Source organism: Camellia sinensis, chromosome 9 (genome assembly GCF_055761805.1).
Source record: "Camellia sinensis isolate YWXY chromosome 9, ASM5576180v1, whole genome shotgun sequence".
In the NCBI taxonomy this organism is placed as follows: Eukaryota; Viridiplantae; Streptophyta; class Magnoliopsida; order Ericales; family Theaceae; genus Camellia; species Camellia sinensis.
Window position 1 is genome coordinate 75361819 of NC_138969.1, and position 144179 is coordinate 75505997.

General features: G+C 38.3%; 1 protein-coding gene, 1 non-coding gene and 1 pseudogene across 8 annotated transcripts; 1 reads left to right on the plus strand and 2 right to left on the minus strand.

Moving 5' to 3' along the window:
* Positions 1-16693: 16693 nt before the first annotated feature.
* On the minus strand, positions 16694-73582 carry LOC114264420 (protein CLMP1 pseudogene; annotated as a pseudogene).
* A 7683-nt stretch (positions 73583-81265) lies between these two features.
* On the plus strand, positions 81266-100522 carry LOC114258118 (phosphatidate cytidylyltransferase 1). Of its 7 annotated transcripts, XR_014339980.1 has the most exons (14): positions 81266-81378; positions 81543-81587; positions 86226-86387; positions 86749-87002; positions 87592-87743; positions 88790-88931; positions 89532-89688; positions 90160-90207; positions 90306-90392; positions 91200-91328; positions 91422-91478; positions 99806-99889; positions 99996-100228; positions 100322-100522. XR_014339980.1 is itself a non-coding variant. In XM_028197980.2 (13 exons), the coding sequence occupies exons 3-13, from the start codon at positions 86316-86318 to the stop codon at positions 100083-100085; spliced, it is 1272 nt and encodes a 423-aa protein (XP_028053781.2). In that variant the 5' UTR covers positions 81266-81378; positions 81543-81587; positions 86226-86315; the 3' UTR covers positions 100086-100522. The 7 variants fall into 7 exon arrangements, 5 of the variants coding, with proteins under 5 accessions (XP_028053781.2, XP_028053784.2, XP_028053783.2 ...); XM_028197980.2 differs by having other exon boundaries at positions 99996-100522; XM_028197983.2 differs by having other exon boundaries at positions 86290-86387; positions 99996-100522.
* A 24028-nt stretch (positions 100523-124550) lies between these two features.
* LOC114258135 (small nucleolar RNA snoR109) lies at positions 124551-124651 on the minus strand. The gene has a single exon (XR_003627843.1). It is a non-coding gene; the product is annotated as a small nucleolar RNA snoR109 (small nucleolar RNA).
* Between the last annotated feature and the right edge of the window lie 19528 nt (positions 124652-144179).

Sequence of the window (144179 nt, forward strand, 5' to 3'; positions counted from 1 at the left end):
GTACGATCTTATTTTATACGTATGATTCATCATTCCCCTACCATGATTTGCATTAATTTTAAGGTTATAAAATATAATTTATGGATGATGCAATTTTGACATGCTAATTCTATTCTAGTTTTTAATTTGTTACATGCTTATTATTTTCTAGACTATATTACATAATTTAATGTTTTTAGAATTATTTGCATATGTTAATTGCTAAATGGTTATTGGTTTGTAACTCTTGCCTATTAATTTTAGTTCAATGTATTTTGGAGTTATAGAGTTTTATGAATTGTGTACATGATTAATTTGAATTTAATTGTGTGCATTAATCTGAATTATTTAATTGGGTGCATTAACTTTGAATTTAACTTATTTATTTGAAGTTATTAGTTTAAATGTTTCTTATGAATTAATTCCATTCATAACTCATGACTATTGAACTTTATTTTAAAGTTTTAATTTAATTGGCATTTTAATTCATTGGTTAATTTTCTAAATAGTTGGCTAGATGGTTTCAATTATTTATTATATTTATTTTTTTCTTAGATTATTTGTTTGTATTTTGTTGTGGTTTTTTCGGCTAACTTTCTTTACAAGAGTACTTATGCGAAAGGGAATGGAAAAAAACAAATACAAAACCAAATGAATAGTATTTGGGATGCAAAAACAAAAATGTTTGGACTACTAACTTTTGTGTTAAATAGGAATACCTAAGCGTGGAAAGGCTTTTGGACTAAATAGAATCCTTATGGATTGGCTATTTTATTTAAATGTTGAAGCATGTTTTGCTTAAGATTTAGTTGGTTTGTTTACCAATTTGTGGTAGCAAGTTTTATTTGCTTGTTTTGTTAGAAGCACTTTATATGCGTGTAATTGTTATAGCAATTTTTAAATTGTTTGTAAGTTTGGAACTTGGTTTTGTTTTCTGTGATAGAAACCAAAGTTTTAGCTTTGGCTAAAGAGTAGTTCTTATTTGTTCAGAAATGACAACTAAGACGGATTTGGTTTCAAACCTTTGGAGTTTGAGGAAGTCTTTGGGTTTAATCATTTTATTCCCAAAGTGTTGGAAAACCGTGTTTGGAGAAAGTCTTTGGTTATAATCTGATTATGTCCAAAGTGTTTTGGTTTTGAGAAAGGAAACCAAAATTTAGCATTAGCTAAAATATTTTTGTTTTTATTCAGAAATCATGGGCTCAGTTCTGGGAGTACCGGTTAACTTTTATGAGTGGTGTAATTCTGGTAGCAAATTTTATTTGCTTGGGAATCGGTTTGTTATAACCTGGTTTATCCCCTGGAAATCTTAATTTTAAAATTATTTCCTATGGACTAGGAGTCAACATGCTCTTGGATGCTTTGTCAAAAGGTTAACTGGGTTTTAAGTGGGACCGATGTGACCCCTCCAATCTTCCTGAGAACTTTCTTGACCATGTTCGATTCTAGGTTTTGTGGTGAGACTAACTTTGAATTAACTTTTAATCTAAGGGATTTTCTAAGGGTTAAGTTTAATTTTTGGAATCACAGTAGTGAAATTCTATTGTGATGTTTTAGAAATGGCTTCAAAAGGGGACAAACAGAAATGTTGTTCCACCTGACAACCTTAGCCTCACGAGATTCTTAAAGGAAGATCTTGAGAGATCAAGTATGATAAAGGAAATCGTACGATTGCATTAAAATATCTATGAATTAAGCAGAGGCAATTAGTATGATATCCTTGTGTTATTTATAGCATTTATGATTGCTATGTGACTTTGCTTGAAAGCAAAGATGAGACAACCTGTTATAGTGGGTGAATATTTTTTGGATTTTTAAATTCCAAATATATTCTTAAATTGGTGGCTCCTAGTGCGTACAAGATCACTGATCACAGAGATAGAAAACTAGTGGTTACTAGGAGGTGTTAGACCACTGGCTACACAGTTATGAGATTGTGGTTCCTAGTAGTGAACAGATTACTGATCACATGTCAAGACATCATGGTTCCTAGTAGTGGAGAGGCTACTGGTCATATGTCAAGACGTGATGATTCCTAGTAATGAGAGTCTATTGATCCTATGTCAGGACGGTGTGATTCCTAGTAGTAAAGTGACTACTGATTACAGGTTAAGACATTGTGATTCCTAGTCGTAGAAAGTCTATTGACCACATGCTGAGAAATTAGTGATTCCTAGTGATAAGACTACTGGCCATGTTATGAAGTTCCAAATAGTAGGCTGTTGAACACTGGATTTGTATTTCCTAATAGTAAGACTATTGGCTTCAGAGTGATACGTCGGACCTAATATATTTAGGTGCCTAATTTGGTTGATGACATTCTGGGAATGTATTTACTGTGATATGATTTTGAGAGTTTCATAATCATTGTGACACAATGAATTGTTTCAGACACTGTATAAATTTTTGGAAAAGGCCAAAAGACTTTGTATAAATTCTACAAAGAAGACCTGATTATCAGACTCCGAATTGAGAAGGATAATAGAAAGAAAGGAGGGAGTACCTTTTCAGTGAAGGCCAATGTCATTGAGCATGGCAAATCTTCTGGGGTAAAGAAGAAGCCCCCCCGTGAACAAGGGCTCTATGCTGGGGCCAAGGGGTGGTGTTGCAAAGAAGCTGGCATACAAGCCGCGGGAACCTGGTTATCGGTTCTTTGGGAAGTGTTACAACTGTGGTAGCGAGGGGTTTTAGTTTTACTAGGGCTACACGCCACATCTGCTCCGAGAATGAGCTATTTACAACTTTTGAACCGGTTACAAATGGTAAGAAGTTATTTATGGAAAACTCTACTACCTTATTTGTTGAGGGAAAGGTGGTCCTGAAGTTAACCTCAGGAAAAGAGCTAACCTTGAACGAAGTCCTGTATGTTTCAAACTTTCGTAAGAATCTTGTCTCTATGTCTCTTCTTAGTAAACATGTTTTTGCATGGTTTTTGAGTCTGACAAGGTCGTTCTGACGAAACACAAGTGTGAAACTTGTGTTGAAGCGAAGTGGACAAGATCCCGTATGAGTTATGAAAAGGCATTAAGCCTTTTTATAAATTCTTACGAATGTGGGAGTGTCTTGCAAAAGTGGCGATTCCTACACCCAAACGGGTTAGGATAGGCCTGAAATCCGTGGATTGTATTTTCATTGGTTATGCACATAATAGTAGTGCATATCGGTTTCTTGTACATAAGTCTGAAACTTCAGACATTCACAGGAATTCCATCATGGAGTCAAGGAATGCATGTTTCTTTGCTGAACCCATGAAGGGGTTCCGAGGTTTTTGAGCAATTTGGTGAGCTTGCTAGTGATGATGATCATTTTGATGATCAAGGTGAGAATCAAGGTGATGATCAGCCTAGAAGGAGTAAGAGGGCTAGGATGTCCAAGTCTTTTGATCCAGACTTCTTGACTTATATGGTTGAGAACGAACCTCAAACTTTCCACGAAGCTGTGAGTTCTCCTGAGAGTCCTTGATGGAAAGAAGTGATCAAAAGTAAGATTGACTCCATCTTACAGAACCACACCTGGGAGTTGGTAGATTTACCTCAATGTTGCAAGCCTTTAGGCTGCAAATGGATTTTTAAAAAAAAGATGAAGGCCGATGGGTCGATTGACAAGTATAAGGCGAGGCTCGTTATCAAAGGGTACAGGCAACGAGAAGGCCTGTATTACTTTGATACATACTCACCTATAACTAGGATAACATCCATTCGCATGGTGATTGCGATAGCTGCTTTGCGCAATCTGGAGATACACCAGGTGGATGTAAAGACAGCTTTCTTAAATGGGGATTTGAATGAAGAAATCTACATGGAGCAACCTTAAGGGTTTTCAGCTCCAGAGCAAAGCAAGAAAGTCTATAAACTTGTCAAATCATTGTATGCTTTGAAGCAAGCGCCTAAACAATGGCATGAGAAGTTTGACAATGTAATGTTGTCAAATGGGTTTAGAATCAATGAATGTGACAAGTGTGTTTATGTCAAAGACACTGACAGAGGTTATGTCATTTTGTGTCTATATGTTGATGATATAGGTAGTAATGATGAAATGATCAAAACTACCAAGAAGTTGTTAAACTCTAAGTTTGACATGAAGGATATGGGCATTGCAGATGTTATTCTGGGAATTAAGATTACCAAAACATCTGGTGGAATTGTACTTTCTCAGTCTCTTTATGTTGATAAGATACTTGAGAAATTTAGTGGATCAGATACGAGTGTGCCATCGACACCTGTAGACTTAAGTCTACATTTTACCAAGAATAATAAAGAAAGTGTCTCTCAGTTAGAATATTCTCTGGTAATTGGAAGTTTAATGTATCTGATGAGTTGTACTAGGCCGGATATAGCTTACTCGGTTAGCAGGCTTAGTAGATACACAAGTAATCCAGATGCTTCTCATTGAAAGGGCATTGTGCGGGTGTTAAGGTATTTACTCTACACTCGGGATTATGGGCTGCATTATAGTCGATATCCAGTGGTGCTTGAAAGCTATAGTGACGCAAATTGGATATCAGATATAAAGGACTCAAAGTCCACTAGTGGATATGTGTTCACTTTTGGTGGGGCAGCCGTGTCTTGGAAATCTTCCAAGCAAACGTGTATATCTAGATCAACGATGGATAAAGCAACGGAAGAAGCTGAATGGCTTCGCCATTTCATTGAAGATATTCCACGTTGGTCTAAACCTGTGTTAGCTATTTGTATTCATTGTGATAGTCAATCTGCAATTTGGTAGGGCACAAAGTAATATGTATAATGAAAAGTCTAGACATATCCGTCGTAGACATAATTCCATACGACAACTACTCTCGAATGGAGTTGTCTCTTTAGACTTTGTAAAGTCTAAGGATAACATTGCGGATCCACTAACCAAAGGGTTAATCGAGTGTTAGTCGAAACGTCGTCAAAAGGAATGGGGTTGAGGCCTTTGGAAGTTACCGGAATGGAAACCCAACCTAGTTGACTGGAGATCCCAAGATCTAGGTTCAATGGGACAACCTAATTGCGTGTAACGGTGGTATATCACTGAGGAGGTTAAACCTCTAGCCATTCCTTCTATCAGTGATACCTGCAAGTGTAAAGGTTAAGCTAAGCTTTTAATGACTTTAGTGTGTTATGCTGTTGAGCTAAGTATAGCAGGATACTAAAGTAGAGTCACCTATGTGAGTTTGAAGTGGGTTGCTTCTAGAAGAATTGGTGTGATATCCCTGTTCCGTAATATGTTAATTGGTCCTTAATATGAGTATGATTATGTGTTTAATATGATTTTGTGTGACATTATGTGAAAATATGTGGTTTTGAATTTCTATCTGTTTACCGTAGGAATATCTGTTTGATTGTCTGCTTTGGAAATTAAATTGAAGGCCCTACCGGCCACCGAAATCGAAATTGGTTGCGCCATTATGATTGGCATAATTTTTAGAGCCTACGGTGAAGTTTAATTGAAAAAATTGATTCAGACCAGATTAAATTGATTAATTTAATGAGTAAGTGCCCAATTGTTTTATATTAATAAATTGGAATTAGTGGGACTTATGTAAGGAAAAGCACTACACCCAATTCACTTACTTGAGCTCAAAAATCAGAATTTGTGTCTTAGAAAAGAGAGAGAGCCGACCTTGAGAGGGAAAGGAAGCATCTTGGTGTATTTTGGCTTATAATTTGTGAATTGGGAAGGCTAGGTGCAAGACTTGGCCACAATTGTGAGAATCAAGGCTCCTAGGTGAGTAACCAACCATTGACTCATGGATTTTTGTTTGTAATTTGTAAATTCAAGGTTGAATGGTGATAAAGAATATGAAATGAGTTGGTCTTGAAGAATTGGGAGTCAATGTACACATACATGTAGGAGATTGCCATAGATTGTATGTTTGAGCTTGAAATTTGCATGAGCTAGCATGTATAATGTTGAATATGGAGAATTAGGCATCAATCTTTACATTCATTCATGATTTTCATGGATTCCACAATAATAAGTGTCACTTGGATGTTTTGAAATAGGATTGAAGTCAAAGATTTGCATGCATGTTTGATTATGAAAGATATGGAGCCTATATAAAGTTTGAATGCATGAAATTGTTATGTTGATAAAGAAATTGGTGGAAAATGAGCCATGCATGTGTTTGATTTATGAAATTGAGCTTCAAAATGTTGTAATTTGGTGTTGGTAACATGTTAGAACATGTATATGTGAAATTTGAGCCATGGCATGCAAGAAATGTTGGTTTGAGTGTTAAATTCGAGCTTAAGAACCATTTTGGAAAACCCAGAATTTTTTATGTCCGCTCGAGGAGGGGAATCGCCGCTCGAGCAGGGATTTCTAGCTCCCAGTATTTTCTTGCAGGCATGGTGTCCGCTCGAGCGGGGGAGTTCATGCTCAAGCGGGGAGCTATGAAGGATGAACTTCCGCTCGAGCATCCGAGTTCACGTCCGAGCGTAAAAAATGATGTATCCAGCACTTTTCGCGGACATGGCGTCCGCTCGAGCGGGGTAATTGCACGCTCGAGCTGGGAGCCATGTAGAGAGGCCTTCCGCTTAAGCGCCGGAGTGCACGATCGAGCGTAAATTCGACCTAACTAGTATTTTTGTAGGCCTCGAGGGTCCGCTCGAGCAGGGAAATCCACGCTCGAGTGGGGACCCTATTTTCTGAAATTTTGAAAATGCATTCTGAGTTCCGTTTTCCGTTCTCTTTCACTTCTAAGCACTCTTAGGCTTACATTGAGCATTGTAATTAAGTTAAAGAGATAAGAATGAAGCCTAAAGAGGAAAATGTGAATTTAGAACGGATCGAATTGTTTGTGACCCTTTTGTGTTCGTGGAATGTGTAGGGTCAAGCTCAAGGGCAATCCAACCAACCGATTACTGTGAGTAATATCTTAACAAAGATATCTGAGATATGTTATTGTCCAATTGCTTACTTCTATGTAAGTTTTATAAGTTCATTGATTCGATTAGTGGACAATGGTTGCTATACCAAATATGAATTGGGCCGGAGGCCGTTTTGACAAGAAAGAATGAATGGGCCGAATGCCGTTTTGATCTGAATGAATGGGCCGAAGGCCGTTTTGACATAAGTGAGTGGGCCGAAGGCTGTTTTGATATGAATGAATGGGCCGAAGGCCGTTTCGACACGAATACATGGGCCAGAGGCCGTTTCGACATGAACGAATGAAAGTTTGATTGGGCCAAAGGCCAGTTTGTAGGAATCGCGGTCACATGACTTAAAATGTATATATATGCTAAATAAGATATGAATTAGGCCCAAGGCCGTTTGAAGCTTGTCGTTCTACATAACATTTGTGTAACTTCTGTATTTGATATTATTCACTGGGCTATCCCTCACGCTCATTCATGTATTTGTAGGTGAGCCAAGAGAGGTCCAGACCCAGCCCCAGTGAAGCCTGTGCGGAACAACCCAAGTTTTGGAGAGTTAGCCCTACGTCTCACACATAAGACCCGTCTTCGCCCTTTTGTTGTCTTGTTTATTTTGTCATGTTGGCGAGGACTTTGTGTATACTTGTGTATAGTTTTGATGGGTTGACTTAGAATTATATGATCCTGTCTGTACAAAACCTTATGGTACTGTTTTTCCGTTGTGAGTTATTAATGTTTATATGTTTGGTTTATTTGATGTGCCATGTAAGCACAGCTCTATGGACAAAGTTTAAAATTTTTCTTCCGTTTGGCCTCTTTACTCTGATGAATTATGTCTGTTTGAGGCCGTAGGTAATCTCAGGATTACTGGCCGGTTATGTCCTTAACCCATAGGGGCGGGTTCGGGTGATGACAATTGGGCAGGCCAAGATTCTTTGAAACCACTCACTGTACCAGGCTAGTGCCCAGTGCCATACAGGGCACACCAATGAGAACAGAATGATGGTAGGAGTAATTCCCGTGTGAGATCTATTGTCTCAGTTTACATAAACGGCAGAGCAGTTCAAGATGTCATATTCATTGATCAGCCAGTAAACTAGATAAGTTTTCACTGGGAGAGGTTCAAAGCCAAAAGCTACCTTCTCTGATGTCGAGATTAGTTCGTTATACTCTCTCTCTCTCTGAGTCATTATTATTGAACGGTGTCCGTTTGTTGAATCATTCGGTCAATTTTTATTCATATGGGGGATTGTTGAAAAAAATGATTTTTTGGTGACTTTAATTTAATATTAAAGAGTGGTGGCTTTAATTAAATATTAAAGTGGGTCCCAACCATTTATTGTGTTGGGTCCAAGTGGGCAAAAAACCATTGATATTTGAATAAGAATTACCAAGAAATTGCCTCATGATGATAGATTCATGAATAAGATTTTAAAGGGTATTTAAATCCTTTTTCTTGGCTAAAGGGTGCGAACCCATTGGGCATCCAAACTTTTCATCTTTCTGGAAAGGAGTTATGGATCCTGGTTAATGGGGCTTTAATGACCAGCCATAAAGGCTGGTGGCTCTTCCTCTCTCCCCTATACACGTATAAATTGAGACCCTCCTGTCAAGTCTCAATATAGAAATTTTTGCTTCCATTTTACAAGTCAGTTTGCCAGAAAGTTCCTACTGTGAGAGAGTGCTGCCACTGTTTTTGTTCACTAAGCTAGACAGAGAGTGCTTCTGCCGTAGCTAGTTTTTGACCGTCGTATCCTGGAAGACAGACGCCGGGATTCCTTAAGCACTCGACCTGTGAGGCAGCGAAATCTGTTTTAAGGAAACTGCTACCGTGCAGGTTTCAGTTTGGTTTCTTTATCATTTTATTGTTTTGTGTATTTCTGTTGAAATTTAGTTGTAATTATCAGCATATGTTGGTATATAATTTTGTTTTCTTCATAAATCTATTTATTTAATTTCACAATTTGAACAACATAGAAAACTTATCTGCAAGGGAAAAATCATGTAATCTTGACAGCAACCAGGAAAAAATGAAGCTTGTGATCTTCTCATTAACGGCTGTGTGGTATTGGCACCTAACACCCTATTCAAAAAGATTTGAATTTTTTTTTTCATATCCTGAACTTCTGCTGAGAAGAAAAAGCACATCCTCTTCCCAGTGAGAAGAAAATCCAAATATATCAAATTCACTCTAAAGATACTTGGCTTCATCATCTACTTTATCAGCCATATATCAGTGACTAGGTTCCCAACCTTCTGTTGGAAAAAATGGTGTAATATAGGCTTATTTTGGGCCATTTTTGAGCCTAAAATTGAGTGGGCCCCAAACGTCTTTTGGGGTGGGTCCGAAAAGGTGATGTGTTCCTTGCCGCGTGGCAAGTCACACGGTGAAGATGGTTCATCAAAACCATTTATGAGTGTGGGAACTTGACGTTGTTTTCGGGTTCGTGGAATTGAACAAACTCAAGAATTAAATGTGGGTTTCCTTATATGGGTTGTCCGACATTGAAACTTGAAGAGAACTTTTGTGAGTATATAAGCTCTAGGCGTACAACCTTGGGTTGGGCTCCCAAGGGGCACCCCAAGTTTATAGAAGGGAGGAGTTATGGACAAAGTGAACCTTAACCCAAACCACCACACATGTGCGCGCGCCGCCGCCGTCCGTCCGAGCCAAGCCGTGCCGGGTGTGGGTTGGATCGGTTCTTGTATTAATTTTTTGGACAAAATTCATTTGAATTTTTTCCAAAAATTATTGCAGGAAATTAATTCAAAATTTGAATTCTAGATTTTTGTCCATTTCTAGTCTGAAATTCAAATAGGTTTTCAATCTATTGGACAGATTCAATTTCATAAACTGCCCAGACAGTTACAGATTCGAATCAGTAACTGTATCTATTAGTTATAGGTTCAAATATGTCTGAAACAGTGCAGCAGTTACAAATAGATCTGTTTGAATTTCAAACAGAATCTGTCTAGTTTGAATTCCCACCTATTAACTTCAAATTAGCACCTATTCGGGTCAGATTTTTTTCCTATAAATTCAGACCATTTCCAGCAGTCTTGGCAACTGAAAATCAGACTGAAAAGTGTTTTTTTGCTGTCCAAACTTTTAACTTTGGTGCATTATTTTTCATATTAGTTTTAGAATAAAATTCAGAGAGTTAGAACACAGGTTTAGTTCGCCGGACAAATTTGTTTGGAGTGCTACTACAAATTTGTGAAGATCATTGTATCCTGGGAGATAGACGCCGCTCAACCGTAAGCACCGTAGCAGGGCGAATTTGTCTTAAGGACAGAGTGTCACACCCTCAACTTGGTCTTTTAATTTTTAATTCGATTTGATAAATAAATTCGGTACGTTATTTATTTATTTGTTTGACTTTGTTTCAATTTATTTTATTTACACAGAAGATTGTTCCAATAGTCTTAAGACAGATCCGAATTATTCTGTTTACATAATTTTTCTTTTGTTTCCCTTTCTCATTCTTCGTTTACAAAAAATTATTTTCTGTGAATTTACAAAATAGTATTCTAGTTGGAAAAACAAATAGTGATTATATACTATTTGACAGATAGTAGTAATATACTGTTTATTTTCTTTGACAACTAGTGGTAATATACTGGTGTCATTAACAATACAGAATATTTATTTGTGGAATTTTGTCAGAAATTAATTTTGGTTTTTAGAAATTATTTTCTAAGTGTTCATTATTAAAATTTTGTTTCAGTATTTTAATTATTAAAGTGTTACAAAAATTTAATTTTCTATGTGGAATTAATTTGGTTAAATAAAATTTTATTTTATTTCCAAATTAATTGAAAAATAAAAGTTACATTCTTGTTTCTTTTATTTTTACAGAATTTAATTCTGTGATATTGGATTAATTTTCTGTGAAGTATAAATTCTAATTATAATTTTATTTTATAATTTAGAATTAATGGCTGCTAAAACAAATGCTCAAACAAGTACTACTGTGGTGGCTGTAATTGCGCCAACCCCCTCTCCTGTTGTGACAATAACGGTAAATCGCGGTGAGAAGCTAGAGAAGTTCTCAGGAACTGATTTTAAAAGATGGCAACAGAAAATGTTGTTCTATCATACAACTCTGAACTTGGCTCGTTTTCTCCGTGAGGATGCTCCTATTTTGAAAGAGGATAAAACCGACCGGCAAGTGGTTGCTATGGTCGATGCTTGGAAACATGCTGATTTCATTTGCTGAAACTACATCTTGAACGGACTTGACAACACATTATACAACATCTACAGTCCTATCAAAACAGCAAAGGAACTCTGGGAGTCTTTGGAGAAAAAATACAAAACGGAAGATACCGGCTCAAAGAAATTTGTGGTTGGCAAATTCTTGGACTTTGTAATGGTTGATTCTAAAACTCTAATCTGTCAAGTTCAAGATCTCCAACTCATTCTGCATGATATTCACGCAGAGGGCATGTCTCTCAGTGAATCCTTCCAAGTTGCAGCCTTAATTAAGAAATTACCACAAGGTTAGAAGGAATTCAAGAACTACCTCAAATATAAGCGCAAAGAGATGTCTTTGGAAGAATTAATTGTGTGTTTGAGGATTGAGGAGGACAACCACAATTCTGAAAAGCAGGTTGGTAACCATCCTATGGAGTCTAAGGCAAATGTGGCGGAACATGCTTCAAAAACCAAGAAACGAAAGTCTTCTGGAAAAAGTTCATCACAAGGCTCTAAAGGGGGAGAAAATAAAAAGTACAAGTTTAATGGAAAATGTTACATCTGTGACAAAGAGGGACATCGGGCCAAAGATTGCTGTAGCAAAGGCAAAAGTAAAAGAAGAACAAGCAAGAAGCCTGCTCAAGCCCATATGACCGAAGTAGACAATATTTCCAATGGTGTAGATGACATCAATCTTTCTACAGTTGTTTCCGAGGCAAATCTTGTTAGAAATCCGAAAGAATGGTGGGTGGACACTGGTGCTACTTGCCATATCTGTGTCGACAAAAAGATGTTCACATCTTATTCTACAGTAGACAACGGTGAACAACTTTTTATGGGCAACTCCTCAACTTCCAAAGTTGAAGGACAAGGAAAGATTGTACTTAAGATGACATCAGGAAAGGAACTCACTCTCAATAATGTGTTGCATATACCGGACAATCGTAAGAATCTTGTTTCCAGATCTTTGTTGAGTAAGAATGGGTTTAGGCTAGTGTTTGAGAGTGATAAATTTGTAGTTACTAAGAATGGGATGTATGTAGGAAAAGGTTACATGTCTGATGGCCTTTTCAAGATGAATGTAATGACCGTTGTACCCTCAGTTATTAATAAAAATATATCTTCTTCTTACTTGCTTGAGTCTTCAAATTTATGGCATGGTAGACTAGGACATGTTAATTATGGATCTTTGCGTAGATTAATTAATATGGAATGTTTACCTAAATTTGACATTGATTCAAATCATAAATGTGAAATTTGCGTTAAGGCAAAATTATCTAAAACTCCTTTTCATTCAATTGAAAGAAGTACGGAACCACTTGAATTAATTCATAGTAACATTTGTAATTTTAAATCAATTCAAACTAGAGGTGGGAAAAAAATATTTTATCACTTTTATAGATAACTATACTAGATATAGTTATGTTTATTTAATTCGAACTAAGGATGAAGCTTTGGAAACTTTCATTCAATATAAGAATGAAGTTGAAAATCAACTTGGTAAGAAAATAAAAAAACTAAGAAGTGATAGAGGTGGTAAATATGAATTACCTTTTGGTGAGTTTTGTAAAGAGCATGGAATAATTCATCAAACCACCGCCCCTTACTCACCTCAGCAAAATGGAATTGCTGAAAGGAAAAATAGGACTTTAAAAGAAATGATGAATGGCATGTTAATAAGTTCCGGATTACCTCAGAACTTGTGGGGGGAAGCAATACTTTCTACTAATTATATACTTAATAAAGTACCCCGAAAGAAAGTGAATCAAACACCTTATGAAATGTGGCATGGAAGAGTACCATTCTACAAATACTTAAAAGTGTGGGGGTGTTTGGCTAAAGTGGCTATTCCTAGTCTTAAAAAGACTAAGATAGGTCCTAAGACCATTGATTGCATTTTCATTGGTTATGCCAAGAATAGTAGTGCATATCGGTTTTTGATTCATAAATCAGAACATTCCGAAATGCATGTAAATACTATTATTGAATCTCGGATTGCATCTTTCTTTGAACATGTATTTCCAAATAAGACTGGCCAAGAGACTAATAACAATAAAAGATCTCATGATGCTATTACTAGTCAGGATCAAGAACATGATCAAGAGCAAGAGTTAGATCAAAATGAGGAAGAGAAACCTAGGCGTAGTAAACGTGCTAGAACCTCAAAATCTTGTGGTCCAGATTTTCTAACATATTTGTTAGAAAATGAGCCTTTAACTTTTAAAGAGGCTATGTCCAGTCCTAAGACTCCTTTATGAAAAGAAGCTGTCAATAGTGAAGCTGAATCCATATTGCAAAATTACACTTGGAAATTAGTGGACTTACGACCAGGTTGTAAACCTCTTGGATATAAGTGGATTTTCAAAAGGAAAATGAAAGCGGATGGATCAATTGACAAATACAATGCAAGACTTGTGGTCAAAGGTTTTAGACAAAAAAAAAGGTCTTGATTGCTTTGACACATTCTCACCGGTTATTAAAATAACATCCATTATAATGCTAATTGCCATTGTATCTCTATACAATCTAGAAATTCATCAAATGGATGTAAAAACCGCTTTCTTAAATGGGGAGTTAAATGAAGAAATTTACATGCAATAACCAGAAGGTTTTTCTGTTCTAGGAAAAGAAAAGAAAGTGTGTAAATTGGTTAAATCATTATATGGTTTAAAAAAAGGCGCCAAAGCAATGGCATAAGAAATTTGACAAGGCAATGATGTCAAATGAATTTAAAATTAATGAGTGTGACAAATGTGTTTATATTAAAAATACAGAAAAATGTTATGTCATTGTATGTCTTTATGTAGATGATATGCTCATCATAGGTAGTAATAATGATATGATTAAAACTACTAAGAAAATGTTGAATAAACATTTTGACATGAAAGACATGGGCATTGCTGATGTAATTCTTGGTATGAAAATTACCAAAACATCAGAAGGTTATGCTTTGTCACAATCTCATTACATTGAGAAAATACTTGACAAATTCAGCAAAGATGATGATCATCTTACTAGAACACCTATAAATGTTAATTTGTTTCTATCTAAGAATGTACAAGAAAGTATTTCTCAATTAGAGTATGCCCAAATTATTGGAAGCTTAATGTACTTGATGAACTGCACTCGCCCAGATATAGCTTATGTAGTAAGTAAATTAAGCAGATATACGAGTAATCCGGGAGTAGAACACTAGAAAGCTATTATAAGCATTCTTAGATATCTCTGATTTACTCGTAAAATTGGGCTTAATTATACTAGATATCCAATAGTACTTGAAGGTTACTATGATGCAAATTGGATATCGGATACTAAAGACTCAAAATCTACTAATGGGTATGTTTTTACTCTTGGTGGTGCGACTATATCTTAGAAATCTTCCACACACACTTGCATTGCTAGGTCTACTATGGAATCAGAATTCATAGCTTTAGACAAAGCTGGGGAAGAAGCAGAATGGCTTCACCACTTCCTTGAAGATATTCTAATATGGCCAAAACCGGTGCCTGCTATATGCATATATTGTGATAGTTAATCAGCAATTGGTAAAGCACAGAGTCATATGTATAACGGTAAGCCACGACACATTCGTCGTCGACATAATACCGTGAGACAACTACTCTCTAATGGAATTATTTCCATTGAATATGTGAAGTCTAAAGACAATATAGCGGATCCACTAACCAAAGGGTTAGCAAGAGAGCTAGTTGAAAACTCATTGAGGGGAATGAGATTTAAGCCTATTAAATAAGAGTTACCACAACGGCAACCCAACCTAGTTTACTGGAGATCCCAAGATCTAGGTTCAAAGGTACAACCGAGTTGTGATTGACTTAGAAGGATCACTGGGGAGTTAAACTCCTACCCATTTCTATGATGAAATAGTGATGTTTGCAGCGTTTTAGGTTAAGTAAAATTTTAATGGTTCTTATATCTAGGTAAACCTAGAGGAGTATGGCAGGATACTTTTCATAAGAATCACCTATGTGAGTGTGAACTGGGCCGGTTCTATGAGATTTGTGAAGGGCTACAATTTTCTAGAGCACTTATGAAAGACCAGGTTGTTCAAGGCCAAAATGAACACAATAATGAGAACCAAACTGTGCTTGGGGATATACTATGTGAGTTCTATTGTCTTGGTTTACACAAATGGCTGAACAGTTCAAGACATCATGTTCATTGTTTCGCTAGTAAATCCGATAGTGTCTCACAAGGGAAGGTTCAAAATCAAAAGCTACCTATTCTTTGCAGAATATTTCCAATTTCTGTACTCTCTGTATTTAGATCATGTTGTTGCATTTTCTCTACACCAAATTCCATTCATGTGGGGGATTGTTGGAAAAAATGGTGTAATATAGGCTTATTTTGGGCCATCATTGAGCCCAAAATTAAGTGGGCCCCAAACGTCTTTTGGGGTGGGTCCGAAAAGGCAACGTGTTCCTTGCCGCGTGGCAAGTCACACGGTGAAAACGGTTCGTCAAAACCATTTATGAGTGAATGGGAACTTGACGTCGCTTTTGGGTTCGTGGAATTGAACAAACTCAAGAATTAAATGTGGGTTTCCTTATATGGATTGTCCGATATTGAAACTTGAAGAGAGCTTTTGTGAATATATAAGCTCTAGGTGTACAACCTTGGGTTAGGCCCCAAGGGGTACCCCAAGTTTGTAGAAGGGAGAAGTTATGGACAAAGTGAACCTTAACCCAAACCACCACACACGTGTGCGCGCCGCCGCCGCCGCCGTCCGTCCGACCAGCCGAGCCGAGCCGTGCCGGGTATGGGTTGTGGGTTAGGTCAATTCTTGTATTAATTTTTTGGACAAAATTCATTTGAATTTTTTTCAAAAATTATTGCGGGAAATTAATTCAAAATTTGAATTCTAGATTTCTGTCCATTTCTAGTCCCAAATTCAAACAAGTTTTCAATCTGTTGGACAGATTCAATTTCATAAACTGCCCAGACAGTTACAAATTCGAATCAGTAACTGTATCTATTAGTTATAGGTTCAAATCTGTCCGAAACAGTGCAGCAGTTACAAACAGATCGGTTTGAATTTCAAACAGAATCTGTCCAGTTTGAATTCCCACCTATTCACTTCAAATTAGCACCTATTCGGGGTCAGATTTTTTGCCTATAAATTCAAACCATTTCCAACAGTCTTGGCAACCGAAAATCAGTCTGAAAAATATTCTTTTGCTGTCCAAACTTTTATCTTTGGTGCATTATTCTTCATATTAGTTTTAGAATAAAATTCAGAGAGTTAGAACACAGGTTTGGTTCGCCGGACAAATTTGTTTGGAGTGCTACTACAAATTTGTGAAGATCATTGTATCCTAGGAGATAGATGTCGCTCAACCGTAAGCACCGTAGCGGGGCGAATCTGTCTTAAGGACAGAGTGTCACACACTCGACTTGGTCTTTTAATTTTTAATTCGGTTCGATAAATAAATTCGGTACGTTATTTATTTATTTGTTTGACTTTGTTTCAATTTATTTTATATACACAGAAGATTGTTCTAACACCTTCTTCGCGTCTCCTTCAATAACATCACCATTGGAGCATGGTTCTTAAAAACTATGGAAATGTCAGTTTCAGAAGAACCGGCAAGCTTACATCACTCAACAACATCATCTAGATTCTTTGTCCACCTATTCAACCCTCGCACTTGGAACTTTTAGCTCTCTGCTCTTCCAATTTCTCCTACATCACAGTTGTGACTTTCATTTTCTCCTCTGCACTATCAAAAAGTTCAATAATTTCAATAGGATCCCATTTTGAAATATCTTCTTTCTTAGAAAGTATACAAGACCAATGTAGTTTTGCCATTTCAAATTGTTGTTGTCCCAATGCAAGTAACCCCTCAAAAATCTGGTTTAATCAAGAGTGCATCCTAGTATTTCTCTCTTGCCAGAAAGTATTTTTTCCTCACCCAGCCGTAAACTATTTGGAATTGTGTTGCAACCACCTCTTTTGCCCTAAGTCATTAATTGGAATATGGTTCCTCGCAGCACACATATGAACATTTCCTTAATTAAGGAAAGCAAGTGCAACAACTTCTTGGAATTTTAAGACAGCCTTATCAAAAAGGCTTTGAGCCTCTTCAGTCGTTACTATCTCTTCAAGTAACACTTCTCTATCCCAAGCTCGTGAAGGTCAATATGCACATTTGGGTCAATACCAACGTGGGTCTGGAGTAACTGAGCAAATTCAAATAACCATTCATCCATCTCCACTTCTTTGCACTCGGGATCTTCTGAAGCTCTAGTTTTTTTCCTTTGGATTTGGAGCTTCTTTTTCTCGATTATCAATCTCAACATCCACAATTTCAACAACAGACTCACCCAGAGAAGATTGTGAGCCAATCTCATCTCTTTTGATCGCCTCACTCTTAAGAGGTCTCTCATCCTCCTCTTCCAAAATATGGGTTCTTACTCAGGACTCACCTCAACAATATACAACCTCAACATTCCAATTGAGTTAGTCTTGTCTGTTTCCGGGTTGTTTGGAATGACGCTATCAACACATGACTCTGCCAATCTGAGTTCACTGGAACACGTTATAGTCACCGAATCACCATCATTATCCTTATATTTAATTTAATCAAAACTGACTTTGAAGATGGAAAGGGTTTTTACAATCTCCCTCAACACTTTAAAATTGCAAGTCACAGGGATTTGAACGAGCCTTATGTCATGATCATAAATAAGCTTCAATGGCCTAATTCCAGTCTCTGACGTCTAACCACGAGTATGTAATGATACTGACAAAGATGTATATTCCTTTTGGTTATCCTTAATGGCATTCAATTTGATAAAACCATTTGAGGCTTCAAAACAATCTTTTGCGATTGGGTTTTGATTTCAGGACCATTTTCAACAGGTGGAACTAATTGGGGCTTATTCGGTTTATTGTTAGGCAATACAATTGTAGGGGGTCAGAAGTTAAGGTCAAAATTATGTATAGACCTAAGTGCAGAGGTCGCCCCTGTTAGGCGACCATGAATGATTAAAGGAGAATGGGCCAAACCCCAAGGAAAGTGGATCTGTAGTGGGCCGAAGCAAATCGAACCCGCCAAGAGTCTGAACAAACTCCATGAAGAAAAATGTGTAAGTCAAGTTAAAGAGGCAACACTTGCAATGGTCAAGTCCATTCCTAGTATTGTCAACGCCGCCATTTGAAGTTGCTAAGGGAAAGAGAAAACCGGAACAACTAAGTTGCAAAGGCAACACTTGCAACGGTCGAGTTGCTGAGGTACTTTGTCGGCGCCACCATTTAAACTTGCCATAGGAAACAGCTGCTGCCGCAACTAACTTGCAGAGGGAAGACTCCACCAAGGTGATAGCAGCCTTTGAGACAAACTTCCCCTCTACAAATAGAGGCTAATGCTTGGGACCAATAGCAAGCCCCAAGGCATTACTAGCCTAGTGTTAATAGAAGGCCCCTAAAGTCATCATTAGCTCGACGCTGATAACTGGCCCCGAAGCTCATTAACTTGGAGCTGATAGTAGGGTCCAAAGCTTACTGGTTGGATCTGATAGCAGGCCCAAAAATACCAATATACAGCAGTAACCCCACGAAAATTAAAGTAGGGCAGCTCGAGAGTAAGGGACTCTTTTTCCATTTATCGAGGTCATGGACTTGCCTTGGTTGCACAGGAAGGACCAAGGAAGCCCCCTCGGACTTGGTACTAAGGCACAATATGATTGATAGCTGTGGCCTTTGCCCTGGGAAGTTGGGGAGTTTGTGATTAAGTGTCTAAGGGTAGAGGCTTCGCTGAGGTGAACACGAAACATAACTAATAATAGGCTATGGAGTGTTGAGAATACATGTCTTGCCTAAACTGAACTGAGAAGGCAAGTGCAGTGACAAACCTTACCACCACAAGTGCACTTGCTGAGGTTCAAGCTGAGAAGACAAGTTGCTCCCGTCGCAAGTGTACTTGCTGAGGCATCTGTACCAAACAAATAGTACATAGTACATGCAGAGAGACACGTGAAACCTTCAGCCTAGTTGTCTAAGGTAGAATATTCCATGTGATTCTTAAGACACATGTCTTCACTTTATTTGGCCACTTATATTCTATTGATGTCAAGGAAAAGCGTATAAATAGGGCCGGAGAGCTTAATTGTGGGCTCTTTTGCTTCCGATATTTTTGGGTTAAAAAAGTTATAAACAGTGAAAAAGTACGAAAGAGAGAGAGAGATTAATTCGGTGGTTTGGTTTGGTTTTGTTTTGTTGGGATAGGGAAGAGTGAGAAGAGATCTGGACAGGGGTGTGGTATGGTATGAGAGTTGGGTGTCTTGGGCTTTCGTCGTCGTCGTCGTCTTCGTAGAATCGAGAACGCTTTTGATCCGTTTAACCAGTTGGGTACGCCAAGTCAGCAGAGAGAAAAATTAATTCTCAGCCACAAGTTCTATGTGGCCTTGAGATCTTCCCTTTGACTTTCCTTTTTTTTCCTCTTTTTATTCTCCACTCCCTCCACCTTCTCCACCAAAGTGGACGGCTCTTCTTTCCTAACTCAGCATTTTATTTTTTTTTATAATTAGCTCCTTAATTTTACCTCTAAAACAAATAAATTTAAATTTTTAAATGAGTTGCGTTAGAAATCCTAAATAATCTATCAAATTTTCTATTAAATTTCTTACATAGGTGTGATACCTATACATATATGAATTTGTGTGGATATCACACTCATAAAAAAAGTTTAGTAAAAAATTTGATAAATTATTTGAGATTCATATAATTTTTCTTTTTAAAAATATATATTATATAATAATTGATGTTTCACATACCTACCATAAGATTTCATGTTAATTTTCAAACTTTATAATTTTTTTTAACTTGTATTATTTTTCTCTTTTTCAACCATGATGCAATCTATCACAAAAGAAATTTTATAAAAACAAAAACTAAAAAATATGAAAGTACCAAATTTAATCTTTGGATAAATTGCACTTACATCCCCTGAGATTTGGATTTAATACATATCGCTCCCTAACGTTTGGAAAATTACACTAACCCTTATGTCATTGTAAGTATTTAGAAGGAATCAAAACATTGAATTTATGCACTGTTTCTTTTCTTACTTGCTTTACTTACTATGTTCTTTTTTTTCCTTTCTTTTGCTTTACTTTTTTTTTTCAATGTAATTTCCTCTATTTTTCTACTAGGAGTTGTTGTCTTTTATATAAGAAGGGAGATTTGTAAAATGAGACTATTACCATAGTAGTGATAATGTAATTTTAAAAACGTCAAGGGATATAATGTAATTGAACCAAATTTTTAGGAGGTGTCAGTGTAATTTATCCTTAATTTTTTTAATATTCTTTTAAGTACATAGTGTCTTTATTTACTTTTATTAGTTTAATATATAATATGACTTAGATAGTAAATAAAATATAATTAAAAAATAATAATAATATATTTTTAAGTGAATTTCAATAATAAAAATAATAATTCTTACACCACTTACAACAAATGACAAGTACACATACATGACCAGTCATATTCAAAAACTAATTATAATGAATCTTATGTTTTTCTAAGTATAGTAATTGTTATATCCACTATAGCGACCCCGGTCTTTTCTCTTTAGATTAGTATATCCGGACTTAGGTTCCGTGGATCCTGTCATTATTTATTGGTTGTTGTTGTCCTTTAATCTCTTTGTATTTGAAGTATAAGGTGTGTCGGGCGGGTCTGTTACAGGTTGGTTGAGTTTAGATGCCAATAGGTGATGCCCAGATTTTGGCCTTTACGCTCGAGCCGAAGTATTAACGCTCGAGCGGGCCCTTTGTTGATGCTTCTCCGCTCGAGCGGGATTTTTGACGCTCGAGCGTGATTTTCCATCTCCCAATATTTTACCCTGCAGTTCGTCCGCTCGAGCGGTAGTTTTTACGCTCGAGCGTGATCCCTTGTTTTGTTCCTACGCTCGAGCGGAGAGTTTGATGCTCGAGCGGGTGCCAGCGCCTGCAAAACTTCTGGAAGTGTGCAATCGACGCTCGAGCGGATATTTTCACGCTCGAGCGTGAGTCTGTGTCTGACGCTCGAGCGGGGCTTTCTACGCTCGAGCGGGGAGTCGAATACATCAGTCCGTGATTTCACTTTTTGGATCACTTTTTGACCTACTTTTTCTTCTTAACTTTTTAAAAACCGCCTCTTGAGGGTTTCTTTCTCTTTCTCTCTCTAAACTTGTCTTCTCTCTAAGAATTGATCTACCTAGAGTGAGTATCTAACCTTGGCCCTTTATTAAAAAGTTAGAGTGGATTGAGGGCTTCGTTTTAATCTGAGAAACTTGGGATTTGGAGCACGTTGGTCTTTGGTCTTCATCTCCGTCTTCTCCATTCGGGTTATTTTCTTCGAGGTAGGGATTTCCTACTCCAATTTATAAGTTTTGTTCTAAGTTTTGGGTATTTTGATATGTTGGCAATACTTTGGTAATTTTGGGAAAAACCCTAGTTGTATTAATAAATTAATTGGTATAATTAATTTAAGGAAATTGGGGAATTGGGTTAAATTCATGAAATTGAGGAGTTTATTAATTAAATGGTGTAGTTGATTTGTTTAGTTACTCACCTATGAAATTGTTGGAATTATATTAGTTGATGTATTTATTTTCAGTTTATAAATAACTGTTTTGGGCTATCGGTGGAGGTTAGCCGTGATTGTTGTAGACACTGCATGTGGATTAGGGATAACTGAAACTAATCATTGATTAAGACATTAATTTTGGCTGCTGAATTAATACAGGCATTATGTGTATTGATTGTGTGTTGTATATGTTATGTGTTTGCATACATTGTTTTGTGTGGGAGGAGATAGGGGATGTACTCCACGGTTTAGGGGAAGATAGGGGATGGACCTCTAAACCGGATTTTGTTTGGGAGGAGATAGGGGATGGACTCCATTAGCCACACTTTTGTGTGTGCTTATTTATATTGAAGTGTTTTATTGATACAGCACTAAAATGTGTATCAAACTGGAAGTATGAAGTGTTTGATTTGAGCCTGAGTCTCATCTGTTTGTTGACACTGGATGAATGTGAATATATTATGTATGGTTCACTGTTGTAAGATTGGCCAGGTTCTGTGCCATATTGATAATGTTGGAAAGTAAAACATGTCTTAGACATTAGTGTCATGAAACTGTATAATGATGTAATTAATTATATTGGTTAACCATCTATTGAATTCCTTAGCTTTATTCATTGCTTATAATTGGTTTAGTATATTTCTACTGGGCTGTGGCTCACCCTTTATGGGAACATCATTTTCAGGTTCAGGTGATAAGCTACCTCCAAGGACTTAGCTTGGAATTTTGAAGATTTATCTTTAGTTATTTGTTTTATTTTGTTATTTTGAGATTACATGTAACTATTCAAGCCTGGGGCTTAACTTGTAAATGAGTTAGTACTCATCTTTTTTGTATCCAAGTGCTAGCTTGGAAAGATGTAAGCCCTTAGGGCATTTATTTTGATGTCGCATGTGATGTCTTTCAATAAGAACACTCTGATGTATGGTACAATGGTTGGTTTTCTTGATTAAAGTTATGTATGTAATGGGTTTATTTTGAGGGCGTTACAAATTGGTATCAGAGCGTACCGGGTTCGAATACTTTGGGTACGTGGGAGGTGATTAGTATCACAATGGGTTCGTCTCGCTTGATAGAGACTTAGATGTACTGTTATGTGCTTATATGATAGCATGTTTATGTGATTATGTGGGTATGGAACGTAGTTTCTAGGATGTTAATTGGGCCCTTGAGTTTCTAGTAGTCTTGTTGGAAAGGCACTTGATCAATGCTGTTTCCAACCGGAACTATAGTAACGCTTCGGGACTATTATTATCCAGGAATGAAATTCGTAGGTGCTTATGTGATTATGTGCTTACGTGGAATGAATTATTTTTGTCCAATGCATTAGGACGCGAGTGTTTAGTTTCGGCACATTTATTAATGTGCTAACGTCTTTGTTTGTTTCCTTTATTAGGATGTCAGGACGAGGACGAGGACGAGGACGCGGTAGACGTGGTAGGCCGGGTAGGCAGGAGGTACCGGTGCCAGAGGAGATTCCGGCAGTTCATGAGGGAATTGGCCAGGCCAATGTGGCCGAGCCAGTAGGCCAGCAGGCTATGAACGCTTTAGCCCGAGAGATAGCAGGGGCATTCAGGGAGTCAGTAGGCATTCTTAGGGCTGAGAATCAAGCCCAGGTTGTTGTTACGGATGCAGGACCTTCCTTTCTGAAGAGGGAGTTCTTCCGGTCTAATCCGGATGAATTTGTGGGTGATCCTAAAGAGCCGCTTAAGGCAGATGAATGGCTCGAACAGACAACGAAGACGTTTGAGATGCTTGGCATCGAAGACGAGGCGTTGAAGGTGACCTTGGCATCATTCCAGTTGAAGGGGGATGCGGGTCAGTGGTGGAAGTTCACTAAGGGGCGTATAGGAGGTACATGGGAGGCTTTTGTGAATGCTTTCCAGGAGAAGTTCTTATCTCCAGCAGTTAGGGAGAAGCTGAGAGACCAGTTCTGCCAGCTTAAGCAGTCGAGTTCTTCAGTGGCCGAGTTTGAGGCTGCATTTACTAGTTTGTCCAGGTTTGCACCTGAATTGGTGGCGTCTGAGGAACGCCGTTGTATTGAGTTTGAGAGGAAGTTGAGGCGTGGCCTCAAGCTGAGAGTTGGGGGAACTATGATTCGGGATTATGGGCGTTTGGTTGATGCTACAGCCCACATGGAAATCATGATGCAGGAGGAGGAGGAAGGACAGAAGGGCTCCAAGAGGAGTCAGGATGGTCAGAGTGATGGTAGGAGACAGAAGGGTTTTAATCCCCAACAGTCTCAAAGTAGCTTTTCTAGATCGACTTTTCCTGTGCCGAGTGCTAGTTCGGGGAAAGGCAGTCAAGGAGACATTACCTGCTTCAAGTGTGGCCAGCTGGGCCACAAGTCTCCAGTTTGTCGTCAGAGGGGAGGAGTGCAGAGAGCAGCATCATCTTCGGCTCGATCTCAGAGCCAGAGTCAGGGTAGAGGTCAGCCACTCTCGTGTTATCAGTGTGGTCAGCCAGGGCATATGAAAAGGTATTGCCCGCAGTTGGGTGGCACACCTGGTGCATCTGGTTTGAGGCAGATTCAGGGTCAACAGCCAGCTCAGTCGGGTCAGGGCTCGAGGGCCAATCAGGGGGCTTCATCGTCTCAGTCGGTGCAGCAATCTTATACTCCTAGGGGTGAGCAGGTTGATCAGAGGTCATCTGGGCGCGTGTATGCTGTTACCGCGCAGGATCTTGTACCGGCTCCATCTGTTGTGAGAGGTACTTTCTTGTTTTGCAACTCGGTTGCTAATGTTTTGATTGATACGGGTGCATCTCATTCCTTTGTGTCTGCTGCATTTGCATCTGTTTTGGAGTTGGAGTTAGCACAGTTAGCATCTCCTATTTGTGTAGTGTCGCCTCTTGGGGGTGAACTGATTTTGAAACACGGTGTTAGGGGTTGTGATATAGAGGTTGATTACCATAGAATCCCATTTTCCTTTGTAGTTATGCCTATGAGAGGTTTCGATGTTATTTTGGGTATGGACTGGTTATCGTCATACCGGGCAGTTATTGATTGCTACCGCCAGAGAGACACTTGTTGTACCGTGAATGGTGAGTGTTTTCATTTTCTGGGGGACCGTGTTGGTAGTGTTTTGCCACCGGGGTATGTTCCGCGAGGACGGAGTGAGCTTAGTGGTCTACTTGCTAACCTTTCGATTAGTGAGGACGGTGAGACTCAGATGGTGTTGCCAAGGGTGGTGTGTGAGTACTCGGACGTTTTTCCCGAGGATCTTGTTGGGTTGCCACCGCATCGAGAGATTGAATTCTCTATTGACTTAGTGCCCGGCACGGCGCCGATTTCTATGGCACCTTATCGTTTTGCCCCAGCTGAGTTAGTTGAGTTGAAGATCCAACTCCAGGAGTTGCTAGATAAAGGCTTTATACGTCCTAGTGTTTCGCCTTGGGGAGCACCGGCCCTCTTTGTTAAAAAGAAAGGTGGTGCTTTGAGACTTTGTATAGATTACCGGAAATTGAATCGGGCTACGGTTAAGAATAAGTACCCTATGCCTTGTATAGATGATTTGTTCGATCAGTTGAAAGGTTCCCGTTGTTTCTCGAAGATAGACTTGAGATCAGGTTATCACCAGTTGAGAGTCAGGGAGGAGGATATTCCAAAGACGGCATTCCGTACGCGGTATGGCCATTATGAGTTTTTGGTGATGCCATTTGGGCTCACCAATGCACCAGCAGTATTTATGGATTTGATGAACCGGATATTCCGAGAATTTCTAGATCGTTTTGTAGTCGTCTTCGTGGACGACATCCTTATCTATTCACCTTCAGAGGAAGAGCACGAGGAACACTTGAGGGTGGTGCTTGATTTACTTAGAGCCCATCAGCTTTATGCTAAGTTTGGGAAGTGTGAGTTCTGGCTAGAGGAAGTGAAGTTCTTAGGCCATGTAGTTTCTAGGGAAGGGGTGTCTGTTGATACATCCAACACAGAGGCAGTGCAAGATTGGGTACAGCCTAAGAGTGTGTTTGAGATCCGCAGTTTTCTGGGATTAGCTGGGTATTATCGCCGGTTTGTAAGAGATTTCTCCAGATTAGCTTCGCCTTTGACTAGATTGACTCGGAAGGGAGTCAAATTTGTTTGGAGTGAGACTTGTGAAAAGTCGTTCCAGGAGTTGAAAGTTAGACTGACCACTGCTCCAGTCTTGATTATTCCGGAGAGAGGGTTGGGTTATGCAGTCTATTGTGACGCCTCACGAGAGGGTCTTGGTTGTGTGTTGATGCAAGAGGGGAAAGTGGTTGCCTATGGCTCACGTCAGTTAAAAGTTCACGAGAAGAATTACCCTACGCATGATTTAGAGTTAGCAGCTGTGATATTTGCCTTAAAGATTTGGAGACATTATCTTTACGGTGAGAGGTTCGAGGTATTCTCGGATCATAAGAGTCTGAAATATCTGTTCACACAGAAAGACTTGAACTTGAGGCAGAGGAGGTGGATGGAATTTATTGAGGATTATGACTTTGAATTGCATTATCATCCGGGAAAGGCCAATGTGGTGGCCGACGCCCTTGGCAGGAAACCTGTTGGTGACATAACTAATATAGCCATCCGAGAGTGGGAGATGTTAGGTGCACTTGGAGAGTTTGATTTGCTTCTGGGCGAATCTGTTGAGGCTGCGGCCTTGTTTTCTGTTGTTGCGCAACCTACACTTATGACTCGAGTGTTAGAGGCTCAGAGGGGCGACCTTGAGGTAGAATCCCTCCATGAGAAGATTTCTGGTGGGAAGGTTGAGAAAGGTTTGACGGTGTATCCCGACCTGAGTGTGAGATACCGAGACCGTCTGTTTGTGCCGGAGTCTCGTCGAGAGGAGGTACTCCGAGAGTTTCATAATTCACGCCTTGCGGTGCATCCGGGAGGTACTAAGATGTATCGGGATTTGGGTCGCCAGTTTTGGTGGCGGGGTATGAAGAGAGATGTGGCAGCTTTCGTGTCTAAGTGCCTTACTTGTCAGAAAATAAAATTTAGAAAATAATCCACGTAATTGAAACATTAACATAACCATAAAACATAAATTACATAAAACAAATTGTGGTAACTCAAAACATTCGTAAAATATATTATGGTAACTCAAGGTATAATATAACTCACCTTACTATTGGCCCTTAACCTTTATTTTCTTACTCCAACCAACTCCTGGCTACTTGGTGCTACCTCTTAGTTATTGATTTGTACCCCACCTCTGTATATACTTTTTCTTTGTTTTTTTGTTGAAGCTTAGTAAATCACTTCCCTATTTATAGGCAGTGAATGTGTATCAACCATCAACATATGGCTTGCTAGGTTCGGCCACCTGTCCAACAAGTGTCAACTTGTCCTTCCCCACGTGACCCTCTAAATTGATGATCTACCAAAGCTATGAGGTGATTCACCAAAGTTATAACTATTTCGTTTTATTTATTTATTTATTTATTTATTTATTTTTTATTATTATTATTATTATTATTATTATTATTATTATTATTATTATTATTATTATTATTATTATTATTAATTAAATATTTAGGGTGTTACACAACTCATAAGCAGAAGAATAATAGAAATAAGATACTTTCATTCATCAGTGTTCGTTTACAAAAATCAACACATGCGATATACATTCACAAATGTTCATTCTAAATCTATAGTATGTGTTGCAATGTTAAGAGAATTAAAATTAAACATATAGTTATATGCCCTATCGGCTTACATCTTTCCAAGTCATTGCTTGGTTACACAAAAGTGAGCCTAGCTCAATACAATTTAAGCCCTTGGCTATACAAAAGAATATAACAAAATAAAAAAGCCCTTGCTCCCAAAGTCCCTCCAAGCTATTGCCCTGGCGAAGGCATATCACCAGCACCTGAAAATTGTTTTTTTTCCAAATAGGGTAAGCCAAAAGCCCAGTAGTAACAATCTAACTCAATAAATGAGATTTAACAAAGATATAAGTACAACGTGCATATACAATGTTTGTGACAAAATATCCATGTTTTATATAATCGTAAAGCACCAAGGTTCATAATTCAATTCATTTTCCTTCAATCCATTTCAAGTTCATTTATTTTTCTCAATTCATGAGTCAATTCCATTACCTTCCAACAATCTAATAGAGACTACAACTCAGTGGTTTTCCAATTCATTACATTACCATACAAACACTTCAAATTTGTCATTTTACAGAAATTTCGTCTGCGGGATTGGCACCTATATATACACAAGATTTCGGGACTTTCACCTTGGACATTTCGGCCAACTTAATTTCAATGGAGTCCATCTCTTATCTCCTCCCAAACAATGGAGTACATCACATTTTTCCTCCCAAATAATCATATATACAATGTATATAAAGCATAGTCATATTCAATGACAACCAACAATAGATTAGTTTCAATTTACCTAATCCTTATGCAATTTCTACAACAATCATAGCTATCCTCCACCGATAGCCTAATACAGATGTTTCTAAACAGATATATTATTCAAATTTCCATGGGTGAGAGACAACACCTATCCAACTCCACCATTTACATCAACAATCATCCAATTTCACATTACCACTATCAATTTCAATTATTTATACAAAATAACAATTTGACCCATTTAAGGCAAAACTTCATTTTTTTCAAATATCAACCCAAATGGCCCAAATCAAGTATTTGGCTACAATACAACCTCACATTCAACCCCATAGCCCTTTTATTTGACATTACCTTAGAAATCCCTCTTTTTATTTCTCAACCAAACCCTAGGTTTGCTCAAACTACTCCCAAATCCCATCATTGTTACACAATAACAAATAACTAAGCTAAAAATCATATAAAAGTGTAGAAAATCCCTACCTCAAAGAGAGAAGACGAGCCAAGCAAGAGTGAAACTTCAAAGATGCCCAAATTCAACTCTAGTCGGATCAAAATGGAGATCTTCAGATGGTCTACCTTTTTATCAAAAGGATTAGGGTGAAGAAATCACTAAAACTAGATGAAAATGTAGAGAGAGAGTGTGTGTGTTTTAGAGAGAGAGGGTCCCAACTTTAGGTTTTAGGGAGAAAAGACCTGAAAAAGTGATGTAAAAAGACATTTTTGCGATCTGATATACACAGAGTCCGCTTGAGTGCAAGAAGTGCCGCTCGAGCGTCAGATATAAAAAGTTATTTCGTTCGAGTGCAAGAAAGGCCGCTCGAGCGCCAAGACACAATGAACAAGACGCTTACTGCTCGAGTGCAATAAGTGAAGCTCGAGCACAGAAAACACTCTCCCAGTAGTTTTGCAGACCTACAAAAGTACTGAGTGTTTGTAAAGCCCGCTCGAGCGTAAGAAGTGCCGCTCGAGCGCAGGGCCAAAATTCTGGGCAACACATGGCTTGAAAAACAAGTGACCAACCTGCCCAAACACAACCACAACAACCCCAAAGCCAACTTCAAAGAGATACAAGGGAAGAAAGAGGTAAACAACAACATGAAAGCATTAAACCCGAGTCCAGAGTACTACAAGAGTCAGGTCAAAACTGGGATCGCTATAGCATATTTGCCGACCAAATCAAGTAATCGCCAAAGATTTAAAGTAAAATAATGCTAGTTATTTGGCTACTAAGTTTATTTTAGTATGCAAAAACTAGTATATCATGATTAAAACAAACTTTAGTAGCCTAAAACATGAACTAACGCTAACAAATAGTTTTTAGTCGCCTATTTTGGCATATTTAGCAATTAATTTTTTTTAGTCGCCAATAATATAACGATTATGGTTTAGACCCGACCCATTTATTACTTTCATATCCGAAAACCCGTGTATTTAACTATTGTTCAACTCATTTCCATCATATTGTTTGTTGGGTTTGGTTTTTGGGAGTTTTGATTATGTTTGAAACAGGTTGGAAAATTAGTTTTTTTCAAAGTGTTGTTGCCTAGAATTTTGCTTGTTCGCTCGAGCGACCATTCCTACGCTCGAGCGGTCTTTTACAGTCTACAAAACTACTGAGAGTTTGGGTTCTTCGCTAGGCAGTCTTTCTTGCGCTCGAGCGAACTTTTGCAGGTCTAAACTACTGAGAGGGGGTCATTGTGTGCTCGAGCGATAGTTTTGGTTGCTCAAGTGATTTCTTCATTTTGTGTCTGTCTCTCAAGCAACCATTCCTTCGCTCAAGTGGTCTGTGCGTTTATTAGTCCGAGAGGAAGCCATTTTCAGTCACTTTTTCATCTCTTTATCTCTCTAAACATTCCAAAACCCTAGATCTACTCTCTCTCTCTCTCTCTCTCTCTCTCTCTCTCTCTCTCTCTCTCTCTAGTTCTTGAACTTTTACACCAAATACTCTTAATCCGTGAGTTTCCTCACCCTAGTCCTTTGGAGAAAAACATTGAGTACGACGAGGGCTTCGTTTTAATCGGAGCATCTAGTGTTTTTGACGTTGTCAAGTTCCACCCAACTTTTCTTCATATCTTCTACTTTGAGATAGGGATTTTTTTGATTCTTTTATATAATTTTTAGCTTAATTATTTGTTCTTTCAAAAAGGTTATTTATTTGCAAATTTTTGGTAAAACCTAGGGTTTGGTTTGAATTAAAATAGGGGTTTTCCAAATTGATTCTTGAAAATGGTTATGAGAATATGGTTGTGGATGAGTTGTGTTGAAATGATGAAAATTTTTTCCTAAAAATGATTTTGGATATTGTGAAATTGGAATCATGGTTATGATGATGATGATGGTGGAATTTGATATGTAATATCACTCCCATTGTAATTGATGGAAATGTATATTTTCTTATATTAATTTATCTATTGAATAAAAATAACTGTTTTCGGCTATCAATGAAGAATAGTTTTAATTGTTGTAGACATTGCATGAGGATTAGGTTGAATTGAAACTAATATCTCATCCATTGTGCATTGAGCATCATTACATATTGAACATTGTAAATGTATTGGTTTTTGAGAAAAATAGGTGAATACCTTAGTGAATCTGGTTAGGGAGTGTGATTGTGGTTATGATGTTGGCCTGTGTGTCTTTGGTGAAAGTTTAAAAACCTGCACGGTTAGGTGCTGATCCTTCTGGTTAGTCCCGATAAAATGGCTTTGGTAGTAATTTTATAGCCTGCTGTCAGATACATACCTAGAGATTCTCAGTGTTTTGTATCCACCGCCATATTTTCTATATAAAAGGATTATTTTCATGGAGTGATATATAATATAGCATTACATTGCTTTGGAGATGGAAAAACGAGGAATGTTTGAAAAATGGCACGCATGTGCATACACCTTATGATTTTACTAAGATTCATATACTGTGTTAGAACATCTTTACTGGGCTTTGGCTCACCCTATGTAGAAAACAATTTTTAGGTGTTGATGATATACCTCCGCAAAGGACATAGCTTGGGAGGACTCAGAGCTTAAGGCTTTTTTTTATGTAATTATTTTGTTTGCGCCTCAAGCTTTACTTGTATTGAGTTTAAATCATTTTGTTGTAACCAGGCATGGTCTTAGAAAGTTGTAGTCGTTAGGACATTTCCTTATTCGATTTTATTTGCATTTTACTCTTGTATCCATGTCATATGCTATAGATTCAAAATTTAAGATTTGTGAATATATATCGCATACGTCATCTTTTGTAATCATCAATGAGAAAATGAATAGAAGATATGAGATTGTTGATCAAATGTGGCACTGTTATGTAATGGGTTAATGTTAATTATTTCGGAGCATTACCACTTGGTATTAAAGCTACCGAGTTTGAATACTTTGGGATCGTGGGAAATAGTTTTTACCACAATGGTTTCTCTTGTTAGATAATATTACGAATAGACCTGGTATACTATGTGATAACAAGCTTATGTGACTAAATGAGTATGAGATTTAATTTCTTGGATATTGATTGGATCTACGAGTTTCTAGAAGTCCTGTTAAAATAGCACTTGATCACTCCTATTTCTAACTAGAACTCTGGCAATGTCGTGAGACGGTCACTATCGAAAAAGGAAGTTCGTTTGTGTTTATGTGATTAGGTGTTTGTGTAGAGTGAATTACTTGTTGTCCACCGTATTAGGACATGAGTGAATTAGTTTTGGCACATTTGTAAATATATTAATTTGTTGGGTTACCTTTATTAGGATATCAAGACGTGGACATAGTGGTGGTAGGCGTGGTAGGCCTAGGCGGTAGAAAGTGTCGTTACCGGAAGAGAAAGGAATTAGTCAAGTCAATGTGGCCGAATCAGCAGTCAGCAAGCCATGGGTGCTTTGGCCTAGGAGATAGCTGGTGCTTTGAGGGAATCCATGGACATTCTTGGGACTAAGAATCAAGTCCAGGCCCATATTGTTGAGACAGGGCCATCTTTTCTGAAGAGAGAGTTCTTCGAATCGAATCCGGATGAGTTTTTGAGGGATCCGAAGGAGCCACTAAAGGCGAATGAGTGGCTAGAACAAATGGTGAAGACGTCCAAGATGCTTGGCATCAAGGACGATGGCTTGAGAGTGACCTTGGCATCTTTCCAATTGAAGAGTGATGCAAGTTAGTGGTGGAAATATGCGCGTAGGCGCATTGGAGTCACTTGGGAGGCCTTCGTCAATGGCTTCCACGACAAGTTCTTGCCTTCCACTACTAGGGAGAAGTTTAGAGATCGATTCTTGAAGCTCAAAAAACTGAACATGCCTGTAGTTGAGTTTGAGGCAGCTTTTGCTAGCCTCTCTAGGTTTGCATCAAAGTTGGTGGCGTTCAGGGAACACCATTGTGTAGAGTTTGAGAAAAGGCTAAGGACCGAGCTCCTATTCAAAGTGGTCAGGTCTATGATTAGGGATTATGGTCGTCTTGTGGAGGCGGCTGCTCACTTAGGGATCGTGATTTTGGCTGAGGAGGAGAGGATGAAGGGCTCTAGGCAAAGGAGTCAGGAGGTTCAGGGGAGACATGGGACAACAAGAGGCAGAGAGGTTTTACCCCACAACAGTCCCAGGAAGCACAATTCATATCCACTTTTCCTATACCGAGTTCTGGTTTAAGAGAGGAAGTCAAGGTGGGATCACTTGCTTTAAGTATGGCCAATTAGGTCACAAGATTTCAATTTGCCCGCAGAGAGGAGAAGGGCAACAGTCTGCATCGTTGGTGGCTCGTTCACAGAGCCAATGTTAGGAGAGAGGGCAACCACCTACATATTAGCAGTGTGGGCAGTCAAGGCACTTGAAGAGGTTTTGCCCTCAAACAGATGACACACCTGGTATGTCTGGTTCGAGGTGGACACATAACTATTAGCCTACCTAGTTAGCTCAAGCCTTGAGGGCCACACAGGAAGCCTCTTTGGCTCAGTTAGTTTACCAATCCTATACGCCGAGGGGTGAGCAGGTGGAGCAAAGACCTACCAGGCGTGTGTATGTTGTTACCATGCCAGATCAGTTGCCAGCACCCTCTGTTTTGAGAGGTAACTTTTTGTTGTTCAATTCGATTGCTAAGATGTTGATTGATAGTAGTGCATCACATTCCCTCATTTCGTCTACATTCGCATCAGTTTTGGGCTTAGTGGTGGCTCAGTTAGTGTCTCCACTCAAGGGAGAGTCTCTAGTTAGGGGTAAGGTTGACTTCGATTGGAGATGTTGTGGTTATGAGATAGAGATTGCTGGGCGCCGACTTTCTTTTGTATTCGTGTTGTTAGACATGTCGGGCTTCAAAGTCATTTTAGGCATGGATTGGTTGTCTTCATATCGTGCTATTATTGATTGTTACTATTAGAGAGTTACGATGTGCACCCCAAGTGGTGACTATTTTTATTTTCTGGGGGACTGAGTTGACAGAGTCTTATCATTAGTTTATGACCCTCATGGTAGGGTTAGCTTAGTTGTCTTCTTGCAGCTCTCTTAGGTAGTAAGGGTGATATGGTCCGAGTTGAATTGCTAAGGGTAGTTTCTGAATACCCAGATGTCTTTACCGAGGATCTTACTAATTTGCCACCCCACCGGGAGATTGAGTTCTCTATTGACTTAGTGCCTAGCATGGCACCAATTTCCATACCACTGTATAGATTTGGATCGGCCGAGTTGTATGAATTGAATATTCAACTCCAGGAGCTGTTAGATAAGGGCTTTATTCACCCTAGTACATCGCCTTGGGGAGCACCGACTCTCTTTTCTAATAAAAAGAATGGCACTTTACGACTGCGTATTGATTACCGGAAGCTGAACCGAGTAACTGTTAAGAAAAAGTACCCACTACCTTGTATCAATAATTTGTTAGACTTGTTAAAGGGGTCTTGTTTTTTTTTCAAAATTGATTTGAGATGAGGTTATCACTAGTTACAGGTGAAGGGAGAGGATATTCAGAAGATGGCATTCTATACGCGGTATGACCATTATGAGTTCCTAGTAATTCCTTTTGGACTTGCCAATGCATCGGCTTCGTTTATGGATTTGATGAATCGAATCTTTTATGAGTTCTTAGACCGTTTTGTGGTTGTCGTTGTTGATGACATTTTGATCTACTCACCCTCAGAGGAGAAACACGAGGAACACTTGCGGGTTTGTAGACACCCCATTTTTGGCTGCCTTTAAGACTTGGGCGCTTCATTCCGAGCACTTGATGATGAAAGTTACATTATGCAAATCGTTATGATCTTCAGCCAAAGAATTTGGTTTCGAGCTCTAATCCCAAATCTTACGCCCCATTTTGGCCAAATTATTTTAGACCTTAAAACCCTCTTTTCAAAATATTTTTCCCAATGCTTCTACGATGTTCTGAGGCTCGCATTTCGATTAAAATATTGTACTTTTTAGTAAACCGAGTAAAGACAAAGTGGAAATAAATGGAAGGGAGGTGAACTCTTTGAAAAATATTTTAAAACATCTTATTCATAGGTTTGAAGTTGAAGGAAATATGAGGCGATGGACGAAAACTAGTTGGGGAAAAAGTTAAGCATTAAACTATTAAGAAAGAAATGAGTAGCCTTCACTAAATTAGGCATATCTCTTTGTACACTTAGAATTTAGATGTGAGGCCACTACATTAGAAAGTAGACTTCTGGGGCTTCAATTTAGACTCAAGAATCACCTAAAATTGAATCCAGATGAGTGAGATATGCCCCGTTTGAAGTAGAGCTTGAGCAAGTAGGCCGGCCAGCCAATTGATGAAAAATCTAGCCAATTAGAGTGGCCAACCGGCCATGTTTCCTGGTAGACAGATATTTTGCTGCCAGTTGTCCCCCCATGTGCATGCACTGCATCAGCTGTCTTTTTCTTGATGTTTCTGACTGGAGAAGCTCACTTTCTATAAATAGAGGGCCTTCCCTTTGGTTTTAAGGTTGCAAAATCAATTTCCAAGAGCTTTTGAAAAAAAATCAAAAATCTTCTCTACTCTCCCAAATATAGATACAAGTTAGATACACCATTGGAGCTTAGAACTTGATTCTTTTGCTGAGATTTCAACTTAATTTTAGAGGTTTGAGGGTGCTTTGAATCAAGCTTGCTTAACCAAGAACATCCTCTCTTCGAGAGGTATAACCTTTGTCATCTTTCTCTTTGTTTACACCACTCTTTTCTTCACTTTTTCTTGCTATTTGTAAACTATTTTGGGCTGGTTCTAAGTGTTGGTACTTGTGATTTAAGAGCTACCAAAGGTGGAGGGGTTAACCACTCTTGCTTGAACCTTATCCCATAGTTCATATCCTTGTTCTTCCCACTTATTTCTCTGATTTTAGCCACTATTTTTTGGGCTGTTTTTGGACTATTTTTAGAGGCTAAAATATGTAATTTGAAGTTGTAAAAAGTAAAGGGGTTAGCTGCCCTTCCTTAGGCTTATTTACTATCTTTGTTCTCTTCTATTTTTACTTGCTTTTTCTAGCTTTTCCATTTAATTTTCAGCATTATTTTCTTAGTTTTTGGGGCTATTTTAATTATTTATTTAGTTTATGCGTTGAATATTTTGCTTGTGTTGTTGTAAGTCCTCATGGATTTGGGGGTTTAGGCTATAGACACCAATTCATTTGAGTTGATAGCTTTTCATTCTTTATTTTTTCATGTAAAGAGTCTCACTTTAACAATCATCTTTGCCTAATCATCTCCGCAACCTCCCTCCTTTCTTTTTTTTCCTTTGATTAAGAGTTGTCTCAAACACTTGGTTATTATTCAAAGCATGAGAAAGAGACTTTCCATACTTAATGGTTTAATCTCTTCGAAGGTTCATTATTAAGGCATTACATCTCCCTCATGCTAAGCACAACCTTTGTTTGACGCTTCTCTTTATCACTTTGCACTTAGTGGACATAGCTATCATTTGTGGAGAAAAATGAATAAAAAAGGGCAAGTTAATGAAAAGGGCTAATAAAATGGAACTAAAAGTAGTAAAAGAGCAATAAAATCAAGTCGGGTTCAATCGGACGTTAATTGAACCTATTGCGTCTCAAGTCATTACATACTCCTTTAGTGATGTTAATGATTCAAGAAGCGATGTCTACTGCTTCCCTTGAGGTAACTCCATGATAGGGAGGACGTTTTGTTGGTCTTTTCTTTTCATTTATTGAACCTTTGTCCCGTCGATTCATATATCATCATGCAACGAGTTTGTGACAATTGATGGTTTTTGAATCGAGTCTACTCCTCCTTTGATTAGTTTCATTATAGGGAGAGGTAAAAAGGATAAACATCCCCTGAAAACACTCTGTTTTTGCTCTGTTTCATTTCTGTGGCACCAAAGCAGAACTTTAAAATAGTGGCCGGCCGGCCACCATTCCATCCGGCCGACCACTTTCCAAAGCCAGTCGGCCACTCCATTTTAGGCAGACTGTGCCATTTTCATGAAAGAACAAAGAAGAAGCTAGGGCAGAAACAGATTTATTTTCTGACTACAAACGAAACAAAATCTGGCAGTAGAACAGAGGAGTTTCTAGGAGAATGTTCTTGATTGCACGTGTGGTTCTTCGACTCTTGTTCGAGTTCATCAGCTTGTAACTCTTAGACTAATAAGTGTTGAACTTGTAATAGCTAGTTAATCAATTAGTTAATTTGGCATTGTAATAATTAGTTAATTCGGACATTTAGACCCTCTTGCATGAGGACATACTTGTAATATTGTATATGTCTTCCAACCCCCATTCTTTCTCCCTTTTATTTACTCGCTTATGATGGATTGCATGTAGCATCATATTTTGATTTCATATCATCACTATGTGTAAAATACCCATGTTTGCATGCATCGGGTTCGGTTCATCATTCTTTCACAATGTTGTCATTACTTACTTCCTTGAATATGTGTGCTACTACATGTTTAAGTTGATTCATATAACATATTAAAAACTGAACCTCATGGACGCATTTTGTATGTGTATTGCATTAGTCACTTGCATAGTAGAACATGCATTTTTCTAATGATTTTATTTCTTTTGGCTTTCCTCGGTTGAGTACTAGGTGAACATTTCTTACTTTAGCATATTACATGTGTGTTGGTGTTGCCATGTCAAGCATGTTTACCATGAGGCTAAGTGCTTAGCTGATATACCTATTTGAATACCGGTGGATAACGGCTTTTTTTCACTTAAGTTGGGATGATTGGATTAATGTACATATGATATCACTTTGTCAAATGGTACATATTCAAAACACTTTTCAAAACAAACATGAAATCAAAGTATTCCAAAGTGAGTGACTTAGTCTATACTTGTGTGCATCACATAGTAAAGATAACATAATAATTGGAACAAGAGCATATACTGTACATAAGAATCACATCATGATTAGTAGAGACCGATCTTTGATCGGGTGAGTGGGGTGCTCAATTCATGACCTTCCCCTCTCATACGTTAGTTCTCGAGTCGAGAACACTTTGGTGATGACGGACAAGTGGCCTTTGGCACGAGTCACAGGTTTCCTAAATTTTCAAAATATTTAGGTAGCAACTCTGAAATCTGGCAATGCAGTCCATTTTTCGGCATTTTTTGTTAAAAATTAATTTTCCAAATATTTGTCGGACTTGGACTCTTTTGTGTTTTTTTGTTTCACATTGCACTTGCGAAACCAGATTCAGAACCACGGGAGTCTGAACTGTAGGTCTATCGTATTCGAGGAGACTAAATCCTCGGAGGAGCACGAAAAGCAAGCTACAAGGTTGTACTTGAGTTACTTAGAGCTGACTATTTGTATGCTAAGTTCGGGAGTTCTGATTGAAAGAAGTTACGTTCTTAGGCCATGTGATATCCGAGGAAGGAGTGACCGTAGACTCTTCTAAGATAGAAGCAGTACAAGACTGAGAACAAACTAAGAATGCCTTTGAGATCCGGAGTTTCTTGGGCTTAATCGGGTATTACCAACATTTTGTGAAGGACTTCTCTAAATTGGCCTCACCGTTGACTAGATTAACGAGCAAAGGCGTTAAGTTTGTGTGGATTGAGACTTGTGAAAAGTCATTCCAAGAGGGTAAGGTTAGACTCACTACTGCTCCAGTATTAATTATTCCAAAGAGGGGTTTGGGTTATTCAGTTTATTATGATGCGTCATGGGAAGGTTTGGGTTATATATTGATGCAAGAAGGGAATGTGGTAGCATACAAGTCACGGCAGTTAAAAACCCATGAGAGGAACTATCATGCTCGCGATCTAGAACTAGTGGCAGTGATCTTTACCTTAAAAATCTAGAGACATTATTTATATGGTGAGAAATTTGAGGTGTTTTCCGTTCATAAGAGTTTGAAGTATCTGTTTTCATAGAAAGATTTGAATTTGAGACAGAGAAGGTGGATAGAATTTATGAAGGATTATGATTTTAGGTTGCATTATCATCCGGGAAAAGGCTAATGTAGTGGCCGACGCTTTGAGTAGGAAGTCAGTAAGCTGTGTAGCTAGTATTACTATTCGGGAATGGGAATTATTGGGTGTTATTGGCGCGTTCAACTTGCATCTTGGTGAGTCCGTTGAGTCGACCGTTTTGTTCACCATAGTTGCACAACCTACCTTAGTGAGCTGAGTTATAAAACCACAAAGGGGTGATTATCCAAGGGAAGATAGCTAGCGGGAAGGTAAAAAATGGCTTGAACGTGTATTCTGACTCTAATGTGAGGTATTTGGACCGTCTTTTTGTGCCAAAATATTGAAGGGGGGAAGTACTTCGAGAGTTTCACCATTTATGCCTTGTGGTACACCTGGGAGGCACAAAGTTGTACCACGACCTTAGCCGCCAATTTTGGTAGAGGGAGAAGAAGAGAGATATAGCCTTGTTTGTTTCAAGGTGCCTTACTTGTCAACAAGTGAAGGCCAAGCATCAGTGACCAGCAGGTTTGTTACAATGCTTGCCTATAGCCGAATGGAAGTGGGAATATGTCACAATGGATTTTATTGTGGGTCTTCCAAGGACTCAACGAGGTAATGATGCCATGTGGGTAATAGTCGACCAGTTAACTAAGTCAACACATTTTGTACCTATGCGCACGAGTGACTTGGTAGATTATCTTGTTGACCTTTATATTAGGGACATAGTTCGACTTCATGGGGTCTTTGTGACTATTGTATCAGATAGAGATCCTCGTTTTATGGCTCAATTGTGGCAGAGCCTACAGAATGCCTTGGGCACTAGATTGACATTTAGCATCGCCTATTATCCTCAAATTGACGGGCAGTCCAAGCGGACCATTCAGGGCTTCAAGGATAGGCTTCGGGGTTGTGTTCTTGATTTTAAGGGGTCATGGGAAAGACATTTACCTTTAGTGGAGTTTGCCTATAATAATAGTTTTCAGGCGAGTATCGGTATGGCGTCATTTGAGGCTTTGTATGGCCGACGATGTAGATCTCCAGTGTGTTGGGCCAAGGTGGGTGACGCACTTATGTTAGGCCCTGAACTAGTCTGAAAAATGACTGAGAAAGTCGCGCTTATCCGTAAGAGGTTGGCTTCGACTTAGAGTCGCCAGAAAAGCAATGCTGACCATAAGAGGAGACCGTTGTCTTTTGAGATAAGGGATCACGTGTTCTTGTAGATATCACCGAGACGAGGTGTAGCTCAGCTTTTTCGCGCCCCTTTTTGGAAGGTTTGAAAGAAATCCCTACAGTTCAGACTCCCGCGATTCTGAATCTAATCTCACAAGTGCAATGTGAAACTGATAAACACTAAAGAGTCCAAATCCGGCAAATCGTTTTGGAAAATTGATTTTGAATCAAAAATGCCAAAATTGGACTGCTTTGCCAGATACAGAGTCACCACCTAAATATTTTATTTTAGGAAAATTTAGGAAACCCATGACTCATGCCAAAGGCCACGTGTCCGTCATCACCAAAGTTGTATCGGCTTCAGAACTTAGGTACAAGAGGGGAAGGTCATGAATTGGGCACCCCCGCTCGCCCGATCAAAGATCGGCCTCTACCGATCATGATATGATTTTTATTAACATTATGTGTTCTTATTCTGGTTATTAGGCTAGCTTTACTATATGATGCGCACAAGCAAGTATAGACTAGTTTGCTCAATTTGGAACAATTCAACTCATGTTTGTTTTGTGAAAAGGGTTTGATTTTGCCACTTCAAGTGGGCTTAAAGTTTGCGAATTTGCCACTAAACAAAGTGGGCTTAAAACGGTGAATTTGCCCCCAGACATAGTGGGCTTAAACATACATTCGTTGAATCGTTCCAATTCAAGCAACACACCTTCATCCACAGGCATTCAAGCAGTTTATCAAGTAAGTATTTAGCATCATGGCAAGCATGCTAGTCATGGCAATCACTTACACTCATGCAAATATGCTAAAGCATAAAAAATCACCTAGTACTCCAAGCAAAGAAGATATGTGTTAGAAAAATATGTATGATTCTTAACTATACCAAATGCCTAATGCAACACATGCAATATGCAATTAATAGGCCCGGCTACTAATATGACATATGGATCGATTTGATGACATGTGGTTAAACACGTATTCAAAGAAGGTATTGAAATGACAATGTAGTTTGAATGATATGCCAAGCCTCGGTGCATGCAATACGAATGAATGGATGCAAACATAAAGCATAAGGTATGCTAATTGAAACATGTCCCTAATCTAACCATCAAAAATGGATAAATAAAAAGCAGATATGGGGTTGGAAGACATACACATTATTACATTATGCTCTCATGAAGGAGCGTCTGACTGAATAAAGCTAACTAACTAAGCTAAGCAAAGCTAATTAAGCTAATTATTACAAAACTTGAATAAATAACTAAACTTAACTAACTATCTAAGCTAATTAATTAAGAATTTAACTAGGCTAAACTAATTAAATATTACAACATCAAATAATTAAATATTACAGCGCAATTAATTATACCAATGAAACAATAAATAATCAAGCGCACTCGATATGAGCACTAAGGAAGATGGATGGAGGTTACATGAGCATCGTCTGAAAGTTACTCTGTCTGCCCCAGACTGCCTCTGTTTCACCTTCAGCCACTACCTCTGTTTTTGCAAAATTGCACTGCTGGCCATACATCAAGGGCCGGCCGTGCATTACTGATGGCCAGTTGGGCCTACAGAGGGTCGACCGTGCATTGATTTGGTGTAAAGCTCCGTTTTTCTACTCTGAGGTGAAATCAGTGCAGATAGAGCATTTTCAAGCTCCATTTTTCCTTCATTCCTTCTCTGTCGCGAGAAAACCTCAAGGGAAGGTTGGGATTGACTCCAAAACCATCAATGAGCAATATGATCGCTTGATGATCTTGGATATCATCTTCGGACCAAAAATCAATAAATGTAATGCAAATGGACCACCCTTCCCTTTTTGTCATGGAATGAACTCAAAAAAGGAAGTCGAGACGCCTCAAGGACATAAAAAACACCATGAATTGATGCTTGATGACCCTTGACACGAGGAACTTGGCATAATGTCCGGCCAAGTTCAAGCTATTTAAGCCATTTTCTTTAGGTGTGTTGATCCAAGTTTTAAACTAATTTGTTTAGGCCTTGCCATTTATTAGTCCATTTGTCCAAATATGATGTTAAAGTCCTCTAAATGAGAAGTGATGTCAAACAAGAGGTCCTTCCACAACATGAGAAGGAGACCACACCGTTGACAATGAATCTCTAAAGAGATTAAGCCATTAAGTGTAGGTCTCCTTTACATGCATTGAGCAACCTCAATTGGTTGAAACCATTCTCATGAAGGAAAGATATGGAATGATTGATTGATTAGCAAACTTAGACTCCAAACATGAAATTGAACAAAGAAAGCATATTAAACAACAAGTATGCCAACTTTTGAGACCACAAGTGTATTAAACAAGGCATGAATCAATTGAAAAAGCCTAAACAACCTCAAAACAGCCCTAAATACATGAAAATCAGAGGTGAAACATGCATGAAAATGGGTTGAAAAGCTAGACAATAAAGATGAGAATTAAGACTAGTAAACAAGGATAAGGAGGGGTGGCTAACCTCTCCATTTTTTAAGCTTCAAAGCATGGTTTTTAGCCTTTTCAAACCTCTGAAAATCAGTGTAAATACCAAAGGAAAAGAGTGAAAATGAGAAAGTTTGAGTTATGAATAAAGGTGTAAAAAAATCAAGCTCTCTCTACCCTTTTGGTAACTCTTCAAACCCAACTCCAACACTTCAAACAAACTTAAAACCAACCAAAACAGCTAGAATAATGAAGTAAATGATAGAAATGAAAGCAAGAGAAGAGAAAACAAGCTTATACCTTTCAAGAAGTAAGCTTGTTCTTGGAGTTTCAAACTTAGTTTCAATGCACTCTCAAGCTTGAATTACACTTCCTCAAGATCAACCAAGGCTTTTGGATGGTAAGACAAGCTTTTATATGATGTATATAGGTGGTGTAAGCAAGCTAGGTTAGCTCAAAGATAACTTATAATGGAAGAAGGAGGATTGAAGGGCTCTTAAGGTGTATAAATCACTTCTAGAATTTTGTTCAACCCTCAAAACAATCCCAGAGCTTCGTTTTTATAGAATTCGAGCTAAAAATGTGATAAATATCTTCAAAAATGGACAGCTGGCGGCCTCCCGCCCAAAACAGTGTTTATCGCCACCATCACTGATGCACAGCCGGGCCTTGATGGCCTCCCCTATTTTTTTGGTTCAAACTCAGCTCAGGGTGAGAAATGGTCCAAAAATGAAACCCAAGGGTGAAACAAGGTAAATGTTGAAGATGTGAGGTTATTTCGAAAGCCCGATTGATCCCAAATTACTGCGAATTCATAATTCAACTTTCATCATTGAGTGCATTAAACCAAGCATCTGAGTCTTGCGGGCGGTCAAATATGGGGTGTCTACACGAGGTTTGATGAGATTTGGAAAGAGCAGCAAGTTGTCTCCTAGATTTATTGGGCCTTTTGAGATTTTAGAACGTATCGAAAAGGTAGCTTATCATTTGGCCTTGCTGCCCCAACTTTTCGGGGATGACATATCCCATATCTGTATGCTTCAGAAGTATGAGCCCGATCCTTCACACATGTTGGATCGGACCGAGTTAGAGGTAGATGAGGACGCCTCGTGTAAGAAGAGACCGATACGGGTTTTAGACTCTCGAGACCAAGTCTTGTGAGCCAAGACTATTCCATTGTTTAAGGTGTTATGGCGACACCATGGGGTTCAAGAGGTAACTAGGGAGCATGAGGCAAAATTCCATGTGACGTATCCAAACCTATATGTTGATGTTTGAAACTTATGTTGAAAATTTCATGAACGTTGTAATATGTGAACATTGTATGTGTATTGAGGAAATTGAACTGTGATAGTTGATGTTGAGAAACTTAGTGTATCCTTGTTACAAATCTAGATGTATAGACAGTGTTTCACTTTCTTTTAATCAATGTTGAATTTAAATTTCAAGGACAAAATTCCTTAATGGGGAAATTATAACGATTCTAGTTTAGACCCAACTCATTTATTGCTTTTGGATCCGAGAACCTATGTATTTAACTATTGTTTAGCTTATTTCCATCCTATTGTTTGTTGGGTTTGTCTATTAGGAGTTTTGGTTGTGTTTGAAACAGGTTAGAAAGTTAGTTTTTTTCAAAGTGTTGTTGCCCAGAATTTTGCTTGTTCGCTCAAGCGATCATTCTTGCGCTCAAGCGGCCTTTTACAGTCTGCAAAACTACTGAGAGCTTAGATTCTTTGCTAGAGCAAACTTTTGCAGGTCTGAACTACTGGGAGCAGGTCATCGTGCGCTCGAGTGGTAGTTTTGGTTGCTCAACTGGTTTCTTCATTTTGTGTTTGTCACTCAAGTGACCATTCCTTTACTCGAGTAGTCTGTGCATATATCAGTCCAACCGAAAGCCATTTTTAGTCACATTTTCATCTCTTTCTCTCTCTAATCATTCCAAAACCCTAGATCTACTTTCTGTTTCTCTAGTTCTTGAACTCTTGCACTAAATACTCTCAATCCGTGAGTGTCCTTACCCTAGTCCTTTGGAGAAAAACGTTAAGCATGTCGAGGGTTTCGTTTTAATCGGAGCATCTAGTGCTTTTAACACTATCATGTTCTATCGAACTTTTCTTTGTATCTTCTACTTTGAGGTAGGGATTTCTTTGACTCTTTTATATGATTTTTAGCTTAGTTATTTACTCTTTGGCGAAGGTTATTTATTTGAGAATTTTTAGTAAAACCTAGGGTTTGGTTTGAAATCAAAATAGGGGTTTTCCAAATTGATTCTTGAAAATGGTTGTGGAAATATGGTTGCGGATGAGTTGTGTTGAAATGATGGAAATCTTTTCCTAAAATTGATTTTGAAAGAAAAGGGGATTTTAGCCCTAATTTTGGATATGTGGAATTTTGAAAAGGAAATGGAAAATGATGTTGGATATTGTGAAATTAGAATAATGGTTATGATGATGATGATAACGATGACGATGATGAGGGTGAAGTTGGATATGTAATATCACTCCCATAGTAATTGTTGGAAATTTATATTTTTTTTATTGAAATTTATCGATTAAATAGAAATAATTGTTTTGGGTTATCCGTGGAGGATAGTCTTGATTGTTATAGACATTGCATGAGGATTAGGTTGAATTGAAACTAATTTCTCATCCATTGTGTAGTGAGCATCATTACACATTAAACATTGTAAATGTATTGGTTTTTGAGAAAAATTGGTGAACACCTTTGTGAATCTGGTTAGGGATGTGGTTGTGGTTATGATGTTGGCATGTGTGTCCTTGGTGAAAGTCCAGAAACCCGCTGCGATAGGTGTCAATCCTTCCGGTTAGTATCGGTAAAATGGCTTTGGTAGTGCTTGTATAGCTTACTAACAGACACGTACCTAGAGATTGCTAGTGTTTTGTATCTACTGCCCTGTTTTCTGTATGAAATGATTATTTTCATGAAGTGATATATAATCTAGCATTGCATTGTTTTGGAGATAGAAAAACGAGGAATGTTTGAAAAATGGCACACATGTGCATACACCTTATGATTTTGCCAAGATTCATATACTGTGTTAGAGTATCTCTACTGGGCTTTAGCTCACCCTATGTGGAAAACAACTTTCAGATGCTGATGATATACCTCCTCTAAGGACATAGCTTAGGAGGACTCGAAGCTTAAAGCGTTTTTTTTTTTTTTTTTTTTTGATGTAAATATTTTGTTTAAGCCTCGGGGGCTTTAGTTGTATTAAATTCAAAATCATTTTGTTGTAACCAAGCAGAGTCTTGGAAAGTTGTAGCCATTAAAGCATTTCCTAATTTGGTTTTATTTCCCTTTTACTCTTGTATCCATGCCACATGCTATAGATTCAGAATCTAAGATTTGTGAATATATATCGCATATGTCATGTTTTGTAATCATCAATGAGAAAATGAATAAAAGATATAAGACTGTTGATCAAATGTGGCATTGTTATGTAATGGGTTAATGTTAATTATTTCGAGGCGTTACAAATAATTAAAATACAGCTACTAAAAAAAATTAGTAGCTAAACCTTGAAACAACACCAACCAATATAATTTTTAATCACCTATTAGACAATTTTTTGTTAGTGAAAATAGATGATTTCCCACAAGTAAATCAGTAAATGGAAACAAAAATAATGCAAAAAAATTAAAATAACAATGACACAAGAATTTTTACGTGGTTCTCTTAATGTGAGGTACATCGACGAGACCGAAATCCAATTCCATTATCAACCAAGAGTTTCCAAACAATTACTAATAAGACACGAATGGTCTCATAAACCACCCTTAAGTGAATTCCAAATAATCACAAATAAATAAGAGGAAAGACCTCACCAAATAGATGAGCAAAAGTCTTCGAAACAAAGTTGAAGAAAACTTAAAATAATGACCAAAACCAACACCTTCTGAGCTGAAGTTGTCAACAAAAAGAACCCTAAACAGTGCTTTAAATCTTGTGTAGAAGAAACAACAAATTGAAACCTACAAAGCAAATACACACAACCACTACTTTAACCAAGCCACCGAATTTTTCTTCAAAAAAATAGTATAGCAGCCGCAACACCTCTTAGGAAAAACAAAGGTCGTTTGTTATATGATAGGGCCTACGGCCGTTCTGTTTATATGATTATGGTTATTGTGAGAACCTTATGGTCATCTATTTACACTGCTTCACTATATTATTACTTATTGAGCTTCGCTCACCCATTGATATGTATACACATGTAGGTGATCCGTAGCATGGAGCACACCTCTAAAGTCAACTTTGGGAGCTATTTTGTGACCCAATCGAGTCATGCCTTCGAGATGGAGTTTTGTCTTTGAATAAATATCCATTGGGCCTCCAAAAGTCTGGTATAATATATATATATATATATATATATAAATATATTATAACAAACACGAAACCAAATTAAATATTTTAATAAATCAACTGGGTCCCAACTCCAGTAAGGAGGTATACCCAGCAATTCTCTCCATACCAACTTAGGTGGAGGCATCAACCATACCCGCCAAAGTTTGACACTTCAAATAATTGTCCCTCAACAAAGTCTTAGTCAACATGTCCGAAATATTATCATCCGTTTGAACCTTTTCGAGTTGCAACAACTTCGAATCTAACACATCATGAATCCAATGGTATCTCACATCAATGTGTTTCGATCTCGAATGAAAAGTGAAATTTTTACTCAAATGAAGGGCACTTTAATTATCACAATAAAGAACATACTTTTCTTGCTTCAAACCCAACTTTTACAAAAATTTCTTCAACCATAACTCTTCTTTCCAAGCTTCCGCAATTGCGACAAATTCAGCTTCAGTAGTTGAGAGCAACACATTTTTATAATTTAGATTGTCATGCCACAGCTCCCCTTGTAAACGTCATCAATACCCCAAAGTAAATTTCCTAGAATCGACATCACTAACCATGTCGGAATTTGTGAACCCATCAAGCATCAGCTTACCATTCCCAAAACACAAACACACCTTCGAAGTCCCTCGAAGATATCCTAGAATCCATTTCACCGCTGGCCAATGTTCTTTACCTGGATTAGAGAGCAAACGACTCACCACACCAACGGAGTGAGCAATATCCAGCCTTGTACAAACCATGGCGTACATCAAAGAACCAACCGTTAAAGTATAAGGAATTTTCAACATCTCTTTCTTGTTTTTCTCACTTGTAGGACATTAATTTGAACTAAGTTTGAAGTGACCTACAAGTGGACAACTAACCGGTTTTACTTTATCCATATTGAACCTCTTAAGAACTTTTTCAATGTAGCTTTCTTGAGACAACCAAATTAGCCCTTTTTTGCGATCACAAACAATTTTCATACCAAGAATTTGCTTTGCTGGTCCCAAATCTTTTGTAGCAAAAGACTTGCTCAAATCTAATTTCAACTTGTTAATCATGATAGAATCTTGACCCACAATTAACATGTCATCAACATAAAGCAAAAGAATAATAAATTTGTCATCCGAAAAATTTCTCACAAACACACAATGATCCAAAGTGGTTGTAGAAAAGATATTATTCATCATGAAAGGGTCAAATATTTTGTATCGCTGTCGTAGGGCTTGTTTGAGGTCATACAAACTTTTCTTCAATTTGTAAACAAATTTCTCTTTCCCTTTTTCCATAAAACCCTCTAGTTGCTCCATGTAAATTTCTTTTTCAAGATCACCATGGAGAAATACAATCTTCGCATCAAGTTGCTCAACTTCAAGGTTCATACTTGCGGTCATGCCAAGTACAACCCGAATAAAAGACATCTTCATAACCGGTGAGAAAATTTCATCAAAGTCAATACCTTTCTTTTGCCGAAAGCCTTTCACAACAAGATGTGCCTTCTATCTCAGATTTTTACCATCATTCTTCAATTTGAAGACCCAATTATTTTTTAGAATTTTCCTCCCCTTCGGCAACTTCACCAAATCATAAGTGTGGTTTTCAAGCAAGGAATTCATTTCCTCTTTCATGGCCTTTTTCCAATCACATTTCTTTGCATGCTCAATTGCTTCTTGGTAGCTCTCGGGCTCCCTTTGATTGGATATCTACACAAATTCATTGGGAGGATACTTTTCAAAGGTTGTCAGTCCCTTATAGATTTTCTCAACTCAAGTTGTGGTAGCGGTTCTTGAGTTAGATGCTCTTCCTCAATTTCGAGCTCAACTTCATTTGGAGTGACATCATCATCTACATCTTCAAGAGGTGGCTGCACATCTCCCTCATTTTCATCATCCACCGAAGATGAAGGAGATAGATCCATGTCAATAAGATCACTAGTTTTTGCCTTCGATTGATCACCTTCGCCAAAGTCTTCAATTATTTGGTTTTCAAGAAACACAACATCACGACTTCGAATAACTTTCTTGTCAATCTGATCCCACAATCTATAACCAAATTCATCACGCCCATAGCCAAGAAAAATGCATTGTCTTGACTTGCTATCAAGCTTGGACCTCTCATCCTTTGGAATATGAACAAAGGCTTGGCAACCAAACACTCTCTAGTGGTCATAAGACACATCTTTACCAGTCAAAACTCTTTCATGAACATCACCATTCAAAGGATAGGAAGAAGACAAACACATCAATCACTATCCTCGTTGCCTCACCCCGAAAGAATCTTGGCAATTTAGCATGTGAAAGAAAACACCTTGTTCTTTCCACAATGGTGCGGTTCATCCTCTCGGCAACACCATTTTGTTGAGAAGTTTTCTTAACTGTCTTTTGGTGCTGAATATCTTGACTGGGACAATACTCATCAAATGGCCTAATGTATTCACCACCAATATCTGTTCGGATGCACTTTAATTTCCTTCCTGTTTCTCTTTCAACCATGGCCTAAAAATGCTTAAACACATCTAGAACTTGATTTTTAGTTTTTAGTGCAAAAGTCCAAACTTTCCTTGAATAATCACGAATGAAAGTAACAAAATAAAGTGCACCACTATGTATTCTAACTTTTAAGGGACCACAGACATCTGAATGAATTAACTCCAAAATATTTTCTTTTATATAAGCAACATTTTTATGAAAAGAGACTCTATGTTGTTTACCTGCCAAACAATGAACACAAGCTTTAAGATGTGTACCTTTCAAACCGGGTAGAAGCTCTTTCTTGAACAAAACTTGTAACCCCTTTTCACTCATGTGTCCAAGTCGTTTACGCCACAATTCAGTAGAAGTATCATCTTCAGGTGCATTGACAACACTTTTACAAATTTTTCTTTGCATCGAATAAAGTGTACGAGTCTTCTTGCACTTAGCCACCACCAAAGAACCCTTTGTGAGCTTCCATTTTCCATCACCAAATTTGTTGTTGTAGCCTTCATCATCTAGCTTTTTGATAGATATCAAATTAAGGCGAATGTCGGGAACATGCCTATATATTTAAGCAACAACTTGGAACCCAAATTTGTTTCCAAGCAAACAGCAACCATGCCAACAATCTTGGGCAAACCTTTATTACCCATTCGAGCACAACCATAATCCCTTTGGTGTAGATAGTGAAGAAATCAACTCAAGAGGTCACGTGAAAAGAAGCATCGGAATCAATCACCCAATTGCTCTCTAGGCCCACAAAATTGACACAATCATCTTCACAAACAATGATGAGATCACCATCGGTATCCACACTTTTGTCACATCCTTTCTCCTTGTTCTGGAGCTTTCAGCATTCCCGCTTCATGTGCCTTTTCTCATGGCAATAATGGCACTCAATGTCTTTTTTGGAAAAAGAACCATCTCTTGATTTGTCACGGCTTTGATCACGACCATGAGGAGTCTTACTCCTATCCCTTGTTTTGCCTCGACCTCTCATAACAATTGTCTTTGAATGAGAGGAACTCGATGATTTTCTTCTAGTTTCTTCATTCAACAAGCTACTAGTGACTTGGCTCATTGTGACAACTCCATCAGGCACCGAATTACTAACCATCACAACCAAAGTCTCCCAACCTTCGGGTAAAGAACTAAGTAGCATCAAAACCTGCAACTCATCATCAAAATAATTTTCACAAAAACAAGTTGGTTAACAATACTCTTTATTTCATTCAAATGTTCCGAAATAGGGTTGTCATCTTTATACTTTAAATTAACTAATTTATGAAACAGAAAAGCTTTATTTATGACTAATTTTCTATTATAAAGACCTTCTAATTTTTTCTATAAATCATGTGCCAAAGTTTTAGTAGTAATATGATGAAACACACTGTCATCAATCCATTGACGGATGACACTAACAACTTTTTGATTAAGCCTCTTCCATTCATCATCTTTCATACCTTCGGGTTTGCTACTATCACCCTCAATGGATCCATACAAATTTTTACAAAATAATAAGTCCTCTATTTTAGTTTTCCAAGTTACCCAATTGCTTCCATTAAAACTAGACATACGACCTACATTCCTCTCCATTAATTTACACAAATAAACGAACCCAGATAAACTGTAAGCTCTAATACCAATTGTTAGGGAAAATAGATGATTTCTCACAAGTAAATTAATCAATGGAAATAAAAATAATGTGAAAAAATCAATAATGACACAAGAATTTTTTCGTGATTCCTTCAATGTGAGGTACGTCCACGGGACTGAAATCCGATTCCACTATCAACCAAGAGTTTCCAAACAATTACAAACGAAACACGAGTGGTCTCATAAATCACCCTTAGGTGAATTTCAAATAATTACAAATAAACAAAAGGAAAGATCTCACCAAATAGATGAACAAAAGTTTTCGAAACAGAGTTGAAGAAGACCCAAAATAATGAACCAAAAACCAACACCTACTGAGCCGAAGTTATGAACAAAAAGAACCCCAAATAGTGCTTCAAATCTTGTCCAAAAGAAACAGCAAATTGAAGCCCCAAAGCAAATACGCACAGCCACTACTTTAACCAAGCGGCCGAATTTTTTTATCAAAAAATAATATAGCAGCCACAGCACCTCTTGGGAAAAACAAAACAATACCAATAAAATATTATTGATTTTTAGGTTTTTTATCTAAGTCCTAACAGTTACTAAACAGCTTATTAAATACTCATTAGGCCTCCAAAAGTCAAATATAATATATATAAAAATATATTATAACTAATACTAAATCAAATTAAATATTTTAATAAACCAATTGGATCCCAACTCCTGTAAGGAAGTATACCCAACATTTTTGGCGACTAAATTCCTTTTAGTCACCAAATTTGATTGTCAAAAGTATATATTGTTGTAGTGTCAATTTGTTTAATTAAAGTTTAATGTCTTGATTTATTAGGAAAAGATTTATAGCTTCTTCTCTTCTTTTTTTTAAAGTAACTTATCATGTTTTTAAATTTAAAAAATCTGAGATTTTTTTTATCAAATACTAATCATGGCTAAAATAGAACCGAGATCGGTTCATGAATAAATAATCACGTATTTTTAAGAAATTTGATATCTTTTGCCATATATAATCACACTTTTTTTAATACCGAGATGTAGGCTTTAGAAGGGATCACAGTTTTGTAGAAAAACTGGGATCTTTTTTCATTTGTAATCATAATTTTTGAAAAACTGAAAACTTTTGCCATTTATAATCACACTTTTTGAAAAATTGTGTTGTATGTTTCAGAAAATGATCACAGTTTTCTGAAAGCTTAATGAGAATATTAATCATACTTTAAAATTTCAATATCAATTTATTAGGTTTACTATCACGGTTAGAAAGTCTGATGGAAAATAAGGATAACACATCACACTTACATAGATCACGCTTTTTGTAACGTGAAAAACTGAGATTAGGTGGCGTTTTGTAACGTGAAAAACTGAGATTAGGTGACGTTTGGGAAGTTTGTGTGTTGGGTTTTTTTTATATTTTTTACATTAAAAGACAAATTTTTTGCAAAATTAAAAAAACAAATCTAAACAAAATATCACATCCAACCACATAATCATTTCACTTTTTCTCTCACAAACATCACATCCAACCACAAAAAAACTCAACTATCTTTCCAAATACCAAAAAATTTTTATCCAATAATATCTTACAACTAAAAAAACCCACATAAAAATTTACTTTCCAAACACCCACATTGTCACGGTTAAAAACTAAGATTGTTTAGTATTTTTTTTTCGTAATAGTAAAACCTTTTCCATATTTTAATATGTAATTACATTAACAGTTCCTGTAGTTTGGGGTTAGCGTCACTTTAGTTTCTGACTTTTTAATTGTGATATATTTGATCCTCAATTTTAAATTTTGTTCCAAATAAAGACAATCAAAGATGTTTCCTTTATAAAATGTCATTTCAAGAAACAAAGTTGTCATACAACTTATTTTGTGTTAGTTAATTTATATGTTATTTGAAATGTAAGGGTAAATTACCAATAGGTGATTGCACCTTCAATCTAATAATCGGAACAAGAGCATATAATATAAATAAGAATCACACCATGAATAGTAGAGGCCGATCTTTGATCAGACGAGTAGGGTGCTCAATTCATGATTGTACCTAAGTTCCCGTGCCAAGACAATCTTGGTGATGACGGACACATGGCTTTTGGCACGAGTCATGGGTTTCCTAATTTTCCCAAAAACATTTAGGTGGCGACTTTGTAATTTGGCAAAGCAGTCCATTTTTGGCATTTTGATTCAAAATCGATTTTCTAAAAGAATTGTCGGATTTTGACTCATTTGTGTTTATCTATTTCACATTGTAGTTGTGGAATCAGATTTAGAACTACAGGATTCTGAATTGTAGGGCTAGTCATATCTGAAAGGAACACAAAAAGCAAGCTACAGTTTCTAGCGACTCTGTTGGGGATATTAGAGAACTTGACTTGAACTTCATGATGTGAAATTTTATCTACAGTTATATGTTCTTTGCATTGCATTTGCATTGGTGCGTTTAAATCACTGTGTTTGCCATCTGCTATTCCTGGATGGTGTGCCAGAGGCTGGCCCAAAAAGCTTACCAAAAGGCTGACCAGTCGTGACATCGGCCATGTTGGGAACATAACCCTTGGATCTGGACTACCAGTGTACAGCTTGATCCTTCTTTCACTTCTCAGTGTTAGGTGTGAGAGGTATATTAGGTAGTCTTGTTGAGGTACCCCTCTTGACCATTCGACCTACTGCATATAATAAGCCATAGTGACTGGTCCAAACTAGGACAGGATGCTCACCCTTATGCAGGATTGCGTGAAAATTGCTTGCTTAAAATAGTGAAACCCTAGTTCATGACAAAACTAGGACAGGGAAACCCTACCCTTATAGGGATGTTTTGGTTCTCTTTTAACTGGTGTGTGCTTTAGAGTGAAACTGTGCAGAAATGTTCATATCAGTGGTACAGTTGGTATCTATTTTAGGGTAGAATTAAGTGGGGAGTATAGTCACTCAGCTATGATCATATCTATTCTAGTGAAATTGGGCAAGGTGCTGTCTGTTTTCTTTTTTGCAAGGTAGTCCTGGAACCATAGCTTCAGAAGGCTCTGATATCCCCAAGGTACTCTGGACTCGTGTCGATAGACTTTGTTAGGTCAAAAATTTAGTTCAGAGGTAACCAGTGTATGCTTCGCTTTCCTCAGTAACGAGACGAAGGGGGGTCAGACAGGGTTCACCAGTTCCACTTTTCCGACATTCACCAGTTAGATCACCTTTGTTCAGCTCATCCTAGGCATCTACTCCTATCATGGCTCAGCCTCTGACAAATCTAGAGGATTTATTGATCCGCCTTCAGCAAACAGAAGATTCGCTCTAGCAGGATATGGCCTAACAAACTGAGGTGACTAATAAGTTGCAGCAACAACAACAGCAGCTGGTAGGGGTGTTTCTATTCCTCCAATCCAAACAGATCCAGTCCGGGTTCAAGTGTCTAGAGCTCCAGCCGAGGCACCTTGTGAGTTAGAGTTTGACCTAACCCTGCTCAAAGTCAACAAACTTGAAAAACTATTTAAGAAAGCACAAGGGGTTAGCTCCATTCTGAGTATTGAGGATGGATATACTGAATCTGCCGTTACTTTGCCGGAGCTGTTCAATATGTTGCATATTGACCGTTTCAATGGCTCTGGAGATCCAATAGTGCATCTGTATCTATTTTCTGATATCCTACGACCAATGGGTTTGACCCGAGTTCAAAAGTTATCACTATTCGGCCAAACCATGTCTGAAATAGCTGTCATCTGGTGTGCGAAATTAGAGGACTCTATGAAACAGAGCTGGTAAAAGTTGGTCGAATCCTTCGTTGCCCAATATTCCTATAACACTCAGATTGAGGTCACAACTCATGATCTTAAGGCAACGCATCAGGAATCAAAGGAGGGCTACTCAGAGTTTGTTATTCGATAGAGGGCAAAGGTGGCTATGATGGTAAATAGGCCTCCAGAGAAAGAGCACATTTGTATCATTGCTAGAAATCTACATGAAAGGCTATTAAAGAAAATGATAGTCCTTCCACTATTCAACTTTAAGGACCTCCATGAAATTGGGGTTCAAATCGAGGATACCATCAGGCAAGGGATCATTGTGGAAGATAATGAGCCTATGAGGAAAAAATTTGTTTGTATTTCCAAATTCCAATGCTACTACCAGTGGTAGCACAACTGCGAAATGCTCAGAAGTAAACACTGTCACCAGTCCCAAAAGCTCTTTTGCTGATAATAGCCAAAAACCAACCACTTCAACTCAGCCCCAAGCCTGAATTTTCCATCCTCTTTACATGAGTCTCTCTCAAACCTTGAAAACACTACTAGAAAAAGGGCACCTAGAGCTCCTAGAACCCCAATCCCTTCCAAATCCTCTTCCACCAAGACATGACCCCACTAAATACTGTGTTTATCATCAACAGCACGGTCATGATACAAACCATTGCATCCGCCTCTGTCATAAGATTCAGGATCTTATTGACGACGAGATCATAGCTCCACCAAAAAGACCTTAGGTTAACACTAACCCATCACCTCCCCACCTCAACCTAATCCATACACTGCCATCCAAATACAACCCCAGCATATACATCACCCTACCAAAGCCTGAGGTGTTCATTCCAGAAAGCACGAACTTGTGTATGATGGATGCACTTAAACCCCAATCATCTCAAACCCATGAACCCACTACTTTTGAGCTAATGAACATGATTGAAGATCTTCAAAGAACTATAGCAGATTTAGCCTTTGGGATATTGGCTCCATCATCGACCACATCACATACCAGAAATTTCATGAAAAAAGCTCCCCAATCTTGGGATAGGCTGCATTTGAAGAAGGGCCAACCTAAAGCCGTTTCAAGTTTGGGTGACGACATGTTAACAACAACTGGGCCTCACCTCAACATAGCCACCCAATCCCTTGGAAAAGTTGAAGCAAGCAGCAAGAACAAGGTCGGGGCAAGTATTGATCCTTATGCACATCTTTAGTAGGCTATTGATGCTTTGAAGGTCAAAGGGCTGAACAAATAGCAAGTGCTTGCAATTGTTGCAAAGACTGTAGATGATACTTTTGTCATTCAGGTTGGGGGCATTTTGAATCTAGGGATAAACCATAAAAGGGCTACCGTACCAGAAACACCCCTTTCAGCTCTAATCCTACATCCGTCGAAGATCTCCAAACCCAGGCAACACCTGCCAACCCCTCTATCAACACTTCTAGGACTGGTAACTGCACCTTCAATCCCCTTTACATGTTCTTGTCTAAAGCTCTCCAAATCCTCATAAGACAAGGTCATCCCAAACCCCTTGACCCTCAGCCTCTCCTTGATCCCCTTCTAGCCAATCATAATGCTGCCAAGTATTGTGCGTTCTATCAACAAACCGGCCATGGCACTGACTGTTGTTTCTGCTTTCGCCATGAAATACAAGATCTGATTGACAAAAAAGTTATTGCTCCACCGGGTCCTACAAAGTCTATCAGCGCTCGATAGATGAACTTGGGGGATAATGCGACTGGTTCGGTGATTAGGAATAAACCACCTGCTGATGGCGTTCATTTTACTTCGGGCATGGTGTATGGCACGCAGTGAGTTTAACACTTTGAAAATGTTATTTATTTTACTTTCTAAACTGGGTGTTGAGTCAGTCTTGTTGTGTCAGTGTCAGGTGATTTTTGGGGTGTTACCTCGGACATCATTTTCTTGTTTTGTGTTTGTCTTTTACACTCTTTCTTTTAAGTCTGTTTCTATCATTGAGCTAGTTCAACCAGAAGATCTGAATGAAATGGCAGTAATTTCACCTACTTCTATGTGCCTTTAAATCATTGCATTGACCAAAGATTTTCAAAACTTTTCTAACACTGTGGTAAAAACAAAGAGAGAGGAATTCCTCGAGATTTGCAAAAATTTGATCGACTGAGAGGAAGAGAGGCATGCTAAGCCCTTAATGAAAGAGATCATGTCTGTTAATGTGAGTATTGAAGAGGATCCTGGCTTGGTTCAGATTGTTTCTGCATTGTCTTCAGAGGAGCACGAGCGACTAGTCGCTTTATTAAAAGATTTCAAAAACATTTTTTTTTTGCGTGGTCCCATGAAGACATGCGTGGAATTGATCTTAAGATTGTACAACATAGGATCACTCTCGGCCTCAAGAATTGACCCCTTTGCTTTCAAGCTTTGATTTAGAATGTTCAACAATCAACCAAAATATGAGGTCTGCATGGTCGGATTGGAAACTACTCTTGAACTAGGAGCAAGAAGGTCAGATGTTATCAAAGGAAGCTTGCATAGCTGGATGAGAATGAGCCCTTGAACTAGGGGAAAAAAAAGTCAAATGTGATTAAAGATTCAAAACTGGGTCATTTCTAAAGTTAATGGAGATCGACAAGAAAGCCAAATCCCGTAAATGGAGAAAAGAAAATTTATTGCTGAAAGGACAATCAAGTTCTTATCCACAACACTAGGGGGAAATTTAGAACCAATTGGATGGGCCCTTATATCATCAGAGACTATTTAGTCAGGGACAGTAGCCATTCTCGTGGATTCAGATGGCTTAGAGATCCTACAGCCAATCAACATGGACAAGTTAAACTTTCCTATCCTTGAGAGGCTCGCTGGGCCGAAAACCCGAAAGGGTGACCTAGGCAGAAGTTAGAGCAAGAAAAAAAAGAAAAAGAACAAAAATGAAAATGAAGAAAAAACAGAAAAGAAAGAGAAAAGAAGAAAGGAAAAATGAAACGGAAGGAAAAATAGAGCTCGCAAGGTTGAAAACCCGGAAGAGCGGCTTTGGTAGAAGTTAGAGTGCAAAAGGAGAGTGTTAATACCCGAGTACACCTTAATCGAGAACTACGTAGGCAACTTCATCCTGAAATTCAGTCCTAACCATTCTCAACTTGCTGGTCTCATCCATGTTGATTGGATAATCCTTATTCAACTCGGCATCCTATCCATGTATAAATTGGCTCATATTCGGGCTCATCTTCATTCAAAATCGAGTGTCTTATTTCATTAGAAGATTTAGCTATTAGACAAATCAAATTCAAATCTGAGGTTGTGCATCTCAAGAGTTAATTCCACGTTGGTTGAGCAGTGGCCATTTGCAAAAAAAGTTTTGAGGATTTTTAATGAAGTTGACTAATTTTCTCAAAAATTATTTCATTTTTCCAAAACTGAACCATTTCTTAGACACTAAAAAGGAAATTTTTTAGTGCTCATAGCCTGCCTTACATGATTTCAAAGCAGAGAGTCGAATACACATGTCAATCTAACTCTCATGTTGGTCAAAATCATTTTAGCAAAAGCAAAAACACAAAAAAGGTCAAAGTGATTAACTAAGGGCACAGTCGAGTTAGGTTTTTCTGTCTTTTCCCATTATCAACGGACTTGTCAGAAAGGGCACAACTAAAGCTAGCAATAGGGGCCAAAGGCTTTCTTATCCTCCAAGTAGTGAGGTATCAAGCCAAGTGTGAAGCATGGACTGGAAATGGAGCTAGATATTCGACCCCCTCATTTGGACGGGTTTGATCACACCTAAATTGGCATTTGAACCAAAACGGGGAAGTAGAATACACAGCGTAAGAGGCCAATCAACTGTAAGCCTGGTTGTCGGGTCATACTATAGCTCATCTCTACCAAATTAAGCCAAGGGCATCGTCAACCGATATCAGTTGCAGCTCAGCTGCACATCCAGTCGCACCACAACCCCTCTATGGGAAAGCTCACTAGTTGTGAGCGAAAGAAGGAGAATCTAGCAGAATACTAGGGGCAAGGGTCCACAACTTTCAGCTTATCCATCAATCACAACTGGGAAGGGATAAGAAATAAGAGAGATTAAAGAATAGAGAGATGTGCGTTGAAAGAAAAAGTAAGTAAAAGGCTTTTAAGAGAAAATAGAGATTGAGTGCCAAAGTGATATGAGAATCACAAATGAGAAAGGGTGGGAAACAATACCTGGAGAAGCAGTGGGCTCCCCATGAACTGAGAGGTCTCCTACCGGTGGTAAACATCCAAGTGTTGTGTTTGTTGTTTTTGTTTGTCTCGATTCTTGTTTTGAGTCATTTTGAATGTAAATAGACATGTTTAGACATGTTTAGATTGTTTTTACTTTGTTTTTCTTTTGTTGAGTCGTGGTGTACTGTGGTCAGCCGTAAGCTCAATTCCCGATTAAGAACTCATTCTCAGTTCCAATTTCAAAAAATAAATCGTTTTGTGCTCAGAGTGCCATGTCGTTCCCAATATGATGTGCAAAACAGGATTCTTTCTTTCATAAATTGCAGGGTCCAACCCGGATCAAACGAGAGAGCAACAGAACAAGGACCTATCTGAAACTACATAGGTTTCGAACTGCAAAAGCAAAAAATAAAAGGGAAAATTGGAGCATCTGCGTTTGTTTCAACTTTAAAAAATTTTGAGATTACATTCCGGATGCACCTTCTCAAGCCTCGTCATTTCTTCAGAGTATGAGTGTACCCCGATCTCATGTTCAAGCTTGCTTCAAGTCAGAATGGCGATCAAAGTGCTCTCCCTGAGCACCATTCCTTACCAGAGGCGTCTTGGTTATGTTTGCAATGAGTTCCTAGGAGACCAACTGCGATAGTGGAAACTAGAGTTCAAATGGCGATGCCTAGAACACAAAGGTTTGGAATTTTTTAGACTAAAGTCTAGTTTAAATATCCAGGTGTGTATCCTCGGCTTGAAATCTATATGGCAACCCCATAGGTTGAGGTAGAGTGTCAATTCTGAATACTGAACCAATCTAGTCTGTCACCCCGTTGGAGAATAGGGAAAGTTGTGAATATAATGAGGAAGAAAAGCGGCATCTGTGGCTTCTACATGCGGATGTTACCCCTTGTCAGCATTTGAAGGCCTTTGAACTATGAGTTGAAAGTAAGAGTTCAAGGAACACAAGAGGGAGATCCTCGCCAGAGTAAGGCGGTTCATCACCACTTGTCCCATGAGGTGCTTTCTAAAATGCCACTTTGTTTGTTTATTGCATTCTCTAAACATCATTCACTACATTGCTTGTCACACACATATCATATTATCTATCGCACTTATTGTATTCATTTGCATCTTGCATTATCTTGTATCATTTATCCTTTTACGCTGAGCAGCGTTTAGGATCATTGTCTCCCGAAATTTATCTCGGGACACGTGAGACGTGTTCCCGAGCATTTTTTTATCTCAGGGTGTGTAGAGCATGACCTTGATTGGTTTTTCTCTTCTCATGATTTCAGTGTGGTTTGAGTATCTCAGGGTGTGGAGCATGACCCTGAGTGGTTTTTCTCTTTTCATGATTTCAGCGCGGTTAGAGTATCTCAGGGTGTGGAGCATGACCCTGAGCGGTTTTCCTCTTCTCACAATTTCAATGTGGTTAGAGTGTTCCTTTCCTCACACGATTTCAGTGTGTTTGGAATTTATCTTAGGGTGTGCAGAGCATGACCCTAAGCGATTTTTCTCTTCTCACGATTTTAGTGTGGTTAAAGTATCTCAGGATGCGTGAGACATGACCCTGAGTGGTAGAACCTCTTCTCACGACTTTAGCATGGTTAAAGTGTTCCCTTCCTCATATGATTTTAGCGTGTTTGGGATTTGTTCTTCTTCCTCTTACGATTCCAGCGTGGTTGGAGTATGTCACCCTGTTCATCTACTACATTATCCATCGCATCCATTACCTTATACCGTTTTATCACCTGCATCCTTTCCATGTTAAGCTTAGTCTGGCATGTGCTCATACATTTCCTTCGTTGAAACATGGTTATGTCATGTGTAAGTACCCATGCTGCGCTGAGGCCAGTATTGAGGGTGTCGGCACCTTTTTTGTGTTATACGTGGTCTGTTTTGCGCCCACGCCCTTTCTAGGTAAGATGTGGTTTGGCATGTGCCTTTTGTTCACTACATCTATTGCATCCATTGCATCATACTTTGTCTTGTTGCATTCAACATTTAGAATCATACATCTTTCCCCAGCAGATCATTCATTACTTATATCATACCACCCAATTACTTGTACTCTTTCTGCAAAAAACATAGTTCTGTATGTGTCTGCACCCCTTTCACATTGAAACATGGTTCTATTATGTGTAAGCATCCATGTTATGCTGAGGCCAGTATTGAGGATGTAGGCACTTAGCCTGTGTTAGATGTCGTTTGGCTCGTGCCCACTATTTTTCTATATAAAACGTAGTTTGATTTGCATCTCCATTCCTTTATGGTATTTCGTGTGATTGGCACTGCTTGCGGTTTGATTATTTTATTATATTGTGTATCATTTGCATTATGCCCCTGAACTACGCTAGTTTGATTCCTTGCAACGGGATACGTAGGCAATCCTCGGGTTCAACCAATTGCATCTGCATTTTGTTTATTTGCCCAAGTCTTACGGCTTTGTCAAAATGGGTCATCTTCGGGCTTTGACATTTACTCACATCACTTCATGACTCTAAGCTCTGTCAAAGAGGGGCAACTAAAGACACCCCGTTTTTTACCACCCTTAAGACTTGGGTGCTTTATTCCAAATACTCGATGATGAAAGCTATACTATGCAATCGTTTGGATCTTCAGCAAAAGAATTTAGTTTCGAGCTCAAATCCCAAACCTTACACCCTATTTTAGCCAAACTATTTTAGACCTTGAAACCCTATTTTCAAAATATTTTTCCAATTCTATGATGTTCCAAGGCTTACATTTTGTTTAAAATATTGCACTTTTCAGTAAACCGAGTAAGGACAAAGTGGAAATAAATGAAAGAGGGGGTGAACTCTGTGGAAAATATTTAAAAATATCTTATTTATAGGTTTGGAGTTGGAGGGAATAGGAAGGGATGCAAGAAAACTAGTTAGGTAAAAAGTTGAGCATCAAACCGTTAAGAAAGAAATGACCAGCCTTCACTAAATGAGACATATCTCCCTGACCAGTTAGAATTTAAATGTGAGGCCACCACCATTGGAAAGTAGACTTCCAGGGCTTCAATTTAGACTGAAGAATCACCTAAAATCGAGTCTGGATGAGGGAGATATGCCCATTTGAAGTCGGGCCTGAAATACAAATTTTTGGACCCGGTCGCGCCTCATTTAGACCCGGCCGGGTTTCAATGAAAAATAATGAATTTGTGCCTTTTAGACCCGGCCTTTCATTTTTGGGCCCGACCATGAGTTTTGGGGCACTGCCGGGTCTTAATAGCGCCAAACAGACAACTGGCAGGACTTGGACAGCTGGATTTGTTTGAAGATATTTTCGACTAAATTGGCTTAAATTCTATGAATAGGGCCTCCCACTTCAAATTTTAAGATTAGAAAAACCTTCCAAAAGGCTTAGACATTGATGAGTTATTTTTGAACCTTCAAGCTTCTTTTGTTCTCCAAATCAACTTTCACCCTCCATAAACTATTAAAGCTTGGATTTGAAGCTTTCTTATAGAGATTTCAAAACATATTTTCTGAACCTAGAGGGTTAGGAAATATTTCCCAAGGCTTTGAAGGTTTTTGAGAGCTAAGAACATCCATCTTCCTTCCAATAGCTTCCTTGACTTCATATCACCTTTTAGCTATACATACACCATTAGAGCTTGTTCTTGGAGCTTTTTGTTGAGATTTTAAACTAAATTTTAGAAACTTAAGGGTGTTGGAATCAAGTTTGTTAACTAAGAACTTACCTCTATTTTCAAAAGGTATAATTTTGCATCTTCTTCTTTAATCTTCATCTACTCTTTTCCTTGTCTTTATATATTGATTTTCAGAGTTTGAAAAGGCTGAAAAATGTGATTTAAAAGTTCTAAAAGTAGAGGGGTTAGCCACTCCTCCTTAGTCTTGCTTACTAGTTTTGTATCTCCTTGTTTTTCCCTATCTTTTGTGCTCTTTTAACATGATTTTAGCCACTGTTTTTGGGCTGTTTTTGGACTATTTTTGGGCTATTTTTGGACTATTTCTGGACCATTTTCTGATGCTAAAATATGTGTTTTGAAGTTGTAAAAGTTGAGGGGTTAGCCACCCTTCCTTAGGCTTGCTTACTAGCTTTGTTCTCTTTAATCTTTGCTTACTTTTTCTAGCTTTTCAAACTATTTTCAGCTTGTTTTTTTTGGTTTTAGGGATTTTTTAATTTATTTAAATATCTTGTACTTTGAATACTTTGCTTGTTGTGTTGTAACTCCTCATGGCTTCGGTTGTTTACTCCTTAGACACCGAGCCATTCGAGTTGAAGGCTTTCTTTACTTAGTTTTCATATAACGAGTCTCATTTTAATAATCAATCTCGAATAATCATTTATGCACCATCCTTCCTTTCTTGTTTTTCTTTGTTTAAGAGTTGTTTCAAGCAATTGATTGTTATTCAAGGCATGAGAAAGAGACCCTATGCTCAATGGCTTAATCTCTTCGAAGGTTCATCGTTAAGGTATAGCCTCTCTTTCATGTTAAGGATCACTTCTCGTTTGACATTTCTTATCTTGTAGTGGACTTAATCATCACTTTGGACAAATTGATTAAAGAATGGAAATGACTAATAAAATGGGCTCAAAACCAATGAAACGGACGTAAAGAAAATAAGTAAGATTGCTTAGATTTGGTCGGGTGTTATGCTGAGTCCATAGTGTCAAGAGTTGTCACGCACTAATTCATGATGTGTTGATGAAACTTAAGGCGTCTTTACCTATCTCTCCTTGCGATCGCTCCATGATATGAGAGAGAAGTGGTTGTTGTTCATTGCATTTATTGATTTTTTGTCCAATTGTCTTCGAAATCAACAAACGATCAACTTGCTTATTGATGGTTTTGGAACCAACTTCGTTCTTTTCTTGAGCCTCTCCATGACAAAGAGGAGCAGAAGGGACAAACAGAGCTCAAAAAGGCTCTGTCTGCACTGTTTTCACCTCAGAGCACAGAAGCAAACTTTTGCATGAAATCAGGGCACGGCTGGCCTTGTTTGGGCCCAGCCGGGCCTCATTGGGGCTGGTCGGGATCTAATGTGTGATAACCATGTTCTATATTATGCTAATTGGTCTTAATTATGATTGTGATTATGTGTTTAATATGATTTTCAGTGTCAATTATATGATTATATGTGATTTTGAATTTTTATCTATTCACCGTAGGAAAATCTGTTCAACTTACTGTTAGAAACTGAAAATTGAAGGCCTTATCGGTCATAGAAGCCGAAATTGATTATGCCATTGTGATTAACGTAATTTTTAGAGCTTATGGTGAAATTTAATTAGAAATTGATTCGGATCAAAATAATTCGAGTAAATTGATTGAATTAAGCTCTATTATTAACCTTAATCAATTTGATTAAGAGAAGGACTTGTAGACACCCCATTTTTGATCGACCTTAAGACTCAAACGTCACCAATTGAGCGCCCGGTGATGGTGCATATTGTGCTCGTTCTGAGGTTTCAGAGTCTCGGCTGCGAACCTTGCCTCCGGACTCGGGGCTCTTTTGTGCTTTGCCTCGGTTTGCGAACCAGGTCTTATTTTCTCTATTTTCTCTTCCCGAAGGGAGGGAGAGGTCCCGTAGACCATCTCTCAGTGGCCGTAGGCTACGTTTCGTGGTTGTAGGCCATTTTCCCCGTTTAGAGACCAGTTTTCGGTTTTCAATTTTCGGAGCCGTTGGCTGTGTGCCTCGGTTCGGGACCGCTTAACTACCTCCGTTTGCTCCAGTTTTTGGCACACACCCTGTTTCCTCTCTTTTGAGGGACACTGTGGCCCGAGAGACCACCTTCGCGGTCACACGCCACTTCCGGTACATAACAGCCTGTTTTAGGGGCCCTAGGCCGCGTGTTTTGGCCCCCGAACCCTCGTTTTGCATCGGTTAGGGTTCATTTTTGGTATGGACCCTATTTTCATTGTTTGGTAGGTGGTGGTATAGTGGGAGACCAAAAATTCTTTCGAACAATATTTTCTCTCTCCTCCAGCCGATTTTCTTGACAGAAAGCTGGTTTTTCTCACTTTTGGATCTTAATTTCTAGTCTCCCATACAAGCATTGTGTTGTACTCACCTGGGAGGCCACCAATATGGGTAGGCCGACCAGCTTTTCTTCCTGACCCTTTTGAACCTTGCTAAAAAGCTGGTTTTTCACTCTCCTAGGTCACTTTTTCTGGTTTTTCACCATGCAGTTGTATTCTACTCATCTGGGAGGCCACTTTTCTAGTATGGCCAACCAAAAATTCACCTTGACCCTTTTGAACCCTGGTCGGCCGACCACCTTGGCTGGTCAGCCAGCCTTCTGCTTTTTGGCTTTCTTGAGTGCAATACAGCTGTGCCAGCTGTGTAGCACTTGACCCACTGTCCGAGATTTTAGCCCTTTGTTTGGTCTTCTTAAGTTGGTTTTGACCCTCTTGCTTAGCTTCTTAGGGAAGCTTGACTCTTTTGTCAAGCTTCTTGAGGAAGCTTGACCCTTTCGGTCTAGCTTCCTCAAGAAGCTTGACCCTTTTGGTTAAGCTTCTTTGAGAAGCTTTGACCCTCTCTTGAGGCTTCTCCAACAAGCCTTAGCTCTTCTCCTCTATAAAACCAAGCTTCCTCCGCCATTTGCAAGGGTTAGAAAAAACCAGCTGAGGCATATACATACAACTCCCAATATCTCTCTCATCCAAGCTCAAAACACCCTTGTTCTTGGTCATTTACACTACACCTCATAGCCTACCACCTCCACCATCCATTCCAGCACTTTGGGACTGATTTTCAGGGGTTGAAGGCTCACCAACTTGGTCCAGAAGTTGCTGCATTGCTGTGCTACAAGGGTAAGTCTCCATTTTCCCTTTTCTTGCATTATCTTGCTCCATAGCTTAGCCCTATTTGCAAGCATTTTTGGATTTTGTTATAAACTGTAAAGTGTTTTATTTTGAGCTCCTCTTGAAGTTTGATTAAGGATACTTTTCTATTTGAGGTCTCCTACATCCTTGTATGCTTCATCTCTCTTTTAAGGCTTATTTTGCATGATATCTTAGCCTTACTTGAAAGCATTTTCGAGATTTTCCATGAACTAAAAAAAGTCTTATTTTGAGCCCCTCTTGAAGTTTTATTAAGGGCATTTTTTGTTTGGGGTCATCTTCCTCTTGGCATGCTTCATTTCCTCATAATTAGGGCTATGCATTAGAGCATTCGCATTGGCCTTGGTTTGGCCTCGGTTTGGCCTCTTAGCCACTGAAATCCATGTATTTTTGAGAGCTAAAGTCAGAGGGGGGTGACCCCATCTCTCCTTGTCTTGTTTGTTGGCCCTTTTGGCCTTCCAAAAGGCCCCTTACTTGCATATTGTGAAGTCACTTTTTAGGCCTAATTTGGTGAGTTTCAAGGTCTGCCTTAGCTCTGTCCGGAGCCTCTTTGACCATATTTTGTGTCCCTCATGCATGTGTGGAACAATCCTCCTCAAGGCCTTTCAAGAGGACCTTTCTTTGCATGCTTCCTTAACCCATTTTAGGGCCTTTTTGGTGAGTTTTAGGGCTGTCATAATTGATTTCCAGAGTTGGTTTTGCCATGTTAAGTGTTCTTGTGGTATGTGTTGAGTAACCCCTTGCATAGCCCTCCAAAGGAGCTCATCATTTTTGCATGCATTGGATGCATTTCAGTGGTTATTTGGGGTTTATTTGACATGCTATGTTGCTGTTTTGGGCTGGTTTGGTGACCTCTCTTATGCTTCATATACATGCCATGTAAACCATGCTTACTAGCCTAGGTTGCACGTTGTTTTAGCCCGTCATGTTTGCACTTTTGGGCCATGCTTGGAACTGATGTTGTGCTTATTTTGGACTGCCTTGGCTCTGTTTTCATGCCTCATGGCCAAATAATGCTTGCTCTGCATACTTGTGGTTCAATGCATTTGTCTAGTTTTGAGTTTCGGGGTCTCTTTTCATGCATTGGGTGCCATATCTCCATGATTCGGGACCATTGCGCATTATATTTCAGTGCTGGAAATTGCATGTTCGCATGCCATCTTTCATCCCCTGCCATGCCTTGGTAGAGTGGCATTTGATGCCTTAGGCTCGGTCCTTGGTATTCGTGCATGTGTGCACGCATTTCGGTTGTCTCATTTTCATCTAATGGCCATTGATGTGAGTGTGGCTGAGGTCCACTCATGTTGGTGTAAGTCCATCGTGCATTGTGTATGCCATTTTAGTCCATAGCCTTTACGTATGCTAGGTTGCATGTTAGAGCATTGTATATGCCATGTTACATCACGTGCATTGTGTATGCCATCGTAGTCCATAGCATTGCATATGCTAGGTTACATGTTAGTCGCATTGTGTATGCCATCTCATTTGCATTGTGTTTGGGATAGTAGTTAGCCCAAGCACAGGAAACGAGGGACGCTCTGTACCCTAAGTGACGAAACGTGTCTCAATTCCCGGTTGCCGACACTCTGGATTAACCATGATGGAGTCTAGGCCTTGTTGTGTTTATACGTGCATTCATTTCACATCGAGTCGTGCAATTTGACTCCTCGGCCATCATGCATCGAGATGCGTGATTGGTGGCACGAGGATCGAGGTCTACACTCCCTTGAGCTTGTGCAAGGACAAGGAGTGTGGTCGTGCACACATTCGTTGAAAATACCTTGCCATGTCTCTCTCTTGCTTTGTGTTGCCGAAAACCAGGATCCAGGGGCAAAAAGTGGTCGGCCGACCAGTTTTTCTGGCAGGCCGACCACCTTTTTTGGTATCCACCACAAAGGGTGGTCGGCAGGTGTTTTCCAAGCCCATAGCTGGTCGGCAGCCTTCCCAGGGTAGAGTTTTAGCCTCTTGGAGCCTTGTGCAAATTTCTAAAATCAATTGCAAACAAAGGCGAGACGAGGCATCGCGATAGAATTTCCCGACGAGGCGACTCAAACATGCATGCATCCATCGTCACCCAAAACAAAGCCGAGGTAGTCACATGCATGATAGTAGTATTGCTTACTTAGCTAGTTTGTTAATTAGTTAATGTTGTGTAATAATTAGCTGTAGCTGTTATCTATTCGGACTGTATTATTTATTCGGAGTGTGATGTATGTCTTCCAACCCCATGTCTTTCTCCCTTTTATTTATCAGCTTATGATGGTTAGATTAGGGCATGTTTCAATTAGCATACTTATGCTTGCATGTTTGCATCATTCATCTATCTTGCATGCACCGGGTTTGGCGCATCATACTAACTGCATCGTATTTCAATTCCGAGTTGAATACTTGTTAGTTGTAGCATTTCACATGCCATCAGTAGAATAGCCGAGCCTACTATAGTTGCATTCCTGCATGTGTTACATTAGGCATTTCTGTATAGTTAGGATCATGCATGGATCTCTAACATAACTTTTGTTTTGGTTTGGAGTACTCGGTAAGTTTTATGCTTTAGCATCCTTACATGCGTGTGAGTGACAGCCATGATAGCATGCTTACCATGAGGCTAATTGCTTGTGTGACATAACTGCCTGAATGCCTGTGGGTGAAGGTTGGGTTATTTGAATTGAAATAATGCATTGACTGTGAGTTTTAAGCCCACTAGATAGTGGCAAAACCATCTTTTCTAAGCCCACCCGAGGGTGGCAAAATCTGCATTTTTAGCCTACTTGCGAGTAGCAAACCGTTTTAAAAAACAAACATGAAATGTTTTGTTCCAATTCAGGCGATCCAGTCTATACTTGTATGTTGTGCGCATCACATAGTAAATCTAGGCTAATAACTGGTTTAAGAACGCATAATGTTTTCAAAACTAGATATCATGGTTAGTAGAGGCCGATCTTTGATTGGGCGAGCGGGGGTGCTCACGAAGTGACCTTCCCCAATCGTACCCAAGTTCCCGAGCCGAGGCAACTTTGGTGATGACGGACACGTGGCCTCGGGCAACGAGTCAGGGTTTCCTAAATTTCCCAAAAATAAAATATTTAGGTGGCGACTCTGTATCTGGCAAAGCAGTCCATGTTTGGCACTTCTTTCAAAAAAATCTATTTTCAAAAATGATTTGCCAGATTTGGACTCTTTGACGATTCTTCGGTCTTGCATTGCACTCTGCGAGATTAGGTACAAGACCTTGACATTTGAGTCCCGAACTGTAGTGAGACCCAAATGAACAGAACGGGATTTCTCTCCCGGGACGTTCGGGGACGTCTACAGGACTATATAAGGGCCTTATTACACTCAACTCTTCATTTTGGTGAGCTCAAAATCTGAAATCACTCTAGAGAGGGAGAGGGGAGCCGATTCTAAAGAGAGAAAGAGGGAGAATTTTTTATTTTGACTCAAGGTTTGTGAATTTGGAAGCTTAACTCCAAGATCTAACTATAATTATGAGGATTGAAGCTCCTATGTGAGTAATTGAGCAAAAACTTATGAGTTTAAGTTTGTAGTTTTGTGAATCCAAAGTTAGATGGTAATTGAGACCATAATTTCAGATGTAATTGATGAATATGGAGCTTGTATGTACATGCATGTGTATAATTTCCATGAATTGCCATATAGTTGCATATTTAAAGGTAAAGCATGTTAATCATGATGAAATTGAGATCAATGTGTGCATGCATATAGCAATTTGTTATGAGTCCTCATGTTTGTGTATAAGACATGTTAATTGGGTTGAATTGGAAGTCATTTAAGACATGCATCCATGAAAATGGGACTATGGACTCAACTACATGTTTTGGAGATGAATTTGGCAAGAATTGTATGAGTATGAAATTGATCCATGGGAATTGAACTTCAAAATGTTGTAATTTAGCATTTGTATCATGTTAGAGGGTTTGCATGTGAAGTATGAGTCATAATATGCAAGTTACATTAGTTTGAATGCAAGTTTGAAGCTCAAAATGGCTGCTAGAAAACCCAGAATCCGGCATGTCCACTCGAGCGGGGTAGTGGCCGCTCGAGTGTGAAATGTGAGTTCCCAGCAATTTTGCAAACATGAACGTCCGCTCGAGCGGGGAGAATCACGCTCGAGCATCCAGTCACATGTTTGACCTTCAGCTCGAGCGTCCGAAGTCACGCTTGAGTGTAAATATAGGGCAACCAGTACTTTTGCAGACCGTGAGGGTCCGCTCGAGCGGCGAAAGCCACGCTCGAGCGGGAAGCCCTGTTTCAGAAATTTTGTAAGGATGTTTTGTGTTCTTTTTTCCATTCTCTTTCATTTCTAAGCACTCTTAGGCATGCATTAAGCATTACAAATGAGTTAAAAGGATAATAAAGAAGCCTAAGAGGGATGTATGAATTAAGAACGGAATGAATTGCTTGTGACCCATTATGTGCTATGGGTTAAGTAGGGTCGAGCACAAAGACGAATCCACCGGCAGAACACTATGAGTAATATCATAGTAAAGATATTTTGAAGTATGCTATTTGTCCAACTGCTTACTCTTATTTGAGTTTATAAGTTTGTTAGTTTGAATTGTGGACAAAGGCCGTTTGACATGAATGATTGGGCCAAAGGCCATTTGACATGAATGATTGGGCCAAAGGCCATTAGACATGAATGATTGGGCCAAAGGCCGTTTGACAAGAATGATTGGGCCAAAGGCCGTTTGACATGGATGATTGGCCCAATGGCCGTTTGACACGAATGATTGGGCCAAAGGCCGTTAGACATGAATGATTGGGCCAACGGCTGTTGGACATGAATGAATTGGGCCTGAGGCCGTTTGATATGTCTAGATCTGTAGTCGCCTGATGTACGAGCTAGAAATAGGAATTGGGCCTAAGGCCGTCTAATGTATCTATTTTAAATTGCACTCAGGTATCCTCTTGATTTGATATTATTCATTGGGCTTTCGCTCACTCTCATTCATGTGTCTGTAGGTGAGCCAAGAGATGCACAAACCCAGCCCCAGTGAAATATGTGAGGAACAGTCAAAGTTTTGAGGAGTCAGCCCACATGTCTCACGCACGAGACTAGTTTTCGCCCTTTTGTTCCTTTGTTAAATTTTTGCTATGTTGGTGAAAACTTTGGATCACCTTTGTATATATATGTTTTTGGTTTGGCTGACTATGACTTGCATGATCCTGTTGTGTAATGCTTATATGTTAACTTTCTTTGATGTGGGTTATTAACGAATATATATATGAAATGTTATGATGTGCCATGTAAGCACAGCTCTATGGACAAAATTTTTAAGGCTGCCTCTGTTTTGGCCCTTTAACTCTGTTGAAATATATCTAATGTGGCTTGAGGCCATAGGTAGTCTCTTGATTACTGGCCGGTTATGACCTTAATCCATGGGGGCGGGTTTGGGTCATGACACAATGTTTAGTAAACAGTGTGTTTTTGCAAAAACAGAGGGCAATGGCTGAAGGTGAAACAGGGTAGATTCCCAGAGAGATAGACAGAGTGGCTTTTGAAAACTGTCTTCTTTGATGTGCATGCATTGCTTTAATTCATTATTGATGTAATTAATTATTATTATTGTAATCATTATTATTGTAAATTATTCTTGTTATAATTAGTATTGTTGAAGTACTGGTTTATTTGTAATTGTTATAGTTGGTTAAATTAGGTAGCTAGTTTATTACTCATTATTAGCCTTTGTTGTAACAACCTAGCTCCTTAGTTATGTATTCATTCATTTGGTTTTGTAATAGTTAGTTTATTTCGGACACTTGGACATTCATTCGGACCCCCCTATGCGAGGGCAAATTGTAATAAGTGTGTATGTCTTCCAATCCCATATCTTTCTCCCTTTTATTTACTTGCTTATGATGGTAGCATAGAGTATCATGTTTCCTTAGCATTTTTCATGATTTGCATCCACTCGTCTTGTATGCATAAAAGCTCAGTTCATCGTTCTAAAATTCTTTGAATACCTGCTTAGACTGCATGCTATCAAATTGATTCAAATACTATGTTAGTAGTCGAGCCCATTAATTGCATAATTGTATGTGCTGCATTAGTCATATTGCATTAGTTATGATCACGCATTTTTCCTAACTCTTTTATCTTTTAGCTTGCCTCAAAGTACTAGGTGAGCATTTAGTTGCTTTAGCATACCACATGCATGTGATTGTTGCCATGTCATCAAAGCTTGATTCCATGAGACTAAGTACTTAAGTGATATATCTGTTTGAATGCCAGTGGATGAAAGCTAATTGCTTAAATTGGAATAAATTGATTGATGTACATACAAACTCACTTTTTCAAGTGATGCATATTCAAAACACTTTTCAAACAAACATGAAATCAAATGTTCAAACTTTTGCAAATTAGTCTATACTTGTGTGCATCACCTAGTAAGGTTAGCCTAATAATCAAAATAAGAGAATGTAATGCAAATAAAATTCACATCATGATTAGTAGAGGCAGATCTTTGATCGAGCGAGTGGGGTGCTCACTTCATGACCTTCCCCTTTCATACCTAAGTTCCCGAGCTGAGACAATCTTGGTAATGACGGACACGTGGCCTTTGGCACGAGTCACAAGTTTCCTAAATTTTTCAAAAATATTTAGGTGGCGACTCTATATTTGGAAAAACATTCCATTTTTGACATTTTGATTCAAAATCAATTTCCCAAAAAAATTGCCGGATTTGGACTTATTTGTGTTTATCTATTTCATATTACACTTGTGGAATCAGATTCAAAATCACGGGAGTCCGAACTTTAGGGCTAGTCATATCCGAAAGGAACACGAGCAAGCTACATTCATATAAGAAGTTTTCTACTTGGAAAGAGTGCACGCATCGCAATAATGGTCCAATAAAGGACCTTCTATAGAGGTGGCCTTATGCCGACAAGTAGAATCTTGCCAACCTTAGCCTAATCTTGTGTGCCTCCTTCTTGTCTTCTCGCAATCTATCATCTCTGATGAATTTGACCAAGGCATCCATCCAGCTTGGGCCTAGCTCTATGCACATTGCCTCATATTCTGTTATCAGGGGCTCTACACTTTGGCCCAACAAGTAGTTTACCATAATTGTTCTTGGCATGTCTAACTTTATGGCACTAGCAAGGTTTGCCAATGCATTTGCATGGTTGTTGTCTTCTCGACAGACATGCTGAAGGCAACAACTCTAGAACTGTGTTATCAACTTGATGACCTCTTTGACATAGGCTATCATTCTCTCATCTCAGGCAATGTACTCCCTATTGCTTGGTTCATGATGAGTTAAGAGTCACAGTAGACTACTACCTCATCGGCTTTAACTGTTGTTGCTAGCTTCAATCTGGCAATCAACGCCTCGTACTCTGCTTCATTGTTTGAAGCCTTGAACCCTAGTCTGATGTACTATTATTTCATTTGTCCATTTGGTGAGACTAGCATTACTCCTGCTCCCGCTTCCTATCGGTTTGAGCTGTCATCGACAAAAAGGCAGAAGGACTCGCCGATGTAGATAGCTCATGGCTTCAGCTTTGCCTGCTTTTTCTTCTTCCTTATTAGCTTGGGATTTTGTACTATCATCTGTGTTTCCTCTAGTTCTTCTGCGCATCCTAGGCCGAGGTTCAAGGGTCTTGGCTTCAAGCTTGCACTCGGTGTAAACTCAGCAACCAAGTCGACCAAAACCTGACCTTTGATTGCTATCCTTGGTCTGTATTCTATGTCATATTGACCTAGAACTACAGCCCATCGTGCTATTCTTCCCAACAAGTCTTCATATTGCAACAAAGACTTCAATGGGTGCTCTGTAAGCACCACAATCTTGCGAGCCTGAAAGTCATGGTTTAGCTTCTTTGATGTCATCACTAGAGTGAGTATTATTTCTCTAGAGGTAGGTACCTCGTCTCCGCGCTTGCCAAAGTTTTGCTTACGTAATATACCGCCCTCTATTCTCTTTCTTCTTTTTGGACCACCATGGCACTGACCGCATGGTGTGAGATTGCAAGGTTCAAAAATAGTTCTTCTTCTTGAACTGGGTTTGACAATATAGGCGGGGTTATCAAATACCTTTTCAAGTCAGCCAGGGCGACTTCACATGCTTCTGTTCATAAGATATTAGTGGCCTTCTTCAGCAACTAGAAGAATAGCCTGCACTTTTCTAAACTCAGGCTTATGAACTTGCTCAACACTATTGTTTTACCAATCAAAATTTAGACCTCCTTTGCTGTAGTCAGGCTTTTTAGATCAAAGATTACCTTGATCTGGTCAGGGCCTGCTTCTATCCCTCTTCTGGTTACCAAATACCCTAGAAACTTACCAGATCCTACTCTGAAAGCGCAGTTGGAGGCATTCAGCCAAAGTCGATATGCCTTTAAGATGTCAAGAACCTCTTTTAGAATGGCTAGATGGTATGAAGGTTCCTTACTTTTCCCGATCATGTTGTTGATGTAGACTTCCACGGTCTTCCCAATCAGATGTTTGAACATCTTGGTTACAAGCCTCTAGTATGTTACCCCTGCATTCTTCAATCCGAAAGGCATGACTTTATAGTAGTAGAGTCCCTTTGGAGTGATGAATGTCGACTTCTCTTTATCCAGTGCGTACATGGCTATCTGGTGATGACCTCTGTATGTATCGAGGAAGCTCATCCTTCCATGTCCCAATGTGGTGTCCACGAGCTGGTCTATTTTGGGCAAAGGAAAGCAATTATTTGGGCAAGCTTTGTTCAGACACATGAAGTCAACATAAACCCTCCACTTGTTGTTCTACTTATTAACTACTACTTTGTTGGACAACCAGGTTAGATAGTTCACTTCTCAAATTGCTTATGCCTCCAACAATCTCTCTACTTCCTCTTTAATAGCTTCTTCATGGACTAAGGTCGGTCGCCTTGCTCCCTAGATCACTGGTTTGGCCGACCTATCCATGTTGAGCTTGTCGCAGGTAATCTTGGGGCTGATCCCTACATCTCATACGGCATTCAAGCAAACACCTCTATATTTTCTCTTAAGAATGCTTTCAATTTTATTTCTTCCTTCTCGGCTAAACCCGAGTCGAAGAGAAAGAATCGCTTTTCGTCTCATTCTTCTACCAAGATCTTTTTTAAAGGATCCTAGCTCTTATCGACTAGTTCTTTGTTGATATCATCCAAGACCTCTTGCTTTTCGTCTTCTATCACATTACAAGTGTACTTCATTGATGCCATAGAGCAATTTTTCGCATGCACTTGGTCTTCTATCACTTCTTTAATCCTAAACTCGGTTGGGAACCATAGCAGTTGATACAAGGTTGAGGAAATATCCATCATAGCGTGTAGCTAAGGTCTTCTCAAGATAATGTTATATGGGGAAGGAGTGTCAATCACGATGAACTCTGTGGTTACAGTCTTTGTTTCTGCCTAAATCTCCAAGTTTGTGGTTCCAAGTGGCCATGTCAACGTTCTATTGAACCTGACCATGGGTTGTCGAACTGCTCCAAGTCATCCTTATGAAGGTCGAGCTCTTTGTAACATTTGACATGCATGATGTCACAAGAGCTGCCTTGGTCAATTAGTATCCACCTAACCTGGCACTCTCTGATCTTCAAGGTCACCACCGAAGCATCATTGTATATATGTTGGACCATCTCCAAATTATCATCAGTGAACGTGATCATCGCCCCCCGATGTCCCTCTGTTCAGGGCTTTTTCTATTGAGCGTGAAAGACATGCTGCAGATGTCTTACTCTCTGTGTTTCTCCTCGAATTTCATTCGCGCTGACCTTGGAGTGGATCACGTTGATAACCCATGGTCTGTCCACTTGTGGCACTGGGAGTGGTGGTGCTATTACTAGTTCCCAAGCTAACTTCGTCTATTCCTCCCTTGTTTTTTCATCGTCCACCAAATCCCTTAGATGTCCCTGCCTGATAAGACCCTCCAAATATTGCTTCAAAGCCTGAGACCTTTGGGTCATGTGCCCGTTCTCGTCATGGTAGGCACAATTCTTCTTGGGAAATCTACCCATGTATTCTCTTGGGATCTTCTACGAAGGCCTGAAGTACAGCTGGTCTCTGATTCTTTCTAAGATCTTGTAGATCGAGATCTTGAAAACTGTACTCACAGCCGGCATGGCCTTCAATCTTGATTCAGATATATCGGTGCTGGTATTGCCTCGGCTATGCTTTGGTGAGCCATTTTGTTTCTCTTGCTTCACTATACTTTCTTTCTTTGCCTTCTTGTCATTTTCTGCCCTTGCGTACTTCTTAATCCTTGCCATAAGATCCTCCATATTTTTCGGGAGGGTCTTTGCATGGGATTGCCAAAATGGGCAATCATTCTCCAAGCCGTTCTTGAAAGACATGAGTACAAGTTCCTAGTTACACGCTGGAATCTGGTTGTAAACCTTGTAGTAGCTCTTGGTGTAAGCCCTAAAGCTTTCCCTATCGTCAATCTTCAAGGCCAATAGGGAATCAACCTTCAATGGCTGCAATCTTTTCGTAACAAACCTAGCCACAAACATCTCGGCCAAGCCTTCCTAATTCTTGACACACCCTTTCGACAATTTAAGGAACCAGTCTGATGTTATTTTCCAAAATGTTGACAGGAACACCTTGCATAATAACTATTCGTTCCCACTCCACAAAGACATTGCATTCAAGTATAAACCAATAGGAAAGTTCAGATTTCACCTACCATCATAGATATGGAACCTCGGCATGCTGAATTTCTTGGGTACCTTGAATACATCCAACTCCACCGAAAACGGCGACCTTAGCTGCGTTGTGGACATAACCTTGGCACCGTTTCTTTTCCTCTTGAGGTAATCTCATAGGTCCTTCTTGGTCCGTCTCGAGGCTCGGCTATCCACCGACTTCAATCTCTTCAATGTACTACTTCCCGTGTTAGGATGCGTCTTTTTAGACTTCTCCACGTCTACTATCTCGTCAAGGTAGAGGCCTTGCTAGTTGATCTGCCGAGGTCCTCTGATCTGAGTCCCTCTAGTTCTCTGTGAATCTCCCCACCGTGATTTTGTCTATCCGGTGTTCTATGGTCACCGATTTGAAGTTTCAGGTCTCTTCCCGTGTTACGAAATAATCAACACAGTCGTCTGTCCTCCTCTCTAGGTGTCGTCATTGGCTACTGGCGTCAATGTTACCGGCAATGAAGGTTGCATCACCTTGTTCTGCATTATGAAGTTCACTACGGTTTGTAGGTCCATTAACTTGGTTGCCAAGTCCTTCACCTCATCGTTTCTTCTCAGGCACTGGTCTTTCCAAACCTGAAAGTCGTTCTCGTTGTAGTATTCCTTTTGGTTGCCCCTCCTTGGGCCATTACAGCCCCTAGCAGTATTGTTTTTTTCAGTATTCACTTCTTACACCTCTTCATTATTTTTTCCTCTGATGTTTGGACTGACGTACTCCTCTTCCTCACAATATATGTCGTCCCTAACTCTCACCTCTTGCCTAGCGTTGGCCATCTATTCTTACTAAGTTCCCATAGACAGCGCCAAATTGTGGGTGTTGATTTTTGATCTCAGAACCAGACAGGAAACTTAGCTATAGAGCACACGGAAGAATAGATCAAACCAAACATCTACACACAAGAAGATAAGAATACCACGGTGGCTCGTCCACCCGAGGGCATTCCGACGATCAAGTCAATCACTTATCGCTCAAAGATATCCACTCAATCAACAGTGCACAAGTAAAATCATACCTTAAACCCATGAGGGTGCCTTACTTTTATAACTAACGGTGTCCTCATCCCCTAGAAGTCTCACTTCATAGGACTCAAGCATAATACTTATCTTAGACTCTTAGTTAGATAAGAATGATCCCAATGAAGAGCCTCATCTCTATCTGAACCAAGCGCCTCAACTTATTTAGGACTCTTGTTCTCTATTCGAATATCTCGGATTTCAATATTGTCGTACCATATCCCGACAACATCACAATAATCTCGGCATCACGGCTTATCCACGTGGCATATCGGCCAACACCTTGGCCACGTGGTGCGACCCTGAAATTATGTTCCCATACTATTAGTTTTGTCTATTTAATTTCTAAAATTTACAATTTAAGTTTATGTTGTTTAATTGGAGACAATTGTCCAAATTAATAACGATTAAAGTTTATTTTGATAGGCAAAAAGGTAATGCCAAAATTTGAACAACTTAAAATATACAACCAAATATTCAAACTTTTTATTTACTATTTTAAAATGAAGTTTGGAGAAGAAGATGGACATTTGGTTGTAGGGTGTAAGTTGTTGAATATTAGTGTGAGTAAGAAGATGTGTATTTAATTGTATGATTTAAGTTGTTTAAATTGTAAAAAAGATAAATTAGATTAATCTCCCTAAGGTTTGGGTTAAGGAATCAAGAACTAATATAGATGGCTTGAAGGCACAAAAATAGCTAACGAAAATAAATTTAGGTGGTGTTTGATGAAATTGAAAATTAAAAATTGAAAACTAAAAATGTTAAACTAAAAAGTTCTTTAATAAAAACTTGAGTGTTGAATCAAAATAAGTTTTTTGATATGTACAAAAAATAAATTTAATATTTATTATTTTTAAATTATTTCTTTTAAATTTTATATTGTGATAGTTTCGATTTTTATGTTGTGATAGTGATATAGTGGCAGTGGTGGAGGTACGGTGGTGGCGTTGATTATGGCACCAATGACAATAGTAGTGGAGGTCAAGGTATAGTGGTTGTGGTGATGGTAAAGGGGCAATGTAGTGAAAGTAAAAATGGAGTGGTAGTGGTGGTTGTGGATGTTATAATAGTTGTAGTGAGGTAGTGATAATGGTAGTAACAATTGTGGTCATAGTAGTGAAATGATAACAATGTCTATGATCACGGTAACAATGACAATGGAGGTGATGGGGGAGGGAGGGTAATGATAGTGGCAGGTGGTGACACCATTAGCAATGGTGGCGACGACGACATTTTTGAGATCATAATGTGTATGTTGATGCTTATATATATGTATTCATAAATTCAATTAAAATTAAGTAAGTTTCTTATTACTCAAATTTTTCTTAACTTTCAATCAACATTTTAAGAGTCACTTAATTTTTTAAGTGATACTTATTGTGCTTATCAAATGAGTTTAATTGATTTTTACTTAATACATTCAATTTTAAGTGTTGAACTGCCATCTAGTATGCCAAGTTAGAGGACTAATAAAACAGAGTTGGGAGAAGTTAGCCAAGGCTTTCGTCACCCAATATTCTTACAACACCCAGATTGCGGTAAGCATCCGGGAGCTGAAGGCAAACCGATAAGTGCCCAACGAGAGCTTCATGGCATTTCTCACTAGGTAGAGAACAAAGGCAGCCATGATGACAAGCCAACCCTTGGAAAAAGATCAAGTCCGCATGGTTGTCAAAAATCTGCATAGAGGATTACTGCAGAGAATGATAGTTCTCTCACTCTTCAATTTCAAGGACCTCCATGAGATTGGGGTTCAAATTGAGGATACTATCAAACAAGGGATCATTACAGAAGGAAATGAGCCTGTAAGAAAGATGTTCAATCGCAGTTTCAATGTTACTCCCAGTAGTAGCACAACTGCCAATGCTGCCAATTCCATACCCTTAGAAATCAACACGGTCACCACTTTTACCAAAATGGAAAACCTTTTTGCTGATATCGATCCGCAACCAACCACTTCAACCCGACCTTGAAACTGAAGGTTTCACCCTCTCCACATGTCCTAATCTGAGCCATGAAAGTTTTAGAGAAAAAGGAGTACCTCAAGCTCCTTGATCCCCAACTTTTTCCTAATCCACTTCCACGTAGCCATGATCCCACCAAGTATTGTGCCTTCCACCAACAACACGGTCATGATACTGACCGTTGTTTTCAACTTCGTTGTGGGATTCAAGATCTTATTGATAATAAGATCATAGCTCCACCCCAAAAAGACAAGCTTACCTCCAACCCATTGCCACCCCATGACAAAGTCCCACCACCTTCCCATCTTAACCTTATCCATATACTACCACCCACCTTCAACCCTAGCATATACATCACACCTTCTCATTTGCTCAAGCCTGAGGTGCTTATTCCAGAAAGCATTGGTTTATTCATGATATATGCACCTCGATTCCAACCAAAACCCCAAAACTCTGTGGTGGAAGATGACCTGGAGCCAAACTAAGATATTGGTAGATATTCTCATGGGCATGCACTTCCCTCCTTATGGTTTTCTTGAGCCATGGATTGATCAAAAAGCAAAGAAACATTTGAGAAGTTCTATCTTAGTGTTAAATAGATAATAACATATTTTTTTCATCGATATAAGTAATGAATTATTAATGAAAAAATATATTGATAATATAAGAATTCAATTTTCCTACAAATTTGCACAACCGTAAGGGTTGCTTTATCAGAAGTGTTTGGCCAGAAAAGTACTCCAACTGTCAAGTCAGTATCTTTTCTTCTAGGATAAACGACCAAAATTGTAAAAATACATTTTGTGGAGATTGTTTTTGTACCATTGTCTTATTACTCTATCGAACCCTTTTATCTCAAATATTATCATTAAATTATGCTCCCTTGGCGTGATATCATCTAATTTATGACTTAGTCGCCATTTTAGTGTTATATATCTGTTGCGTGGCGTCGTTATGCCATCATTCATGTTAACTTGATCGATTATGTGACCATTTCCTTGTCGACCAAAAGTCTTTTGTATTATCTTATCCCATTGGACGGGGATGTAGTCTTGTTACCCTTTCTTATCATGGGCCTCACAATTCTCCTTTGGGCTCTATGTGTTTGGCCCCATCTTGTTATGAACCAATCAATGTTAAATTTTTTCTAACCATTATAAGGAGTTAACGTGTTATATGAATTAAAATCTTAAAAAACTTATGCTGTGTTTGGTTGGGGGATTTGGAAAGGGAAATGGAAAAGGTAGGTGAAATGTGAATAAAATATGCTTATATTTCACCTAGTTTCACACACCTTTTCCTTTTTCCTTTCCAAATCCCTTCTTAAATCCTCTAACCAAACACAACATTAATGTAACTATGTCAAAACAATGAGGCTGCTTGTAATTTTTTTCAAACCTTATAAAAAGGTAAATATAATTTATCCATTGTAAAATTATATTTTTGCTCATTAGTTTAGATTTTCACCATTATCGATTTAGATGAATTGTCTCTAATTGAATCGTATATATTGAAATCAAATACTTTAAGATTAAACAGATAAAATTGATAATTTAAAAATGAAATAGAAAAAATAAAGGATACAAAGTTAAAAATCCAAACCCACCTTTGTATATTATAGTTTTTTTTGTTTATATTAACAAAAAAAAATTAAATTAAATCTAAACAAAAACTTGTTTAGTATCTATTTTCATTTTCAAAAACTTATAAACAATTTACAAAATTTACTAAATTTTTATAATCATAAAAAAGGGCAAATTACATATACTCCCTCGAGGTTTAGCAAAATTACAGATACTCCCTAAGGTTTGAGAAATTACAGATACTCCCTTGAAGGTTATATTTGCATAACAAATTAAGGGGCAAATTGTTATGAAAATATAAATCTCAGGGAGGGATCTGTAAATTTCAAAGCCTCAAGGAGTATCTGTAATTTAACTAAACCTAGAGGGAGGTATATGTAATTTGCCCTAAAAAAATTCACCTATTTAATTTTTTTTACCCCCTTCACCCACAACTCATTATCACCATCGACTAGTCCCACTTCCAACCATCGTCGGTGATATCTTCCGACAACCATCTGCAGCCATCTTCTCTCACCGATAGCAACCACCATTGGTCACCACATCACATCTGCGGCCACATTAAGTAACCACTTGGAGCGACGAACCACCATCTCCAATCGTCAACAATCACCTTCGACTACTACCTCTAACCACTGACAACTACCTCTAGCTACCGCCAATCGCCTCTGACAACCAATAACAACCTCCAATCAACACCTTTGACATCCAATAACCACATCCAACCATAATTTGCGATTGTCAACAACCGTCTCCTTTCACGTGATCACCATTTCGACTTGTTTTCAAGAAAAAAATTCCCATAACATGTGTACTAAATATGTTTTTATTTTCATTTTTATAAAAAAAAAATTCATAAACTTGTTTATTAATATCTGTAAATAAAAAAATATAAATTGTAAACTTTACAAAACACAACTAATTTTCCTTACTAACTAAAATTTGTTTTTTCTTAAAATTACCAACGAATGCTCTTTTTGCTTCCACTCACAACTTGATAAATATTCGCGTCTCGATGCTCTACTTTGGTGTTTTGAGGTACCCTCTTTCTCCCTTCTCCCTCAGTGTACTGTCTCAACCGAAGCTGCTCTCTCTCTCTCTCTCCCTCCCCATATTTATGTACTTATATGATTTTATGGTACACATAACGATTATTATTTTATTTTTTGGGGGGTTAAATTTGCTGTGGTTTGAATCTCCAGGTTCAAAATTTGAAAAACGAGGTCTGCAGGAGTACAGATTTTGCAGTAAGAATCGCTTCTGCTTCTCACATTTAAGTTTCAGTTGTATTTTCAAAAGGGTTTTTTTCACATTTTACACTTGAAATGTTAATTTTGAGATTCATTGTGTTTATTATGTACGGTTAAAGTGACCGATTATCCTAACCTATAAGCAGATTTGCCCAACAATATATCAAACTATCCAACACAACCCTGACCTAAACTGAATGGGTACACAAGCACAAACAGTACAGAGTGCATAATAATTGGAACCTATGAAGCACGGGTGTGGGTACGTCGATATGATAAAATCTAAAAAACGTAGATACGGGCGAGGCTGGTATGTTTGTAAAAAAAAATTATTTTTAATTTGGAATAACACACAAAAATTAGTTAAATAACTTGGTTTGTTGAGATCCAATTTACAATTCACATCTAATGCAAAAAAATAAAGGTATAAACAAAAATTAAATGTTATTATATTAAATAATTTACAAATCATAATTTAATTTTAAAATCATGCTAAGCATTAACATAAATAAATAAAGTCTAATGAAATTTGTTTTACCTTTTTATTAGAAGAAAATATTGTTTTAACTAAGGTACGGTATGATTTAGATATACACTAGCTACGTTTGGATACAGCAAAAATTAAAAAGAAAAAATTTGATACATGTTTCGTGTACCTGGTATGCATATAGAAGTACTATACGAAGTACCGATACTCGGTGCAGGTAGGGTTACAGGTATTTGTCGAAATACCCATGCCTCATAGATTGGAACAAACACTTATCACAAAACTTAAAACCCAAAACCCCCTTTAACCAGGTTAGGAAATAGACCCGAAATGTATATGAAGGTATCCAACGTATTCATTGGTATCCATATATAATTGTGTTGAGAAAGCAGTTGGTGGTAAAGGCTAAGATTTGGGACTTTTGAGTAAAATTTGAAATTATGCTGATATTGAACTTGAAACTGTAGTATAATATAAGCAAACCATGGGTATCTAGGCATGGAAGTCACATGTTTGATAGAAATTCCACAAGAGTATGGGATTTTTTTTATGACAATATTAACTTGTGGATGCATAAGATCATCCAAAACCATGTGCATTGGCTAAGCTTAGGGAGAGTCCAACTTGAGACTAGTTCTTCCTCAGCCATGATCTTGGTGAACTAATCCATATGTGTAGGCACTTTTAGTTTGAACATCTTTTTTTTTTTTATTATTATTTTTGGATAAATTTTAGTTTGAACATCTTTAAGTTACTTGTTATTTATGTAGGCATTAACTAGTAGCTGAAGGTGTATTTTGGGTTGTTAGGATCATGGAAGTAAAGGCCAGTAAAGGGTCGAAGTTCAAACTGTGCTTGCTCAAAGATTTGTAGTGATTGAGTTAGGTCATTTGTTTAACATTGTGATTGTCTCCTTTTAGGTGTTTTTTCCCTGCCTTTTCCGAGTTATTCTCATGCAATATGTATTGTAGCTTCCATAAGATAGAATTAAACTTGATAGTATTTCAATAATTGCTTGCATTTCCTAAGTTTGATATTGTTTGACCAGTGTGTCGCAAAATAACTGGCATCTAGGTAATTTTTTTAAATAAATTTATAATTTTCCACCGATGCTATTTTGAGTGTGTAGATGGTCATATCTACAAGTCACATGTCACCTGAAGGACTTTACGAAGGTTTTGGTTTAGTGGGTCATGAGGGAGAGTTAAGGGATGAGGGAGAGATAAGGGTTGATGCCACAGAGACTCCATCACATCTTGTGCTTAGATGTACACTTTTAGCTATGCAAGAATTTATCTGTTGGAGAGAATGAGAAAGAGGCTAGTGATATGTGTCCCTCTCATATGGACAACTTATTGGGCACATGTCTCCTAACTATTGGTAGCCCTTGCACGTGTATAGGTTTTACATAGGACCTTGTCTATCTATACCTTATATCTTATTTATTGATTCTTAGTCAATTATGAGATTTATTCTTTCTATACTATGTTCTTGTATTTTATCTCTATGTTATCTCTCTCTCTATTGATTAGTGGAGGCAACGGTGAGGAAGTGCGATAGGACCATGGTTGATGGAAACACTAAGGGGAGGGGAAGACCTAAATTGACACGGGATACTATAGTAAAGAAGAGTATGAATTTATTTGATTTAAGTCAACATATGACCCTTGATTAAGCAGAATGGAGAATTTTTTTTTTTATATAACCGACCCTAGTTGATTGGGACATGACATGAGGCTTCATTTGGTTTGATTTGGTTTATCTTATTTTTTCTTCTTATATATATATATATATATATATACTGAGAGAGAGAGAGAGAGAGAGAGAGAGAGAGAGAGAGAGATCTATGTTTTTGGATACATATATTTTCTCTATTCATACATATTATTGCTCTCTATCTCTCTGCTAGTTTCTTATACATTGCACTACCTCTCTCTTCTGCTTTCCTCAATTCCCTCTCCTCCATCAAATTACACCCCCTTCGAATCTCCCTGGTTTGGACATATGTGTCTTGAGCTCCTTCACAGTTCGAGTCTTCGACAATCTACATAGTGGTTTCATCTGATGCATCACTTGAGGACTGGTTTAGTTAACATATTTATTTATATTTTCCATGTGGTTTGACCAGATTTTACCCCCCTAAATGGGACATGACTTCCTTGATCCTTTTGCACTTCAAATGTAAATTAAGAGGTTTTGAGTTGTTACACTTTGTGCATTATGCCAAAGGTGTGTACTCAATCTTTCCTCACCCAAATACGCATTAATGTGTATTAATTGGGCGTTGTTTTTTTACACTTTTTACCTTTTCTAAACAAAGGGCAAAAGAGAAGCCTTCTTCTTGGATTGGCCACTACATCTAATCTGTTGAATTTATTATAAGTTATCTTTTTCCCAAAGCATTTGCCTAAAACTTTTCTTTCTTCCCTTTTTCAAAAGCTCTATTGTTATTGAACATAGAAATTAGAGTACATAGAATATTTTTATTTTTAGTATTATGTATATAATCTGTGATTGTGTCAATCACTGATTTAATATTGTTTCCTTATTTATATCATTTTGTCAATTGTATCATGGATCTATTATACATACATGGTCTCTACCTCATTCATGGGTAAGCCAAATAATTCTTTTCATTCTTTTTTGAAATCCTATTGTTAGGGTTTCAATCAAATGATATCATTTTTTATGGTCCTCCTACTTTTACTATAACATAATGAGTTTCTTTAACTTTCTTTAAATACAAAGCTCGGTTTCTCACATCTTACAATGATTTCTTTGTATCTGTACCCAACAATTCAAAACAAGTTTTGATGAACTAATGTGACATTTGGTGTAATTTAACAAGTCATAGTTATTTTCTTCATTGAAAATGTAAGGCTTGAGGACTTGTAGCAATTTAATGTAAATATATACATATATATTTGCAATATTGGTTATTATTCTGATTTGTTTCTCTCCGACAACAATGAGATGGTACCAAGTAGAAAACAAATAAGTGAATGTTAATTAGTCATCTCAGATTTGTGAAGGAGTTTGGTTAATGAACTACTGAGGAGTGAGATGATCTAGTTTTAAAGTGGGTCAATGAAGATGAAAGTGAAAAAGACGGAAGTTGAGTGACAAGAAAAGGAAAAAAATTAAAATTAAAAATAAAAAAATTGACCTATATCTCTGCTCAAAATTTGCGTTGTATTTGGTGGATGGGTTAAATAAAAATTATGAATTGGTCATAGAGTTGAGTTGGTGTTTTGTTGTTGAGGGAGCTATGAAGCACGGACACCTCTCTGGAGGTCACGTACGAGTGTCGGACACATGTCGGACACGCTGGAAAGAGTAGGACATGCTGGGACACTTGGGACACAACACGTTGAGGGCATGCTAGGAACACGTTGAGGACACGTTAAGGACACGCTGAAGACTATATTTTTTAGAAGAAATTAAAATTTTTAATTTTTTTATTAAAATAGCATATCTAAAGTTGATAAATTTGATAAAATTAAATATTTGACATAAAATACATATTAGATATTTAAAAACATAACATATAATAAATATATAAAATTATATTTTTCGCACGTGTCCCCAATATGTTGTGTCCTGCATTTTTTAAAAATTAACTTGTCCGCGTGTCCGTGTCGTATCACGTGTTTATGTCCGTGCTTCTTAGTGAGGGATAAGACTGGAATAATTGCTTGGTTATCTCCGGCTTCTTTCCTGCTTCAACATTTATTGCTTGCTTTACATGAATGATGCTCCTGCTACAAATATTATGTTATCTTTTCCATAAGAGGTTTTTGATCAAATCCCTCTCTAGTTCCCTTATTAGGTGTGGTTTTATACAGTGGTAAAACAACACTTATTGGTCTACTCCTATTTATTTGCATCGTATTTACTTGTTAATTGTAATTGCTATCATTTTGCTCTAGTTTGAACTTGTTGCCCATGTAAATTTGGTTTCTTTTAACAATGACAAATTCTTCTACGATGTTGATTGGGATTGTTGTGCCTCAAATTTGCAGTGTCAACACATTAAAATATCAGCTTGGCTTCATAAATCATTTTACCTTTGAAATTTTTTCCATTAATTTGCAATGCTATTAAGAATATCTTCCTCATGAATGTCGTTGTTTGTCTTGCTGTTTCAGGGCTTTGTGTATAACCATATTTATGTATAAAGGAAAAACATTTTTATATATTGTTTCTTGTTAGCTGTGTAAAAAGTAAGCTGAAGAGCTATGCAGAAGGATCATGGCAGTGCCCCAGCAGCAAATACTGGACGGCTTCGGCATCGTAAACGCTCAAATGAGGTTGGTAACTTTGTTTTACAATTTATTTACTTACTGCAATCTCTTATAGAAAAATACAGTCATCCTTGTTCGTTGCAAATATCTATAAAATAATGCTTAACCTTACAAAACTTGATCATTAGTACTTTATTGAGGAAAGCTAAAATCTATCTTGTTGCTTGGGCTTGGGGGTTCTTCTTCTTCATGAAGCCATGGGTGTTGATTTTTAGAACAAGACAGTTGGAAATGGTTGCTTTTTAGAAACTTTTTCTGGTTATCTACTACGATAAAAAAATATTGAAAGGGATATACCATGTATGACTTCTTCGGAATGATAGGGGTTAATGTTTTTCTTTTCTCTTTTTTCTCGGTTGGCTGTCAGGTTCCTACAGAGGATAGCAAAGAAAATGGAAGGCATTTACTTATTAATGATCAAAGCAAATACAGATCAATGTTGACTCGTGTATATTCATCAATTTGGATGATTGGGGGCTTTGTACTCATAATCTACATGGGTCATCTCTGTATTTGGGCCATGGTGGTTGTTATCCAAATTTTCATGGCAAAAGAGCTGTTCAATCTTCTCAGGAAAGCGCATGAAGATAGTCACCTGCCAGGATTTAGGCTATTGAATTGGTATGTTAAAACAGATTCTTGTAGTGTGTCAACCTTATCAACTGAAGTTTGTTGTTTCTCTGGGAGAGTCAATTCATGGAGAGAGCTCATTACTTGAATGAATGACGACTACTGAGCTGTTCTTTAATTTCTTGGTGTATCAGACCTGCTTTGCACAATTCTAGCCGTCTTGTTTGGATAAGTACACACTTTCTGTTAGTTTTAAGTTGGGCGCTTTTAGGCAACAATTCTTTGAACTGTTAACTTTGGCGCAACTATATAATACGTATCAAAACATGTATCTTTTTGTTAGTGTATCAGACCTACCTGCCTTGCACAATTCTAGCCATCTTGTTTGGATAAGTATGCATTTTATGTTAGTTTGAAGATGAGCGCATTTAGGCATCAGTTCTTTGAATTGTTAGCTGGTGCAACTGTATAATGCTTAGCAAAACATGATGTATCTTTTCAACTGGTAGCTTGTACTTGTCTGACCTGTTTTTGAGGTTTGCCAATGTCCACAATATTTCTGTCATGATCTCTAAGTGTTTGTTGCTAAAATATGATAGGTTACTCCTGTTCGTGTTAAATTTCAACTGTTTGTTTCCAGGCACTTTTTCTTCACTGCTATGCTGTTTGTATATGGCCGCATTCTCAGTCAACGGCTTGTCAACACTGTTACATCTGACAAATTCTTATATCAACTCGTGAGCATTTTTATCAAGTATCACATGGTTACCTGCTATTTCTTATATATTGCAGGTGAGTTATTTGTTATGTTTATTCTTCTGCAATGGGTTTGAGGAATCTTAACCATTGCAGATCTGTATCTTGATTGTAAATTATGTCTTTGGAAACAAATAGGCATGATTCATTGTGCATGAAATTTTGATCCTATTCTGTTCTATTTTGTTTTCGTAAATTACACTGTTCTCTACTGAGGTTTGGAGAAAATACACCAACCCTCACAGTTCTAGCATAATTACAATAACCCCCTTTTAGAGGTTGTTTGGCATGATCTATATTAGCACACTTTTTTGTTTTTGTTTTTGTTTGTTTTTGTTTTTTTTTTTTAATCTTTTTTGAGTCACATCACCTCTCTATTTTTCTACATATTTTTTCGTAAAAAGTCAAAAAGTGCACTTATTTAGATCATCCCAAACAACTAGTAAGGATAAAGGGACTGAAACTAATACAAATGGTGTGAAGACACGGAAATAAACAAAGTAAAATATACACTTCAGTGTAAAGAATATGACGACAACATTTTTTTCATCCATATGCCTAATGAATAATTGATGAAGAGGGGACTACGTGCTATGCGAATTAAAACCTTGTGGGAACCCAATATAATTATGCCAGACTTGTGAGGTAACCATATTTTCTCTAAGTCTCAAGGGAGGTTAGTGTAATTTACCCTTTTTTTATATGCTTTTTTTTTTTTATGACTGGGTATCCGAGCCAGCTTATGCTCACCTCGACTAATCCCGAGACTCAGGCAAAGTATCTTCTCCACGTGGATCAGGCAAATCTTGGGCAGAGCAAGCAGGCGTGGCCCCAAGGAGTTGAATACTTCATGTATACGGGGTCGTGTTTTGCTGAATACTTCATGTATACAGGCCTTGTTTTTCTGAATACTTCATGTATACAGGGTTGTGCCCTCTTTTTGTTGGCTGCCTTTAACAAAATTGTTTATATTGCCTATCAAAAACGAAAAAAGAAAAGGCTTCTCTGTTATGTTACTGGTTTATTGCTGTTAGTATAGTATTTCCCTGACATCATTTGTGATTCCTTTCTGCTGAACTCAGGTTTTATGTGGTTCATTCTCACACTAAAGAAGAAGATGTACAAGTATCAATTTAGCCAATACGCATGGACACACATGATTCTAATTGTGGTGTCCACACAGGCCTCCTTCACAGTAGCCAACATTTTTGAAGGAATTTTTTGGTAATGTATCTTAGAAACTTTTTTGATTTTGTAGTTATATCAAACTCTAATGTGTAACCCATTATGTTGTTGGTGTACTGTTGTTTGATACTGTGTACCCTTCATGTAAAATACATTTGGGAGGGGGCTTTACATGATCTTTCCTGTCCTAGTCTTGTTTCCTGAATTTTTTTTCTATAATTGAGTAACAAAGTGATCAGGCTAAGGGGCATGAAGGCTTTAGTTGAAATGGGAAACAAACAATCACACACACTTACACACAAAGCATACCAAAAAGAAGGAAAAAGAACAGAAAACTAGAAGGCATTTAAGTATCACTTGAGGCGATAGCAATAATGGTCCTGTTTTTTTTCCCTCCTTGGAATTTTGGGAATACATAACCACTGCATTCAATTTCAATTTTCCATTTTTGTCTTCTGTGAGTAATTGACATTTATGCACCATGAGTTTTTTGCATTTCAGATGGCTTCATTGTGTGAGTGCCAAGTTTTTGGAATTCTATATTGTTTCTTCTTTGTTCTTTCTCCCTACCCTGTTTCAATGTGAGAGTATTGCTCTTGAATAAGAAAAAAATTAATTATGTCTTCGTTTTTAACACAGGTTTCTTCTTCCAGCATCACTTATTGTTATCAATGATATTGCTGCTTATTTCTTCGGTTTCTTCTTTGGAAGAACCCCTTTGATCAAGTTATCTCCGAAGAAAACATGGGAAGGTTTCATTGGAGCATCTGTTACAACTATCATCTCTGCATTTATGGTGAGCACTCCTTTTAAGTGGGAATGAGAAGCACTTTAATTTTGAATGCACATATTGATTGTTGATTAGTATTGGAAGGTACATTACTTTGAGAGTAGATCTCATTTTATAGTATAGTTTTGACTTTTTATTGGGTTCCAACTCCATCCTGATAAACTTTTATTTTCCCTTCTCTACGGATTCCAAAAAAATGGGCTGCCTTGCATTGGTCTCACAGATCCTGTACTTCTATTCATATCTAACCATAAATAGTGTATCATGACTCTAGCAGTCACAGTTAAATGATGTCAGAATTTCTTTTTAAATCTGCCGCGCAGTCTTAGTGCTTGTGCCTTTTTCGTTAGATTTTGTTAGTCAATGTTAATTCACTAAAAAGCATATTCATTCCATGCATACATATTAAATAAAATGCAGAAGACTCAGTATTATACTTGTGTTTATGAGATTTTGCAATGTCTATTGTTCACACAGCTTGCAAATATTATGGGTCGCTATGAGTGGCTAACATGTCCAAGGAAGGTAAACGTTATGATTCAATAATATGGCATTTTTATTTAAAAACTTGTGTCCAACATTGAAGAAATTTGTCTCTGTTCCCATGGTGGTAATATATACAGGATTTGTCAACTCGTTGGCTTCATTGTGATCCTGGTCCGTTGTTCAAACCGGAGTACTTCACTTTACCAGTGTGGGTTCCTAAATGGGTAAGAGAACACTAACTGAACATATGTGCACCAGAATTTTCACCAACAATTTGCTTTCCATTACCAAAGTTTCTATACTTCGAATATAAGAGATGTCTCCACATTTCCATTTTCTGCTAAGCCATTCTTCATTAATTAATTAAATTGACCTTGATGGGTTGGGAGGTGGAGCCTACAAATTTGTTTTTGGAAAAGCTGTATGGACAAATGCTTGAGAAGGGGATTGTTCAAGGTCGAAGCCTCACAAGAGTAGGATATTCTGTGTGTTCTTGATATAGGAACTAAGGGATGTTGGTCTGTCCAATTTTCATTGGAAAAGGATGTGACCTACGAAGGCTCCAATGAAGGTTGCTTTTTTTGCTTTGACTGCCACTTGGGATGCTATTTTCAAGATTGATAACTTGAGATGCTGGGAAATGTCCTCGTGGCCTGGTGTCAGCCAATTTTTGTTGCATGATGGAAGAGTTTGTTGCTTGTTGGAATAAAGGTTGAATTAAGAGTGTGCGAGGAAAATGTGAGAGGTGGCCCCTTGTGCTTAATATGGTGCGTGTGGTGGGAGAGGAATAGAAGATGTTTCCAAGGGTTAGATGTTCCAGCTCATAAGCTGTTAGGAGTTTTGTTGTCCACATTGCATTCTTGGATTTTGATCAGAATGCTTGTGTGTTTTCATTGGACTTTTGATTAGAATGCTTGCATTCTTCTCTATACCTGTGTATTTTGGCTGCACCCCCTTCCTTTTTTTGCAATTTTCATTTACTTATATATGAAAAAATATAATGCTTTAACATTTGTCATTTTCTTCTGCAGTTTCCTTGGAGAGAAGCCCAGGTTTTACCTGTTCAATGGCATGCGGTGTGGCTTGGTCTTTTTGCATCAATAATAGCACCTTTTGGAGGTTTTTTCGCAAGTGGTTTTAAAAGAGCCTTCAAGATTAAGGTTGTCTATTGTTTTTCATTCTATAAATTACTGTAGATGGCATTGAAGGTCACAGATGTTGATTCTATTTTTTAAATTTCTTTCTTGTTTCAGGATTTTGGTGATAGTATTCCTGGACATGGTGGAATGACTGATAGAATGGATTGCCAGGTAAGCTGTGCAAAAGGTTGTATAATTTTTGTACTTGGGTGAGGATGGAATGTACTGCCAGGTGACAAGCCAGGAAAGGAAAAAAAAAAAAAAAAAAAAAAAATTCTAATTGCTTGTCACGTGCCCCTTTGGTTTCGACTAATGAGCTTATTATCCCATGAATTTTTTATTTTGGAGAAAAAAATGTTATTCCATCTGGTCTGAGAAGATTGGCACGTTTTAAAAATAAACATCTAACAGAGATACATTACTAATCTTACGTATTTAACCTATTGAAGTTTATGTTTCCCATACCATCTTCCCTATTTTGGTGCTAAATATGTGGGAGAGATTCTTTGGCCTTGATGGGGCAATGTGAGAATACGATGACAGGAAAGACAAAATTCAATAAGAGGCCTCTCTTTGCCAGATCACAACACAAGTTCATCAATATACATTGTTTTGTGTTTTTCAATATTGTGACATCCTGTGGTATTAAAAACTAGGATAAATTGTAGAGAATGAATGAAAAATAAGCATAAATAGTACAAATAGGGAAAAAATTAACAAAGGTTTATGGATGGACTGAAAAACCATAAGTAAATTTCACGATGTTTGCACTAAGCTATTTTCAAGTCAAACTAAAAGACGCAAATTGAGGAGCTTTAGATTCTTCTTCTTCTTTTTATTTTTAAAATAAGGAAATAAATTTTAAGAAAAAGAAACAAGGGGGTACAGTGTAAGTATACAAAGTCAAAACCTCTATACAACTCAAGTACCTAGAGTGTCAACAAAATCCAAATATGTGTCGGGGGTGTTGATCCTTGACCCAAAGATCTATTTTTCCTTGATATAAATTGAGATCCCCAAATCCTCAAAAGAACATCTATGTTCATCCTTGACCCAAAGATCTATTTTTCCTTGATATAAATTGAGATCCCCAAATCCTCAAAAGAACATCTATGCACTTCATGTCGAAGATACCACATTAGACACAACAGAGTATCCATCCAAGCCTCCTACTTGCCCTCACTTTACCCCTTTCCAACTCTAATATAAATCCTACATTGTGGTTGGGAACGCCCAACAACAATGTCAAACAAAGTCAAACACCTACAACCATACCTCCCTAGCCACCCTAGATAGAATGAATTAAAAAATGATCCACGGAGTAGCTATCTATGAAGCACATATACTTTTAGAAGGGAGTCTTATCCATATCATACCTACATTGGATACAAAGACTCACAGATACATAGTTGATACTTCTTAAACATATCTGATACTTGATATTATTTTTAATAACTATTGGATACTTTTCTTCGGACACTTTAGATCACATATTTGAACTATTATGAAATTGATATTATAATAATTTTTGCATAATATTAGAATATAATTGTTATAACTTATAATAAATACAAGAATAGTTTTTCAATAAATATTTATTTATTTATTTATATATATATACCAATTAAGAAAAAAATGGGATTAAAGTAGTACTTTACTTTTTTTTTCAGAATTTAGCGAATTAACATATCCTTAATGTGTCATGCATGTTTTTATACGAAATCAGATTTTGACAATTAGATAAGCAATTAAATTTCTGCAGCCGGATCCATGTTTCATTGGTAGCCATTCAAGAGTCCTACTCACCATCACTATACCCATTTCCAACTCAGAATTAAATCCTACATTGTGCTAGGGAATGCCTGACAAATGTCAAACAGAGACAACACCAACACTCTTTATCTCCCCAACCACTGTAGATAGAATGAATTAGGAGATGATCTACAGATTCTCCTTCCTCCTTACACATATAAGTATACGACACCAATTAACAATTATTTTCCTCTTGTTAATAAGAATGTCCATTGTGTGAACCCTCCCATGAGTTGCTCGCCATCCCAAAACAAAGGGCCAACTTGGGAGGGACTTTTATTTGCTAAATGACTTTATTCTGATTCCCACACACCAGAGTGAAGTCTTATTTTTTCCATTTCACAAACTTAGGAGACTGAAGTTTTTTTATCTGAGTTATAGATTTTCACTCTTAGTTTCAACCTCAAAATTTGTAAATCTAAGTCAGAGAAGTTGGTTTTATCAGCCAAAGAAATCGTAAAAGGTCAGGGGAAAGGGATAGAAAGCACTTATCTGGAGAAGAGGAAAGAAGGGAGCAGAAAAGTGTTTTGGTACTACAAAAGTTGTCTTTTTGACTCTGTTATTATGCAAGACATACTTCAAGTTTCAAAATGGTCTGCCTAAAACTATATTATCAACCAACATGGTAGTTACATGGACTTGGCCGCTTAGTTTATGTCTAAATGTTTGATTCATTTAATTTTCATGTTCAATGCATGGGGACATGGCGAGAATTTAATATTTCTTAATATACACTTTTTATTTTTTTTTTCCTTCTTTTTTTCCTTTCTTCCTTGGGTAAAAATGAAGCTCACAAGGTGATATAGAGCATTTCATGCATAATAGGAGTGTTTTAGATATAGTTTTGTGGTAAACTTGAATAATTAAATATGCTTGCTAGTTGAATGTCTACACATGTTGGACACAATCCCATACTCTTATCCAAGTATGGAGTGTCCGAGATGGATAATTCATAGGCCACGTATGAGCATTGTCCAGGGCAATTATAGTGCATGATTACATCTTCTATCTCAATGATCTGATCTTTTCTTTCTTGTTTTCATTCTTGGGCTTGTGTTCTGCACGTGCCTGCGTATTTTGGGTGTCTTAGTAATAATAGCTAAAAAGCCGAAAAGTTACTAAAAAAGCTAAAAAGTCAGAATTATACAAAAAAGTCAAAGATTCTGTTTCCTCTCTACTTTTTGCACATTTTTTTTCGTAAAAAGTCTAAATATCCCAAATATATTAAATTTTTCACCTCATATTTTTGCCAAAAACCCAATAAGTTATTAAAATAGCCTATTCACAAACCAACCACTAGTAGATTTGGATTCATATTAACCACGGAGCAAAGTTCAGATCAAGCAAACATCTCTTGGTCACTTGCCCTACCATTGAAAGTTATCCTAGCATATCTTAAAGGTGATTATGACCATATGTTTATATAGTTTTCGAGGGTTAATAATAATTGGTTTCTTGGTTTGGCTTTGTAGTAGCTTCCATATAAGATGGATGATTGGTTAATTTTTATTCTCAATACATAATACGACATTCATATATATATATATATATATATATATATATTTTTGGGATAAATAATCATACTTTATTAAAGAAGTATTAAGACGATGCAAAGAATACAAAAAATGGGCTCCACAAAGGACCCAAACCGAACAAACTAAGCAAATCCATCACAAACAAAACTAACTAATCAAATCCTCCACAAAATCTACAAAAGCCAAAACATTTAGATCAATCGAACCTATAACCCAACTATGAAGCACCATAAGAAGCCGGCTCTCTAGCCAAGGAACTAAATGAGACACCCCGAAAAACACGCCTATTATGCTCCAACCAAATCAACCACAGTAAATAATGGGAAGCCAACAACCAAGCCTTATGACGCCTTATCCCAACCCTACCCCCTATTCAACTCTACAACACCTCTAACATTGAGCCCAGTTGCATCCAAACTAGACCAAAAGTTGCAACAATCAACATCCAAAGCCGAGACGGAATTAGACAATGAATAAGCAAATGATCCACCGACTCCGCATTCCTACAACAGAAATAGCACTAATTGACCAAAATATGTCAATGGCGAGTTAAATTATCAATAGTCAAGGTACACCCTAAGGCCGCGTCCAAACTAAAATTTGGATGTAGTCCTCACCACCCAAATACACTTCCAAGGAAACGGGACATTATCTCCACCCGCAAGCACAAAATAAAAGGACGGCACCGAAAAAACTCCTTTGGACTTTGGACAATCCCATACTAGAGAATCAACCTTAACCCCTCCATATTGCACACCATATAAAAACCCCAGAAGATCCACCAATTGATCCAACTCCCAATCCTGAATAGCACGATGCAAATGAACATTCTAAACAAATGACTGCCCTTGTCTTACCCTAACAGAAGCCACCACCTCCTCAACATCAGGTGCAATACCAAATATCAAAGGAAACATTGTAGCTAAAGTTTGCACCTCACCCAATCCGTCCTTCCACAATCGAACCCTATCCTCCACCCCTACTTTAAACCTAACCCTCCAAAACTCTCCCGACCTAATCAAATCTCCTTCCACAAACCTCGACCATGAATTGGCCCGCCCTTCCCGAGCACCACCCTCCTGCCCAAATCATACTTCTCCATCACCACCTTCCTCCACAACCGGTCCCTCTCTCTTACAAAGTGCCACAATCATTTCCCCAAAAGAGCCACATTAAACGTAACCAAGCGCCTAACTCCCAAACCTCCCAAACCACCCCTCTTTAGGAACACAAATCCTATACCAAGCTCCTAGATGATAATGAAACCCTTCCTCCCCACCACTCCACAAAAAATCCCTTTGCAACTTCTCTAAATGCTTTGCAACTGCCACAAGAATCGCATGCACCGACATGAAATAAGTCGGAATACTCATAAGGACGCTCTTGATCAACGTGATCCGCCCTCTTTTCGACAAATACTGCCATTGCACATGATAAACCACCCCATCCCAAACCCTTTTCACCTTAAAAATGGAACCCAAAGGTAACCCCAAGTAAGAAACCGGTAACGTAGCCACCTTGCACCCTAAAATTGCTACCAACACTAGAAGCCGGGCCACCTTACCCACCGGAATGAACTCTGACTTTGTTAGTTTACTCGAAGCCCCAATATAGCCTCAAAACACAGAAGCACATGCCGCAAATGACTAATTTGATCCGCATCCGCATCACAGAAAATAAACACATCATCCGCATAAAAAAGGTAAGAGACAACCAGGAGAGTAAGACTTGTCCCCACTACAAAGCTCGCCAACAGGCCCCCTTGAACTGCTCAGAATAATAACCCACTCAGAACTTCCATCACCAAAATAAACAATAAAGGTGACAAAGGATCACCCTAATGTAAACCCCTCCATGTCAGGAAAAAGCTTTCCGGTGTCCCATTAACCAAAGTCGACATCCGCACAGTAAATATACAAAACTAAATCCATCTTCTTCATATATCCCCAAGACCCATCCTTTCCAACACAATAAAAACTTCCAATTCACATTGTCATGCGACTTCTCAATATCCAATTTACAGATAACCCCCTCGATGCAAGATGATTAGGACAGCAGCAAATCTGGGCTTTAGGATTGATTTTAATTGGGTTTTATGGCTGAAATTGCAATAAGAGTATAGGGTACAAGTAGGGTTTGTTTAGGGTAATAAACGGGCAAGAGTTTAACCATGAAAGATGAGATTGTTTAGGGACTATGAACAGTATCCGTGAACAGTGTTATGGGCTGTTGAATGTGCAAAAAATAAAATAGAGAAAGGAGAAGAAAAAGATAGATTTAGGAATCACTCTTAGAATCCCTTAGGTATCACACCTAAGGTTTGATTGCATCATACAATCCATAAAGAAGCTTCAAAAGCTCTTCAAATTCTTTAAAATATTTACTCTATTGAATTAAAAGCATTACATAATTTTATGTCAACTTTAGAGACTTTCTAAACTAACTAGAACCAAAAAAGGAAACTACTTTAATAACTTAGACTTCCAAAACTAGTTTAAGATCAAATAAAAAACCTAAATAAAACCCAATTACATAATTTGACCCCCAAGACAACCCATGGATGATCCCTACAATCCATGACAACAATAATGAAAATTACCAAAATACTCGACCTAAAAATTCTAGAAATCATGATATAAAATTCTAATAATACTAGAAACATTATTATATAAGATTCCTATTAGGATCTCTTTAAAATCATGCCAATGTCCAGATATCATCATTTCCTTGAATTTGGCCGTCCTTGAACTTTTTATATTCTGCATCACTTTCCTTGCTGGATTCTTAAATCTCCACACTCATTTGACATAAGCACAGCATCCAAAATCTGCCGCCCACCGACAAAAGCATTTTGGGACTCTGACACCACCTCCTCCAGAACACCCCGGAGCCTATTGGCTAATAGAACTTTAGCCAGTAACTTATAGACACTGCCTAAAAGACTAATCAGGCAAAAATCCTGAATATCCTCCACCCCTTCCTTAGAAATCAAAGCAATAAAGGTCGCATTAAAACTCTTCTCAAATTGCCCCGTTTGATGAAACTAATCAAACATGGCCATAACCTTTGCCTTCACCACCCCCCAACACTGCTGGAAAAAGGCAATAGAGAAATCATCAGGCCCTGGCGCCTTATCCCCAAGCATGCTCCTCAACACCTCCAACACCTCTGAAAAAGACCTCTCTAACAGTAGAACATCCGCCTCTGAAATAGCATCAAAAGCAACCTCCTCTGAACTTGGCTTCCACACCTCCCCTTCATCCTGGAATAAATGCTAATAAAAACCTGCTATACCTGCCCAAACCTTCTCTGACAAAACCACCCCGTTAAGACGCATCTTCCCTATTTGATGCACTCACCGATGAGCATTTGCCATCCAATGAAAGAACTTCGTATGACGGTCCCCACCCCATCCTTCAATCACAAACTTCTGGATCTTTGACAAAAGTTAATCTCCTCCATCTGACCAAACTCCTTCTGAGCCCCTTCCCAACTTCCTTCTCATCCAACCCCTGTAAGACTGAAAGGAAACACCTCCAAGTTCCACTATCTCAGGTCAGACTTTAGAAGTTTCCACTTCTGAGCTAATCGACAACTCGGCATCCCCACCACACTATAGCTGCCCCACCAACCAGCCACCCTCTCCACAAACCCCTCTGCTAACAACCACATATTCTCAAACCAAAATGGTGTCGGACCATTCCCCGGCACCCGAACTATCCAATAAAATTGGCCAATGATCAGAAACAGAATGCTGCAATCTCAATTGAATCATCTGAGAAAAGTGCTCCCAATCCCCAGTTACAAGAAATCTATCATATTGTGTTGCTGTGTTGAGTTACTATTTGAATAAAATGTCTACATATACTTTGGCATGTTTATGCTGCTAATAAACATGGATAATCTATTCCTTTTTTAAAGCGCCTGTTAACTTTTTGTTGTGTCCATTGAATCCTTTTGCTTCACACGTGCTACATAATGGTTGTTACTACCGCATTGACAAAACAAATATGGCTCATTGCTCAATCATTGTTCCAAATATGAATGGTTGAGTAAGAATTTTGCTTCATTAGTTTTCACTGTCAAGATGATGCAGCAAAGTGTTGAGTTTCAATATGTTTAGGCTGTTGTGTATTTGTGACGGGTCATGGCCTATGAAGCACGGACACGGACACGGGACACAGCAATTTCTAAAAAATAGGGACACGGACACGGCAGGGAACACAGCAAATTTTTTAATTTTTTTATAAATATTTTTATTTTAATACACATTAATTATTTTATTTATTTATTATATTTTTTAAATAATTAATTTTTTTATTTTATTTTACATACATGTGTTTATTTATTTTTTTATTAATATGTATGAGTATATATTATCTTACAATATGTATTATATATTATCTTATAAATATACTATATGTTATGTAATAACTATTATATAATATATAATAATAATAATAATAACTATTATATAATATATAATAATAATAGTTAGACCCTCAGATAAAACACAGAAGCAAGGGAGAGAGAGAAGGAGAGAGAGAGAGGGAGACAGGTCGAGGTCGCGATCGCGAGAGAGACAAATTGTGAAGGCGAGAGAGACAGATCGCGATCGTCTGGGGTGTTCGATTGTTCGATCGACTGATGGAGTTTGGAGCTTCGATCTTCGACAGGTTTGTCTCTCTTCCCTCTCTTCCTTCACACTCTCTCCTTTGTCTCTCCCTCCTTGCCGTGCCTCACGCTGTGTCCAGATCTGGACACGTGTGTCCCCTACAAGAAAAACAATTAAATTAAAGGGACACGGTAGATGGCGTGTCCCGTACGTGTCCCCGGCGTGTCCCCGTGTCCGACACCGCCACGGCGCTAATTTTGCCGTGTCTATGCTTCATAGGTCACAGCCCTTTTGCTTTGAACTATTCTTCAATTTGAATATGATTCTTAAGAACTGCATTGAATTAAAGACAAATTTGGCAGGACGAAAGTAATGTCAATCCCAAATTAGATGGGATGGGTTGGCTTGGATGTCCATTTTTTGCCGACAATCTTCTTATGTAATCTCATACATGAGAATGAAATGTCACTGTTGTTGGAATGAATAATTTGCATATGTTTGTTTAGTGTTGTGCTTAATCTGACCTGTTCATGCAGATGGTGATGGCCGTTTTCGCATACATTTATCATCAGTCATTTGTTGGGCCGCAAAGTTTATCAATTGAGATGATTTTGGATCAGGTAAGATTGTGTACTCATGTTCATGTACTCATGGATATGTTTCTCATTCAGAATCAATCAATAAACACGCGGAGTTTTATGTTGGTGGCATTTTCTGTGAATGTAGATTTTGATGAACCTCAGTTTTAAGGAGCAGAGAGCTCTGTACATGAAGCTTGGGCAGATCATCCAGGAAATGCAGTTCGAAGAGTTCTAAATTCACAAAACTGCATGACCTCTGTAATTTTTTGCATGTCTCTCTCCAGCATTCTTTGTGCGAAAGTTGTTTAGCTGGAGGTGTTGATTACAGTCGACGCTCAGTGTAGTGCTCATCGACCATATCATTTTATGCATAAATTTGTAGGTGGACAGTGCATAACCTCCCTTGGAGCTTCACTCGTGCTTGCGCTTTGCTTTGTACTCGGCAGCTTTCTAATGTGTTTTGTCACTCAGGTAAACCTCTTGCTACCTGGTCAAATTGATCCAATGAACTGGGAGAGCTATTTCTTTGCCAGGGAAAGAGATGAAACTATCCAGATCGAAGTAGGGTGAATTCATACATACAAGTACAAGATTCAGAATTTCTTTCACTTCTAAACGATGATTATAAACAATAATTCTTCACCTTTAAATAGAGGACCTACTATTTGATCATGACACGTGAGTAAATTTGGGCTTGTTTTGGGAAGTTGGCTTAGCCACTTTTTTTTGGTTTGTAGCAAAAGCCAAAAGTTGACTTTTTTGAAATTTTTTTCATTTGAGAAGTTGGTTTTTAGCCAATGATAAAATTACAATTCTACCCTTTATGGGTCAAAATGTATTACATGGGTGACGTTGTAAATATTTTAAACTAAATGGGAGTAGTTTGGTCATTTTATTATATTTTGACATCATAAACAAATATTAATAAAAAAAGCCAAAAGTTACTTTTTACTAACTTCTCAAATCATTTGTCTAAAAAAGCCAAAAGCTTAGTTAAAAGTTAGAAAGTCACTTTTTACCATTTTCTCAAAATAAGTCTTTGTAACTTTTTAAACTCTAGTGCGTTAATAACTTTATAACAACGTTTTAAAAATTGGACCAGTGAGCGAATTGAAAAATAAACTTGATGGGTTACTGGTTCAACTATCAGATCAAAACAGATTGAACCGGGACGTTATAATTATTTTATTAATATTAAAAAATATAAATATTTTTTTGATCGGTATATAAATACAAATATAGGTAATAATTTTTTTAAGCTAAAAATTACAAATTAAAATTGAATTAGTAATTTTTACATTCCTTAAATTTTAAAAAGTAATATATAATATATTATAGGGTAAATTACAAACACACCTCCTGAGGTTTACTTAAATTATAAACTATTCCTGTGATTTTAAAAATTACATTATGCCTCTTAGGGTTTCTGATTTCATAACAAATAAATCATTTTATTAATAGATCATTAAGTTAATTAATAGTTTTTAATAATGTTAAAATTTTATTTCAATTAATAATTTAGATACTTTTATTATTGTATAGGTGAACAGTTATAAATTTTATTTTTTTAATTAATTTTGTTAAATAAAAAATTCTGATAGGGAGGTATTTGTAATTTTTTAAACTACAGAGGGCAATTCATATTTTAAGCAAATTTTAGGAGACGTATTTGTAATTTATCCTATATTATATATTATAGGTCCTTGATACAAATAATATATATATATAATGCAATGGCAAGGGAGGCTTTAGCTATATTATAGGCCATGGCTTCAAACCTTGGCAAAATTATTTGATATATAATTTCTGATGCAAGGAAACAAGAAACACAACCAGATCATTTCAACCAACTCGTGACTGGGTCAACCGGTTCAGCGGCTTAACTGCAATTTAAGAAGAATCTCATAAAATACACTAGTTTTTTTTTTTTTTTGGTAGAGGGCAGTTCTAGTACAAATCCGAACCTGACCAAGGATTGGTCAACCCGTTAGGTCTGATTTTCAAAATTATGGTTTAAGAGTCCATTTTTAGTAGCGGGCACTAAAAATTTTTGGTGACCACTTAGCTGCTATGGCAGATACACTCATGCTTCATTAATTCGTTAATTTGTTTGTGAAAAAATAATGTACAAGTGTTGAAAAAACAAACGGCGGAAGATAAAATGGTTAAGAAAAGTAGTTAAAAACGTAACTACAAAGAATGCAAAAAAAAAAAAAAAACCTAGTCAAAAGCTCATTAATATCATTGTGTAGTGTTAAAAGGACAACTGAATGTTTTTTGTTAGAATAGTAGAGAGAGAGAGAGAGAGAAGTATATGAACTATATTATTAAAATCAATACAATACAATAAGAGAAACTTGTATATATAGGCCAAGAAACTCAAGTGTACAAGAAACCTAGGTGTACAAGAATCCTAAGCATAGATAAGTATACAGCTAACACCTCTCCTCAAGTTTAAGGTCAGAGAAGATATCAACTTGAGCTTAGAAATGAGATCAAAGCGTGGAGGCACGTAAGAAAAGGGCACAACGCGTGCCCAATCTTCTGGCGGCGCGTGTGGCGTCTGATGGAGATAATTCTGGTGGCGTTGGCTTCGTCTTGAAGAAACGAAGAAGCTAGTATAGTCCAATCATCGAAACAGGAAAGGACGAAATACGCAGAAACTAACGTGAGAAGGAATCAATCTGCCAGACAAGAAAGAAAGAAAGAAAAAACATGATGAAGAAGAAGATGAGGTTAGGAGAAAACCCTAGGCTCTGATACCATATTAGAGTAGTAGAAAGAGAGAGAGAAGTACATGAACTGTATTACTTAAATCTTTCATTCTCATAACGTTAAGGAGTACTTAGATTCTGAATTTCTTTATTTTCTTCGGGCTAATTGTACACTATCTCATCGATCTTGAGTAGGCACGTCCCAACAAAATGGACGAGCCGAAAGGAAGCACCGTCATATTCTAGACACTACCCGGGCTCTTCTCATCTCATCTTCTTGTCCTGAACAGTTTTGGAGGGAAGCTGTCATCACTGTCATCCATAGAGGTGGGCAACGGTTTATCCGAACCGCTCAAACCGCCCAATCCGCCCAACCCGCATATAAATGGGCGGTTTCGCAAACATAATGCGGGCGGATACGGTTTGAAATATGACAAATTTGCGGGTTGCGGGCGGGTCGCAGTTTAAATCCGCAACCCGCAAAAACCGCCCGCACTTTAATTATTATTATTTTTTTTTTATACCAACTTTGTAACTTATAGGAGCACCATTATATTCTCTATGACACTAGGATCCTTATTTTTAAGTATTTCTCAACTTTCTTAATGCCGTAGAATTATCAAGTCCTAAACTTGGTTTCTTATATGATTTTCATTGGTGATTCATCTATTTTTTCCTAATAAAATTTTCCTTCTAATGGTCGATAGAACTTATAGTTTGATTATCGATTACTGAACTGGCAATTCTAATTGAGTACAACCTTTAATGCATTGATATACATTTTTTTCATGGCAAAAATGTTAGTGTAGGTTCTCTTTGTTTTAGGTACTTTCATTTAATGCATTGATATTCAATTTTTATTTGTAAACTCATCAAAAAATTGTTATCACAAATATATAAAATGAATCTGATGTCTAAATTCGCTGGGAAAAAAAAAACTCAAAAATTAATTTTTAAAGAAAAAAGTGTAAACCGCAAACCGCCCGCAACCGCCCGCACATTTGCAAACTCTATCCGCACAAACCGCAAACCGCACTGCGGGCGGTTGCGGGTTGACTTTTTCCCAAACCATATAGATGCGGGCGAGTCAAAACCGAACCGCAAACCGCACAAAACCGATCCGCGAACACCCCTAGTCATCCACACCATAAATCGTGTCCCTACACTTGTCATAGCTAATACTTCTCCTTACAAGCACTTGTATGGTTCTCCTCCTGACTACTCCACTCTTAAAGTTTTTGGTTCTGCTTGTTTTGTTCTACTTCAGTCTCATGAACACACTAACCTAGAACATCGTTCTCGTCTTTACTGTTTTCTGGGACATGGTATAGAACATAAAGGGTATCATTGTTGGGATCCTATCTCCAAGTGACTTTGTATTTCCTGTCATGTGGTTTTCTGGGAACACAAAATGTTCTCACGTCTTTCCAAGTTTCACCTACCTCAGTCCACCCACTCACCGATCTTTACTGATCTTTTTATAGACATGTTCTCTAATGCATTTGATGCAGATTTTGACTCCATGCTTCCACAGTCGCCTACGCTTATCGTTCATCCTGAGGATCCTGTGTCTGCTGATGGCCCTACGCCTTCTCCAATTCTTGTAGAGGTTCCTCCATCTCCACCTCCCATTGAGGTTCCTCCTCCACCAGAGCGTCATTCCACACGGGTAAGGCAACCTTCTATTCTTCTCCGTGATAATATTGTTGATTCGACTGTCTTTTCCTCTCATGAACCTACTCCCTATCAAGAAGCTTGTTCTAACCTTCTTTGGCAACTAGCTATGACTGATGAACTGTAGACTTTCAATAAAACTCATACCTGGGATGTGGTTGATCTTCCTCTTGGCAAGAGTACTGTTAGTTGTAAATGGGTTTACAAGATAAAAATGAGTAGTAGACATAGAATTACTTTTATTAAAAAATAAGGCAAGTTGTTTAGCAATTTGACAAGATAAACAATCCACATTTTCAAGACGGACATGATCTAACTGACCACTAGAAACCAAAATTTTCAAAAAATAACTAAAAGAGACATGTCTCAGGCGACAATGCCAAAGGTGAAAAGAAGACATGGCAGAAGTAGATGCAGAAGAGGAAGCAATGTGAGCAACAATAGATGATTTGTGTGGAGTAGTAGTAGATGATTTGTGGGGAATGCGAAGATGGGTAAGCTCGAACAAACGTTCATGCCTACTGCCTATCCCAAGGATTTGTCTCGTCTGAAGGTCCTACACCAAACAACCATTAGCAAAAAAGGTAACGGTTATACCAAGTTCACATAACTGATCAATAGAGATAAGGTTCAATTGAAGAGTAGGAATGTGATAAGCATCAGAAAGAGACACAGTGGAAGTAGAAATTTGACCAATGTGACGAACAGTCAGATGAGAACCATCAGCAGTGTGTATGGTGGGGATAGAAGATGATGGTGATATAGAAGAAAACATAATGGAGTCAGAAGTCATATGATTATAGCATGCAGAATCAAAATACTATGGAGAGTTAGCGATCCCGGGTTTACCCTTGTTGTACAGTGATCCGGACATGTGTCCGTGGATGTTGGTAGTTGTTTATTATCTTGTTTGCATCATTTTTACTTTGTATATTGAGTTATAGGATGTGTTGGGCAGGTCTGTTACAGGTTGGTTGTGTTTGGGAGCCTAGTGCTGCTGCCCAGATTTTTGGACCTTCGCTCGAGCGAGGAGTTGGTCGCTCGAGCAAGAGTTGAGTTCGTGTCTGGTGGATCGAGCCAGAGTGGCTTCGCTCGAGCGAGCGATTGCATCTGGTTCTGGACCTGAGAATTGCATTTCTTGGCTCGAGCGAGCTTTCTTCGCTTGAGCGGTCTGGTTTGTCCTTCGCTCGAGCGAGAAGTCTGTCGCTCGAGCGTGCTTCTGGTTGCAGACCTGAGGGTTTGAGTTGTTAGCTCGAGCGAGCATTCTTTCGCTCAAGCGCACTTCTGAGTTTTTGGCTCGAGCGAGAGTTTTCTGTGTCTGGTCGCTCGAGCGACAAAGTCTTCGCTCGAGCGAGCGTGTTTTATATCAGCGGACAGTAGCGTTTTTGAACATCAGTTTTTCACTTTCTTTTTCTTTCAAACCCTAGATCCGAGACTCTCTCTCTCTAAACCTACACTCTCTCTAAGATTTGATCTCCCTAGAGTGTGAATCTAACCTAGGGCCTTTGTTAAAAAGATAGAGGGCGTTGAGAGCTTCGACTTAATCTGAAAAAGTTTGGATTTGGAGCACGTTAATCTTCGAGTCTTCATCTCCTTTTTGGCTCAAACTTCGAGGTAGGGATATCCTACTCCTCTCTATGGTTTTGTCTTTAAATTTTAGTATTTTGAGAAGTTGGGGTTGGTTTGGTAATTTGGTGAAAGTTTGGGGCTTTTGTGTTATTTTACAAAAGTTGGGGTTTTATTCATAATAAACCTAGATGCATGTTTGGTATAGAGAAATGGAATAAATGTTGAGTCATTGATGAAAAAGGGACCTAAGGGTTGTAATGTTAATTATGGATAATGACCTAATTACATTGTTTGATTAATTGGGATAATTAATTGTGAGAAATGAGGAAATGAAATGTTGATTGAATATCCATTGTGCATTTATTTTCTGTTTAGAGATAACTGCTTTGGGCTATCGGTGGAGGATAGCCGTGATTGTTGTAGACAATGCATGATGATTAGGCAAACGGAAACTAATCAATGGAATGTGTCATGGAATTTGACGGTTGATAGAATACATTAACTGTATGTATTGAGTGATTGCATATAGAACCAATGTGTTTGTAGACGTTATGTGTAGAGGAGGAGATGGGGGATGTACTCCGCGGTTTAGGGGAAGATAGGGGATGTACCTCTAAACCGGATAGTGTTGGGAGAAGATAGGGGATGAACTCCGTAGATACAGCTCATATGCTTGTCTAGAGAAGTGAAGATAGAGCTCATATGCTTATCTTTGTGAAATGTGGATACAGCTTATATACTTATCTGTGAATGTGGGATATAGTTTTTATACATATCTGTTGAAATAATGATAGAGCTAACATGCTTATCTGTTGAAAAAGGGAAAATGAAAAATAACTTGGACTCATAAGTCGTATGACATAAATATGTGATTTATGTGAATGTATCAGTGTTGGCCATCTATCAACTGCTAATCTTTTAGTCATTGTTCATGGTTGGTTTAGTGTATTTCTATTGGGCTGTGGCTCACCCTATATGGGAATATCATTTTCAGGTACAGATAGCATGCCACCTCCAAGGACATAGCTTGGGAGGCTAGAGGCGGACATACTTTTGTCGTTTTATTTTTGATGTATTACATGTAAATTCAAGCCAAAGGCTTAACGTGTAAATGAGTTAGTACTCTTTTGTTGTAACCAAGTGTTAACTTGGAAAGCTGTAAGCCCTTAGGGCATTTGCTTTTGTTGTTAACATGTAATACTTTTTGTAATGAAACTCTGATAAATGGAAGAATGTGGAACTTTTACATATCAATGCATATCTTTATTGATGGGTTTAATGTTATTATTTTGAGGGTGTTACAACTTGGTATCAGAGCGTACCGGGTTCGAATACTTTGGGTACGTGGGAAGTGATTAGTATCACAATGGGTTTTTCTCGCTTGATAGAGACTTAGAAGTAGTGTCTTATGCTTTGTGCTTAATTGATAACATGCTTATGTGACTATGTGGGTATGGGATTTAATTTCTAGGATGTTGATTGGATCCTTGGGTTTCTGGGAGTCTTGTTGGAAAAGCACTTGATCAATGCTATTTCTAACCGGAACTCTAGTAACGCCTCGGGACTATCATTATCCGGAAATGAAATTCGTAAGTGCTTATGTGTTTGTGTGCTTACGTGGAGTGAATTACAGTTGTCCATGCATTAGGACGTGAGTGTTTAGTTTTGGCACATTTGTGAATGTGCTAATGTTCTGTGTTACCTTTATTAGGATGTCAGGACGAGGAAGAGGTGCTAGGCGTGGTAGGCCTGCGAGGCAGGAGGTACCATTACCGGGTGAGATTCCGGCAGTGCAGGAGGGAGTTGGCCAGGCCAATGTGGTCGAGCCGGCAGGTCAGCAGGCCATGGGTGCCTTGGCCAGAGAGATAGCAGGAGCTTTGGGTATTCTCAGAGCTGGGAATCAGGCAGCTGAGGCAGGGCCTTCTTTCTTGAAGAGGGAGTTTTTCCGGTCAAATCCGGATGAGTTTATCGGGGATCCGAAGGAGCCACTGAAGGCTGATGAGTGGCTAGAGCAAATGAGTAAGACGTTCGAGATGCTTGGCATCGAGGACGGAGCACTGAAAGTGACCTTGGCATCCTTCCAGCTGAAGGGAGATGCGGGTCAATGGTGGAAGTACGAGAAGACTCGTGTTGGTGGTACTTGGGAGGCGTTTGTGAATGCTTTTCAGGAGAGGTTTTTGTCTGCAGCAGCTAGGAAGAAGCTGAGGGACCAGTTTAGCCGGCTTAAACAGCAGGGCTTGTCAGTGGCCGAGTTTGAGGCTACTTTTACCAGTCTGTCCAGGTTTGCACCGGAACTGGTGGCGTCTGAGGAACGCCGTTGCTATGAGTTTGAGCGGAAGTTGAGGCGGGGTCTCAAGTTGAGAGTTGGTGGGTCTTACATCCGAGAGTATAGACACCTGGTAGATGCTGCTGCTCATATGGAAATTATGATGCAGGAAGAGGAGGAAGAACAGAGGGGCTCTAAGAGGAGCCAGGATGGTCAGGGTGATGGCAGGAGACAGAGGGGTTATAACCCTCAGCAGTCTCAGGGAGCAGTTTCTAGATCGACCTTTCCAGTGCCGAGTGCAGGCTCGGGGAGAGGCAATCAGGGGGAGTTTGCTTGTTACAAGTGTGGCCAGCTGGGTCACAAGGTTTCAGTTTGCCCGCAGAAGGGTGGGGGTCAGAGAGCTGCTTCTTCTTCAGCTAGACCGCAGAGTCAGTGTTTGGGCAGGGGGCAGCCCTTGTCTTGTTATCAGTGTGGATAGCCTGGGCACCTGAAGAGGTTTTGCCCGCAGTTGAGTGCCACTTCGGGAGCGTCTAGTTCTAGGCAGACGCAGGGTTTTCAGCCAGCTCAGTCTGTGCAGGCCTCGAGGGCCAATCTGGGAGCTTCGTCATCCCAGTCTGTGCAGCAGTCTTTTGCTCCGAGAGGTGAGCAAGTAGACCAGGGGCCTACGGGGCGCGTGTATGCTGTTACCGCGCAGGATTTAGTACCGGCTCCATCAGTAGTGAGAGGTACTTTTCTGTTTTGCAACTCGGTTGCTAATGTGTTGATAGACACGGGTGCATCTCATTCTTTTGTATCTGCTGCATTTGCATCTGTTTTGGAATTGGAGTTAGCACAGTTAGCATCTCCTATTTGAGTGGTATCGCCTTTGGGTGGTGAGTTGATTCTGAAACAGGGTGTTAGAGGCTGTGATATAGAGGTCGCCGACTATAGGCTTTCTTTTCCGTTTGTCGTCATGCCCATGAAGGGCTTTGATGTTATTTTGGATATGGACTGGCTATCGTCATACCGGGCTGTTATCGATTGCTACCGCCAGAGGGTCACGTTATGTACCTTGAGCGGGGAGTGGTTCCATTTCTTGGGAGACCGGGTTGGTTGTGTGTTGCCACCAGGGTATGATTCGCGAGGGCGAAGTGAGCTTAGTAGTCTACTTGCCAGCTTTGAGAGTGGTGAGAGTGGTGAGACCCAGCTTGTGTTGCCGAGGGTGGTTTGTGAGTATTCGGATGTCTTTCCCGAAGATCTTGTTAGTTTGCCACCTCACCGAGAGATAGAGTTCTCTATTGATTTAGTGCCTGGCACGGCGCCGATTTTTATGGCACCTTACCGTTTTGCTCCAGCAGAGTTGGTTGAGTTGAAAGTTCAGCTCCAGGAATTGCTAGATAAGGGCTTTGTTCGCCCTAGTGTTTCGCCGTGGGGAGCACCGGCCCTCTTTGTTAAAAAGAAAGATGGTGCCTTGAGATTGTGTTTTGACTACCGGAAGTTGAATCGGGCTACGGTTAAGAATAAGTACCTTATGCCCCGTATAGATGACCTGTTTGACCAGTTGAAGGGTTCCCGTTGTTTCTCTAAGATAGACTTGAGATCGGGTTACCATCAGTTGAGGGTCAGGGAGGAGGATATTCCTAAGACGGCATTCCGTACGCGGTATGGCCATTACGAGTTTCTGGTAATGCCATTCGGGCTTACCAATGCACCGACAGTCTTTATGGACTTGATGAACCGAATTTTCCGGGAATTCTTGGATCGGTTTGTAGTCGTTTTTGTGGACGACATCCTTATCTATTCGCCTTCTGAGGAGGAGCATGAGGAACACTTGAGAGTGGTGCTTGAGTTGCTTAGGGCCCATAGGCTGTATGCCAAGTTTGGGAAGTGTGAGTTCTGGCTGGGGGAAGTCAAATTCTTAGGCCACGTAGTATCCGGGGAAGGGGTGTCTGTTGATACATCCAAGGTAGAGGCAGTGCAAGATTGGGCACAGCCTAAGAGTGTGTTTGAGATCCGCAGTTTTCTGGGATTAGCTGGGTATTACCGTCGGTTTGTGAAAGATTTCTCCAGGTTAGCGTCACCGTTGACTAGACTGACTCGGAAGGGAGTCAAGTTTGTGTGGAGTGAGACTTGTGAAAAGTCGTTCCAAGAGCTGAAAGTTAGATTGACCACCGCTCCGGTGTTGATCATTCCGGAGAGAGGGTTAGGTTATGCGGTTTATTGTGATGCCTCACGAGAGGGTTTGGGTTGTGTGTTGATGCAAGAGGGGAAAGTGGTAGCTTATGGCTCACGTCAGTTGAAAATACACGAGAAGAATTACCCCACACACGACCTAGAGTTAGCAGCAGTGATCTTTGCCTTGAAGATTTGGAGGCACTACCTTTATGGTGAGAGGTTCGAGGTATTCTCGGATCACAAGAGTTTGAAGTATCTGTTTACCCAGAGAGACTTGAATCTGAGGCAGAGGAGATGGATGGAGTTCATCGAGGATTATGATTTTGAGTTGCACTATCATCCGGGAAAGGCCAATGTTGTGGCTGATGCCCTTAGTAGGAAGTCCATTAGTGATGTAGCTTGTATAGCCATCCGGGAATGGGAGATGTTGGGAGCACTTGGCGAGTTTGATTTGCTACTGGGCGAATCTGTTGAGGCTACGGTCTTGTTTTCTGTTGTTGCGCAGCCTACACTTGTGATTAGAGTGTTAGAGGCACAGAGAGGTGACCTTGAGGTAGAATCCCTCCGAGAGAAGATCTCCAGTGGGAAAGTTGAGAAGGGTTTAACGGTGTATCCCGACCTGAGTGTGAGATACCGAGACCGTTTGTTTGTACCGGGGTCTTGCCGAGAGGAGGTACTCCGAGAGTTTCACCATTCGCGCCTTGCGGTGCATCCGGGAGGTACTAAGATGTATCGGGATTTGGGTCGCCAGTTTTGGTGGCGGGGTATGAAGAGAGATGTGGCTGTTTTCGTATCGAAGTGCCTTACTTGCCAGCAAGTGAAGGCCGAGCATCAGAGGCCAGCGGGTTTGTTGCAACCCTTGCCTATTGCGGAGTGGAAGTGGGAGCATGTCACTATGGACTTCGTTGTAGGTCTTCCGAGGACTCAGCGGGGTAGTGATGCTATTTGGGTGGTTGTAGACCAGTTGACTAAGTCAGCGCACTTCATTCCTATGCGCGTGAGATATTCGGTAGATCATCTTGCCGACTTGTATATTCGGGACATAGTGAGGTTGCACGGAGTCCCAGTGACGATCGTCTCAGATAGAGATCCTCGTTTTACCGCCAGGTTGTGGCAGAGTTTGCAGAGTGCCTTGGGCACTAAGTTGATCTTTAGTACGGCTTATCACCCTCAGACTGACGGGCAGTCCGAGCGTACTATTCAGATCCTCAAGGATATGCTTCAGGGTTGTGTCCTTGACTTCAGTGGGACGTGGGAGAGGCACTTATCCTTGGTAGAGTTTGCCTATAACAACAGTTTTCAGTCTAGCATCGGTATGGCACCGTTTGAGGCCTTGTATGGCCGACCGTGTAGGTCTCCAGTTTGTTGGGCCGAGGTGGGTGATGCACCTTTGTTGGGTCCGGAGTTGGTTAGGGAGACGACGGAGAAGGTTGAACTTATCCGTAGGAGGCTTGTTACAGCCCAGAGTCGTCAGAAATCTTATGCTGATCGTAGGAGGAGGCCTTTGGCGTTTGAGGTAGGTGATCATGTCTTTCTGAAGATATCACCTAGGCGAGGTTTGATGAGGTTTCGGAAGAGTGGGAAGTCATCCCCTCGGTTTATTGGTCCTTTTGAGATCCTTGAGAGGATTGGCGAGGTTGCTTATCGGTTAGCCTTACCGCCGCAGTTGTCCGGAGTGCATAACGTGTTTCATGTGAGTATGTTTCGGAAGTATGAGCCAGATCCATCACATGTGTTGGATTGGACCGATTTAGAGGTAGGTGAGGATGCCTCGTATGAGGAGAGACCGGTTCGGGTCTTGGATAGGCGGGATCAGGTCCTGCGTGGCAAGACCATTCCTTTGGTGAAAGTCTTGTGGAAACATCACGGAGTGGAGGAAGTCACTTGGGAACGTGAGTTGGAAGTCCGCGAAAAATGTCCGGACTTGTTTGTTGATATGTAATCTTGTATTTAAATTTTGAACTATTGTTGAACTTAAGAGTTTTTATATATGTCTTAAGTTGTGAAACATTGAAAATGTTTTGGTTTATTGGAAGTATGTTTTGGAACTTGCCTCATATGGAAGTTGAATGTAACATTATATATGTTGAATATATTGTTGAAATTAGAAAGATAATGCGTAATGTTGGTGCATGTTGAAAGTACATATGTTGTTTACATATTGTGAAATGCCTCTTGGTAAAGGGATGGGATGACCGGTAATGGGTCGAATTGTTGAATGGTAAAATGTAACATTGTTTAAAATGGAGAAAAACTTGTTTTTGAAAACTTGTGCTTAATTTCGGGGACGAAATTCTTTAAGGGGGGGAGGTTATAGCGATCCCAGGTTTACCCTTGTTGTACAGTGATCCGGACATGTGTCCGTGGATGTTGGTGGTTGTTTATTATCTTGTTTGCATCATTTTTACTTTGTATATTGAGTTATAGGATGTGTTGGGCAGGTCTGTTACAGGTTGGTTGTGTTTGGGAGCCTAGTGCTGCTGCCCAGATTTTTGGACCTTCGCTCGAGCGAGGAGTTGGTCGCTCGAGCGAGAGTTGAGTTCGTGTCTGGTGGATCGAGCCAGAGTGGCTTCACTCGAGCGAGCGATTGCATCTGGTTCTGGACCTGAGAACTGCATTTCTTGGCTCGAGCGAGCTTTCTTCGCTTGAGCGGTCTGGTTTGTCCTTCGCTCGAGCGAGAAGTCTGTCGCTCGAGCGTGCTTCTGGTTGCAGACCTGAGGGTTTGAGTTGTTAGCTCGAGCGAGCATTCTTTCGCTCGAGCGCACTTCTGAGTTTTTGGCTCGAGCGAGAGTTTTCTGTGTCTGGTCGCTCGAAGCGACAAAGTCTTCGCTCGAGCGAGCGTGTTTTATATCAGCGGACAGTAGCGTTTTTGAACATCAGTTTTTCACTTTCTTTTTCTTTCAAACCCTAGATCCGAGACTCTCTCTCTCTAAACCTACACTCTCTCTAAGATTTGATCTCCCTAGAGTGTGAATCTGACCTAGGGCCTTTGTTAAAAAGATAGAGGGCGTTGAGAGCTTCGACTTAATCTGAAAAAGTTTAGATTTGGAGCACGTTGATCTTCGAGTCTTCATCTCCTTTTTGGCTCAAACTTCGAGGTAGGGATATCCTACTCCTCTCTATAGGTTTTGTCTTTAAATTTTAGTATTTTGAGAAGTTGGGGTTGGTTTGGTAATTTGGTAAAAGTTTGGGGCTTTTGTGTTATTTTACAAAAGTTGGGGTTTTATTCATAATAAACCTAGATGCATGTTTGGTATAGAGAAATGGAATAAATGTTGAGTCATTGATGAAAAAGGGACCTAAGGGTTGTAATGTTAATTATGGATAATGACCTAATTACATTGTTTGATTAATTGGGATAATTAATTGTGAGAAATGAGGAAATGAAATGTTAATTGAATATCCATTGTGCATTTATTTTCTGTTTAGAGATAACTGCTTTGGGCTATCGGTGGAGGATAGCCGTGATTGTTGTAGACAATGCATGATGATTAGGCAAACGGAAACTAATCAATGGAATGTGTCATGGAATTTGACGGTTGATAGAATACATTAACTGTATGTATTGAGTGATTGCATATAGAACCAATGTGTTTGTAGACGTTATGTGTAGAGGAGGAGATGGGGGATGTACTCCGCGGTTTAGGGGAAGATAGGGGATGTACCTCTAAACCGGATAGTGTTGGGAGAAGATAGGGGATGAACTCCGTAGATACAGCTCATATGCTTGTCTAGAGAAGTGAAGATAGAGCTCATATGCTTATCTTTGTGAAATGTGGATACAGCTTATATACTTATCTGTGAATGTGGGATATAGTTTTTATACATATCTGTTGAAATAATGATAGAGCTAACATGCTTATCTGTTGAAAAAGGGAAAATGAAAAGTAACTTGGACTCATAAGTCGTATGACATAAATATGTGATTTATGTGAATGTATCAGTGTTGGCCATCTATCAACTGCTAATCTTTTAGTCATTGTTCATGATTGGTTTAGTGTATTTCTACTGGGCTGTGGCTCACCCTATATGGGAATATCATTTTCAGGTACAGGTAGCATGCCACCTCCAAGGACATAGCTTGGGAGGCTAGAGGCGGACATACTTTTGTCGTTTTATTTTTGATGTATTACATGTAAATTCAAGCCAAGGGCTTAACGTGTAAATGAGTTAGTACTCTTTTGTTGTAACCAAGTGTTAACTTGGAAAGCTGTAAGCCCTTAGGGCATTTGCTTTTGTTGTTAACATGTAATACTTTTTGTAATGAAACTCTGATAAATGGAAGAATGTGGAACTTTTACATATCAATGCATATCTTTATTGATGGGTTTAATGTTGTTATTTTGAGGGCGTTACAAGTACCAGATTTGGCAAACACCTATTGGATGATGGACTCAACATCATCCATAGAGAAAAAAGGAGTAGTGGAATCAGTAGAGTGGTGAGTAGAAGAACCCTTAGAGGCAACAGCAGAAAAGTGAGAACCTTGGCCAAATTTAGATTGGTACCTAGTATGAGAAGACCATTTCCTGGGTGAAGTATTAGAGTGGCCTCGAGGACAATGGTGTTGGAGATGACCTAGAGCAGTCTTGTAGCAAGTAGAGCATTCGCAAACAACCTGGCATTGAACAAAAGAATGAGTGGCTGGCAGGCCACAGTTGTGACAATAATTGCATAAACAAGCGGGCTGTGAAGATGAGGAACTCCGTAATGATGGTGTAACAAGAACAAAATCCACATTCTGAGATTTGAGAGTCCTAAAACGAGTCTCCTCTAATAATAGTGCGATAATGGCTTACTCTAAAGTAGGCAAGGGCAAACGATGAAGCAAAGAAGTACGCACAGGCTCAAAAATGCTATGAAAAGCCATAAGAAGCTGTAATAGTCACTGATGATTCCGATAAGCAATAAACAGTTGTGCATCCTCAGAATATGCCCATGTAGGTTCAGAAAGAGCTAGTTGGTCCCAAACAGACGACATCTAGGATAAGAATTCATTGATAGACTGGCCGAGTGTCTGGCGTATGTGATGAAAAGTCTGCAACAATTGATATTGAAGAGCATGTCTAGTGGCCTGATAATTGCTTTGGCAGGAGAAGCAATGTGATCATAATCTTAGAACCAGCCAAACTGGAGATTAATGGAGGGAACTGAGGTTGCCCGGAACCATGTAATAATTTGATAATTCTTACTTTCCTATTCGTCAAGACAGTCATTGAATGTAGAGTCAGACTCATTCTCTTTCTGGGTGGGTTTGAGAAGAGCACCAATAAGGATCTGTCGTTTCCCTTTGATAAAGCTAGAGAGAGTTTGGGCCCAACTAACATAATTTGACCCATCAAGTATAACAAAAATTGAATGGATATTGTCTGAACGATCCATGATGTTCAAACAGAGCAAAAACAAGGAGAAGGTTCTTTGTAGAGGCTGATTTTGTCAAAACAAAACACACCAGCAGATTCAAGAGGCCGAAAACAAGTAGGATATGGTCTGAACGGGCCAAAATCGACTAGAAAGACGACGAATCGGTTGGTCAAAGTTGTTTCACCAACCTGGTTAACCAGAACTAGGGTTGACGTCACAGTAAGGGGGGCTGACGTCAAAAACACGGGGGGCACGTTAATAGAGGTGCGTGTGGCACACGATAGCAAGAAGGCAACAGTGGTGCAATATGAACCAGGGCTGACGTTAGCGATGACGTCAAAACACGCGGCTCACGTCAGCAGATGAAGTAGCAAAGCAAGATAGCACAAGACAAGAGCAGAAGCGCATGGAGGCGCATAGGAAACAGCTGAGCGCATGTCTAATCTTCTAGCAGCATGTCTAGCGTCGGATAGAGATGGTTCTGGTGGCATTGGCGTCGTCTTGAAAATACGAAGAAGCTGGTATAGTCCAAAGGGAAGGATGAGATACGCAGAAACCAACGTAAGAAGATAAGGAGGCTAGGAGAAACCCTAAGCTCTAATACTATGTTAGAATAGTAGAGAGAGAGAGAAAGAAAAAAAAAAGTATATGAACTGCATTATTAAAATCAATACAATACAATAAGAGAAGCCTATATATATAGGCCAAGAAGCCTATGTGTACAAGAAACCTAGGTGTATAAGAATCCTAAGTATAGATAAGTATACAGCTAACATTTTCTAATACATAAAGTTTTTTAAAATTTATGTATCATTGATTAAGGACATAAAAAACTTATGCATATTAATTTTAAACAATTTTGTCTTTATCTGTTATTACTTTTCTCTTCCTATTTTAGCCATCAACGTGATAACATATCTCTCTCTCTCTCTCCATGTACATTTTTACTTAAATCTATATATATATATATATTATTTTCAATATTCCAAGTTAAAAATTCTTACAAAATTATAAGAGATGGCTCCATAATCGAGTCATACAACTTGAATAATTGCTATATTTTGAACTATATTTACTACATTTCGATAATTGTTTGGATCAAAATTTGCAATTGAGCCGTACAAGAGATGTGCACTTCGGCTCGTTTGGGAACAAAATATTTTAATAATTTTTTTTTTTATGAAAAGATGTGCAAAAAAGTGATGTATCAACTTATAATGTTTTTTTAGCAAAAATATTTTTTTAGATGAAACAGTAAAAACAATTATGGCCAATATAGATCTTATTTAATAAATCATTATGAAAAAATTCTAAAAATATCAATTTTATTAAAAACCGGCACATATTAGTTATTAAAAAAACATTATTTTAAAATTTAAAATATAAAATTAGTTATTAAAAATATTTTAGTAATAATAGTGTGTTAACCTTCTCAAGACAAACTTTCTATGTGTCCTTAATAAATGAAAGTTTTATAAGAAAAATATTTTGAGTTCTTTAGTACAATACATTTATTGCCTTTTCAATTTCTATAATAGTAAAGACGTTAATACATTTTTAATAGGGTTGAGCTTCGCTAATGTTGAAATCTCAACATTGGAAAACTTGAGAGCTGTGGAGGCTATTACGTGTCTCGTTTCGATAATCAAAATCATTTATTTTGTATGAACACCAATATATATATATCATTTATGGAAAAAATTTAAGTCAATTTGTATATCATCTATTTTTGAAATAAATGGTCTATTTCAAAAATATATTTTATTATCTATTGTTTCGAAAACAAAAGCGATAAAATATAAAAATTGCAATTACTGAATTGAACTAATTTTTTCATAAATAATATACATTGACACCCTCTAGAGACTTCTTAACAAATGCCCCCAACAATTGTGAACAAAAAAAAAACCAAAAAATAAGAAGTTTACATATTTTCAATTCATAGAAAAAAGGTAAAAAATTCCTTATTATTCATTTTACTTTTTTGCATTTTTTTTAAATGTCAAATTATCCTTCCAAACATATTTGTTGTCTTTGGTTTAATTTTCAAATTATTTTTTGAGAACTCAAAACACATAAATTTGGTTTAGTTTTTAAAACATGATTTAGATTAAAAATAAAGATAATTGAAGATACTATTGTTTAATTTCAAGGAAAAAATCATCAATTTAATAATATATAAACTAATTTGACAAAAACAAATGTCAAAAAAATATTTTAATTTTTTAAAAATTATTTTTAGGGCGATGCACCAATAAATCCCAAATCTTTATCTTATGATCCATTTGGTCCTATGTTTTATCTTATGATCCAATTAGTCCCAAACTAATGTTAATGACAAATTAACCAGTGTTACACTATGTTTTACGCTTTTTAGTAAGGATAAATGAAAAAAACCCCAACATGATATTGACTGAAATGCCCAAAACTCTGTAAAAATTTGTTTTTCCTCCAAACAAACATCAACAAAACATAATCAAAAACATCAAACATTAAAACATCAAATATCATCAAACACATCAACATCATCAAACATCACAACATCGTCAACATTGAACATCAACGTCAGAACATTAGGAACAAACATCGTGAAAAATTACACATCGCACTAGCTCCGTCAACCTCTTCATGAAAGACCAAGTCATCAATCTTCATCAAAGCATCAAAGCAGCGTGAATCAAAACAAGCACAACTCCAATCAAGACCAAAAACAGTATATTGGCGGTGGCGTGAGTCAGCAAGAGGAGAAAGATCGTGAGAACCGGTAGTACAATGAGCACAAAGTTGAATTGAGTTGGATCCGATCTATGTGACGTGTATCATTGCAGTTTTTCGAAACTGGGAAATAGATCCCTCCTTCCTCTCGCATATCTGTTTCAGAAACAGATCTTAGATCTGGAACAACTATTTGTCTTGCTTCAACATGTGGAGAGTGTTATGAGTCAAACCATCCACGGCTATAGCGATCCCGGGTTTACCCTTGTTGTACAGTGATCCGGACATGTGTCCGTGGATGTTGGTAGTTGTTTATTATCGTGTTTGCATCCTTTGTACCTTGTATTTGAGTTATAGGATGTGTTGGGCGGATTTGTTTCAGGTTGGTTGCGTTTAGAAACCAAAACTAGTTGCCCAGATTTTTGGCCTGTACGCTCGAGCGGGGGTTTTGGCGCTCGAGCGGAGATTACACCCATTCAGTATTTTCCTGTGCAGCGTTGTACGCTCGAGCGTGGTATTGGCCGCTCGAGCGGGGTTGTCTGAGTGCCGCTCGAGCGTAGAGTTGGAAGCTCGAGCGGAGGCCTGGTTCTGTATAAATGCTGGGAGAGTGCATCCGGCGCTCGAGCGAAAGTTTGGACGCTCGAGCGGGAGTTTGTGAGTGACGCTCGAGCGGGGTGTTTTACGCTCGAGCGAGAGACTGGGTTTAAGTCCCGAAATTGTGACTTTTCAAATCACTTTTTCACTTTCTCTTCTCTCTCTTACTTTTCCCAAAATCACCATTGTTGAGCCTCTCACTCTAGACTCTACCTGCTCTCTAGGTTTTGATCTAGTAAGAGTGGTTTGCTCATCTTTGGCCTTTACAAAAAAGTTGTTGATCGTCGAGAGCTTCATTTTAATCTGAAAATCTCGGGTTTTGGAGCACGTTGGGTTTTGTCGTCTTCTCCTTTGGGACTCCGAATTTGAGGTAGGGATATCCTACTCCTCTCTATGGGTTTTGTCTTTAAATTTTGGTATTTTGAGATGTTGGGCTTGGTTTGGTAATTTTGTGAAAGTTTGGGGCTTTTGTGTAATTTTACAAAAGTTGGGGTTTTATTCATAATAAACCTGAATGCATGTTTGGCATAGAGAAATTGAATGAATGTTAAATCATTGATGAAAATGGGACCTAAGGGTTGAAATGGTAATTATGGATAATGGCCTAATTACATTGTTTAATTAATTGGGATAATTAATTGGGAGAAATGAGGAAATGAAATGTTGATTGAATATCCATTTGTGCATTTATTTTCTGTTTAGAAATAACTGCTTTGGGCTATCGGTGGAGGATAGTCGTGATTGTTGTAGACAATGCATGATGATTAGGCAAATTGAAACTAATCAATGAAATGTGTCATGGAACTTGACGGTTGATAGAATACATTAACTGTATGTATTGGGTGATTGTATATAGAACCATTGTGTTTGTATACGTTATGTGTAGAGGAGGAGATAGGGGATGTACTCCGCGGTTTAGGGGAAGATAGAGGATGTACCTCTAAACCGGATAGGTATTGGGAGGAGATAGGGGATGAACTCCGTAGACACAGCTCATATGCTTGTCTAGAGAAGTGAAGATAGAGCTCATATGCTTATCTGTGTGAAGTGTGGATACAGCTTATATGCTTATCTGTGAATGTGGGATATTGTTGTTATACATATCTGTTGAGAATGTGGATATAGCTTTTATGCTTATCTGAATGTGAGATATAGTTTTTATACATATCTGTGGAAATGTTGATAGAGCTAGCATGCTTATCTGTTGAAAAAGGGAAAATGAAAGGTAACTTAGACTCATAAGTTGTAAGACATAAATATGTGATTTATGTGATTGTATCAGTGTTGACCATCTATCAATTGCTAATATTTTAGTCATTGTCCATGGTTGGTTTAATGTATTTCTACTGGGCTGTGGCTCACCCTATACGGGAATATCATTTTCAGGTGCAGGAAGCATGCCACCTCCAAGGACATAGCTGGGAGGCTAGTGGCGGACATACTTTTGTCGCTTAACTTTTGATGTATTACATGTAACTTCAAGCCAAGGGCTTAATGTGTAAACGAGTTAGTACTCTTTGTTGTAACCAAGTGTTAACTTGGAAAGCTGTAAGCCCGTAGGGCATTTTGTTTTGATGTTAACATGTAATACTTATGTAATGGAACTCTAATGAATAAAAGAGTGTGGTTAGTTTATATGTAAATGCATGTCTTATCTGATGGGTTTATTGTTGTTATTTTGAGGGCGTTACAACGGCTGTTTCAGATCTCAAATCTGAGGCGATTCCGAAGGAGGAACTCTGGTTTGGAAGTGAAAATGGGCAAGAACCTTGCGATCTGGCAATGGCTTCAATAGCAATTCCTCTTAGAACTTTTCCCATTCTTCTTCTTGTGGTTCGTACCCTATCGATTCGAACGCAAAGCAAGGCATGAATAACAACAACAACAGAGAGATCATCGACCGTGGACGAGCCATTTCGCTACAAACCCTCCTCCGCCATGGAAGCCTCTGAAAAACTCATCTGGTTTAAGATCTGGCCAGTTATTGATGTAAAAGGGTATTGATGTAAAAATAAATAGAATCAAATCACACCCTCAAAAACTGGTAATACATTAGGACTAAATGGTATACAAGAAAACTTAAGGGACTAAATGGTTTAACTTTTTTCAGGATAGGATTTATGGGTAATTTTTCCTTATTTTTATCCACCAATGATAAAATTATGTAAAATTGATAAAAATTACATGATTAATTTTTAAAAATTAATTTTACATGATCATCATCTAAACACATAATAAAAATTAATTTGGTAAAAATAAATAAATAAATGTCTAAAAGATTTATCAATTTTACATAATTTTATTTTTAGTGGGTAGAAATAATTTTTAAAAATTCAAAAATATTTGTTTGACATTTATTTTTGTCAAATTAGTTTATATTTTATTAAATTGACAATTTTACTCTTGAAAAATCTAATGATATTTTCAATTGTCCTTATTTGAAACAAGATTCAAAATTCAGGGTCAAATGTGTCACAATTGAAAAGTTAGGGATCAAAATGACACAAGTCCCAAATTATAGGGACTATTAGTGTAATTCACCAATAAATAAAAAAGTTTTGTTTCGTTAACAAATTTTTAAAATACACCTCAAAACTCAATTTTCTCTCTCCTCTCTCCTCTCTTTTTATTTTATTATTAATAAATTAATCAATTACTTTTCCCTCTTGTTTCTTTCTGCTCTCTCTTCTTTCATTCTCTAATATTTTATATATCAATCAATTAAATTTTTTTACACAACTATCTATTCAACTAAAAAAATTCCTATAAATCATTTTAAAATTATTTTCAAAACTAATAACTAAACAAATTATCAACTTTCAAAACTTTTTTCAACAATTTACATTTTAAAATATAACTCAAAACTCGTTTTAAAAACTAAACCAAACTAGTTTTCAATCAATTTTTTTTTTTAAATCTCATTTTTCATTCTCTCATATTTTACACATCAATCAATAATTTTGTTCCATTCTCTCATTCTCTGACATTTTACACATCAATTAATTTTTTTTTTCTCTCATATCCATTTATACAACTACAAAAAACTACAAATCATCTAAAACTACAAAACTCCAATTACAAAACTATTTTCAAAATATAAAATCAAACAAATTGTCAAATTTTGAAAACTCTTTTCAATTTTTTTTTTACCACTAATTTTGGTTCAAAAAAAAAAAAAAAACTAAAAAAAATCACTTTCCAAATGGGCTTCGTTGAATTTGAAAAAAAGTTGCAAAATTTTTTGTCAACACTGAGGAGAAAATAAAACTTGATTTGAGCAGATATCAAAATATTTTTTAAAAACTAAAAAAAAAAAAAGTGAAATAGAGGTGAAATTAAAAAAAAATTATGAAATTTTAATAAAAAAAAATTGAAATAGTTCCTGAAAGACAGAATCAGTGCATTTATAGTTTCAATTTTGTGAAAATTTAATTTTTAATTTTTTGATTTTTTTTGATTTTTAGTGAATATTTTTAAAATTTTAAACAATTCTTTTACTTTTTTAAATACACATTACTTAGATGTATTTAAAAAGTAAAATATTTATAAAAAATTATTTTAAAAAATTAGTAAATATACAAAAATATGAAAAATATACTAAATTCTCTTATTTTTTTGTTATATTTTTAGTATTTAGTAAATTTTTAAAAAATTATTTTCACAAATATTATACTTTTTAAATATATTTATATTAGATGTATTTAAAAATTAAAAAAAATTACTTAAAATATTAAAAAATTCAATGAAAATGTAAAAAAAATTAATTTTCTGAAAAGTAAATTTTAAAAATTCAAACCAAATAAAATTAATAATATTTTTGTAAATAAAATTCTTAAAAAACAGAATAATTCCTCTTAAATAAGATAAAAAGTAATATTAAAGATATTAAATTTTTTAAAAATTTAATCATTTATTTAGTAAAAAATTTAAAACCCATAACATTTCCATAAGGTAAACTAACCTATCATCTGTGCTACGCACGGGATAATTATAGATATTTATATTTGTTTTAAATTTTTTTTAATATATAAATTATATTTTTTAAGATTTTTTATAAAAATAATTTAACAATCTTATCACTAACCATAGTATATGGAAGAAGTTGAAAAAGATACTGCAGTTGCATCTATAATTATTTGTATGAGGGGATTTTAAATGTTGATCAGAAGATTTTGACCAAATCAATAAATGCAGGCATATGAAAAGACATGTGGATTAAAAAAAATTAATAAATGCTGATTACAGAATTTTGACCAAATCAATAAATGATGAGTTTTTTTTTAGATAAAAAATAAAAAATTTAAAAAATTCAGTTTGGAATATTAAAGTTCTCACAGGCCTTGGGGTTAAAAACCCTCCATTTTACTTAATATATAATATAGATATAGATGTTAAACACCGAAAGACGCAAAATGCTGGGAAATAAAAGAGCAAAATGCCTGAAAGTTAACCTCCGGGGGCTTTTCCCAAATTAAGGCAAAATAACAATCTATTTCCCAAACTAGGCTAAAACGTGGTTAGAAACCGTTTTTGTAGCCCAACCGCAAAAAAATTGTAAAATAGTAAAAGTGTGGTTACAAACCACGCTTTTTATTAAAAAAGCGTAGTTACAAATCACATTTTTAAGAAAATTTGATTTATACAGAAAGCGTTTTAAATAAATTTTTTTTTTTCAAAAAACGTTGTTCATAACCACGCTTTTATGAAATAAGTTTTTTTTTTTTTCAAAAAACGTGGTTCACAAACACACTTTTATATAAAATTATTTTGTAATCAAAATATAAGACAAACAAGAAGGTAGCTCAAATAGTAATCACTCCTTTTCATAGGAGAGCTCCGAACAATTGCTTCCCCCCACATCTCCAAACACTTACTTTTTTTCAAATTCAATTCAATTTTTCCCCTTCCCCTCCACTTATTCTACACTTTATATATTTATTATGTAATTTTTTTTTGTCAAAAAAAAAATAAAACATTTGTTTGGTTAACTAATATTTATAATAAAAATTATATTGAACATAAAAAATAATTTTTTTAAATTTTTTAATATTTAAAATATTAAAAAAATATAACACATAAATGTATGAAATATAATGCACATTAAAATAAATGAATAAATATTTATGTGTTGTATTTTTTTAATATTTTAAATATATTTTTTAAATAATAAAAAATTTTATTTTTTATTTTAAATATATAATTTTTATTATAGATATTTTATTTTATTTTATAAATATATTTTTAAATGTTTTAATTTTTTTATTATGTGTTTAGTTACGATTTGAGTATAGAGTTTTGAAAATAATGTAAAATTTCGAGTTATGTGTTTGATTATAAGGTTTGAAAATAATTTTTTTATTAAATTTTGAATTATATGTTTGGTTATAATACGAGTGTAGAAATGTGTTTTGAGTTTAAAATATTAAAATTAAAAAAATTAAAATATTTACAAAATAAAATAAAATATTAAAAACACAATATAAAATAAAATATTCAAAGAGCAGAATGCCTGGAAGGCGACCTCCTCTCTCCTTATTATGGAGAGAAAAAGGTTTAATTTTAGAGAAAAGGGTTTCTGGAAAAGACTAATCCATCTTCTACCCCTTCTCATATATCTACAAATACATACATATAGAGAGAGAGTAAAAAAAGATGTGAGAAGCTCGGTAAGCAGATATGTTGACGGAAATAAACAACAACCGGCCAGTAAAACTTCTCTCTATGATACATAGATCTATATAGCTACAGCCACTTTGGCCAATTTCAAGATCAAGGGTACTCTCATTCAAGCCCTTCCCTTGGTACATGCAGCTTTTTCTTTCTTTCTTTCTTTTCTTTATACAGAACCTTACAATAAAATAAACAAATCACAGAAATTTTTACAGAAACAACAAAAGAATTGATGATGAGATGAACCTGACTGACTATTCGCTTCGCTAAAAGAGAGGGGAGAGGAGAAAGAAACCAATAATAATGAATGTTGTTTTTCTGAACCTAGCTGCGGAGAAAGTGAGAATTGAGAATACCATACCAAAACCCTAACCTTAGTGCTGCCTATATATATAGAATTATATAGTGTAAATTCCAATGACCTCCCCGCAAGTTTGGTAAAAATACAATCACTCCCACAATTTTATTATAATTATATTCAGTTCTTTTTGAATTTTTATATCAAATAAACCCACCCCCAAGGATCAGTTAATAGTCTCATCAATTTTTTGATCATATCATCTCTCATATTTTTTTAACTTTAACATATTTTTAATTATATCATTTTTCACATTTTTTACACATAAATGAACAAAAAAATAAAAAAAACTAAAAAATTAATTTTTAACCAATTTCTTAAGTCACCCCCAAGTGGACTTTCAATTTACACCATTTTTTTTACAAAATGTGAGAAAATTATTTATTATTTTATTTCTCCACTATTAAATAATCAAATTATTTAGGATATTTTTTCATAAATCTCACAAGCCTAACTTATGCCCATTTGGTCATGTTCATATTCTCATAACCCTATTAGTTCTTTTTTTATATAAAATGATTTCAATATGAAAATAAGTAAATACTATAAATCTTGTTTTAAAATTATTTAAAAAAAAAAACTTAAATCGATGATGCTACATGCACTAATTAATGTACCAAAAATACTTGGGAGCACTAAAAGGGAGCACTAAGGGGAGTATTAATGAGTTGGCTCTCCCATGATGTGATGGGTGTTTCTGTTTTTTTTTTTTTTTTTCTTAATACATTTCCAACTCATTAGTGTTGGCTCCATCTACTACCCACATGGTAATGAGCCCACCATTCACATAGTGTAGGTAGCACCATGTTGTAAAAGAATGTGGTGGAGGGCTACACCAACTCACTAAAGGAAGATAGTGAGGGTGGCACTACCTTGGCCAATTATGGCTAACACTTCACCTACTCCTCCTCTCTTGGTTATAAATTGAGATGAGTGAGGAGAGGTTTGAATCATCAGAAATTGAGAGTGAGAGCTGTGAGTTGAGTGAGTTTCATCTCCTCCTCTATATTTGTATTTTTGCTCCATTTTAGTGAAAATTCTCTTTTCTGTCCGTGGATGTAGGCATTGGGCCGAACCACGTAAATATTGTGTTCTCTGTGTGTGTGAGATATTTTTCTGGGTGTGTTTGATCCTAACAATTAGAGCTATTGGTGGTATGTTTTTTAGAGCTCCCAATCAACTCTATTAATGTAGACACTAGTGTATCAACTAATGTTATGTTATTATTACTGATCTTACCTATTATACAAATTATAAATATTTAAAACCTCTAAATTTATATCATACCATCTGTTGGTATACTAATTAATACATCCAGTATTATTCAACTTAAATACAATATTCTCCTACAAGAATCTCAAGATTGTTTGCTATGTTCCATTAAAAAAGTTTATAAATCTCAAAATCAAGCAGTCACATAAATAAATATAAAAAAAAAAATTTAAAAAAAAAAGGTGATATAAACATTCACATGAACAAAAATACATATTCAGTAATAGTATAAACATTTGCATCAATATAAACTAGCAAAAAACCCGTCCTACGCACGAAATGAAAATTTTGTATTTTTTTAAATATAAAAATGTTATAAAATAAAAATAATTTATCGTATTTATTTAAACACTATAAAAACAATTTCTATTAACACAAAAAAAAAAGTTCAATAATTTTAAACTAATTATAATTATCTAATTATAATTTTTTAGATTTGTCAAAAAGTTTATAAATCTCAAAACGAAGCATATTTTATAATTATCTAATTATAATTATTAAAAGAATGTCAAATTTCGTTAAAGACTATTATATTCTATATTATTTAGGTGATTTGTTTACTAAGCATATTTGGTATAAAGGCATTAATTGGTCTAAGGTTAGATTGAGCTGAATTAAATAGAAAGATTATATGTCAACTTAACTCCAACATAACATAACTTATTAATATATCCATCATAAACCCAAGGATGGACCTAAAGGGCGATCGTCCCTGTGATTTCAAAAACCTCTATTATTATAATAGTATTAATTATTATTATTTCTAAATTTTAGAGGTTCATCCCCTCTAAAAGTTTTTTTTTTTTTTTTTTTTCACAAATCTTAACTGGATAGTTGCTCCTCTATATCTATAAAATATTGAATCAAAGTATAAAATTAACAAATTAGACAAAATATAATAAAATTAATAATTTGTATAACTACCATTGGTAACAAACCCTATTTTCAGATAATAAAATAAGGTATTAGCTAGTTATTTAATTATATTCATTGAGAAAAATATTATGCAAGATTTTAAAGTACTTTTTTAAAATTATTTTTATAGATGTTTTTAATGACAGGAAAGAATATCAAGTACAACTCAAAATATCTTGCTTAGCTAAATATATTATTTTTTACAATTATTATCTTTTTCAATGTGGATAAAAAAAATATTTATTTGTATATGTTTTTGTCTTATTTTTGCCTTTTATATGTCGGTAGAAAATTGATATTACAATCCATACTTTTTATTTAAATTTTTTTGTTAATATATATATTTTCGCTTCCATCTACATGAACATTCTGGATCCGTCTTTGCCTAAACCCGGTCCTAAATTTTTTTTAAATTTCAAATCCGCCCTATTAGTCCATTATACATGGCCTACTACTACTATTATTATTATTATTATTATTATTATTGTTATTATACTTTTTGGGGGTGTCTTGGAGTGCTTTTAAATGAATTTGTTACTTTTAATAACAATTTCAATTTGGACCATTAGTAAAATTCAATTGAAAATGATTTTTACCTTTTTAATTAATGTTTGAATTTAAGCTCTACAAAATACATACTTATATATTTTATTATTGTTCATTTTGTGACAACCCCAACGTGCATATCATAATTATATTTATTTAATTATGTGTAAATTTTTAATTGTGATTTGTGCCATGTGATTAATTGTGTATATCTGTCTGATTCAAAAACTATCTGTTATGATTTCTGTTCAAAATTTGAAATTGATAACTAAAATGATTTCAGAAATTGAAATTGTCACGCCCTCAAATTCTAGTACTCGAATATAATACCAAAATCCTCATTAAGTCCAATTACAAAGTATATGAGTCAAAAAAAGTATAAAGGAATAATCAACAATGTTCTCTCTCGTATAATACAAATGATGAATCATTCCAATACAAAGAATAACAAAGAATGCCCTCAGGCTTACTGTGGGGATATATTTTCTGAGTACTAACACGTGGCCGAGGTGACGCCGACGTGTCAACCGAGATGCCACGTGTCCTGGTCTTGACGCCGAGGTGATCTCGGCTAGGCCGAAGAGATCTCCGAAGATATCAAAATCCGGGATAAGCGGATAAGGGACAAGAGTCCTAGAATGAAGAGGGATCTCAGCTTAGATAAGGATAAAGCTCTTAGAGAGTTTATCTTTATCCGTTGGAGAGTCCAAGATGAACATTGAGCTAAAAGTCCATGGAAGCTAGGCTTCTATTGGGGTTAGGATTGTGTAAACTATAAAAAGAGAGGCACCCCCATGGGTCTAAGGTACGCAATTTATATTCTGAACAGTGAGTTAAGCACTTGATTTATCTTTGAGAGATAACTGACTTGATGGTCGGAGTGCCCTCGGGTGGACGAACCACCGCCAGAATCTGTTCTTTCTGTTACAGGTCAATCAGGTGTCAACTATCCTGCCAGCGCTCTCCAGCTGAATACTGAGTTGGCAGTGTGGTTAGAAATTCACTCACATAATTTGGCGCCGTTTGTGAGAAAGAAAGGAGAATAGATGGCTAGTGACGGATAGAAGGATAAGGTGGGGGGCGAAATCCCTGCTGGGAATGGTAAACACGTAAACCTTAACATGGAGGAAGATGGTTGCAACGAAGAGCTCATGGCCAGAATTGAGAAGTATGCCAGAGCCAAGGAAGACACGTCAGGAACTAAGGAAACAAAGCAAGAGAAGGGAAACGGCTTGCCGAAGCGAGGCCGAGGTAACAACGGATCCAGCAAGCAAGAGATAGGACTGAGGGCTGCACAGGCAGTCACAACTGTGTTCAGAATCTTGATTTACAAAGTCCTGGATAAAATTCAAACTCAACCCTACTTCAGAGCACCAGCAAGGGTACCAGGAGAATTTATGGGAAGGAGCCTTGGTAAGCATCGTGCTTACGATAACGAAGATGGGCATATAACTCAGGGTTGCAGAGCCCTGAAGGCACACCTGGAAGACCTGGTAAAGCAAGGCCATCTGAGAGACCTTATAGATGAAGCTAGAACAAGGGAAGAGCAGGCAAGATTGCCTCAGGCACCAGCAGCTCTACCCCCCCAACACAACGACCACAGGCATGAGGACCTCGGGTAATTAATGTAATTCACTTGAAAGTTAACGAAAACGAAATACGGGGGAAACCCAAAAGGTGAAGCACTTCCAGCATGTGTACTAGGTCGGGGAAAAACGACATCGGGCTGAGGAGTACTGAGGACCAGTAGTGTCCTTTACTGAAGCCGACCTTGAGATGGTCCAACATTCGCACAACGATGCCTTGGTAGTATCCCTCCAGGTTGGGGAGTACCAAGTGAAGCGCATCTTAATCGACTAAGACAGCTCTTGTGACATCATATATGTCAGGTGTTACAAGGAGCTTGGCCTTCACCTAGACGATATGGAGCAAAGCAATGGCCCAATGGTCGGGTTCAATAGAACGCCGACGTGGCCACTAGGAGCAACAAGCTTGGAGGTGCAGGCTGGCACCAGGAAGATAAAGATAGAGTTCACCATAATCGATACACCCTCCCCTTACAATGTTATCCTGGGAAGGCCATGGTTGCATGCAATGAGGGCTGTCCCCTTAACATTGCATCAACTATTGTGGTTCTCAACAGAGCATGGGATAGAGGAGATCAGCTGCAGGCAAAGAATTGCTCCATGACAGCAATGAAATCCACCAGCAGCATACGAGAACCAGAAAGGGCAGAGATCGAAGATGAGGACGTGAAGGTCCTAGAGGACGTCGGCAATGAGCCAGCCGAGAAGAGTGGAGAAGCATTGAAGAAAATCCTCGTCCAGGAGGGGGATGAAGAAACGCTTCTTCCTTCTCGTCTCGGGCTTAGCCGAAGAAGAAGAAAAAGAGTTGGAGGCTTTCTTGAGAGCAAACATTGAGGTGTTTGCCTGGACGCCTTACGAAATGCCTGGCATTGACCCCGAGGTCCCTTGCCATAAACTGAACGTTGAGAGGTCAGCCAAACCTGTAATCCAACGAGCAAAAAGACTGACATTGATGCACGTCAAGGCAGTGGAAGAGGAAGTAGATAGACTTCTGGAGGCCAGGGCCATTCGAGAGGTAGATTACCCGACATAGCTATCGAACACAGTGGTGGTAAAGAAAAAGAATGGTAAATGGAGGATCTGCGTGGACTTTACCAGCCTAAACAAGGCCTATCCCAAAGACAGTTTTCCTTTACCCAAGATTGACCAACTAGTAGATGCCATTTCAGGGCATGGAAGAATGAGCTTCCTAGATGCCTACAGGAGGTACCATCAGATAGCCATGTACCCCCTAGATGAGGAGAAGACTGCGTTTATCACTTCAAAAGGGCTATATTGTTATAGAGTGATGTCTTTTGGGTTGAAAAACGCAGGAGCAACCTACCAAAGGTTGGTAACCAAGATATTCAGACACCTGATTAGCCGAACAGTTGAAGTTTACATCGATGATATGGTCGTGAAGACTAAGGAACCTGCAAGTCATCTGGTCGACCTAAAAGTAGTCTTTGATATCCTTAAAACATATCGACTCCGACTCAATGCATCGAAGTGTGCATTTGGAGTTGGATCTGGTAAGTTCTTGGGGTACCTGGTGACCAGAAGGGGCATTGACGCTAGCCCTGATTAGATCAAGGCCATTCTAGAGTTGAAGAGCCCGACGTCGACAAAACATGTGCAAATGCTGATTGGAAGGGCCGCTGCCCTAACTAGGTTCATAAGCAGAAGCTCAGGCAAGTGTAAACCTTTCTTCAACTTAGTGAAGAAAGCCACAAACTTCTTATGGACCAAGGAGTGCGAAGCCGCCTTGGCCGACTTGAAGAAATATCTAACCACAGCCCCAGTTCTTTCAAATCCAGAACCTGGAGAGGAGTTGTTCCTGTACTTGGCAGTTTCAGAACATGCGGTAAGTGCAGTGGTAATCCGAGAAGAAAAAGGGGAACAAAGGGCAGTTTACTATGTAAGCAAAACCCTGGCTGATGCAGAAACCAGGTATTTACCCCTGGAGAAGTTGGCGCTAGCTTTAGTAATGGCTTCAAAGAAGCTGAACCATTACTTTCAAGCCCATAAAATTGTGGTGCTAACTGAATACCCTTTGAAGTCCCTGTTGCAACAAGGGGATCTAACAGAAAGAATAGCCAGATGGACAGTGGCCTTGGGCCAGTATGACCTGGAGTTCAGACCCAGAACAGCAATCAAAGGCCAAGTTTTGGCCGACTTTGTGGCCGAGTTCACGCCAGAATCCATTGTACATCAGGCTCCGTTGAGCCAAGATAAACGATGTCAAAGCAAGCAAGGAGAAGCCCAGCTAAGGGCAACGAAACAAAGGAAGAAAGAAAAACTTAGACCATGCAGCATTTACATCGACGACTCCTTTCGACTGTTTGTCGATGGGAGTTCAAACCGACAAAGAGCGGGGGTAGGGGTAGTACTGGTATCTCCAGATGGACAGATATTGGAACAGTCCATTCGTTTAGGGTTCAAAGCCTCAAACAATGAAGCAGAGTATGAAGCACTGATTGCAGAATTGAAACTGGCAGCAACAGTAGAAGCAGATGAGGTGATAGTCTTCTGGGACTCTCAGCTTATAGTCAACCAGACAATGAGCGAGTTTGTGGCCCGAGATGATAGGATGTCGGCCTACGCAAAGGAGGTCAGCAGGTTGGTGGCCTTGTTTCAGAATTGCTGACTGCATCAGGTTAGCCGAGATGATAACAGTCACGCTGATGCACTGGCAAACCTGGCTAGCACAATACAACTTGGAAAAGCAAGGACGATAATGGTTGACTTCTTGTCGGGCTCGAGCATCGAATCACCGATCACAGAGCGTGAAGTAATGTGTGTGGACATGGGACCAAGCTGGATGGATGCAATAATAGCATTCCTGAAAGAAGAAAAACTGCCAAACAATCACAAGGAGGCACACAAGATCAGATTGAAGTCGGCAAGATTCAGTCTAACAGCAGAAGGACACCTCTACAGAAGATCCTTCACTGGATCCCTTTTGAGGTGTGTACATCCTTCACAAGTCGAAGATTTTTTTATATGAAATACATGAAGGAATATGTGGAAGCCACGCTGGGGGCAGATCAATTGCTCATAGGGCCATTACCTAAGGGTATTGGTGGCTGTACATGCAGAAAGATGCAGAAGCCTATGTCAAGAAGTGTGAAAAGTGCCAAAGGTTTGCACGTCTGATACACTAACCAGCAGCAAACCTAAACCCAGTATCCAGTCCTTGGCCGTTTGCCCAGTGGGGGATGGATCTTGTCGGACAATTGCCTCAAGCGACTGGGTAAAGGAAGTACCTGCTGGTAGCAACAGATTACTTCACCAAGTAGATAGAAGCTGAGCCCCTAGCTAAGATTCGAGACGTGGATGTGAAGAGTTTCATATAGAAGAACATAATCACAAGGTTTGGGATCCTAAGAGCAATAGCTGCAGACAATGGAACACAATTTGACAATAAGTTAATCAGGAACACAATTTGACAATAAGCTAATCAAGAGCTTCTATGCAAAGTTCAAGATAAAGAATTACTTTTCAATCCCAAGCTTTCCCCAAAGTAATGGACAAGCAGAAGCATCCAACAAAGTTATCTTGGATGGGATAAAAAAGAGGCTGCAGGCAGCGAAAGGAAAATGGGTAGATGAACTGCCAAATGTACTCTAGGCATATCGGACTACGCCGAGAAGATCAACTGAGGAATTCCCATTTGCCATGGCTTATGGCACAGAAGCAGTCATTCCTCTGGAAGTCAGCATCCTAGGGATCAGAACCCAGGGAGTAGAGAATGGGACCAATGACGTATTATTAGCCCGAGATCTGGATCTACTAGAAGATAGAAGGGAGAGAGCTATAATTCAACTGGCAGCTTACCAACAGCAGCTTGCCAGGGCCTATAATAAGAAGGTCAACCCAAGGTTTCAAATCGGTGACCTCGTTTTGAGAAAGGTCGTCGACAACAAGAAGGATTCCAGAGAGGGCAAGCTTGACCCAAATTGGGGGGGACCCTATAGAATCATCTCGGTGTTGGGCAATGAGGCATATTGGCTTGAAGATTATAAGGGCAAAGAGTTGCCAAGATCCTGAAATACTTGTAATTTAAAATTTTTTTATCATTAGATTTTCATGTTCTTTGTCATTTATCGAAGTAATAAATACAATTTTAGCCTGATTCTTCTTTTACACCTGTAACTAATATGATACTTGCCGATGTTTCTGGAAAACAGGCATAATGAGAACCTAAGTGGAACTTAAGTTCACATTAGGGGGCAGAGAGTTGGAAAATGGTTTTAACACTTGTTGAAATTTAAGAAAAATTTACAAGTTAAAGTTAAACCGAGATCATGTTTAACACTTGTTAAAATTTAAGAAAAATTTACAAGTTGAAGTTAAACCGAGATCATGTTTAACACTTGTTGAAATTTAAGAAAAATTTACAAGTTGAAGTTAAACCGAGATCGTGTTTAACATTTGTTGAAATTTGAGAAAAATTTACAAGTTGAAGTTAAGCTAAGGTTATGTCTAAACACTTGTTGAAATTTGAGAAAAATTTACAAGGTTGAAGTTAGACCGAGATCATGTATTAACACTTGTTGAAATTTGTGAAAAAATTTACAAGTAAAAGCCAAGGTTGTATTAAAATGAGTACTTATATACTTGCCGATGTAAATCATTGGTATGCATAACCGAGGTATTTCACCCCGAGAAGATTACATAGTTCAGGTGTAAATTGAAGATATGCAGAAATATTCTAAAGTATAGGAGTATACAAGCATTGGAAAGAGAAAGTTGTATTGATATTCAGAAGAAGGCACGTCAGCCACATGAAGTACTTGCATTGTTCCAGAAAAACAAAAAGTACAAGGTACAGAAAAAAAGAAAGAAAAAGAACATCAAATCAAGATTCTTCAGCACCACTAGCAGGTTGGGTCTAAAGCTCGGAAAACTGCTGAGAAGACATGTCGGCCGCCTTTTCAGCTGCTAGCTCGGCGTCTATTTCTTGCAGGGTTTGATCAAGGCTCTTGTCGGCGATAGGCACGTCCGATGTCGCCTTTTCAGGAGCAGCATCTATGGGAACCTCCTCACCCTCCTCATCTTGAGTCAAGTCCAGGACTTGCTCATTTTGAGTAGGGGACTTGGCGCCAGCAGCTTCTTTTGACTTCCTTACCAAAGCCTCCTCCTCAGACTCAGAATCGTTGTCGGATTGGCTTGGAGTTGGGGGGAATGACAGAGGAAGGACGTTGGTGTTCCTGAGGAGGGACTCATCGGGGATTTTAAGCTTTTTCAGCAAAGTCATCCAACCAAGGGTGAACCCCTTGTTGCATGCTTGCTTGACCTGTTTCTCATGATCTGCCGTGACATCAGCCACCCCCTCATTGTATCCCCTTCTTATCGGCGGCCTTGAGCTCAGCATCTTTGGTGGCCAAGGCGTCTTGGTGTTCCTTTTGGCCGTCTTTTCCTCGGCCTCTTTTCTTTAGGCCTCAAGAACCTTCTTTATGGCATCAGTAGCCTCTGCCTTTTCTTCGGCCATGCCTTTGGCTTTGATAGCAGCCTCGGCCTGATCTGCCAGAGTCTTCATTTTGGATTGCAAGTTTTTGTTGGTCTTCTGCAGACTAGTAGCCTCCCTAGTCCTTGTCTCAAAAGATTGCATTAGGAAGGAGTGGGCGTGCTGGATTGCCTGAAGAAAATAGATAAAACAAAAGTTATTAGAAAAAATTTCTAAGTATAAAGAAGAAAAGAAAGACACCAAGTGTGAAGACTTACTTGAAAAGAGCGCTGGAGCATCAGAGTAAAGTTTTCATACTCGCTCACTTCGGCGTTTCGGTTGAGATCTCCAGGGAGGCACAAAGTGGTACTAAGAGCGACGCTGACGTTAACGTCATCGGCATTATCACCAGCTTTGACTGGCCTGTCCTCCAATGTAATTTGGGGGGCCCAAGGGGAACCAGACTTCATGGAGCCTGAAGCTGTTGCAGATTCGGACCTCAGCCTCTTTGACTGAGTGGATTCGGATGATTGGGCCTCGGCGGGCCTATTCTCGGCAGTAGAAGGGGTTTTCTCGCTCGAAGCCAATTTGGAAATTGGCAAGGTGTCCTCAGTATCAATCTGAGTTACCGTTGTCTTTGGCTGAGCCTTCTTTATCCTTTTTTGTTTCAGCTTTGGCTCGGTTGGTGCTGGTTGAGCATCAATTGAGTCAGGAATATTAGCCAAAAGATCCTTCGCAACTACTTTCTGGCAGCCCATATCGACAGCAAATGTAGTTTGGCGTCATCGATGGCGTTGAGATGGTGGGATCAGATATGGAACCGAGGTTGACGGCTGCTCTGAGGGATCAGAGGTCGATCCTTGATATCTGGCTGAGATGTAGAGGCAGCTTGAGGAGTTGTGGCAGAAGGGAGAGATTGGCTTTTCTTCCTCTTTGGGACGTCGGGAAGAATTGATTTATAGGTTGGGATGAAATTAAGGACCAAAGGGGCTCTGCGTTTGTGGACTGGCAAATCTAGTAGCTTCTTCAAACCCTTGCTGGGGAAAAAGGACTTGCGAACTCCTTTTTCTGGTTGGGGAAGAGTTGCAAAAAAAGCAGACATTAGAAACAAACGAAGTATTGAAGACTTTGAAAACAAGTAAGTACAAACACTGGACTCTTACCATTACCCTCTACAAAGACTGTTCGAGGAATAGGGTAGAGGTGGAGGTCCTCGTTTGGAGCAAACTCCCAGTTCCCCGAGGTAATGAAGTAATCATCCCCTGCTCCCTTGTTAGAGTCTGGGAGGTCGGCAACAATTTTGTACTCTGTGGACCTTGGTTTGAGGTAGTAAATATAGCTTGTATCTTTTTTGAGGCCATACATGGTGTAGCAGTACTGGATGTCGGCGAAGGTAACCCTAGCATTTTCTTGTTTGGCTAAGGCTATTATACCATTTATGACTCGGTAGGAATTGATGGCAAGCTGCATTGGGTCTAACTTATAGTAGTGGATTATCTCACGGAATAGGATGTCAAATGGGAACCTAAGTCCGCACTCGATAAAAACTACAACAGGGAAGGGCATAGAATCAGTTGTGGGCATGATAGAGTCATCCTCCCCAGCCATCCTCAGATGGACGTTGGCAGGGATGGAAAAATCTCGCCTAAAGTATTCTAACTTGGTCGGGGTGTCTACCGTATGCCAACACATACCCATGACGTCGACTTAGGGGGAAAGTGTACGAATTGGAAATAAAGATTCAGAAGACCTCGGAAAAACCTAAGATTCATGCTGGGGTAAGAATTCGTGAGGATCAGAGGGGGATTCATTTCAGTTTTCCCTAAGATTCGTGTGTTCTAAAGCAAATCCCAAGCCTAAAATCTAGAGAAACAAAGATTGAGGGCAAGAATCTGGAAACAACATAGAAAACAAGAACGTGTTTCAGAATCAAGAACAATGATGAACTATCAAGAACACTACGATGAAGTGTGCACAAGGGTGTGAGGCCAAGAACAGTGGCAACAGTGAATAAATTTGTGAGCAATATGTGTATTCAGGACATAAATTGGGCAAAAGCAAAATCGTAATGTGCTCAAATACGTAATTTATGAATCAAGAACTTGAGCAGAACAGTAATAATAACAGATAATAAGGAAAAACTTTCTCAAAAACTGAAACCAGGAGGAACAGTGGCTTACCAGACAAAGTGAAGCCGGTGTGAAGATCGCCGAAGTCAGACAACGGTTGCAAAAGCGACAAAGTAGTGAAAAGCACGCCAGAAGAGATGAATACAGCAAGTTACAGAGCTAGGAAAGCTTGAACAATGGCAGATCTTTGGAAAAAAAACTAGAGAGAGAAAAAACTTCGGAAACAATGGTAAAAAGTGAAAAGACGGGGGGAGGAAGGAAGTTTTGTTAAAACGCAAAAACGGCGGCAAAGAGGCCATTAATGTGCCTAAAAGAGCGTATGCGTCAGACGGCGCACGCGAGAAAAATTCGACTTACAGGCGCGTAACAGGTACGATCTAGTAAGGGGTAGACGCGTGTCCTAAATGGTTGAGTTACTATGCGTAACAGCTCATACCCGTGAAGGAGCTCTTGGAATTCATGTTCTATAGAAGACATGTCAGCCTGGAGAATGATCTCGGCTGAGAAATTTGAACAACCCTGATTAGTGGTTCTAAAGCATTGATAAAGAGCAGACTATAGGTCTTGGTCAAACTGAGTCAACTAGTTCTTACTTCGGCAATGAATAAAGAAGCGAGCTTAGCCGACGTTCTAAAAGGTAGAACTGGTATAGGTTCCATCACCTCAGGATGCCGAGGTAATAGAACCTAGGGGGCAATTGTGGGGATATATTTTCTGAGTACCAACACGTGGCCGAGGTGACACCGACGTGTCAGCCGAGATGCCACGTGTCCTGGTCGTGACACCGAGGTGATCTCGGCTAGGCCGAGGAGGTCTCCGAAGATATCGGAATCCAGGATAAACGAATAAGGGAAAAGAGTCTTAGAATGAAGAGGGATCTCAGCTTAGATAAGGATAAAGCTCTTAGAGAGTTTATCTTTATCCGTTGGAGAGTCCAAGATGAGCATCGAGCTAAAAGTCCATGGAAGCTAGGCTTCTATTGGGGTTAGGATTGTGTAAACTATAAAAAGAGAGGAACCCCTATGGGTCTAAGGTACGCAATTTATATTCTAAACAGTGAGTTAAGAACTTGATTTATCTTTGAGAGATAGCTGACTTGATCGTCGGAGTGCCCACGGGTGGACGAACCACTGTCGGAATCTCTTCTTTCTGTTGCAGGTCATTCAGGCGCCATCTATTCTGCCAGTGCTCTCCAGTTGAATACTGAGTTGGCATTGTGGTCAGCAATTCACTCACACACTTACAAATCAATATTAAACATAAATTAGGTACAACATACTGAAGTACATCTCTACATATTGTAATTATCACATGTAAGTGGGGAGTTAGAGTCGAAAATGCCTTAAACTTAACCGAAAAATGACATTATGGGTGCGAAAATGTGAAACAGTCCCATAACCACCATATGGATGTCACGGCCAGCTTCCCTGTGACATATAGGGCCTGTGACAACAAACGGAATGTCTTAGCACACGTAGGTTGGGAGTTAGTGCCGAAAACGCCTAAAACTTAACCGAAAAAGGGCGTTAAGGGGGGCAAAAGTGCAAAACAGCCCCAGAACCACCATAAGAATGTCATAGCTGGTTTCCCTATGACAAATAAGGCTTGTGACAATAGATGAAATGAAATTAGCACTCATAGGTTGAGAGTTACTGCCAAAAACGCCATAAACTTATTCCAAAAAGAGAGAGTTTGACATCCAATAAATGTTCAACATTTTGATGTAAATGATGCCATTGTTTCATCATATAAGGTGGTTATTTGGGTGGTAAACGTATTAAGAAAGCATGATATGGTTATGGAGATAACCCCGTAGATTACTCATTTATTTTACTTGAACTAGGAAAATGGGAATGAAGAAGAGTTAAAATAAATTTACAACTAAAACATTCTAGCAATAAGCATTTATTTTATGAAGATGTATGCTCCTAAAAATTGTATTTTTTGTAAATTGAAATCAAGTTTGGAATAAACCTTTCATGATACATACATATGATTGTATTTCAAAAAAAGGTTTTTATAGATTGTTCTACATTAAATACATGTTATTAAAACATTTTTCCTATGTCTAAATCAGTTTGATATTTTGTAATGGGTGCAATTTTCTTTTTATTTTTTGTAGATGGCTTTTGGCGTGGACTTGTGGATAGTCTATATTTTTGTTTATAGAGGACACTTGACACTTTTGTATAAATCCTACTAACTATGTCATCCTCTAATTTTGTGTAGATTAGTATTATTGATACATATAACTTTTGTAATCTAACTGATAGTTGCTAGCGTGGCATATGGTGGTCGTGGTACAGATTACAATGGTAATTTGTGCCACGCCAAATGGCCATATCACATGGTAGTAAATGTATTTTTTTGTATATGGAGGGTTGGATTTTTGTATGGAAATAGAATTTTAGTTTGGACAATAGTTGGTTTGTATAAAATATATACATTTAAAGTTATTCATTTTTGGATGACTGGAAGTAATATGGATTTTGGAATGATTGATAATTTTACATTGTGAAATGATTGATAAAATATGTATTGTTTTGTTTATATACATACTATAGGTTGCACGAAATACATACATGTTGTGGAAAAAATAGAATTTTGTGATAAAACGTAGAAGGATTTTTTTGGCAACTAAACAATTTGTAGTAAAAAAGGAAGTATATATTTCAGTAACTAAAATGTTAATAGCTAAAACCAAAAAAAAAATTTCAGAAAACAATAATGGTGACTACAACGCTTAGTGCCAACAAAAAGCAGACATTAGGCAACTAAAACTTAAAAAATAATCAGACATTTGGCGACTAAAACATTTTGTAACCAAAAAACAAAAAAATTGCCGACTACAAGTTTAGTAGCGAAAAATGTGAGACTTTTGCCTACTAAAGAAAATTTAGTCGCCAAAGTGAAATAAAGAAAATAATCTGAATTTGGAGAGAAACTTAGGATTTCAAATTCACTACTAACCTCATATCATGTAATTAAACTATCTAATTCTAGTAAATCAATGGCCCGGATAATAATGATGTATCGTGGCTACAAGCCCCAATATCATCGTTGAGAAGATGAGTATATTCAAAAAGTACGCATGAATCATCTTTGGTCGGCACGAATCGTCTACACTAAACTAAGGTTGGAGCACAATTATCTCCCCTAAGCATGACTCGTCTTACGATTCATATATACAAGAAAGTAAAACAGTTGTATGATCATGCATTCTCAACAACAAAAATCGAATGAAAAGACTATTTGAATAAAAGATCTAAAACAATCATACAATGATTATCCAATTCCAATGACAAACTAGAATTAAAATACAAAATAACATGATACTTGATTAGAGCTTCATCTTAATCCAAAGAAGAAAGCTTAGCCGCCCATAGAGAGGTTAAACACTTCGGATGTTGAAAAGAAAGCCATGGATTGATGATTTGCTCTTCTTCTCTAGCTTCTAGCTGTCTTCTCTAGGGTTTCAAATGCCAAAATAGGTCCCCAAAATTCCTTTTATAGCCTCCAGTTCATTCAGAGTCAAAAACATACGCACACATATCGAGGCAAATCTACTCATGCAGATTGGGAATTTCGCTCGAGTGGATCCAGTCAAAGAGCAATTATTGGTAGGGAAATCCGCTCATGCGGATTGGTGAATTCCACTCATGCGGATTCACTCAGTGACAAACTTTTCCCTATTTTTGTCTGTTTGCAATCCTTTTGTAAACAGAGCTGTCGACTGAGAGCTTTGCCTCCGGGCTTCGGAACCTTTTTGTGCCTTGCCTCGGTTTGCAAACCAGGTCCCGTTTTCTCTATTTTCTCTTCCTGAAGGGAGGGAGAGGTCTCGTAGACCATCTCCCAGTGGCCGTAGGTTGCGTTTCGTGGTCGTAGGCTGTTTTTCCCGTTTGGAGACCAGTTTTCGATTTTTCAGAGCCGTCGGCCGCGCGCTTCGGTTCGGGACTGCTTAACTACCTCTGTTTGCTCCGGTTTTTGGCACACACCTTGTTTCCTCTCCCTAGAGGGACACTGTGGCCCGGGAGACCACCTTCGGGGTCGCACGCCTCTTCCGGCGCTTAACAGTCAGTTTTCGGGGCCCTCGGCTGAGCGTTTTGGCCCCCGAACCCTCGTTTTGCATCGGTAAGGGTTCATTTTTGGCATGGACCCTAGTTTCATTGTTAGGAAGGTGGTACATGGGTGGGAGACCACCTTTTGTTCTTGGAGACCAGCTTTCTCTTTGGAGACCACTTTTTTCTCTTCTCCAGCCAGTTTTCTTGTCGGGAAATTGGTCTCCCTCACTTTTGGGCCATAATTTCTGGTCTCCCATACCACCACTGTGTTGCATTCACCTGGGAGGCCACCTTTTTGGCATGGCTAACCACCTTTTCTTGTTGACCCTTTTGACCCTTGGTCGGCCGACCATTTGAACTGGTCGGCTAGCCATCTCTTTTTTGGCCTTCCTGAGTTGCATACAGCTGTGCCAGCTGGGAGGCATTTGCCTCATCCTCCGAGATTTAACCCTTTTGTTTGTCTTCTTAAGGAAGCTTTGGCCATTTTTCCTTAGCTTCTAAGAGAAGCTTGGCCTTTTGTCAAGCTTCTTGAGGAAGCTTTACCCCTTTGGTCTAGCTTTCTCAAGAAGCTTGACTCTTTTGGTTTAGCTTCTTTTAGAAGCTTGGTCCCTTTGCTTGAGGCTTCTCCAAGAAGCCTTGGACCTTCTCTTCTATAAGAGAGGCTCTCCTCTCCATTTGAAAAGGTTGAACGCTTTGGCTAAGTCATACATACACTCTCCTCCATATCCCTCTATTCCAAGCTTCAAACTCCATAGTTCTTGACCCCTTTGCCTACCACCTCACAACCACACCTCCCCATCATCCATCTAAACATATTGGAGCTTGTTTTCAGAGGCGAATGAGTCACATTGTTGGTCCAGAGTTGCTAGAGTTGCTGTGCTACAAGAGTAATACATTTCTTCCCTTTCAAGCACTCTTTTTGCTTCATATCTTAGCTCTATTTGCAAGCATCTTTGGGTTTCATCAAAAACTGAAAAAAAAAAAAAATTTTAAGCTTATAAACATGTTTGTTTAAGGTCATTTTTCTATTGGGGGTCATCTACCCCCTTGCATGCTTCATTTCCTCATGTTTTGAGCTATGCATTAGAGCATTTGTGTTGGCCTTGGTTTGGCCTTTTAGCCACTGAAATCCAGCGGATTTTCAGTGGCTAACATGTGTCTTTGAGCCTCAAAATCAGAGAGGGGTGACCCTCTCACCCCTTGATTTGTTTACTAGCTTTGTTGGCCTTCCAAAGGGGCTCCTATTTGCATGTTTCAAAGCCATATTTTAGGCCCTATTTGGTGAGTTTTAAGGTATGCATAGGCTCTGTCCAGAGCCCATTTTGCCATATAAAGTGCCTATTTTGCATGTGTAGAACAATCTTATTCGAGGCCTTTCAAAGGGGCTTTCATTTGCATGCTTCCAAGACTAATTTCAGGACCTTTTTGGTGGGTTTAGGACCCTCATAATCTCTTTTCAGAGGTGGTTTTTCCATTTTGTGTGTCCATCATGTATGTGTAGAACAACCCCTTTCATAGCCTTCCAAGGGGACACATCATTCTTGCATGCATGGACTATATTTCAGTGGATTTTTGGGCATATTTTGGCATGACATACTTCTATTTTTGGCTGGTTTGGTGACCTCCATGTGCTTCATATAGTTGTAGTGCAAATCATGGTTCACTAGCTTACTTTGCATGCCTTGTTGACCTTTGTTTTTAGCACTTTTTGGCCATGCCTTAAACTGATATTGTGCATATTTTGGACTACCCTAGCTCTGTTTTTGGGTCTCATGGTCGAATGATGCTTGTTTTGCATACTTGTAGTTCAATGTCTATGCCTAGCTTTGAGTTTTGAGATCTATCATATGCATGTGTTGAGGTATTTTCATGTTTTGTGGTCATTTTGCATCATATTTCAGAGCCTACATGAATGCCATATCCTCATGTTTTCTACTCTTTAAGTGTGTTTGAGAGTTGTCCATAAATGCCTTGTTTTCGGACCATTGAATGAGCTTCATTTCTATGCATTCTGAGCCATCATTTTAGACCAATTTCCCACTATCTTGGACCTACCTAGGGTCTGTTTAGGGTTGGTTTTTCCATTTGTGCATTGCTTTGTGTACTTCTAGTGTAATGCACTTCACTAGTTTCGGCATTCGGGCCATCTAGCAAGCATTGTGTGAAGTGTTTGCATGATTCGGGACCATTGTGCATCATATTTCAGAGCTGGATCATATGCCATTCTATGCCATATTTCATCATTTGCCTTGCTTTGGTAGAGTGGCATTTGATGCCTTAGGATCGGTCCTTTGCATTCGTGCACGTCTGCATGTATTTCAGTTGTCTCATTTTCATCGTATGGCCACTGATTTGGGTGTGGCTGAGGTCCACTCATGTTGGTTTAAGTCCATCTTGCATTGTGTATGCCATTTAGTTCACGTTGTTGCATGATTTGATCGTTGCATTGTGTATGCTTTGTTCGTTTCGTTGTGTTTGTTAGTCTTCATATGCATTGCGTATGCCATATAGAATCATCTTGCATTGAGTATGCCATTGATTATTTCATAGCATTGTGTATGCTAGTAGCATGTTTGCATGTCATCCCTTGCATGTTTGCGTCATTCCGTGGCATTTGCATCTAGGTTGCATGTTAGAGTTGCATTCATGCATGTCATGCATATTGCATTGTGTTTGGAGTAGGGTTTAGTCCAAACACGGGAAACGAGGGATGTTTCATACTCCAAGTGACGAATCGTGCCTCAATTTTCAGTCGCCGACACTCTTAACTATCCATGATAGAGTCGTTGGCTTTAGTTGCTTATATGTGTATTCATGTCCCATTGAGTCGTGCAATTTGACTCCTCGCCCATTATGCATTGAGATGCATGATTGATGGCACGAGGACCGAGGACTACACTCCCTAGAGCTTGTGCAATGACGGGGAGAGTGGTCATGCACACATTTGTTGAAAATACATTGCCTTTTCTCTCTCTTCCCTTTGTTACAGAAAAAACCAGAAACCAGAGGTGGAAACTGGTCGGCCGACTAGATTTTCTGGCAGGCCGACCACCCTCTTTGGTCTCCACCACAAAAGGTGATCGGCAGGTGGTCTCCCATGCCAATAACTGGTCGGTGGCCTTCCCAAGGTGGAGTTTCAGCCTTCTAGAGCTTTGTGCAAGTTTCTGAGATCAATTGCAAACAAGGGTGAGGCGAGGCATCGCGATGGAATTTACTAACGAGACGACGCGATCATGCACGCATCTTTCATCATTCGGAACAAGAGCTGAGGCAGTCCATTGTATTTAGTTTGCGTGCTAGTTTATTGCTTACTT

What these genes read in the sequence shown, in the direction of transcription:
- LOC114258118 (XM_028197980.2), top strand. Translation starts at nt 86,316, where the DNA reads ATGCAGAAGGATCATGGCAGTGCCCCAGCAGCAAATACTGGACGGCTT. An exon ending in AAAGAGCCTTCAAGATTAAG is followed by an intron (nt 91,329 to 91,421) that starts GTTGTCTATTGT and finishes TTCTTGTTTCAG; the next exon opens with GATTTTGGTGATAGTATTCC. An exon ending in CTGATAGAATGGATTGCCAG is followed by an intron (nt 91,479 to 99,805) that starts GTAAGCTGTGCA and finishes CTGTTCATGCAG; the next exon opens with ATGGTGATGGCCGTTTTCGC.